This window comes from Mchenga conophoros, linkage group LG17 (assembly GCF_057382185.1).
Source record: "Mchenga conophoros isolate Kocher_MC1m ecotype Shallow Benthic linkage group LG17, M_conophoros_male_GT1.1, whole genome shotgun sequence".
NCBI classification, from domain to species: Eukaryota; Metazoa; Chordata; class Actinopteri; order Cichliformes; family Cichlidae; genus Mchenga; species Mchenga conophoros.
Window position 1 is genome coordinate 25007658 of NC_140542.1, and position 144179 is coordinate 25151836.

General features: G+C 40.7%; 2 protein-coding genes across 22 annotated transcripts in view; both read right to left on the reverse strand.

Moving 5' to 3' along the window:
* Nucleotides 1–2080: 2080 nt before the first annotated feature.
* pawr (PRKC, apoptosis, WT1, regulator) lies at nt 2081–72113 on the reverse strand. Of its 4 annotated transcripts, none has more exons than XM_085251308.1 (7): nt 71661–72113; nt 70724–71302; nt 24644–24769; nt 17902–17936; nt 13415–13541; nt 9071–9175; nt 2081–5526 (listed from the first exon to the last, which is right to left on the reverse strand). In XM_085251308.1, the coding sequence occupies exons 2-7, from the start codon at nt 71288–71290 to the stop codon at nt 5440–5442; spliced, it is 1047 nt and encodes a 348-aa protein (XP_085107434.1). In that variant the 5' UTR covers nt 71291–71302; nt 71661–72113; the 3' UTR covers nt 2081–5439. The 4 variants fall into 4 exon arrangements, with proteins under 4 accessions (XP_085107434.1, XP_085107431.1, XP_085107430.1 ...); XM_085251305.1 differs by having other exon boundaries at nt 70724–71425; nt 71661–72112; XM_085251304.1 differs by having other exon boundaries at nt 70724–71428; nt 71661–72112.
* A 13325-nt stretch (nt 72114–85438) lies between these two features.
* ppp1r12a (protein phosphatase 1, regulatory subunit 12A) overlaps nt 85439–144179 on the reverse strand; it is a 60618-nt gene continuing 1877 nt past the window's right edge. The window contains exons 2-28 of one of the 18 annotated variants that reach the window (XM_085251013.1): nt 118025–118155; nt 115235–115353; nt 109525–109684; nt 108785–108929; nt 108640–108714; nt 108405–108496; nt 107910–108067; nt 107628–107713; nt 106344–106451; nt 104971–105195; nt 104710–104801; nt 104332–104445; nt 103397–103549; nt 102502–102666; nt 101794–101928; nt 100103–100193; nt 98945–99124; nt 98656–98824; nt 97677–97798; nt 97466–97531; nt 95677–95693; nt 95473–95590; nt 93638–93742; nt 93507–93554; nt 92482–92532; nt 90982–91265; nt 85439–87445 (exon numbers count right to left, since the gene is read on the reverse strand). In XM_085251013.1, the coding sequence (XP_085107139.1) occupies nt 91128–91265; nt 92482–92532; nt 93507–93554; nt 93638–93742; nt 95473–95590; nt 95677–95693; nt 97466–97531; nt 97677–97798; nt 98656–98824; nt 98945–99124; nt 100103–100193; nt 101794–101928; nt 102502–102666; nt 103397–103549; nt 104332–104445; nt 104710–104801; nt 104971–105195; nt 106344–106451; nt 107628–107713; nt 107910–108067; nt 108405–108496; nt 108640–108714; nt 108785–108929; nt 109525–109684; nt 115235–115353; nt 118025–118155 (3063 nt within the window). In that variant the 3' untranslated portion in view covers nt 85439–87445; nt 90982–91127. Of the gene's footprint in view, nt 87446–90981; nt 91266–92481; nt 92533–93294; nt 93329–93506; nt 93555–93637; nt 93743–95472; nt 95591–95676; nt 95694–97465; nt 97532–97676; nt 97802–98655; nt 98825–98944; nt 99125–100102; nt 100194–101793; nt 101929–102501; nt 102667–103396; nt 103550–104331; nt 104446–104709; nt 104802–104970; nt 105196–106343; nt 106452–107597; nt 107717–107909; nt 108068–108404; nt 108497–108639; nt 108715–108784; nt 108930–109524; nt 109685–115234; nt 115354–118024; nt 118156–144179 lie in introns of those variants that run through there. The other 17 variants (XM_085251011.1, XM_085251012.1, XM_085251010.1 and 14 more) reach the window with 17 other exon arrangements.

A 144179-nucleotide genomic window follows, 5' to 3' on the forward strand; every position in this document is an offset into this window, starting at 1 on the left:
TTTAAAGCCGTACATACAATACAAGCACATGAACGTATGATTATTAACATGATACATGGAAAGTTGCATCTAAAGTTGTGAATCTAAAAACATACACAATTCAAGCCAGCTGTCATTTCAACAATGTGAATCAATGTGAATCATTGTCTTTTGGTTGATTAACCTGTAACTTATGTCAGTGCTACCATTCCAATGACCTGAAAATGACTTTATGCATCTTTAAAATAAAAGTGGTACCTTTTGTGGCTAGTGTTGCAGCAGATACATTTTGCTTAACAGTGTGAGTCATGCAGCATCTGACCAAATGGCAGTATATACTGCACTGGAATGAAGAACATGTTCCATTACCAATAGAGCTGGGGTTCCCATAGTTTCTATGACCATGGGTGGATTTAGAAAGCTGGCAATGGTCATTTCTGGACATTAGAGTCAAAACTGATAATGCGTTTCTCTATTTGAATGATATAAACTCTTTATATCTTCTTCATCTTTCCTTGTCATGCTTGTAGGTTGTATGAAATGCTACACCCTGGCCACAGAACAAGAACTTATGTGGAATCACATAAAGAAGTAGCGCAGGCCATCATACTTTTAAAAACTGCACCAACCAGAGGAGAAAACTGAGGGCTGAAACACTAACGCTATTCGTTTTGAGCATGGCTTCTATGTCAGAGAACGCCATGTTTAGCTAGCTTGATTGTTAGCTATGCGTTAGCAAGCTACTGTAGTGAGGTAAGGCATTTAAAACAATACAGCGTTGACATATAGCCAATATAAACACTATATTTTTTGGTGTCTGTTTTAGCTAACTTCCATATTCAAATATCAGTTATAGGCTAGACCATTTTTTTTAAATGGTGACCAAAAGTGCAGTAATAGCATCTTGCAGATGCTATACTAGCTCATGCATTATTGTCTGTATCCACTTTTGTTCTTAAAGACTCAGTTCAGCAGGTTGCAGAAGTGTACTACAGAGTTTTTGCTATGCTCAACTTATTCCCCGTGTTATAGAAAAGGAGACACCTGGATAGGATTCAATGCAATTAAAAAGCAGTGTTTCCCTTAAAATGTGCACTGTATTTTTTCAGTAGGCTGAAGTGAGCTGTTGCTCTAACATCACTGATTTTCTCATACCTCAGGCACTATTAAGTGATGAAGGCAAAAGCTGGAGCGCATTTTGATAAGTCTTTAAATGTTGTTTTGAATATACTGTTATTTACCTTCTTTAATACCAGGAAAGCAATATGGCCACAATTTAACACCTAGAGTTACCTGGTTACTACAGTAGGTTTGTATAATGGCAACATCCCAGGCATTTATTCATTTTTAGCCATTCTACAAGATAGCCACATTGCCTTTCTCCAAATGTTGCTGACGTAACAACATTTCCTTGCAAAACTCCAAAACAAAAAACAAGATCTATACAAAGACCTGCTGACAAGCCATTTCCCCCCCCCCCACAGTGTAATTTACTGAGTGACAATAAGACAGAAAGAATTCTGATGCTGTCTGAACTCTAGTGGAGGTCTGACAGTACTGCTGAGAGCAGACTAAAAGCTTATTGTGACAAACCAAAGGCAGTTATGAATTGTCTGTGCCCTCTGTGACTATTCCAAACGACAAACCCTAAAAGTTTCCATAAAAATGCTAATATGGATTATAAAGAGAGCCTCCAGTACTTTCCGTCAGCTGAAAGAGGCTATTATCTGGAAATTTAGTTGACATTAGTCCTAATATGGTTCCTGTATAGATTTTTTTCCCTCTTAAACTGTCAGTAGGTGAGGGAATTTCAACGGTAACAGCGTTTCAACAGTATAATAAGTTGTGTGTGGTTGATGGCGGTTTTCGTGTTCCAGCCACATCTAGGTTGATGATTGGCATGTTGAATCATCATCAGCCCTGTGTGTGTGTGTGTGTGTGTGTGTGTGTGTGTGTGTGTGTGTGTGTGTGTGTGTGTGTGTGTACTAAAAGCAGAGGAACTGAACTCCCCGCCACCGTCACATTGCATTACCGACTCAGTGGCACGGTATCATCACATCAAATTAGTCTTAATGAACACAAGCGAGTCGACTGAGGAGAGAGATAATCAAACTTTTATTAAATGACTTAATCTTCTGTACATGCATAATGCAGTGGAAAGAGAGATGGGTCTGTGGTGTCTGTCTACGTGGGGATGATCTTTACCCCAAAACATGTGAATGTATGTGGAAGCAGTGAGCCTAAAGATCATTTGCCACAGCGCATGAGATCACCGTGCACCTCCTCGCTGGGAGAGGAGCGGCTAAATAAAATAAGAAAGTAAAATTATGCTACCATCAAAGCCTGTTCCCTTGAGTAAACAAAAGAGATGCATTTCAAACAGTATGCTCCTTCAGTTCATTTGGTTATCATACAAAAAGAAAATGCACTATAACTCACTCCATGCATTCTAGAAGGCAGAAAAACAGAAGTAAAATATGGAGTTACTTCTGTGTTATTAAACAGCAGGTTTACAATAAAGAAACTGTAAATATTAGACCTAAAATAGTTTAGGTGCAAGTAAAATTTATCATTTAAAATATTATTCCAAATGTACTGTTTACAAAAGCAGAAGCTTTGCTTACCGTTGACCTGAATCTCACGGGTCTGAGCTACAAAGAAATATGCAAGACACTTTCAAAGTAAAAGTTGTGCCATCCATCCATCCATCCATTTTCATCCGCTTTGTCCGGGGCCGGGTCGCGGGGGCAGCAGCCTAAGCAAAGAGGCCCAGACCTCCCTCTCCCCAGCCACCTCCTCCAGCTTATCCGGGGGAATACCAAGGCGTTCCCAGGCCAGCCGAGAGATATAATCTCTCCAGCGTGTCCTGGGTCTGCCCCGGGGCCTCCTCCCGGTGGGACATACCTGGAACACCTCACCCAGGAGGCGCCCAGGGGGCATCCTTGTCAGATGCCCGAACCACCTCAGCTGGCTCCTTTCGATGTGGAGCAGCAGCTGCTCTACTCTGAGCCCCTCCCGGATGGCCGAACTTCTCACCCTATCTCTAAGGGAGAGGCCAGCCACCCTTCGGAGGAAGCTCATTTCTGCCGCTTGTATCCGCGATCTCGTTCTTTCGGTCACTACCCACAGCTCGTGGCCATAGGTGAGGGTAGGGACGTAGATCGACCGGTAAATTGAGAGCTTCGCTTTTACACTCAGCTCCCTCTTCACCACGACGGACCGGTGCAGCGTCCGCATTACTGCAGCTGCAGCCCCAATCCGTCTGTCGATCTCCGACAGTTGTGCCTTATTGCCGAAATCGACATGTTTCAAAAGGCTTAACTTTTATTCTAAGGCAAACGGTCTCCATTTCCAGTTTGTTTCACAACCGCTCTGCGAGTAGCTAGCAAATATTTGCAGATAACTCCTCTTCCAAGCAAACTACAGGGAACTACAGAATTCTGCTAGTGACCGAAGCAATTGCAAGGTTTTTTTTTTAGTGTAGCAACATAATTCCTTGTGACAAATTTCACAAGACCTAACAGGCAACCTCCCACAACCACTTGCCAACCAGTCAGGAAATACCAATTTTTCTCTAGTTACTAGCCGTTCATCGACTGGTCTCTAGGCCTGTGTGACTGGGGCCTAAATAATGCTGCCCTACTAAGTGGCAACCAAAATATATGAGAGCCTATTTTTTCCACATTTTATTAATGTACAGTGCCAGCCAATCGTTGCGTCTAAAAAGGTTACACACCCGGTCAGCATTCACATATAGCAGCAACCCTCTTCGTCTCTATGACAGGAAGTTGTGAAGAGTAAGGTGGAAAATAAGATCTCGATCTCACTGCATTAATCACGCAGTACTTGGACCTAGAAAATTAATGGTTTTACATCCACTCTATCAGATGAAAGTGACACATAGCCAGAACATTACATGGCTATATTCATTTAGACAGGTTTGTGGACTTTAAAGGAGAAACGATTGCTGGTGCTAGCTTTAGCCACACTCAGCTAACTGATCTAATATGTTGAAGTCAAGCCAGAAAGTGTTACATTTAGCACATTTTTAAAATATAGTCAGATTGCTGGAGAATATAAAGATTTTCAAATGCATCTTCAAATACTTTATTATTCTGATTTTTCCCCCCTCATATTTAAGTGACGAGTAAAATTAGATGCCGGGAACATCCCTGGTAAAGAGCACTGATACTCTGTTTTCCAAAAAATAGAAAATCAGTGAACATTTGTATCGTCTCAACTTCAGTACTTCAATCTTAGCATTCAATATCAATTGCTGCCAATTCATACAGCTCATTATAAAACAGCAGTCTACATGGAACAGGTCAGATGTAGCATCTTTGCTATGAAACTTTTGAATAAGCAAAACTTTTGAATTCATAAACAACTTTTAGATTTCCAAAAACGTTGGATTTACAAAGACGTTTTTCTTGCAAGAAAACATTTTGATCACAGTGTCTTCAGTTTTGCTCTCACAATTTTCAAAACTGCCAATTAATTCTGTTTAAACCGCATATTAAAGGCCCAGAACACTCAGTACTAAACATCTATTAAATATCACAAAGGCTGAACTTGTAAACAAGAGCAAAATATTTTTTAAGAAAATGAATCCACATATATGATAGACAAGGATTTTACCCAAAGACGTTTCATAAGTGTCAGCTATAATACTCAAGATGTCGACACTGAAATGAGTAAAGCATTTTATTGATATTATTTTTAAACTGATTGTTTAAATGGGATATATTCAAAATGCAAATTTTTTGCAGATTAGCACTTGTGGGATTAAGATGTACCAAAAAGTTATTGGAAGAAAGTAAATCTGGCACCAGTGTCCATTAATAAAGCACCAGGCTTTAACCATTAAAAAAAAAAAAAAAAAATCTCACATGCATTGCAAGGCACTATGCCCACTTTGGCTGCTGATACTGTAGCACTAATTATATTGGATTTGGTCCTAAACAGCAGCACTGCACTGGCTTCAGACACAATTCAAACATTGCAACAATGGAAATCTTTTTCAGTTTACCTGTGTGAGTATTGGGTGTAGTTTGTGGAGATGTTTGAAAAGACTTTGTGTGCGCTTGTTTTTGTAGCACATACATTCAATGTATTTTAGCATCTTTTTTTTTTTTAATGTCCTTATCAGAAATGAAAAAAAATTAACAATCTAAATGGCCTATATACAATACATTTACATATAATATGTATAGGATAACCGAAAATCCCCACCACTCAGTTCAGCTTTCACAACAATTGGAATAATCCTCCTCAGATAGGAGGGATGCATTTTAAGGCTGTGCGCCTCAGATGACAGCTGATTTACAGTCTCACTCTAACAGACAAAAGACACAGATTCAAACACATAAAAGGTGACCCTGCTGGACTTGACCCAGAGCAGGAGGCTGGTTTGGAGAGGGGAGACGACAGAGTTGCTGGGCTGTTGTGCCGGATCTGGTTCTACCTCGTCAGCTGGCCTACCACTTTCAGCAGAGTCTTGTTCTCTTGTTTGAGTTGCTCGTTCTCATCTTCGATGTCATCCAGGTCCTGTGAAAAGGGCACAACACACACATATCTCTCTGTTTAGTTCCATCAGGACCCATTTAACCACATAAATATTCAAGACCCTGCCTCTATACCGCTGAGAGGCCTGATCAGGTTGTGGAGTGTTCGTCTGAGAGTTAAAATGAGCATTGCTTGCTGCCAGGTCCCCCCCCCCCTCCCCTCCCCTTCCATTTGGGCTGCCTTGATAGCAACAAATTAGACATTAACAGCTTCAATTAGTTGCAAATGAGAGAAGCTCTAAGTTGCCACAGCGCTGTCTCATCAAAGTGACACTCCTCATTTTCGGTTTCTTCCATCACCGGCCATGATTGCATGACTGTTGGGAATGAGCTGAACAACACTTGGAGGGACTTAAAAAGTCAAATTAAGCAGGTCACAGGTTTACAACACAGCTTGCTGTCTCTGCGGCAAAAAAGGGACGTAAAGACTAACGTAAGGTGAGACACTAACAAGAGAGAGGTGGGGTTTGGTTCCCTTCTTTTGCACCAAGATGCAGATAACTTGATCTGCCGCTCACAAACGGGGTGGGAGGGGTGACTGTTGTTGTGAATTGGCGTCACATAGATACAGTTGATTTCAATTTTATTAGCAAATTTAAGACATTTGAAGACTTTAAAGACTCAAAAACATTATAGCTGTCACCTGTCTGTCAGATGCCTGTAACACATAGCTGCTTCCAGAGAAAAATCTTCAAAAGTTTAATGTAGACACTACAATCACCTAAAGAATCTAGTGCTGCATTAAGTAACAACTCTATACTGAGTAATAGTGATAAGCAAGTAAAAAGCTGTTTGCTAAGAATATTGTATCAACTTAGAAAAAGAAAAAAAGGACAATTATTGCAGATTTAACCTTTAGGAAATATAAAAGCTCTTTTGCTTTCTCATTAGATGAGCCCATCAGTATTTACTGTGTAAGCTTTCACCGAACACTCTGCAAGACTCTCTTTTCAAACCATATCAGTGGGGAGAAAGACGTCCAGCAGTTGAGCTTTATCTTTTCTTTCTCTCCCAAATAAACTTCTACAGTGACTGAGGGTTCAATTTTACTCTGCAGAGACGCCGACTGGATCAACTCTTATCTCCTGCTATAACATCAGGCCCTGCAGGAGCCTCTCTCAGGGACGTTTCTGATGGCTCGCTGCCTGCATTAACCATCCTTGGATAAATCACTTCTCTTATGGCCAACCTCTCCTATATGTGATGCTATCAGTATGATGCTTCCTGTATATTGTGCTCTTTTTGGGGTTTGCAGTGTGTTTGATAATGACAAAAGCATTTAGATAATAAGCAAGCAAGAAAAATGTACACCATTTTCCACCCACCAGACTCGTGATCCAGAAAACACAGTAAAAAGCTGCAAGTACAGAAGGTTTGGAGAGGTTTCACTACGGATATAAAGCCATCAGCCAACATGTTTCTCACCCTGCGTGCAGCATGAGGTGAAAGAAGGGGGAGAGAAAAAAAACAAAAAACACACTCCAACCCATCAAGCCAAATGTGAAAGCACACCTGACCCCTGCTATTGGGTTCACTTTAGTGTGAAATGATCAGACTGTTATAGTTATGAGATCTGTCAAAAGCTCTTCTCACGATAATTGCAGCAGCAGCACTTATTATCGCTCGTCTTGCCATTCTCATGTCTTAACTGATCTTCCTGAGGGAGAACTGTTTAGTTCCTTTTTTCAGTGAGAAATGGGTGTTTTTTGTCTTTGTAAACACTCAATATTATCACCTCATCTACAAATGTGTTTTAACCCGATTTGAATCTCCTCTTAATAACCGTTCAGCCTATATAAGAGTTCATATTTTATTGACTTTGATTATTTTTGCCATGAAGATTTTACCAAAAACAGCATGCATCTCTTCATTGTTATTTCGAAATGGGCCTTAGTTTATGAAGTTACAATGAAATTCTTTTAACTAAACCCATTCTCATTCATAGTCATTCAAATACTACCACTTTGTCAATGCTACTGGGATTTCTGATGTAACCATAATGCATCTTGGCAATGACACCATGACACACACATGTACGCTACAGCAATATTAGTCTCCGTAAGCAAATATTCTCACAAAACATAAGACCATTTCAGAGTTTGTTAACATGTGACATCAAAATGCTCCATGAAGGAAGACCAAGCTTCCAAATCTGAAAAGTTGGGAGTGAAAGTAGTAGTCATTATTATTTCTTCTGCTTTGCTCGTCACACAGTGTTGCAGCTAAAGAAGAGTGATTCCAGAGTGTACATTGGATATAGTAAGATCACCCACTGGGTCTTATTCTTATGAACTCTCAAAGTTAATAGACAGTCACTGCTATGCTGTTTATTTTTTAGAGCCAGATGTTACCTTAATGAGATGAGAAGCTGTGGATTGCCTAAGGTTACTAAAGTTAGTGAGCTTAGTTAGCAAGCTACCTTTGTAAACTGCCTAGATGCAAAACACAGACATACACCTACTAATAAGGTCAAAGTAAGAGTGAAATAAAATACTAGAAGTGTATTTGGAAAGATTGTTCCAAACAACTAAACAGCATGCCATAATATTAATTATATTATCAACCAATGGACTGTTATCCAAACATAATTAAGCCTTATACATTCCTGTGTGGTGTCTATGTAGTAGACTGGTTATCAAGCAACATGAAAAGCAACTCAATAATTAAGATAAATCTGTAATCAACAAAGTTAACCCAGAGGTGTAAGGTGAACTTCAATTTCATTTTTGAATGTGGAGCCCAACTGTGAAAGTCACTTTATAATAAATGGTTGCTGATTGTAATACCACAGTGATTGGCTGAAATTGGCTAGGTTGTAATTTACTGTTCATCTAGTTTGGCCCATGGCTGCATTTTACTGTTTTGATTTGACTGTTAAATGACACAGTAAAAAAAATCACTTTGGAAGTTTCAATTCAAAGGGGTTTGAACTGCAAAGGCCCAGTTCAGACTCGTTCTCCAGAAAGGTCCAAAAAAAACCCATGATGCAGATAAAGAGCGTGAACACAGCTGTTAAAAGTAATTTTCAGTGGACTTCATCATTTCTTTCTTTTTTGCTGTATTCAACAAAAACTACTTGCATAAACCGAATGAAAGAAGCCAAAGAGGACTGCTTATCCTTCACTGTTCATCCAAGACAACTCAAATTTAGGCTGACAAAAAAAACAGCTCAGTGGTGACACCATGATTGACGAATCAGTTACATATGAACCTACCTGCCACACGGAGCAACAAATTTTAATACTTTCAACTACTTGTGTTTCAGAGTGTTTAAATTGCAAATTACAGTAAGTTCCCCCCATTGTGTTTCAAGTTATATAAATTCAAAACTAAAAAAGTATGTTTATGTCCAGCTTCTGATAGACTGCAAGAATAATCAGTGTAGAAAAACACATAGCTATTACACGCAAGGCCAGTAAAATGCCAGATGATGATTACAGCCCCCACAAGACGCCCACGCATGCAAACACAAAGGAACACTCAAAATATCAGACATCAGAGCAGAAAATTATGTAGGCTGTGCTCACTTGGTTCAGCAAGTCGATTTCCTCCTTCAGCTTCCCAATGAGATCATCTTTGTCCTGGTAGGCTTTCAGCAACCTGGCGTTCTCCTGACGCTCTCTGGCCAGCTCCTGAAAATGCACACAGATTGCACACATAGCTACATGAAAGGCAAATATTTTCACAAAGAAACAGTGCGTGGAATCTGCATTAAGGTGTACCAGGAAATCTGCCCTGTAATTAGTTTAGCTACACAAGATTTGGAATTTCATACATTGAAACAGTTGCCCTGGAGCATTGCTGTCTGAAGGGGAAAACAAAATGAAGTTAATCAAGATAAATACAACCCGAATCCAGTAAATTGGGAAAGATTGCAATGATGCAAATCTCTAAACTCATATTTATTCACAGTAGAACATAGAAAACATATCAAGTGATTAAAAACGAGACATTTTAGTGTTTCCAGAAATATATTAGTTCATTTTGATGATGAAAATGATCTTTAAAAAAAAAAAAAAAAGTTAGGACAGGGGCAACAAAAGGCTGGAAAACTAAGGGTTGCTAAAATGAAACTGCTTTCTTTTGGTGCAGTGGGGACCTAGGTTCACTAACATAGGTTTTCATAGGTGATTCTGAGCCCATGCAGCGATTTTGCATGGCTATTTTTAAAGCAGCAGCACCTGCGGACTCACAGTTTATGGCCAATGCATACAGAGATTACTCTGGATTCTTAGACTCAGACTTTAATGATATTATGAAACTCTCTTAGCACCCTTTGCATGTTCTCCCTGCGCCTGGGTGAGTTCTCTCTGGGTATTCAAGCTTACCCTCACACTCCAAAGGTATACTTGTTAGGTTAATTAGTGATTCTAAATTGGGTGTCGGGAGCGAATGAGAGTACGAATGATTGTCTCTCTGTCAGCTCTGGCTACCAGCCAGATTGCACCATGCCTCTTGCCCTGTCATACAGCTTGGATCGGGCTCCAGCACACCTGCAATCCTGAACTGCACGGGCAAAGAATAAAACAGAGGGGTGGATTTTTTTTTAAAGTTGATGAACTATTTCATCAGAGCCACTCATAAAACTGAATTCCTTCCACTCATGAAAAACTCCCAGGGATGCTCCTTTTATACCTAATCACATTACTAATTAACTTTATTTGTTGCCAGATGTTGCACAACTCTCAGCTTTTTTTTTTCTCTCTTTTTTTTTTTAAATTGTATTTTTAAAATCAGTTTCTGAAAAACATGCGACTGCTTTTTATTTGGATCTTACAAAGGCAAAAGTGTAGAGTAAAAGTAAAAGTGAAGCAGCTACATTTACCAGTTATAAAAAAAGGAAACGAAACGAGCCTCTGCACTGGTCTACTGAAAGAGATTACTTTATTCAAACCATATTTTTACTAGCAGAAACATTTGGTATTAAAAAGGCGTCAAGAACAGTCAACTGCATTGACTTTTTGTAAGATGACATTTTTCCAATAATGTATGTAATTTTCTATTTCCCACTTCCACAGACTCTTCAAAAACCCACAATAATAAATCCATGCAGACTGTCAGTGAACAATGCATTAATAGTTTCTTTTATATAGTACTTTTGTGTTATTTTCAAATTGTACTTAAAAGCCAGTGTGTTCTTGTCCGCCTCCTCTAACAGCCACAGTGAAATAATGGATATTGTGCCTTCCTGAGAGAGACGATTGTATGCACATCATAAACCGAAAGTTAATGTGCACACATTTTCAAACTGCTGCTATTTTATCATGGAAATGAAGATTAAACCAGGACTTTGTAGTTTCACTTTCTGGCTCTTCCAGATAATCATGAAATTGCTTAAATAAAAAAAATGTATTATGCAGCTACAGTAGATGGCAATAGTCAAAGCTGGCATAATATGACTTTTAAAGCTACCATAGATAAGTGCAGCATTGTATCTCCTCTCAAAGACACCTGAACAAACATTTGTCTTATTTCTTTCATAAAATACAACAATACCAGCTGAAATTCCTTTTCTTTTATTCTGAATGTCTGTCATCTGACAATAACAGCGTTTGGGAATACTGTTCATTGTGCAAACATTAAAAAACCATAATGCACAAAATACACTGTGCCCCAGAACATTGTAAAGTATGGGTATCAAAAAAAAATCTGTAAATATGGGTTGAATATGGAATTTTCATTGTATTTTCACTTCCCCAGGATGTTTCTTGCTTGCTAATATTACATCTGCTCAAAGCATTATGGGGACCAAAAAGGATGATGTTGGTTCTGCTTTCTAAGTTGCTCATTTTTATGTAAGAATCATTCAGTGAATTATTTAAAGTGGACAATGTTTTTTCTATTTTCTAGGACAGCATATATAAATAATCCTAAAATGCTCTGAAAGACGTCAGTGAGATTGGTTGTCCTTAATCATCAAAGTTCTAACTTTTCTGTGAAAAGATATATACAGTCCATAGTGTGAGCTGACTGTGGGCTGTCCAGACTAAGCAGAGAGGGGCCGTAAAAGGAGGCCCTAGGCCCACTGTATATCAACACTCTAGGCTTTGGCTGCCCTAGTGGTGCCCCATCCAGGGCCCACATGTGCCCCATGGTACATTACTGCCACCAACTGGTAGGAAGCGTTGACCAGAATGTTCTTCAAAAATCAACAAAAACAAAACAAAAAAGAGCTACTTAGACCAAAAAGCTACCACAGCAGGTACACACACTAGTTGCCCAAAGAAAATTTTTATGGTGACCCCAAATGGGCCCCACATGGGTTTTCAGTGGGCTACCTACAGTGGGTACCCACACTGAGCCAAAAAGGCAAAATTGCTATGGGCTCCACAATAACAAGCCTAAATAGTGCCCGCATGGGATTTCTGTGAGTAAACCCACTGTGGAATGGTTCACTGAATACTCATTTTGGGCCCTAAAGGGCAAAACAGCTGTAGGCCCTTTGTGGGGTAAGTGTCTGCGTGCCCTGCCCCCACAGCCCCACAGTTCACCCGCAGCTACCCACTGAGAGCTTGAAGTCTCAGTGAAGTCTGAGATTTAGGTGCAGCTGTCTTATATGAGCAGACCTGCATCTGGAATGAAAAGTGAGATAAACAACAATGACAAAAATATGTGTGAAATATGATTTCTGGACATTTGACAAAACCACTTCATGCTGAAGTCACAGAAGGTATGACTTTTCATAAGGCCACCCAAGTGACATTTGATTCCAAGTTGAGTTTCTACAGTGGGAGCAGAGAGAGGCTGAGTGGCTGATGGGAGCTGTGCAGGAAGAAAAGACATATCTGTACTGAGAAAGGTCATCTATTCAACAACACTGAGGAGAATTTCTGTAAGTGCAGAGCCACAGTTTCCAGCCAGAAAATGTAGAACCTGGGCAGCTGCACAAAGGACTCAAAGTGGAATTTCATCTTAACAAAGTGCTACTGATAGAGGCTTTCAAGTTGGCCAAAAGATACAGCCTTGACTCACGGTTCACTGAGACGCTATAGAATTTTGATAGATGTCAATAACTGATATTACCTCAGCAATTTTAGATCTCCATGGTGTTCTGTGGGGATGAACGTAGTTTTAGTAACACCCAGAAAAGTCTAGAAGCTCAGCTTTACTCTCAATCGCTGATCTTTGATCTTTTCTTTTTTTTTTAAACAAACAATTACAAGTCCTGTTGTAATGCATCTAACCTGTGCATCAACTTTTGTGTTAGACCAATCAAGCTTTAAACAGCTGCATTTCCAAATATAATTCGGACATCGCACTTAGGCTTCCTGGCCTTGTGGCAGATATGCCATCTTCAGGCTTTGAAACTACTTGGCAACCATCTGGTAAAGCCCTAGCCATGTAAGCCTAAAGATTGGTCAATAACCACCTGGCAACCAACCATGACCACAAGCAAGTTTACTCCTCCCCCCCATCTACAATAAGAAGAAATAAATTGAAGGACTGAAAAAACTAACTAAAACTAATTTAAAAAAATGTTTTTTTAAATACTCAAGAATTAGATCAACTCTAGTAATCCACAGCAAAAAAAATCAGCAGATTGTCAGTAAATATTAAGCTCATTTGATAGGTAAGGACTGCCAAGAACAACAGGTGTTGACCTTATCACTGCAGGGAAGCTATAAAATCTGCCAACACATGTATTCTGACTCATCTGAATCAGAGCAGCCGCTTACATTTACTCACTTTTGTGTCTTTAAGAAATAAAAACATCTAAGTTTTAAAGCAAATGTTAACTTTTTTTTTTCTAAAGTCAACTCCAATAAATCAAGAAATGCAGCATTTAATTAAATGAGAATATTATTTGGGTTATGTTTATGTGGACGAGGTTCGACTAGTAATATGACTTGTTAAAAGGTCAGTCTATTTACCCTCTCCAGGTCTTCTATCCTTTTCTCCAGACTTCCAGGTGCTGAAGCTCCTCCATCTCGGCCGTGGCGGTTGTGTCGCTGTCGGCTGTTACCGCCGGTGTCCTCCTCCAACCCCATTTGTGGAAAGCTGTTAGTAACAAACACAATATTGCTGAGCCTGTAAGTTGAATGCATCGAAATATTTTATACTTCACATTATACATGGCCACACTTCAAAAGAAAAGGAAAGTTAGAAAAAGAGTACCATTTGTGCTTGATTTCTACTTTTCAAAGTGTCCAGTAGTGTATTCACACTGAGGCCGTTTGAAGGTATGAATCATACCCACATTGTAAAACTTCAATAGGGATGACACAGCCATCATCAAAAGAGCAGGTGGGGAATACCTTCTGCGTGTTTGCTCTTTCAATTAGGCGTGCACTATTAAAGCCCCTCTCCCTTTTTATTCCTTTAATGGAGAAGGCCATCAAGGATGTGCAACTTTGGTATAAAAAGGATTCTGATTAAGAAACAATTTATATATTACAACTTCAAATAGGCTCAGGCATGGCAGTGGCAAGTTGTGCGTCCCTGCTGTTAAGCTGGTGGGGGGGTGGGGGGTTGAAGTTTTGTATGCAGCTCAAACAGAACATTAAACTTATCTCGTTTTCATTTTTTCAGTGCTTAGAGACAGAGTCTGGGGCGGCTGGGAATAGAATATTCATGTGCAGTCAATTTCCTTACTGACCTTAATCCAATAATTATTGAAGTGGAAACTGGGAATGAAATGCTGGCTCTATACCTCATAACTACAACTACTCCCACTCCCCAGTAGCAAGAGACTATGACAGGTTTATATAATCTCCCTGGAAATAAAAAAAAACTTAGATTGTAGGATTCAGTGTGTTGTCTGAAGGGGCTGGTTGGCAGATTTCTACAGCTGAAACAGACAGGAAAGCTGCTGGCAAGACACAGGACCAATACCTCCTTTGTACCATCTGTACTCTTTAAGACCCGCCAGATATGAAGTCCGCATGATTAGACAACTTTAACAAGTACTTTTAACTCTGAAATCGTAGAAGCAGCAGTGGAAACTGAGTATAAACTGTTAAATTTGTTTATTTTTCTCCAGTGCTCAGTTTCATGGAATGCCAATATTTAAAAAAAAAAAAAAAAGTAATAGTAACCAGACAAGATCGGCTTTCTTGTTTTTGTTTTTCCTTTTGGCATGTTTAGTACATATCTGAAAGTAATAAGGCTGTAGTCTCAGCGCTCACTGGCTGGCAGGTCTAAAAACAGCAGTCTTGAGTTTTCTGCATAAGGATGTCCTCCCAACTTTTCCTACAATGTTCTTGTTTTTGAGTCTAAACATATCAGAATAATTCCACTATGTTTGGTCCAATTGTTTCATAGGTACCAGTGCATCCAACAACATGATATTGCTGGATGATATTGGGAGATTTCTCAGGATATGAGGCTTTTTAGCATTTTCTTTAAATAGTTCTTGTGCTGGGGCCGGGAGTTGATATAGTTCCATCTAAATGAAAAAAAATAAAAAGAGGGTGACACAACATCTGCTACAAGGGTAGCAGATGTTTCTGACTGCAAAGCCTTTCTTACAAGGGCAACTGCTGACCTGCCTCCATTGCTACCAGGCTGCATTTTGCAGACTGGTGTGAAGTGAAGTCCAGGGAGCAGTTGAACTGATTTCCTTGGGAGATCTCCAAAGTAGCCACGGTGTAAGCAAAAGAGATATGGACCAAATAAACCAAAGTCTACCCTACATAATCCTCTCCCAGTTCACAAAGAAGTCCTTGAGGGTTTTACTTCCTCTAGATAGATCAAAGATTATTTTGGCATGAACTGGAACTGAATAAAGGTACAACAAAAACAGGTCTCATGACATAAATGGCTTAAAATCCTGCTCATACATATAAATTCTTCTTTCCTCTATTGAAGCAGCAGTGCCATTTCTCATACACACGCACAGGCAGTATTTTTGTGTACCTTGACATTTACAGAACAAGCATCTTATTTTCCTTCATTCTCCCAGAGCCAACATTGCAGCGGCCAGCGCTTTTGATCAAGAGGAGTCCTTGAAATGCTCTTGCTGACGCTCGTCTGCAAGATAAAGGTGACTTCATTTGTCTCTCTCATTGTGGCTCTTCAAGGCAACTTTATCAGCGTGAGTGCACACGAGCACACAGGCGCGGATATTGTGCAATTCGTGCCTTTGCTATGATGTCCCGGAAAAAAGATCCACGAGAGTCACACACAATCATCGCAAATACACGGACTCCCCAAGATGCACAGTGGGTGTTGAATCCAAGCCTAAACATCCAAAGCCTCTTCACTAAATATCACACCGTGGCACTTTAGCACCCCACAGGCTGAGGTCTGGGGGAGTTAGAGAGAGAGGCTAAGCCAATCGCACATTCTTGTGAGCCTCAGCAGGTGGGAAGGAGAAAGCACAGACAAGAGCACCAATAACAGCAACAGTCACAGGTATAATAACATCTCCCCACAAACAAAAGTGTCAATGTGTGGAATGAGTCAAAACTTCACTGGAGGCAACAGCACACTGGATTCAGTCGTCTGTTTAATGCTCTCATTACTTTAAAGCAAGACAGTATAAAGCCAGCTTCCATGCAGAGCTGCTTTGAGCTGCTAGTTTACAGATGCAGTCACTCCTCAGTCATCTCAGTGGCTGCTGGGTTTACAGGCAGGCAGAGGCAGCTTGGTTGTGCTTTGGTTTCTAAATCTTCAATCTTTCAGGTCCCCTGCTTATGTAGTTTCATTCTTTTCCCCCCTTTGGAAAGACAGCACTTTAGACAGTGAAGATTTGTCACCACCAGAGTACTGCCCCTCATTCATAACACACAGCACCTGGAGCAGACCTGCCCTGCCAGACAGGATTTTTGTCAGTTTATGAAACACAAGTCAAAAGCATGGTCCCAACTGACCTGAATCATCGTCTTCTGTGGAGATTTTTCCACTGAAAACTCTTAGTGACTGATAGTGTTTTAGTTTTGCAACTCAAAAAAAGTTACTTAGTTTTTCTCTTTTATGCTTAAATGTAAACACATTTCCATTTTTCTTTTAGTTGCACCCAAATAAAATAAAACCCCTGGTGCATTCAGACTGCTCTGTGTTTCTCTCCGACTTCTCAGCAGGTGGGTGCATACCAGAGGGAGGCATTTGTGTCACTCCACAAGTTAATTTTAGCAAACACAGCCTTGACCTGGTGGCTGTTTCTCACATTATTTTCATAGATGTGTGTCAGCTGCAAAAGGGCTCTGATTCAAATTCGGAAGAAGCATCTGGAAGCTCCAAAAACACTGACGAGGAAAGATAATGCTAGTTTTTGGATTTTAGACAGTAAAAGGTAAAATCATTACATTTAAAATGTAGATGCATGGTAGGTTAGAATGCTCTGACGTGCATTTTTTGTTATATTGTTTATCTTAGTAGGCAAATTAATATGATAAATGAGATGCAGCTAATTGGATTGCAAATCAGATTTAAATTTAGTGTCATGTTACTATGAGTTTTTAAAAAGAAAAAACCAAATGGTCTGAGAGGGAAGTAAATCAGAGCGCCACATGTGTTTTTAAATTGTTCATTCAGCCATCTTGTGTTGCCCAGCCCACCTGGTGGGTTATCCGTAGCGGAACAGCTGAGTGTCCAAGTGAGGCTAACCCAGCTGATGAGAGCAGCAGCCATAATTACATGGCCAGATTGAATGTCAGCTGGTGAACCTGACTGTCAGGGTTGGCCACAACCGCTCACTTTAGTTGCAAATAATGAAAAATAAATGCATGGCGGACTCACGCTGAGGGACGTCAACTCTAAATGATACAATTTTCTGTGATGTACTTCATTATCATGGAAAATGAAGGGAAAATGCATCGTTTCAAGAGCCCCTCCCTTAAAAGAATACTAATTTTGATGACCTGTTTAGAAAGAACATCAAAAACCAGTAAGATGAATGAAAACTCAAAGTAGAGCTATTCCCAGGAGGTTTCAGTCCAAACTGAAACTGAAAGAGTTTTTTTAGGCTGTTTGAGAAGGAAAGGTTGAAAGCCATTTATCAAATGCCAAAGCAAACTTGACCAAACAGCACCTCTCATTTTAGAACCAAAACCTTTCAAAGCAAATCATTTACTCTGAGCACTCCCTGCCAGCCACAGCAGGGAAGTGATGGCCCGGACAAAGTGTCCAGGGTCCAGATGGTGTCCTGTCAACCAGAGTTCAAACGCATCATCTTTCTTGAACCATAATAGCAAGACAGTAGCAGCACTGAAGAGCAGGAAAAACAAACAAACAACAACAACAGTGACACATGAGGAAAAAGGCCCTCGGACTATTTCGGAGGAAATCTGCTCTCGTAATTAATTACTCAAACTGCTCTTTCTCATCCTGGCCTTTGGTGCTTCCCTTGACATATCACTAGTGATGTTATGGCAGATAAACTCCACTCTCAGTCGGGGTTAGAAAATATGAGCCTCACCTCTTGTAGCGGCCGCTTCCAGATCTTGGAGTCTCCTGAAACAAACAAACAAAGGAAAGATAAATGCTGCTAGTCCAAAAACTATAACTCAAGAGTTGCTTTAAGAAAAGAAGTTGACTTTTCTACAGTAATAATGATTTCAGAGAGAAACGGCAAGACATCTGGGTGATTTTGGTGTCATCATTATGCTTTGTTCATCTGCCTTTGGGTTGTATTGGTTCACCAAAAGAAAAAAAGGCATCTACAGGATGAGAGAAATTTATCAGGGGCGGCATTTATAGAAAGCCTTTAGGTTGTCTGTGAACCTTTGTGAATTGCAACTGCAGAGCTGATATATAGATAGGCTTTGTTGCATTTAATAGTTCAGGAGGAGCCCCATAGCCCCAAGAGGTGGAAGGCAATCTCATTTTTGGAACATGTAGTTGTATATTTATCTTATTGCTTCAATTATTGTGTGATCTAAAGGTTGTTTAGATCTTTGCAGCAGTGATGCTCCCCATAAAAAACGCTTTTGGTAAAGAAGCGATTCCCTGGAAAAAATGAAGTGTGTGTGAGATGAATACACATCTCCTCTTTCCTAAGGTCCTGTGCAGTGAAGGGTCCCGTATTTGATTGAGGAGCCTTGGCTTTGCTGCAATCTATCAGTCAGAGCTCGGCTTTTGTCTGACTCTCAGCATACAGCAGCCTCTGTGCCTCACTGACAAATCATCCATTACCTGTGGATGAAATCCCTCAACTTATCTCTTCCCTGGATCGATTTACAAAGATAGAAAAGAGTAAGAGGGCAAAATGTAGCAACAATCGCCTTTAACTAAATAAAAGCACATCTTAGCATGAGGCCTGGTTGAAGTGGCACCTGAAATTAAGTGCAAATTAAAATAGGAGGTTGTCTTTTTGTAGGATTGTGTGTAAGCCAACAGCAGCCACAGCTGCTCCTAAAAGGCCAAGTCTACAGTAGCTGTTTGATCTTCTTCCTTCTTCATTAATAGTTGACTCTAAGGCAGACAGATGCTATTCTACTGCTGTACCTTCTAACTATAATACACAAGCCTCAGAAAACAGTGTTATAGAAAGTTTAGTTTAACTTCATTTTTTATACTTCTGTTTGATCTGAATATGGTCAGAAGACAAATTATCCATCGCTGTTTATGGAGCTATAATCGCCATTATTCTTTACTTCAACTCTGGAAAAACCATTTATTTTTCTGTCAGCCAAGCACACACACACACACACACACACACACACACCTAAATGTAAATGTGAGTTTACACTCTGACTTCCAAACTCTAGATGTCCACAATTTGCAACCCTCCTAGAAACAGTTTGATGGTGTCCAACGAATGTTGATTTTAGTAAAGAACATTTGCTTTTCCATTTTCCTAGAAATTCAGCTCATCCGATCCGGCGATGCGGCACGAGTTTCATACATCAGGTCCGCTGGCGTACAAATAAACTCTACACTGTACCAGGGCACATCTGGGTTAGAGAAAAAGCGAGACCATGTGACATCACTTCTGCAGTTTGTTGAAGAGCAGCAAACACACAGGGTAATGCAGTCTCAGGTGTGGCTTTTCAAAACTCGATGCAGGTGACACCCTCTGTAACTTTGTAGTGATTAATGCAAAGCATGCCAAAGCGACACCTTATTGAATGGCCCGAGTAAAGAAAAAATAAAAGAAATTGTGGCAGCTGCCAATGGTATCGCTCAGACTCCTCAGACACACCTATGGCATCAGTTTCAAAATCCTACGTCACCTTGTTATCGCACTCACAAAACTTCAGGAAATGTGACCTCTGACCTCAAGGTTAAGGTCAGTGAGTCGAACTCGTCCAAATGTTTTTTAGTAGATACGTCTATGGTATCAATTTAAGGCTCCTACGTGGCCTCCTTCTCAAGCTATCCCATTCACAAGTTTAGGCGTGTACAAGAAGATGAACCCAGGAATGACGACACTTTTAGTGAGACCCTGCGAGCCTTATCAGTATGAATATGAGGTTTGAATTTCATTTTTTGCAGAGAGCTATAGGTTATAAATATATTAAACTGTTTTGCTTGTTGCTTTTTTTTTTTTTTTTTTTTTTAAATCATTTGCTCTTTTGTCAGAACCTTGCACTGCTTCGCGATCCTGCACCACAGTCTAAGTACTCCAGACAGCTTTAGTCAGTAACACAGAGGGAACAAGTTATTTATTTCTACCAATATTCTTCTTTATGCCTGCTATAGTAGAAAATAAATAAATATCTTCCGTCTTTTTGGTGGATGATCAACAAGTTTGGTAAACATATTCAATTTAAATGTCACCATTAATTATCTGCAAGAATATGAATATTTAATGAGTAATCACAGCAGTGCGGGAGATGATCAGATTAAAATAACAGTACATTACAATAACACGACTCCAGGACCTTTAATACTGTTGGTAAGTTTTACTCTGTGATGTTGGAATAAAGGGTTGCTTTTAAAATTAAACTTTAATCATGTATAGTATTTCTGCACTGATGCAGTATTTGTCTTTGACTTTACCGCAACCACACCGAGCATTGTGAACCACCTGCTTGGGATACGAGTCTGCAAGACAGTGTAAATGTACAACTACTTCACTGCGCACAACACAAGCCTGTGTAACTTTATAAGATAAGATAGAACTTTATTAATCCCTCGGGTGGGTTCCTCTGGGAAATTCGATATTTATTTAGAATGTTCAAGCACCAGCGTCAGCTCCTACAACCCACATCGCAACGCTTACCAAGAATACACCGAGACAAACATCTACAGTAGAAATGAGCATTTTATCACTAGAATCGAGCACTCTACTTATTTCTGTGCTTTTGTAACCTGCTCCTTCTCCACAACACTCAACACCAGTTGGAATTTGTGATGAAACGCATTCAAAAGTCTTGGTTTGGACATTTATGAGCTGCTGTGGTCACAGATTTATGTTTTGGCAGCTCATTAAATTCAAAAGAAAAAAGAAAAAAGAAAATGAGAACATTTCTCAAGGATCAGCATCTCTGCCCATGAAAAGCTGATCTCTGGCATTCCAGCCAGTCGCCAAACAGCGCAGGGCTCAGTCGGTTTCTCTGCACAAAGCTGATAAAAATCACAATTTTACTTGGGGCATTCAATAAATCTGACAGAGAGAGAGAGGGAGAGAGATGCTCAAATAAGATGCATGATTGGCATTTTAAGGGATCCTGAGTAAACAGCAGCAAGTACTCAATGTGTTGAGATATTTGCAGGTTCTGGCTGCAATTACAAGCTAACATTTTTTATCTTACCGCTCTATTGTTATACTCAAGCTGTTTTGCAGTCCTCTCACACATTTTATTAAGATGCTAACCACACCTGGCTGTCTGGGTCTTAGATGTCAAAATGCCAACCTGGAACATAAATTGAAGGCTGGAGATGAAAACAAGGCTAACCTATAAGCAGCGCTGTAAACAGTAGCAGAAAGTCATGTTAACCTCTTGTCCTCCCTTTCAGATTCCTAAAAGACCTTTTCTTACCCCATAAAGTGCCTGAATTAGAAGTTAAATTTAAGGATCTTTCAAATTTAACTCCCCCATAGTTGTTGCTGGGAGCTTGCCTGTCAGAGATAAGCACTGGTGGTTGGCCCATATAGCCATAATCTTGAACAAACAAAGGTGTGAATGTTATCAAATACTATTTTAGGCTCTACAGTGAATTGCACTTTGCTGCTAACACAGCTCCTGCTGGAAACGCCATGTGACGGGTTGTGAACACTTCCCTGCTGCTCAGACATGATGCTCTGCATCAGCACTGCTTCTTGGTGTTGAAAGGTGATAATGAAAAATGCAAATGTGGTCCTTAAAGAGTGCTGGATGGAGATTGCCGGGGATATGCTTTCTCCAGGTAAAAGAGAGAGAGAGAAAGTGAGAGAGAGCTGAACTTGTCTGCCGTGAACCTGGCTCCTTAATAAAAGCAGAGGATCCAGAGGAATGTTCCACGTGGTTCTGGGCTGCTAGATCACTAGAACAGGTTTCCTTGTAGGACCTGCATACCAGAGGGAGGTAAGCCCTGATAACAAGGAGCACTTGCCTGCACTGGGTCTCTCTGATTATCATACTTATCAGATACATGTGCAGGAGAAGAACCGTGTGGGTCTGAGCTCTAATGCACACACAGTGAACACATCTCAGACTAATTTAAATGCATCATGGGTCCCTTTTATAAACAGAGGCATTGCTGAATTTGAAACATCTGAGCATCTCGAGCAGCAAAGAAATACAGCTTGTTTTGGTTGGAAAATGCTCTGAGACCTGGGAAGGCAGTTAGCAGCAAAACAGCTCTGAACAGAAGGTGAACGGAGCTTCTTTTCAAAGCTTTTTGTCCACATATCTTGAAACAAGCTAAGAGGCCTGGCCTGATGTTGTATATCATCATGGAACTGACACAGAATTTGATCAATGGCGCCCAAGGGGAACGGCACTATTTTTTATTTTTTTTTTAAACATGCTCCATCTTTGCAGATGTCTAACTGAGAGCTCTGCTATAAATCTGCTGATCGAATTGTATCCCTCCTGTTGTTTTTCCTCCAAGTCTGACTTCTTCTGAACAAGCTGGCACCGGAGCCCCATGAGAATAGAAATATCAATTTTAGATGAGTGACAGTGAGACATCTAATGGTTAGTTCCTGCATAGCCACATCTGCTCTGAGTTAGAGCTAATACGGAGATGGTGAGATTAGATTCAGCCCATGCATGATCGGGCATATTCTGCTCCAAATTATAAACCGAGGGTCCTCCCCTCTACAAAACTGGATGCGTGGCAAAGAGCTGATTCTACTGAACTCCCTGCTGTTTGTTTACATGTAGAACACTTTATGTAAACAGTCGAATCCTTTTTATTATTTTTTTTTTATTGAGGCCACATCTCAGCAGGTGCTGTCACAATCTTCCTGTTAGTGTGGTTGTTTGTGTACATATTTCATGCACAAGCCTTTGCTTCGCGTAAATAGCCTCAGACAGTTCCAGCCCAAAACAAAATAAGCCTGCTGATGCATAACAGCCAATCCATCTGGAATGCGTCTCCTCGCTACATGCACACGAGCTGTCACACAGCGGCAGAGCCATTAGATATTCCTATTTATTTTTTATTTCGTTCAAAAGCCGATTATCATGTCAGTCAGATGATTTTCGTACAGGATGTCTGAGTCGTCGGTACACAGCTGGATGCTTTCATATCCTCTCTGCACTCGAGGTTATATTGAAAATCAATGCATGTCCATTAGAAGAGAGTTTGAAATTACATACACTGGAATATGAACTACTGTTCTGGTGAAAGACAGAAGTCAAATTACCAATGTGCCATTATTTATTAACGCTCTGTTTTTACTCGTTCATTTACATCCTCATTGTACAGAACACCTGCTGGACTCAGACAAAGACCAGACGGCCTCTGCAAGAGCTCACTTCTATTAAATAAACACAGATTCACTTGCCAAGATTAAAAGATTCAGTTTGTAGACATCAACAGTGTCAGGTTCACACTCTCAAGAACCAGACGCCTTCTACACAAACCAGATTCTGAAATTTGATGAATGTGGCCCTTCACTTTGTTGGCCCGAGCTCCACTGTGCTAACGCTAAGCGGTGGCGGGATGTGATGATCCTGTTGCGTTTCCACTCACGTTCAGGACAAAAGCTAATCATTATCAGTTATCTTTTATTTTTGTTTAGTCTATAAAATAGCGCTCTACAAGTATTCACAGGCCAAGATAAAGTCTATACACTGCTATTTTTTCCCTGGACACTCAAAGATATTTAATTTTGCGCAAATGGAAAAGTAAAAAGGTGCACGATTAGGAAGGATTCCAGCCATACTAACCAAAAATCTCACAGATTTAACTTGGCCATGTAAGTCATCCTCTTGGTCAGCGCTGTACCACTTCCTGGGTGGTACACTTTTAACCACTTGAAGTTCAGTGATGTGTGCTGGATCTGCTCCGGTGTTTCAATCCAATGCCTCTAACTTATTTCAGAGGAAAACAAACCGTCAGGGAGGCACAGCTACTGGGAAGAGCTAGTTTTAAGCAAAGACTGTGGTCTAAACTGTTTGTGCCAGTTCTTCCTTCCTCTAGTGTTGCAGGGTGTTAACAGCAGGACTGTGAGCTCTTCTGCTGAAAATTCATTGATTTTCTGGGAGGCCCAGTTCTCATTACAGTGCTCCCTGACCTGAAAGTCAGGCTGGTTTGACACAGAAGATGTTTGTCTCTCTAAAGTCCAAGTGCAACTGGTCTGAACAGGACTTCCAGAGAAAACAGCAGGAGCACAATAAAGAGGGGACTGATTTCCAAAAAAAAGAACTTTCTGATTACACCTTGCATCTCAAGTGTTTAAAAAAAAAAAAAAAGAAGAAAAAAGAAAAGAAAAAGAAAAAAAGAAGTTAATTAGACCACTAAAAAACCCAGACTTATGAGGAACTGTTGCACCAGCTGCTTTGTTTGTTACATTTTGCCTTTAACCTCTTTTTCCATTGATGATGAAACACCATGACACCTTTGTGTTTTGCAGCTTTTTTGCACAAACTAAGCATTCCCCGTGCCTCCCTGAGCTCTGAGTGTCTCCGTTTGGCCGCACTGATGTTACAATATGTAAGATACTCTGCTCAAAGACATAACAAGTGGAAAAAATGCTGGCTGTACTCTGTGGACATCCTGTGCTGAGGCGGATTTGCAAAATAAAAAAACAAAACTCCTTTTTATGTCATGTCACTTCTTACCAGTAAGTAGCCAGTGTCAGGGTCAGCTGTCATCGACTCATTCTGAAACGTGTTGGCCTGAACCAGCTCCTCCTCCTCCCTCCTGTCCTTCTCTCCGCCATCATCATCATCCAGCTCATCCAGGCTCTGTGATAAGGTGATGACAGATGAAATTAGGAAGTGAAGTGGACACAAACTATGTTTACATGCGCCATCTGTGTCAAGGTTGGTAAATTAAAGAAAACTTCATGCACACAGATCTAACATTGGTCCCATTTTACCAAATTTGCATCATATAAACAACTTCCTTGTTGGTTGCATAACCGTATATCGCACGAGGGTTGAGGAATGAGGAATCATTTGTGCATTTGTGTTTTCAACAGGCAGCTTGTCAGCAGCCAAACCTCTTCTCTAAGCCAAGGTATGTTTTTTTTTTTTTTTTTACTGTATACAGATGATAAATATATTGTTTTATCTAAGCATCTTAACAGTGAGAGACAAAAACAACAGCTTCAAGTGTTCACCACACTCTAAATATTCACCCAAGAGAGATGCATGTGAGAACAAATCTCCTATAAAGCCAAATCAGGCCTTAACTTGTCCAAAAACAAAATGCTGAGTGACACACCGCAGGACAGCCTCCTGATGTTGGCCTTGTCGACTCACATTATTTGCTGTGTGTCAGCAAATAAAATGGCATTTACAGGTTTACTTGTTTTTTCTGAAGCAAAATTGGGGACAAACATAAGCAGAGAGTCAATTATTGGTGTCAGCATCAACTGTTAGCCACAGGTGTAGGTATCAGACCAGAACTTCACAACTGGTGCATCCCTGGTGCATTCACTAGTAGCAGGTGGGCGTCTTTTGTCCTGCCTCTGCTTGTTGCACAACAGAAGCTCCCTCACATTAATCCAGTAGTTTGAAGTGAACCATTTCCAGCTGTGTGCAGCATGTGCAAACTGAAAAGTTCAGAAAATGACTGACCTAATTATCACAATAATGTCAAGAATTCCTCTGTGAAAAAGGCTTTGGGACAGATTCTGTCTGACTTTTTATTATTTTGTATAAAAATATGCTCAGCTTGTTACTTTTTATACAATCTGCTTCTATGAATTCTTTATTCTCATCTGAAACTTTGTTTACTCTTCAAGATAAGTGTACAATCAAACCAACCCCACCCTCCAGTGCTTAACGGGTTGCTAGAGTCAGTCCCCCAGACAAATCCAACAGTAACTTCCTCATTTTATTGCATTTGAGTGCACTGACAGATGCGTGGTGACAAGCAAGGTCATTCCCACAGTAACAGCAATATTGACCTCTGGCTCAACACAACCAGGGTCTCCTCTTAATCCTCTTCAGACATGGTCACATTCACTTCCAGGAATCCCCCAGGAGCTACAGCTCAAACACTACCCTAATGCCAGATGGACTCTAGTACGGCAACAGGAAAACAGTCTGCACTCGACCTTTCACCTCTTGAGGACAAGTCAGGGGGGATTTTTGACCACTGGAATGTCCCTTGAAAACACAATAAAAGACACAATATAAACATACGGAGTGCAAACATCCCTTTGACAGAGGCTAGCAGCTTTCATAATCAAAGCAGAGAGCTTTCGAATAGTCTCGGAAAACCAACTTTACTTCTGATAATCTTAATTTTTTATCTTAAAATATCTGCACAGCCCAAACTTCACACTGAGATGGAGTACGACAGAGTTACTGGGTTCATCTGTCAGGAGCGGCGGAGATGCATTGCACAAACACATCTCAACACTGACGGCCGGATCGTGACACGAGACAGAACGGGGGACAAACTCCCAGAGGGGACAATGCAAACCAGGCTTTCCTGTTTTACACCGCAGGGTGAACAAAAGATGGCTGCCCAGCAGACCCTTCATCGGTAAAAATAGCCTTACAAGGTTAAAGAGGAATGCAGTCATTTGCAAGGCTTTTCCTGCCAAACTGTTTATCAGTTGTCCTTGGGGGAAATGCCAGTTCCTTTTGAGTCTCACTCAGAGCTTAATGCTAGCACTCTCCTCCACCTCACCGGTGCTCTCATCATCTCCCACACAGACACCTATGGAGGTATCCCACGATGGGGCATAATTAGGAGATTAAGAGCAATGAAATATGGAAAATGCCATAAAACAGAGTTCTGTCTGTGTCAACGCAGAGTGGATTGCGCAATGACTAACCACTCTGCTATGCACAAACTTTCCTAAAATGTGGAGTTGGGAATCTCAAAGTTTGTTTTGGAAAGAGATGGAGCCCACTTTGCTCTCTAGTATTCCAAATTGCTGTGCTTCTTTTTATTTCAGCTAAAGGAAAAGGGTATCTGTGCGAGTCCATATAAGGGGTGTTTCTGCTCCTGACATCATCATAGTGTTTATTTTTCTGGCCAGTTTCTTACCTTGGGCCAGCTGGGCAAAGCACTGAAAGTGCTGAAGGATGAGCGTCCAGGGAATTGACTGAATGCCTTGAGCAATGTATTTGCATTTCAACATTACACATAATTTCTTCAGCCCAAATAGTGTCACAGAAGTAATGCAATGTTCTGTAGCACCACTGTAGGGGCCTCGAGAGTCCCCCTCTGAAATGCATCACTCTCCACAAGTTTGTACATACAAGGACACACTTATAGCAGCCACTGTTGGCCTATTCTTTGCATATTTTAAAAACACTTTATATTTCTCTGTATACAAATGATATAATCTGGCGTGCATTTACCATTTTGCAGACAATTTTGTGCACACTTCACTGAGGCTAAAGTTCATTTATAACATAATCTAAATAAGTTAAGAAATTAAGAAGTGAAGAGCAAAGACACGTGTCCTCCCCCAAACAGTTTTGGAGAGTCGAGTGAATGCTGCCCAGCTGGGACCGATTATCTGCGGGAGAAGCACTTTTTACACAATACTAAACCCTAATTAAGATTAATTAAAAATACACTGAATGTTCTAAGATCATTAAATGTTGAGCCAAAATTTAAATGTACCAAAAGTCAAGGCACATACAGTAAACAGAGGTATCAGTTTGTGTACTGATGATATTAAAAAGATCATTACAAACTTCAGTGTTAGAGGACATCTCTCCAGAATCCTCTCTGCTTCCTGTTTACAACAGGACCAAGTGTCAGGGCGTGTTTACTTAAGAAAAGCACATATCCTGCTCCGCTTCAGCCTCCAGGCCTCTGACCGTCACTCTCCACATGAAGAATAAAAGAAGCTACATCTGGAGCAGAGCTTCACGGTCTACTGGAATGTGTGTTGTGGTTGGAAAGTTTCTCCGCAGGGAGGAAAATGATCACTCATCTATTCTGAAACTCCATCTCTGGCAGCAACAATGCAAAGGCTACAGTCTTTGTCTGCAGAACAGCAGGCTGTGTGCTTTACTTCCCTGCTCTTTAGCTTTTAAATGTTGGTCAAAGGGATGCTGTGTGATGGGAGAGGTGATGGGTTCCCAAACTAAAGTGGCTACTTTCAAATCATCCACATGAAAGACAATAAAAAAAAAAAAAAAACATTTTAACTATAGTATGCTAAAGTCTATAATCATTATTATTATTATACACTGAATTTTCACATGCCAAATAGGGTGAACACATCATGATCTTGAGAGTAAGAGAGAGCTTAATCTAACAGAAGTAGCAGAAGCCTGCTTAATCTACTTAAGACATATTAAGATAAATGTCTTATTTTAAAATGCACAAAAAATAAAGCCTCAAACTGAGATCATTTTAGTTGGTTGAACACATGATTCAAGTTTCAAACCAAGTGTCCACAAAAAGCTGCTCAGCAACAGCTCAGCAGAGGTAGCTACAGCTGCAGTGACTTCCATGGCAAACAATCTGTACAAACTCACAATCTGTATTCAAGGGAGAAATGTGTACAGTGTGTCACTCGTCCCGTCTTCCTCCCCTTAGCCCCCCATGGCTGTTCTTCCCTGAGCCTGGTTCTGCTGGAGGTTTCATCCTGTTAAAAGGGAGTTCTCCCTTCCCACTGTCGCAAACTTCATAAAGGGGGTTGTTTGATTGTTGGGGGTTCTCTGTAGCATTGTAGGGTCTTTATTTTACAATAAAAAACACCTTGAGACAAAGATAACCCAAGAAAATTTAAAAAAAAAGCAGTTTTTAAATGATGATTTCATTGATTGAGGAAAAAAAGATAGATATGTGGATTAGTCAAATTCCTGACCTGAATCCAATTGAGATGCTGTGGCATGACCTTAAAAGGGTGGTTCATGCTCGAAAACCTTCCAATGTGGCTGAATTACAACAGGTCTACAAAGATGAGTGAACCACAATTTCTCCACAGTGCCGTAATGAGACTTTTTGCGAGTTATCACAAACACTTGATTGGAGTTGTTGCTGCTAAAAGGGTGGACCAACCAGTTATCAGGTTTGGGTTCCATCACTAGTCCACAAAGGGCAATATTGGTTTGGATTTTTTCCCCTTTAGTAATAAACACCTTCAATAAGAAACTTCACTTTGTGTTTTTACTTATCTTTGTCTAATATTTAAATTAGTTTGATCTGAAACAAACTGTTCATCCAGACGTAGCACAAAACGCTACGTCCGGATGAACAGAATCAACTTTTGGAGACTGCACCACAAAATGTCTGAGCTGCAGGAGGGCCTGGATAGGAGGGTCCCAGGATGACCCCTTTACACGTTTTGGCTTCACTGCATGTTCACCTTTTAACCGTTTTGTTTTGGCACGAGATAGCCTGTCCCTTTTACTTCCACTTTCTCATACTCTGTGCAGATCCAGTCTAAACATACATTCTGTCAAACTGCCAACAGCTCGACCACTTAGTCCTCAGATTTACCTCCAAACAAGCAAAGGGCAGCTCCAACAAAGGCACGCTCGTATACAGCAGACTTAATGACTTCTGTGTATTAATCACCTGCCACTCGCCACAGCACAGTGACTTCATTAAGATGATCTATTAGGGAAGAGGTAAACTGGCACACCGATGCCCACTGTCTTTTAATCAAGACTGCCAGTCAAGCTCAGGTAACGGGCACAGACAGGCACAGCACTGCGCTGCGCTCAGGTATGGCAGAGATCAAAGAGAGCACATCCGCCCCGGAGCTGCAGGCTGATTAATGTGACACCACCGACTTGCCAAGGTCGCCGTTAGGTGCGGCAGAGGTATGCCAACTCTGAGCAAGAGTGAGACATCATTTGACATCCCCCCCAAAATACGACTGGATCATCGCCAGGAAAAATATTACATTTAATTCTCCAAAGAAAATATTTTCTATTGCTGCCTGTGGCCTCCAACCAAAAAAATAATGTTTTCTTTAATCAGCTACTGGTATGTCTGAAAAAAGGCTGAGAAGTAGAAGACACTAGATAACCAATGTGGGGGTTTTAGTGTGAAAACAGGGTGAATGTGTGCGTCCAGAACTCAAGCAACTGAAGCTTGAATATGTCCAAGATCAAATGAATCATGATTTTGGTTTCTTAAGTATTTGCTGAGTTGTTATTAGGGTTATGATCTGATATCCTTTTCTTGTTTCTTACGTCTATTGTGTTTACTACTTTCTGCCCATACCAATTGTCTCACTCATGTCCAAGTAGCCAATCAGCTTCCAGTGTACCACCACAAGTGGCCAGATCACCTTTGCTCTTCCAGAATCTTACCTTTCCATCCATCGCCTATGTTCCTTGATTTTATTTTTTCCTTGTATTTTCTTGTGTATTAAGTCTTGTTTATTTTTCAGATTTTTGCTGCTCTCCTGGTTTCTTTTGGTGGATTGCATTTGGGTGCTCTGCTTCTGTGGTTTGTTATATTTCCACATGCCGACACATAACCAACATTTATACAGAGGAAAGGACATAAAAGGCACATAAAAGCACCACTTCTCAAAACACTAAAGCTGTATATTTTAAAAAAGGTCTACCACCACTTCATTTATGATTTATCACAGTTCACAAACCCAGTCCCGCTATATCTATCCTTTCCAAAATCAGATGCCTTTGCATTTGGTTCAAGTCTCAAAACTGTACAAGAGGGCCTTTTTTTAAAAGATAGGGTTGTTTAGGGACAGAGTCGAGTCAAACAGCGTACATGACTTTCCCAAGAATCAAAAGCTTTCATTGGCCTCAACGCCCCGGGCTGCTTTCTTTAAAACAGTTTGTTTATCGAGCAAAATCTTTCACTCTTCAGCTTTGAATTCTGAGTCTTGACCCTCATTTTCACTCCAAGTGAGAATATAATATTTTAATCAGCACTTCGCCAGACCTCAAAATGAGTTCCCTCTACACGGGGGGTTCTGGAGAGGAAGACGAAAGAAAGAGAGAGAAAAAATACTTTCTGCAAACAAACAGGGGCACGGCTGTTATTACTGAGAGAGAGAGAGAGAGCAGCATCAGCTTCCTCGGGATGCGTTAGCCTGGGATGAAGGCCTGAGGGCAGGCCAGTTGGGCTCAGCAGGTCTGGGCAAAGATCTCTGACAGTCTGCAAAAGCTTTAATACATGTGTGGGAAACAACTCTATTCATGCTTTTAAGTTTGCCAAACTTGTTGTTCTCCTGTCTATAACCTCCACAGTAGGTTGGAACAGAGCACCGACGTCGACCGGGCTTGTAAACAGACTGGCCGCGTGTCCGTTTTAAGTATGCGCTGGCAGGGTTGAGAGGATAGAGGAATATTTACAGTTTTGGGGAGGAGGGTCACTGTTTAAATGGCACGTTAAACTCCAACACCGCAGACCTCCACCAACAACCACATGGCCCCTGCTCAGCCCTCGGCTCAGTGATGTGGTACTCAGTGAGAAGTCTGAAACCAGAGACAACACGATTGCAGAGATGTCCGTGTCTCCATGCATGTGGTAGACATGCAGAGAGAAGCCACAAAGTCAAATTGGATACATTTGCATAAATATTTTAAATGTTAGTCCCAAAGAATTGTATTGCAGAGTCTGGTTCTAATTTTCATTAATCTTGAGCCCTGATATTATTATTGGCCCTAAAAATAGCATCAGTTAGACTAAAACCAGGTTTATTATGGGGAGTTAAAAGTTTTCATATATAGAGTTCACCTGTTCACATCAGTTCCCCAAAGGAATTGTATTTTTTTTCCATCCTTGGTGGGCAACACAAAACCATGGAACTGTACAACTGAGAGAACAAATAATTGGAGTTTATCAAACAGAAGACTACTGCTGTGCAACTGCTGTTACAGAGCGAGTTACAGTGGACCCCGCCGGACTAGACTGGACTGGAGGCACGTAAAAGAGTGTTAGACAATCTAATCATGTGCTCGGCCACTAACAGTAACAGCAGCCAAAGAGAGAACTGCTTTTACCAAAGTAAGCAATTACTGGTAATTTACAGCAAAATTAATGAGGAAGCAGTACAATTTTTTACTTCCCTAAAACCTCGCACTCTATTAAAAAAAGGAAAAAAGTGAAGCTAAATCCCATCATGACAATAAGTTTGCATCTGAATTTACAATTTTCTGTAGAATCTCTTGGAAAAAAAACAAAAAAAAAAAAAACAGATTCCTGGTCCAAATCTATTTGGATTCACATTTTTTCCTTAGTTATGTTCATGACTAGTCCACCAGACAATTAAACATTATCCCATTTGCTATTTGACACCCCAAAATACTAGCTTGTTACACTACTTATTACCATTTGAAACAATAGACAGCGCCAGTTAACTGCTGGTTCTAGGCTGTTACGTCAGCGCTGTAGCCCCGTCACGACAGCTGCACTAACAAGCTCAGTTCTGCAGTACTCTGGTGCACAAAGTAAAAGGTTTAAGGCTTTAAGGTTTATAATCACTCGGCTGGAACGATGTCTAACTGCTTTCTGATGGAAAAGAAGGCTGCTGGTGCTAACGCTGATCATTTCAGCCCCAGTCTGTAAAGTTGATATAGTGTGTGTGCATGTTACGCACAGTGCCACATGTTTTAGTAAGACATTTTTCCCCATTACATTACATAAGTAACAACCTATCGTAATGCACGATGCCTTCAAAGGCAGCTCTTCAACGTGGATTGAGAGAAGCACATGGGAGGTCAAGGGAAGACTACAGATAACTTGTTTTCCCCTGGTTTAAGTAGGCTTACTCGACTCTCACGCTGCATCTCTGACCCTCAGCTGACCATAAAATGTTTGCGACAGTAACCCCTCTGCATGCAAAACTCGGAAGGCTTTAACAGTAGCTGCACAGCAGATTAGCCGTATTTTATCAACATGAGCCTCCTCAGCTGAATATCAGTCCAGCTGACTCACTGCATCAATGAGAAAAACAGACGTGTTTCACCTGTCAAACTCTGGCACAAAACAGTTATTATCAATTCAGATCCAGCTGTGGGTGAGTTCTAAACTGCTCATTCTAAGCATGACATCAAGGTGAAATTAGGAGTTATATGAAGCAAGTGACATTCTGTGTCAATGGAATACAAATTGTATGACAGGCTGTGCAAAACTATTTGGTCTTGCTAATGGCTGACATTAACCAGTCTTGTCAAATGCCATGAAATTGTGTAATTACAGTTGTTCTTTGGATCCATTGATCCAAAGTTGAATTTTGTTTACATTTGATTAGATTTGCTCAATTAGAGAAAATTAAAAATTCTCACTCCTGTATCAATCATATTCTAAAGCACCTAATCCACTTCATGCGTCCATGCTACATGCATTTATTATTTTTGTTTGTTTTTATTATTATTCTGAAACCTAACCAATACCTGTTCTTTGTTTCTTCCCAGGCATAAACATTGTTATCTCAGGAAACTAGAGCGCAGACAGGCCCTCTGCCTCATTAACAACGCTGACCCGGATCAGAGGGAAGGAGATGCCTCTTAAAGTAAGAGCACCTTCAGCAAATCAGCTCTTTTGGTTTTCTCTAGTATCACACATATTGATGATCCACATCTCGGCTCAGAAGTCAACAGAGGTCGTTTAAAACATGCTATATATAAACTCTGCCCTCTTCTGCACATGATTGAGGTGGATGATCTGCTGTGGTGACCCCTAAAGGAAGGCGCTGAAAGAAGTGCACTTTTTGAGCTTTAATCAAGGTTACAGTCTTTCTGCTAGGTTAACTGCTCTGTGGGAGTGGATGGTGTACAGTGGAAACACCAACCCTGATGAAAAACCTGCAGCAGGCTGAATGCTATACTTTCCACAATCAAATACATGAGGGTCTATTCATTTAGTCAAAGGTGAACACACAAACATGCGGATGTCTGTGCATCTTCCAATACACTCGAACGCCCCACAGTTATGCACGTGGCCTTCAGGCAGACAGACTGTGCTTGAAAATGCTGATATGAAGGACAAACACTGCATGGTATCCAGACTATAATCAGAACCTCTGCTCAGGAGCCAGGTCAGCAGTATGTGTGTGTTCAACTGGTTCTCTTTGCAGTTATTTAGGCCAGCATATGCAGAGATTGTTGCCCCCTTTCCATCAATGTGGTGCCAATGACTAGTTACCCTAACTACACAAAGAACATCACAAAATTGCTAGGTCGAAGTCGGAACCGCAAAGATTTCACCAGTGACTAGAAGATGGAGCCCTCAGCTTTCATCCATCATGACTTTCTTCCACAATATTTCCCAAACATCTGCTATTAATGTTAAGTAATGATCAGTACTCAAACCTGATTAAATGTCAGCTGGTTTTCAAAAGCAGACCTTTCTCAGGACCAGCACCACATTAGAGGAAAAGTATAAAGACTGGATTCTCGCAGTACGCCAAAATAAAATAGCGGTACATAAATTAGGTATTCATCATTCATTTTCGCTGTGGTCTTCTTGAATAACGAGGCGGCTCTTTTCCATTCTTTGCAAATATCTCCACATTAAACATGCGTCATAGCAGGTCTCATATGTTAGCAAAATTGTGCTGACTTGCTCTGTAGTTTAGCCGTAAAGTGGTTTTTATTTCATCTAGTCACCGAAAGCTAAATCTTTAATTATGTAATCCATCACAGTGAACTTGTAGCCTACATTCACTTTGTCAGAGTAGGGACTTTTTAAAGTGATCTGCAGTTAAACTGCATTACCAAGCCGGCAAGAGAAAAATGAAAACACATAACGTAGTGTACTGAATGATGCAGCTCAAACAAATTTTAAGTGTCTCAAATGAATCTATCGTAGTGTACAGCAGTGATGCAACTGTCAAACTGGTCTTAAGAGCCAGTTCATCTAAAGCTTTAAGTCTACAATGTTTAATGAAATAAGCACTTTTATTTAGAACCCGCAGACTAACAAATACTCAGCCATCCTGACAAGCCCATACAGACACTCATCCTCCCAATACATGATTTTGAGTAATAACTGCTTTTCTTGAAGTGCAGTAAGATAGTTTAAACATCTGCATGTCCCAACCGCAGACTGAGATGCTTGTTACAAAAGCCAGATAGAGACGGCGGGGGCAGGCTGGTGGTGAGGGCTGCTACAGCGTTTATCCCAGCAGCCTCTCCTGAGTCCCGTTTCCCAGTAATGAATCCCGTTCCTGCAGGCCAGCAGTAATAATGGGGTACCTTCTGCTCGAAGTGCCGAAACAGCGGGGGGAAGTGATCCTGTGTTTTGTCTAACCCCTAATCTTGTTTTCGCCCCAGTGCTGGCATCCGTGGGCCTTCCTTCCTGTCCTGAATTTTTTTTTTTTTTTTTTTTTTGAAATTTCACAGCAAACTTGTACCAAGCTGAATCATGATAATTGTGTTCCAACACGTTCACCGTTTATAGTTGAGCAGAACCTCAGCGTTACCCTGTTGTTTTCCATCTTACGTCCCGTTGTCCAAATACAAGCGGGATCTGGAAAACCACACAAGCTGCTGAAAAACATACAAAGGAAGAAGAGAGGAGCCAGAGGACAAGAGAGCACTGAGACAGCATCAAACATCCTGCAGCTTTCTGATTGCGCAGTTAAGCCTTTTACCCAACAAACTGGATTTTGTTCTTCCACAGCCTGTGGATTTTTAGTTTCTCTTTAAATATTACAACAGAACAGGATAACGTGCTCACCAGAGGCTGCGACTTCTCTGGATTAGTTACAGCCGGGGCCTCTGTTGCATGCTGATTTTAAGGGGACCCATTACAGTGACTGCAAGCTCTATGCTTTTCTTCTTGGATCTAGTAGAGTAGCTTTGCATGATTGGCAGTTCAGCATTATCCTCATTTAGTTCATACTTGGTGATGGTGCAGACCCTCAGTTCATCCTGTGGACTCTTTACAATATAAATCACATTAAGTCTTCTGTTGTTTTGATTAGGAGCTGTATAAATAAAATCAAACTGAACTTTGCAAACAAAAGATTCTACCAGCAGGTGGGCGGGGCTTAGCCCACCTGCTAGCCCTCAGGCATTTCTTGCACATACACTAAGCTCATTATTTGATAGTATAAATAGAAAAAAAAATGTGCAAGAGTATATATGAAAGCATAAAAGTCCATTTTACCTCTTTTAAGAAATACGGAAAACACAGTTAGCTTTCCGTGGTGAGAATATACTGTGTATATGACATTCTGCCTGTGATATAGATAGATAGGAAGGATATCTTGTACAGAGCTAAGAGTTTACAGCCGCTTATCTTGTGGACATTATATCAGAAGACTACAATGTGACCCCCTGACCCCAAGCTGCAGTTGAAAGCCTCTTATTCTCCACCAACGTGCTCCGTGGAATGTCTGCTATCTCCTCACATGTACAGCATCTCTACTATTGCAGGTAACACAATGCCAAATGGTTTGCTTAACATCTGCTATCCCTGGCCATTCTGTTTTACCAATAAAGCCTCCCGAGTAGCTAGACATTGGTATGTTTTGCAACCTGCCGTAGATTGAGCTCATCCATTTGGCAGAAGATAAACAAGTGGCGCTTTCAGACAGAGCGGTTTTGTGTCAGCAGACCCTTCTCGTGATGGACTTCTCACAAAGAAAAGGGATGCACTGTGCCGGTGTGGAGCACTGACACTTGAAGAGCAGAAATCTGTCCTGCCTCTCTGTTCACAGGGTTTATGTAATGACCGAAGCAGTCAGAGAGCCAAGTGCCATTCAGTCCTTGCTGCCTTTCTGCTCGGCCATCGTGTTTCTTGGCCACCGCTACGGTGTTTTCTTGGCTCAGGGCTCAGGCTTATTCAGAGCTCTAACGACTCTGGGACTATCCAGGTTTCATAGACCTATCAAAAAGAACCACAGATATTCTGTGCAGGAGTTAAGCCAGATCCACTACATCCAGGAAGCTGCAGAAGTGCTAGCAGCAACTGAAGAGCATACAGCTTTCCACACACACACTGCCAGATTGATGACACTATAGCAGAAAGTCATTTTTCACAAGCATATATACAATACAGTCATTTTCAGAGTTCAACATTATAATAATAACAACTTCTAAGTCTATTTTATATGAGCCAAAAAAAGCTCTAATTATGCAGCGTGTTTCAGAAGGCTTAACAAGCAATTATATGTACAATTTCAAACGTTTGCCTTTGTTTTGAGACTCAAACAGATTTGTATAAAATGAATTTCCTTATTAACCACGTGACTCATCTTTACAAGCACAGCAAAACAAAATTAGAGTAATTCCACACGGCTAAATTTGGATTGCACTTTTGCACGTTAATGTCTTAACAGGGTAAAATTACAACAGGCTGAATAATTGCTTCCTGATTTTCTGTATTTGCATTCCAGAGTAAGGTGGTTTCATATCCTGCTGCAGACTACTGCAGTACACGTTCTTGTTTCTTTGGCTTGATTTCAAATTACTTTTCATTCAAATTTGGCATCTATTCTGATTTAATCCAATAATGAGAAAGGTGGGGATTGATCTAGCATAAACAGGGAGCAGGCTATACCTAAGATCACACTGAATTGCCATTACCCTAGCTTATCATAACAAATATGCTGAATGCATTTCCTAATCTTGTGGTTTCAACTTCAACAACAACAACAGAAAAGCATAGTATGTAGTCACCTGCTCTGGGCTAAACATGCATGCACAAATGAATTTTACTTTAGCTCTTCACAATCTTGTACACTTCTACCTCCAAGAAAACCAAGATGGTGACAGCATAATTGGTGAATTTGAGACTTCAAAAGCAAATGCCAACAACCATCTTTCATATACAGTCTTTAGTGTGCAAAGACTGCTCAAGTACTCTTACACAGAAAGTGTATCATGCAAACCAGTTTGACATGGATGTTTTAACTTCACAGCACAATGCTCATCTGCCCTGCTTTCTGCCGCCCTCTGTTTTTATTGAAACTTCAGAGAAACAAGTAAAAAGTCAGCGTGGGAACAATATTCAGGGAGAAGTACTGTAAGGTAGTAAATATATTTTGTGAAACTGTTCTTGCACAGTGCAGAAGACTGCACCTGAGATGGCCTGCGCTTGCCAAGTGATTATGAAGAGTAAGAGAAGAAGCAGCAAGTCAGATGAGCCCTCAGTTTGCTGAGTGTCTGCTGGGCAGCTGGAGAGCAGTAGCAGCCCGAGGGCACCTGATGGCAGTGCTTAACCATCCGGTTTCCCGACCGACACCTGAACAACACACCTGGCTATAGAAAGGTTTGTGGTTGTGTCACATCTCTGGGCAAACACAGCTGTTGCTGTCATGGAGTCACAGAGGCGAAAGACCAAAACACAGTCCTGAAAAAGTCTGGCGTAGCTGAACAGTCAGTAGGTGTGTGCAGGTGTTATTTTGCAAGCATTATGTTGAGCTAAATTTATCTCTGAGTATCTGGGTGAGTTCTGTTGCTTTCCCCCCAGTCTATTTTTGGTTTTGACGATTGGGAAATTAGAAAAAACAACCTCAGTAGACACTTTGTAGGTATTTCCTGGGTTTCTTGTGATAGAAAGCACCGAAACTAACTATTTATATGCACTTCTTCTCAAAAGAATGCACTAGAAGATCAGCTGAAAAGTACATTTGCTGCCACAATGTCTCTTGGCAGCGTCCATCTGCCCTAGAGTGCTGTTATCATGCAAAAACCAAACCCAAAATTATCCCCAAAGTAATCCAAAACTACATTTATTAGATTAAAAAGTAAGATTAGCACCGTCCATGCTCATTTCACTTTCAGATAAAGAGAAAATTTAAAATTCTTTAGTGAAAAAAAAGTTCATACTTGCGCCACAGGGAAATTCTTTCACTTACAAAACAAAGGAATAAATTAGCATTCAATCAAGCACCACACAAAAACTGTGGTCCCCCCCAAAAGATGCCAGAGAGGCTGGGGTATTTGCTTAGAGTCTTGATCTTGTCATTAGTGAAGAATGGTCTGGAAAGCAAAGATTTCCTCCTGAGAATGTCCGCTTTTTGGCATTTTAAAAGGTTTGGCTCGTCGAAGAGGAATTTCTGAGTCTAAATCACAGCCTAATTAAGGAGATAATGTCTCGTAGAAAAAAAAAATAACAAGTACCTCTGGCAACCAGCGCACCCTGCAGCTTCAGAGCAGGTCACAATTCAATTATTTTAGACAGAGCATCTTGCTGTCTCTTAAAAATCAAATTTAGCAGTGGGATTAGGCTGCTTTACAGAAAATAAATTGCCTTCTTTGTCTTGTTAGCTCCGGATCATTCTGCATTTTTCACCACGTCTGGCTGCTTTTCAAAATAAATAAATAAATAAATAAAAAGGCTCATATTTTTCTTCATGGAATCATTTTTGCTGAAACACCATCAGACTCACACAATATCTCACACTCACATGCACAGTAGTCTACACAAGGCTACCATCTGGTAAACAACCCTGGGACCCATTGTGAGGTCCCAGTGTACCATACAACTGTATCCATCTGTTTCAACTCATTTTGTTCCCCTCGTTTTGTTTGTTGTTATTAGAGCCCTTTATTGTGTTGGGAAATTATCACAAGACAAAATTTAAGCATTCACAGATATGGCATTTCTATGGATTATTGGCTGTGTGTGTAGCTATATCAATACCGAACGTAATTCCATCCATATTGAGCAATTTCACATTCTTCAATGTTTGTTGATGAAATGCAAAAGCACAGATGATTTACGCTGAATAGTTACAGTTTCCCAGATATACGGCTTACTTGGACAGGCAGGGGATCTTGTTATATTGATGCCTGCCAAAGTATATTTATGAAATGTACTTCCATTTTTCCATCCATATGATCCACAACATGACTAATTTAGTACTGAAAAATCCTAGCACTATTATTTTTAAAAGTTCAGCTCAGGCTCTGGGCCTTCCAGCTTTAAAATCTTGGACTGCATCAGTCCAAGATTCTGGATGTTCTTGCTCTGGAGGTCTACTGCAAGCTGAGGAGCCATGCTAAAAAGAACCAGAAGCAGGGGGAAAGCTGACACGGCTATGCAGAAGCTCGTTCAGGCTGTAGAGGCTTATGGGAACATCTTCACCAGCTATAGTCCAAGATGGAAGAATTGGGCCTGTCTACGTCATGAGAACCCTACATGTTGACAGACTGTATATACACTCAGACCATTTTTTTTTTAAAGTTTGCTAGTTTTACCTTCAGACTTGCCTTAAATCTTCACAGCACAGATTGAACAATGTGCTGAAATCATTCCTCAAAGATTTTAGTCCATATTGACACAAAGCATCACACAGCTGCTGCAAACTTCTCAGTTGCATGCTCCGGTTCCACCGCATGTCAAGGTGTTTGATTGAGATCTGGTGACTATGGAGGCCATTTATGTGAACTCATTGACACGTTCAAGAAACCAGTTTGAGAGGATTACTGCTTCGTGATGTTAGCCTGGTAGACTGTAACTTGATATTTTGTTATGACAACAGGTAGGCTAACATTAGAAATATCCTGTTTAGGTTCTAAAGTAGTGCAGAGCATTACTGGCCCTACCTTCAGGCTTCTGCTGCGTCATGTTTCATGTTTTTTGTCAGCTTTAGCTCATCACTAGAATGACACAGGTTGATTTGGGAGTGCAATAACCCCTCAAAACACATCAAATCTATAATAAATGGCAATGAAAAGGGTTCAGTGAAAGACTAATGAAGTGCCTGTTATTAATCGGTCTTCAGCTGTCATTCGTGACTCATTGCTTGCCAACCTCCGTGGTTGAATTCATGGGTGGAATTCACAAGTTACAGCCTATAGGAGCAGCTTTTCCCCCAACAAACAGCAAACGTAGTACCATCTACCTACCTACCGCGCAGCACAGCAGGACGGGGGCCTCTGGGACTCTGGTAGCTGTGATTGACATGGCTTAGGAAGAAAAACAATGAGTGGAACACAGAGAAAACACTTCTATTTAAAGCCTACATCTGCCAACCTGTTCTCCATGCAATACCATTCCCCATTTTCATTTCTATTCATGATGACTCCTGTTGAGAGATGGACCATTCCAGGTGAAAGAGATGGGAAGCTGGCTGGCGGATACACCAAAAAAATTATTTATAATCAAAATAAAAAGTGAGGCGATACCCTCAGAGTTCACATTCACAAACGGTGAAAATAATGGAGTGGCGAAATAAGAGGCTTTAGAGGGATGCGTCTGTCGGCATCAATGTTTAAAAAAAATGAACCAAGATGTCTTGTTGTGAGGCACGACAGGCAATGACGTCACTTCAGAAACAAACGCCTAAACCATTTGGTGCCATTTAAGATGAACGTGTGTTTTCTGTAGGCCTTTGTGCGTTTCTCTCCTCTCTTTGTAAACCAAGACAATTACAGGCTGTTAACAAAGATTTGACTAATTTACTCTGCTTGTAAAAGAGGTGTAAGCATGAGCTAGAGGCAGGTGACGTGTGACACGAGCCATTTGGGAATTTGGAAGAATAATGGGCTTAATTCAACAGATGTGCAACAATTAGATGAGATGTTGCTGATCTTTAAATAAAAACGTAAGCAAATGATGTACAGTACCGCTCCAACAAGACTAAGCTTTTCTAACAAGCTCCCATCAGTCTGACAACCATTATTTGACTATCACTGCGGTCAAGTAAACAACATAACTTCCCCACTACCCTCAACTGTACACACTTGCTTATATTACTTTAAATGCATGCATTATACAAATCTTTACTTTTGTTTCCTTTAACATGCGCTGTGTTACATTTCCGTATCAAATACCCTGTATTGCAACCACAGCGATACCATCTCTCAGTTTTATAGTCATTTTTAGACACATACTCATAAGGTCAAATTCTCATTACAAATGCCTTTAATACCTGAGACGCATCACTACCACATTTTGCTTGCAATACATCTCACTTCTGCTTTATTAAATCATTCAGATGCAGCTTTCTGGATACTTACTTCACTGCTATTTCCCTCATCACCTTTTTCATGTTTATGAGCTCTCATAAAAACTTTGTTACAGGCCCAGTTATGCTCCAACAGGGTAAGAAATCACATTTTGCATGTGTCTACCCCCCTTATCTGATAAAGACCCCCCCCCATGTCTAAGTGAAGCAGCTGAATAAACCGTGACAGTTCAATAACCAACACTAAGAGCAACAGGACTGTGACAGGATTCTGTCAGCTGGGAATAATTGTCTGGAGAGGAAAAGCTAAAATAAAGAAATAAGAGTTCAACAAAAAAAAAAAAAAGCAGAAGTTTAGTTTTTCAATATGAAAATTAAGCACCACAGTAGCAATGAGTGTGCTGCCCAATCCCAGACTTCACACTCGCAGACTTTATAGTTCTGTTCTGCTAAGACCACAGGGGCTTACGGCTGTCCCGCTGTCAAATCGTCAATCGCGCAAGGGCTCCTTCACAGACATTCTGAGCCCTTTCTGCCCACTCTCCGTAAGTCTGCATTTCTCCAGACTTTGCCCGAGGGAATTACCTTACATCGTGACGTTAAACACTCTTGCACTCAATCACTTGCAGGTGACGTCAGTTTAGTCTGTCAGGGTTTAGCGCTCAGGCCTGAGAGTCTCTCATTTTGAACCAAAGAGTAATCAGACTTAACAGTGAGCGGCGAGCTAGGTGTATCAGAGGAATTTCAATGAACTGCGAGTTGATCCCCAGAGCGACGGCAGTGGGACACTCATCGGGTTTCTGCGGGTTTGCTTTGGCAGGTTACACCACACTCTCTCCAGACTCGACTCTTCTCACCAGCAGAGAAGAGAAGCAGACACTTATAAAAAAGGGATTTCCCCCCCCCTTCTGCAGCTGCTGAACATGAAAATTACATCTGGCGGAATGAGTAAACCTGTGTGGTCAATGACCACTTCGGTCGAACCAGACCTGCCATCTCATTGCAGAGGTCCGTGTGAATGGAGAAAAAATAGAACAGTGATTCTTCCAGGCCGAAGCATAGATCCAAACTTTGGAGATATTGTTGACTCTCCACTGAGAAGAACGCACGGTGTGAGATTAATATGACAAGACAGGCTGCCTGAATAGAACCAGTGTTCAATAAGTGAGCAGATATTATCTGAGGCTAAACAATAAACAGACTGTCTCATTTCACTGGCAGGTACGGTCTTATCTGACTTCTACAGACACATATCAAAACACGAGACAACAAAGATACAGCAGAGAAGATGAAAGTGAGTTACTCAGCTTGTGCATCGGTGGGCTTCCTCTGCATGCTATACCCTCAGGCAGAGGACAAACAAAAGGATGTTTTTTGCAAAGATTGGCATTTAACCAACTTCAGATATAAGCACACAACAAAGATGCTACCTCCTCTTCTTCTCTTGTCTGCATGCTGTGTTTTGATGCTCTGTGGTAGGTGGTGCAGATGGGTTAAAAGGGTGTCTAAATTCCAAACTACACACTAAAAACTGACTTGTTTTTCAAGACTGGATTCCAGAAAGCTTTGGCTTCATATTTATTTATTTTTTGCATTAAGTTGATAACATCTCTCTTATCCTCTCTTAGCTGCTCTCATCTATTCTCTCTGTGGGCCTCTTGTGGATTTGTGTAGTCTGCCTTCTTTCCAGGCATCTGTGCTTTTGCAGTCCAGCTCATACCAGCGGTCTCTCTTCTTCAATATTTTTATTTTATTTAGCCAATAGCATTGCTGTGTAAATCCAAAAAAAAGTTAATTTCCTGCTGTTATTTATTTTAAATTTACTTAAAAGAAAAAACTTCATATGATTCATCACTATTTTCAGGGCAGATGTCAGCCTCCTGAGTGTTTCCTACTTTTAAAACAAAGGAGCGCACCACATTAAAGAAATTTCCAAGATTTCAATTTTGTTTGCACCGACACATCAGTTCTGTATTAAATTTAACACTAAAATAATGAAAAAAGTGATACATAAAAATATAAAAAGATCTCATCTTTTTATCTGGGCAAAAAAAGAATAAAGAAAAACTTTTTTTTTAAGTAAATGTAAGTAGGGCAAAAAAAAAAACAAGAAAAAAAAAAAAGATGGATGCAGACTCAAAGCCATATTTCACATGCATCTTCATAATGGCCACCAGGGGGAGTCTCTGTTGATCACAGACTGAAATCTGATTGCACAAACATCTGCAAGTAAAAGACCCTAAAGATTTTATTTACATCAGGAAGTGTTTTCCTGATGAGGTAATGATCTCGTTCATCGTTCATTTCCAAAACAAGGCTCAGTGTATGCATTCATCTTTTATGTACAGTCTATATTGAAGGTTCTGCAAACACAGTCACTAAAGGATTTTCAGTTTAATAATCAAAATGATGCAGGATAAATGCAGGATAGCCTGTTGTTTCAAGGCACGGCTTTTTGAATATAACTATAATTTTATTTTATTCTCCAAAAAAATAAACATTTAGTTACTTTAGTGGGCTTGCTTCTTCAAATTTACGTTTGTGGACCCAAACGGTGCCTAAATTTTGGTCTCCGGTCTGAAAATAGGGCACTGCAAAAGCTTTATACCCAAAATAAACACATGGCACAGAATTACTGGAAGCTCTTCCACAGAGAGTGGGGGGGGGGGGGTTTGATAAAGGCAGGAAAAGAAGAAGAATTATGCAGCAGACTGATTATTAGGTTACGTAGCTCACTGGAGGTTACAATTGCTTGCCTCTTACAGTTGTACACCAGCAGCCCTTTTCTTAGCGATTACATCCTTTCCACCACTAATGGGGTCGAGACGGGACCCTTATCTTTTTGGGGGCACGGCTCAGTTTTCTTCCAAGCAGGCCAACTTCACAGATGCCCTCCCTTCTCTAATCCTCAAGTGCCAAAACACACAGAGTAAACTATATACTGCCATCTGCTCTCCTCAACTCTCCGGAGCAATCAACGCTGCAATTTCCACCATAAAACAGTGGTTAAATGGATTTCCCTGTGGACAATCTGGAATTTGGACCGGCAAACTGAAACAAGCATTATAACTGACTACACCCACCTCTACTCTTGGTGCTAAAACAAGCAGCAAATTAATCTATAAACAGGGGGAAAAGTTGATTCAGCCGCACAAATTACAATGGTTTCAAAATAATTACTTACTAATGAGTACTTCCAACTAAACGGGTTACAAACAAAGTGCTCTGACGGGTGCTTACATGTAGCAAAGCATGTAATGAAAGCAAACAATCAGCACTTTCCCAGAATCATGCTGACGTCATCAAGTGCATATAGGCACTCATAAATAGGAAACTGGCCTTGACATTTATGAGCTTTTAGCAGCTAATACTCAGTCAATGCACGATTCTTACACGGTTTCACTCTCACAGATCTCCAACAGATCTGAGAGAGACTTTCAAGATAAATAAATACCTTAAACTCTGCTGCATTGTTCTCTGACCAGGTTTTTTGTGTTTCTGTGGGGCGTGTGCACATTCAGGAAATAAAAACATGTGGCACTGCAATAGCTAGGGCAAGTTTTGGTTAGGGCAGTGTATCCTGCTTTCATGTGTTTAATGCGGTTGTGTTTTGGATTACATAATGACATGCTGTGTTTAGCCACATGTATTTATAGAGGCTGTAAAAAAATAAATTAATTTGCCCTTGTAACAGGAGGCGATCGCGAGCTCCTCAGCAAAGCAGAAAGACAAACAATCGTACTGGCCTTCCTCGTCTCTGGGAGTGGAGCCTCCCCCCTATTCACAGTCTTTTCTTGTGTCTCTTCTGCCACTTCAACTCTTAAATACCAAAAGAAATTTTGGGCACTGTGTGAAAAAGAAGTCTGGTTTTGGTCATGAACTTGTGCTGCATTTATCTTCATTGCTCTTGCATATTTTGTGTTTTAAGGCTTATCTGAAAGCACTTTGTTTTGGAAAAGTTCCACATGAATAAATCTTTGTCATCAATGTGATACTGTGAGGAGAAAAAGTTGATTAACATGCTTTTCCAGGAACTACATTCCAGTTAATCAGATTGGCTCCATTCAAAAATTTCATACTCATGAATCTGTGCAGGCTGCATTAGCACCACTTGACCATTACCACAATTATTCTGGTCCATGCTGAGATCACAATACTTACAAAAGTTGCAGATTTTATGATCCGACTTCTACCTGTGCTCGATGGCGACTGAAAAGCCCTGTTCTGCTCACGTTATTTAGTTAAAGCTGCCATTCGATTACTCAACAGCATGATCCACCTGTCGATTCATCCACCAACATGCATACTGTGGTAAAAAGAAACCGGTTTCCTTTATCGTGAATCGGGTGGTCCAAAAGAGTGAGAATATTTCGACACACCTAGCAGATTTGTGAGCGAGGACCATCACTCTCACCCTTTTTACTCAAAGTTAAAAGAAGTGAAACTTGTTTGTGCCTCTGTACATGACACTGGTTGGTCATCAACCACTGCAAATGTTCGGAGGGAGATCTCTCTGAATTTGACACCATCATTATAGTCTTCCTGCATGTTGTGCTCCAGCAGCACAAACCAATTAACTCGCATTAACCCAAAATTAAGAGAAGTGCTTTGATTTGAAGCCTGAAACCAAGGTGCTGGTTAAAACCCTGCGATACGTAATTTGAAAGTGATAGCAAGCCGCAGCCAGTTTAAATGTTCTCTGAACTCTAAAACGACAAATAATTAAATTCATCTCTGGATAATCAGGAGTTATATGAGCCCGCCATTCAATTTAACTTGAGTGAATGGAGGCCTTTGTTTCAGACGCAGTTGTGGAGGTGGTGGTACAGACGTAATGGCAGTAGCACCATCATTAGGAGCATCGGCATACCGTAGGGAGGCATGTTTAGCTGCCCGTCTACCTGCCGAGAGGATGTGTTGCCAGATGGGGACAGTGACCAAATTATGTGGTACAACCGGTCTGTGGATGACTACTGCTCGTTTTGTTGTTGGTCAGCGAAAAAGAGAAAAGTTATATTGAAACAGTGTCCTTTTTTTTAGAAAATCAAACCTTTTGGTGCATTCGTTTTGCAGTTTCACTTCAGAAATGTATTTCTAAGAGCAGCAGAATTTTTAATCCCCTCAGCGTCTTCAATCTGGGTCCAGGCCGGAGTGAATTCTCAGTTACCCGACACTGTTCCAGCGGTAATCTAATACGTCTTGATAACAATCTGTTCAAAGGAGAAGAGTGAACTGGACCCGGTGCAGCATGTGACAGACGGAGCTTTGATCATCGTACGAGCAGCTCAGAGGCCGTCAGTTTGCTTTGACATTTAAAACAATCCCACAGCTTTTATGTTTTGACTGTTGGCACCGCCAACCTTGACATCTCCTTATCCATTTAACACACTGAGTGGTTTCAGAGGCAAGGGTTACTTTAGATACAAGCCATTAGAGCAGGGCGATATGGCCAAAAATATTTATCACGATATATATATTTGAAAATTTGCGATAACGATATAACCGACGATATAATTGATGCGAGACAAAATACAACTCCACAACATTACTAGCGCAAAAAGACAACCTTCCATTTATTTTCACTTAAACAAGAAGCTGGTTTTTATGTACATTAAAGCTTTATAAAAATGTAACAGTGCAAATGCAAATTCCTTGCTGAAAGTTTAACCAAAAGGCATTTCCAGTAGAAATGGGCTGACATATCCTGAGCATAACCATGTATAATATCCACTGAAGTTAAAAAGAGGTGCTTTGCAACATTAAACTGCAGTGTGCAGTATGTATTTTTCGGACCATAAGGTGCACGGGATTATAAGGCACATTAAGCGAAACAAAGCAGTCAGATAAATCAAACTTTATTAAACTCATTCTTCTTGCTTCCTCCACTTCTGTACCATTGATTCATTAATGTTGAATTCTCTGGCAGCTGCTCTATTCCCATGTTGTTGCAGTCTATTAATGACTAACCTCATATTGTGGATGGATTATCTCAGTTGTTCTCCTGACTGAAGTTTGGTCCGTTTACAGCATCCTGCCATGCGATTGCATTTGTCTCTAACCATGAAGAACCTTCACGTTAACTTTTATAAGTGGAAAAGTGTTAGTGTTCGTCCTCCAGCTTCACTGTTTATGTTATGCTAACATAGCTGTGTCGCTAGCGATCACGTAGCACATCATTATATACCAGCTAGCCCAACTTCAGTAACCCTACAAACGTCACTGCTGTTTAGTTTCCTGTCTTCATTTATGTTGGAAGTGATAGCAGAGCTGTACGTTTGATTTTTTTCAGAAATCTCTCAGTCAGAACATGCTATATCATGCTTAGGTAACTAGCGAAACTAGCGAGCTAACTTCCGCTAGCTTCCTGCTAACGTCTAACTCCGTTAAATGTAATAACTTTAGTTTTCATGGATGCCTGGAAGTTAAACTTCATAGTTACACCTGGTAAAGCAGCAATGCTGATCGTTTTATTAAAGATGAAAGAATTTAGACAGTTTTTAACTCTAAGTGATGCTGCAGTGTTGTTTGACCTGAAGATACGGAGTTTAGGACCCAGATTACTCCCAGATTTAAGAGCATCTTAGTCCGACAAATATGACAATAACAACGGCCGCTTGCATGTTCTGCAAAAAAAATGTGCTTTGTCGTGTATCTGACGGACAAACACCAAACCAGTTCCACATCACGGAAGTTGCACCATTTTTACAAACCAATTCTGGTTCATCTGTTTCACTCAACAATCGGCCATGTGCGTATGAAAACAAAGGCACTGCGCATGCGTGTTTTACTCCCATTCTATCGCGATATTTCATTTTCCTATCGTTGCCTAACATTATACCGGTATTACCGTGAACGGTATAATATGGCCCAGCCCTACAAGCCATGACAGGAGGAGGAGTTTATCAGGCTGTTTTTACACACTCACTGCAGCTCTGAACTTTCTTAGATATTCCCGATATCTGGGAACAAAAATGCTCCAGTGCTGTGGGATATTAATGGTCTCTAACCTGCCAGCTCCCTGATGTAAAGCATGTGTGATTTCAGATTGTACCAATGTGTGAAAAGTACCTGTAATAGTCGGACAATCTGCTCTCTCTATAGGCGGCTTGCTTCCCCTTGCACTACATGTGAGAAAAGCACAGCTTTTTTAAAATATTATCCTGAAATTGTCACAAGTTTTTGTGCAAAAACAGCACTGATTTTTAATGACAGCATCCACCCATCCTTATCCAATTCAGCCCCTTCAATGATTGGAGGGGTACAAGCATAACAGGTCACTAGTCTATTGCAGGGTTCACACAGGAAGACACAACCATGAAGTTCCTAGACATAACCATGGAGATGCAAGGACAACACGGATCTGACCCAAGGACTGAAAACCCAAGACGACTGTGTCACATACAAAATAAGCATTGATCCATTCGCTTCGGCTTATCCTTTTCAGGGTTGCGTGGGGGGCTATCCCAGTAGTCTTAGGGCGAGAGCCAGGGTACACCCTGGACAGGTCACCAGTCCAGGGTACACCCACAGATTTAAGAGGTTAACAGTTACCAACTCAAATATGGATTAGGGTTAATATTAAAGCATCGTGGAACTGAAATGGTGCAAAACATTTCAAGATCCTAATACAACAGCAGTAGGATTATATTTGTACTTCCTCACTTTTTCCCCCCTTTTGTGGAACTTTTTGCACAATAACAAAATTAGAAACAAGCAGCCGGATCAGCCATAATCAGGTGCTGATGAGTGAGAAAACCACTTGCCGTCTCTAAATGGGAAACAATGTCCAATTATATTCATGTGTTATCACACAATGTGGTGTCAACAATAATTTAAAGGCATGAAAAACAAAAAAAAAAAACTTGAATGTGAAATTTCGTTTTCCGCTCCGTGTTAGTCAGTATATCATCTGCAACTTCATTTTCAGCAGTCAGTCAAACTTTGAGTGACAGCGGGTTTCCAAATCTTAGCGAAGGCAGCACTTCGGATAGCAGATGGAGGACAAATTGCGCCTTTAATGTTTAATCATATTAAACTTTTCATGTGCTGCAAACTCGCAGGAAAATCAGAAGGGAAGGCAAATGCATATGCAATAATAATAATATTTCAACTGATAAGAATGAAGTAAAATCCATCAGCGGATGAGTCACTTTGTCAAGAAAAAATAAATATGCAAAACAAACCAAATATAATTAACTTAATACAAAAAAAGTAATAATTCGATTTGATGACAATGCCTTAAGCAAGAAATTCTGAAATTTCAGGTGCTTCAAACGCTCTGCCAATCATTCATTCCCAAAATAGAAAATAATCGGAAAAATTCACTGAAGGCAAATAAAGGTAAGCTTAATGAAAAATGCACTGGTGCTGGAGGCCAAACGTCAACGCGTGCGGAGCCTGACATTTATTTTTGTACAAATGTGATTGGTTACAACATTACATCACAAGACCAGAGCAGTGGTATAGTTTTACAACAGCGAAGTGGAGCACAACATGCTCCAGGAAACAATAAGTTTTATGCTTCAGCTCAGAATAAATCTTGCTATGCAAAGCATGCAGACAGTTTTTGGCTGCGCTTAGTTGGGACTTTGTCTCGTAAATAGTTTTTTTTTTTTTATGTAAACACCAAGGACTTACGAAACACACAGCTTCTGTGTACGTACTGCAAAAGGAAAGCCATACATCAAACCCGAGCCAAAATATTATGAAGAGTCTTGAAATCTGAAGACGTCTGTGACGTGTGAAGGCTGAGAGAAGACACTGAACACAGCTTATTGTTCTGTGTGGTACGATTCAACCCAGATTACCAATTGTGTCACCACATTCCCGTCATAGCAGGAATAAGAGAGAAGATTTAGGGGGGCTGAGCTTGTTCTGGAAGAACGAGACAAACACTTTCCACTATTTGAGATCTTTATGTCACAGCGTGCTGTTCAGAGAAAGACAAATAGCTGAAGCCTTTGTAGTTTTTGTTTCAGTTTCAAAGTGCAGACAAAAAGGCAGAGCAGGGCAGGGCAAGAGCATGATTACCACATTCCTCACTACTCCACCCCACCCGGTGCAATGCGATGGCACAGGCGCAGCACGCTGACGAGTTCTGGGCGACAGTAAAATTTCTCTTCTCCGTTCCCTGCTAGCTGTCTCTACAAGGCTGATTCAATGCGTCACTGCATCCCCATATTTACATACAAATAAGAGAGAGGATGTTGATAGTTATCGCTGCCCTCCTCTCCGTGTGCCTGCGTGTTTGTGGTTACTTGCCAGTTTTCTTTCCCCTTCTTTTCCTTAAAAACCTGCAGGGATGTCAGATTAGAAAAGCCACTCAATTCGCCGAGGGCTATTAGAGCTGTGGAACCTCCCTTAACCTGGATAAGGCAACACAAAGGGGGATATGAATAACAAACGTGACTGAAGACTGCAGATATCAGCTAGCAACAGTGCCTTAGAGAATACACAGGCGTGTATTGACAGAAGGGGGATAACAGTCTTTTAAATAACGGTTTGTGCATTCCACGCTGGCTTGTCAACTTCCTCTGCTGAGAAGCATTAATTAGGGCTCTATACTACACTGGCCCTCAGGCAACGAGACCTGATCTTGTGTCCTGTTCTTCCTCCACGGTAGCAGGTAGATTTACTACATTCTCACCCTGCTTCTTTTTCAGCTCAAGCCTTTGCCCGTGGAGAGGATCACCCAAGAAATTTGCAATAAAGTCTGCGGGGCTTTCAGCAGCAGCCTGGAGGTCTGAGTTGAGAAAGAGAGGGAGCGAGAGCCTGGTGTGAACTCACTCCCCTGAGCCGAGCCCTGTTTGTTATTCATGAGAATGCTGGCTCTGCTCGTGAGGCTCTGGGAAAATTATACTGTGTGCTCGGACAAATGAACTGGTCCTCTCCGGCGCATGACAGAAACGGGCGATGTCCGTCGGCAGTTCTTCCACGACCCTGCGCCCTGATGAGGCTTATCTTGTTCAGCAGAGTAAAGAGAAAAGAGGGCTGGATTTGGTGCGTGCACGAGGAGGAAGAGGACGAGAAGGGCGAAGGACAGCGAGCGGGTGAATTAGTTCAGTATTTTCAATAATAGATATCCTTGGAATAAACCCAACTGCTCATCGGTTTGGGGAGGGGGGAGCGGGGTAAGTGCATTCAGGCATGCCCTGAAGCCAAACCGAAGCTCAGAGAGGCTAAATGTAACTACACAAACAGATTTAAAATAATTATTTGTTTATCTGCATTTAATGTCAGCATGATTACATATTTTAACCCTGTCACACAAAACATTCATCCAAGTTTTTAAAAGGCGAATCCAGTACTTTATACAGCTTAGGTATTCAGTTTCAGCGCCTGCCACATAAAAACACAAGCACAGACAACTAATTGAAACCTCTTAATTTTTCAAGGCTAGAGCTCCTTATCTGCTCTTTGAAGTGTCACTTGAGGAGAGAAGGGCAGTTCTAATGCTTAAAGAGAATGAGAGTGGCAGGGCTTTGCATGCAAATGAAGAAAGCGGCTAGAAAACACAGCCAGATTAATGGAAAGCACGTCGGTCCAGACAGCACACGGCGAGTCCCGAACTAACTCTCGAGACTTGCCCATTAATGTCTGTGAGTCCTGCTGGAAGTTATAAATCAAACATAAAATTGGACAGCCAGAGCCTTGAAAATTAGCCTTTTCCACACATCCAAAATAGTCTTTCTGATCAAACACTGCCGGAGGTGTCACGATGGCTTCTGTGCAAGGTTGCATAACAGCACAAGCGATGTAATATTATGTAAGGGATCTCCAGAGGGACATCAATCACCATTATAAATCACTTTCCTCTGAAGGCGCTCAAGACTCACCAGGATTTTCATGGTAGGCGTTCAGAGACGGATACACAAGAAAGACACATGCAGCTGCATGACCACAGTTTAACCTCCTCCTTTCTGCACGCATGCACGCACATGGCAGACCCCTACTTAAACAGAGCGCCTCAAAGTGGACGGTTAACATCTCAACAGTGGAAGGAGAGCGAATGACCGATAAAGCTGGCTGGCAAAACGAGAGGCAAGTTTGTTACTTGTTGTGTAATTTGGATCTCAAGTCTCAGAAACAGCGGCAGTTCCAGTTACCCCCCCCTTTTCCCAGTGAGTAAAAAAAGGAAAGAAAGAAAAATAAAAAAAATTAAAAATTAAAATTAAAAAATAGTTTGGAACACACAAGCGTAAGCCTGACAGCCGGTATGTGAACGGCTGAAATGGTGAATTTCTCGAGGCTACGTCGCCACAATCATCACACTAATGTTCTTGGATTTGCCACAGGTCCCGGTGGAGCTCAACTTCCAAGCACTGACATCAGAAGCCATATTTTCTCGCGTCAAAACTTCCTGTTTAAAAGAACATTTCCTTCCTATTCAAAAGTAGTTTTAAGAAAGATTTTACTTTGTAGGAAAAATATAAATAAAAAAAAATAGAAAATTGTAGCCGATAACTGTGCACGCTAATCATCCTTTCTTTTACAGAGTCATACATTTCCAACACAGACAGACAGCATATACAGGGTTTTTCCCTTTGGATCACAAACAGCAGCAAAGTCATGATAATTAAGTGCATTTCTAGGCCGGGGGCATATTGTTGAGTGCACCTTGCTTGCTTGCCGGGTAACATAATCCTCAGATATACAGTATTGGAAACCGTTAAGGCATGTTTTGCATTCCAGCAGAAGCGAGGCAGGACCATTGTGTACAGGGGCCATTGTGTTTGTCTGCTGGCAGACACCACACCAGACCGTGAGTCATGCTAAGCAAAGTCTGAACTCCCCACCAGCAGCTAAAAGCGCAGGCTGGGAAAGGTTATGGCTCGTTCACCACACAGACTTTAAATCAGCTCAAAATTCAAGCTTGGTTCACCTTTACACCTGACTACCAAGACAGAAGAAGTACATGAGCCTGGAAATTAAAAACTGGCTGTTAGGACAATAGACTGCAGTTTGTTGAAAAGTGGTCCGCGATGAGATCATGCCACTGTGAAGAGGGAAAACAAAACAAAAAAACCTCTAAGACTAAAAAAGAAAAAAAGAAGAAAAAGAAATTCAATTTCACATGTCAAGCTAGCTACATCAGCTACATGAGATGGGTTCCCACTTCAAGCCCGCAGACATGATTGAATTTTAAGGTTAGGTGTTTTTTACATTAATATCACCTCCTGTTCTTTTGGAGCAGGGATGGGGAACAATTCTTCTCAGATTCTCAGAAACCTCACTTTAACTCTTTACCCCTTAAAGGCCCCCTAGTGGTAACCCTTGAAGCTCTTTTCTAAAAAGAGGGGCTTGTGTCATTTTTCGGACTTGCTCCCAGAACAAAATTACTGGGTTTGCACGAGAGGTTAGTGAGTGTGGTCTCTACTTATGCATCTACCCTTGGCAAAACAGCTAAATTTATTGAAATATAGTGAGGTGACAAAATTCATCATGATCGGTGGAGGGGAGGTCATCAAATGTAATCTTTATTGGGGGAACGTTAAAAGGGAGGACCAACACTGAGCTCACTCAATATAATTCAGTGCTGAACTAGAGAATTTGAACTCACTATATTACTGTAAATGTATGTTTCTTAGCTAGTGTTAAGCATACCTAACCTAAGACTTAAAAACAAAAAACAGGAAACACGTGTAGCAAGTTAAACAGGCTCAAGACTTGCGTCACTATGGGAATCACATGTGTCTGTGTCTTTTAATGCAAGAAATATAGATCTATTAAGTTTTGACGTCTTCACTTCTGCATTGTTAGAGGCACTTATGTTACATTTACAGCCTTTTGGATATATAACTATGCTCAACTTTGTAGCTAACAAAGCACCACCAAAAACACCTACACCTACCCAGTATTTTCTTTCCATTTTTTTGTTTGGTAAAAGCTGCTTTAATTCTGTTACTTTGAACCACAAAGGTCACTAAAATACTCCAGGATACCTTACAGCTCCAATCTGCATTCGCCTAAAAATGTGACGTTCCTGCCTACAGCTCAATTTTGTGATAAGGCAGGTGCACTTGGATGCAAACATCATGCCTATTGTGAGAATCATGAAGCTCCTACACAAAACGCTGAGTTTACATTCAGGAATTTCTCAAATAATTTCCAAGAGAACATGCCAGGCTCTCGCTCCCTCTCTCTCTGGATAATATTGAGGCAACTGTTTGCACTTGATTGGGTGACCTTTGAGGCTGACACGAGGAAGATAAATCCAGCCCTGTGGACAGAGAGCGCTGGTGACACAGACCCATTCATCGTGTCCCGGACAGCTCCACATTTAGCTACTGGACCAGCGGTAAAAAACGGGGAGGGAGAGCGAAAAAATAAAGATGAGGAGAAAGAGAGGGCACATGGGCCACACACACAGTTATACCTCATGTTTACTTATGAGCTTGAAGCCTGAAATCGTTAGACGCAAACAAATGGCGGTGCATCCATGCAGGCTCGAGGACTGATTTGCTAATGAGCTGTTTGAGGAGATAGCAGAGGACAGTGGGGTTTTTATTAGAACTGGAGAAGAAGCGAAAGCAAACAGAAATAGGAAAATAAACCTAAAGGGTACAGAGACCAAATACCAGAAGAAAAATGAAATGCAGAAAAGAAAAGGACCAGACAGAAAGCAAAACAAGGAGCTGCTGGTGGAAAAGCGGGATTGGCTGTAAAAAGCAAAAGCATACAATCATGGCTTGTGATGAAAATCCAATCTGTCACACTGATGAGAAGTTTCATTGGCTATGAATCTTTTAGGACTCCATCAGCGCCACAGGCAAAGGTTAATACCTAGAGAAGGAGAGAAGCCTCGAAGACACCTCGATGCTAAAATCTGCCACTCTGACAGGCTTCAACTAAAAGAACGACTGAAACGCGTCTGCAGCCGTCCATTCAACTTTCACTCAGAGGTGTTACGACCAGACGCCAACAAGTAGAAACCACCAAATAAAGCTACACTTTTTAAATCAATAAAGATAAATAAAGATATAGCTTTTAAAGAACAAACATAGCGGTCTCAATTATTCCACTGCTGGAATCGGCTTGGCTCATAGTTTACATCACCGAGCCTGGTGATGCAAAATTAAAGGGGTGAGCGCACAGACCCCTGAGGAAAATAACATGGAAGAAATTACATGGTCTGTCTGCACTTTACTGAGTGTCTCATAACAAGTGGTTGTCTTCTAGTGCATTGCAAATCATGTTTGCCAGCCGTCCTCAGTTACTGGGAATAGAGTGAAAAGCCCCGATTTGTTGATACTTTTTTGAAAGTATCACCTTAAAAAGGTTTTAAATTTTGTTTTCATATTTTTAAAATATTCACTTTATGCTTTAAAGCATCGTGACAACTCATCAGCCTGATTAGACGAGAAAAGAGAAAGATGATTGGTCCCGGTCTGTGAAGATCGGAGATCAGAGAACAAATCACGGCGTCTACATCCCACTCTGTGCCGTGACCTTCCTGTCCGATAATGACAGGCATCTTAAATGAATTTACCCGACATGCTTTATGTGTGAATTCAGAGAGTACGTTTGTATAACACAGACACAATTTAACAGTGGCAAACAGATGCTTCAGCTGCAATATGAAGCCTGTTTGTCATAGAAAGCGGGGAAACAGACAAACAGAAAAAATATTTATGATCAGTCTGACTTGAAAACAGGTTACAAAATCAACATCAAGGAGAATCTTGCCCAATAAGCACAGATGACGTAGTTATCGAGGCAGGGTTAAAAGCACCTCGGACAAAACAGCTTGAGCAACGTCAAAGAAAAACACAGCAAGGGTCGATATGAATCCGACATAGCTCTGATGATTCATGCTGACATTATGTTTAAAAGAGAGCAGAAAGGCCAAGAAGTGACGCAAATCTTTTTCCTCCTTTTTAAACAGTTGTTGAGCGCGTCTGACAACGTGTTGGTTCTACTAAAAAAAATAAAAAATTTAAAAAAAGAGCGAGTCTCATCCCAAGTCCAAAGTTCAAAACACAAGGAGAATGGATATGACAAAAATCTGTTTTTCCCACCAAATATTGCCAACGCCACAGAATCGGACCTCTGCACTCTACCAAGAAACCAAAGGTGACGAGGTCAGCACAGCCGTCTCACAGCAAGGAGATCCTGGGTTCAAATCATGCTGCATGGAGTCTCTATAGGTAATCCAGCTTCTTCCCACAGTCCAAAGACATGTATGTTAGGTTAACTGGCAGCTCTAAATTAGCTTTAGCATCAGTTTGACTGTTAGCCTGTCCATGGTGTAACTGTGAGTCTCTCTGCTGTGTGCTGCTGATAGTCCTCTGAGTTATTCTGCATGTCTCAGAGTGGACACTTGGGTTCTACATCTTGCTACATTACCGAAAGTACAGCACAAGTTTCCACCAAGCGTTTATCCACCTAAAACCAAAGACAGCTGAAAAAAGTCACACCGAAACAGCTGCTGAATCATTACTCATCTAGAAACAGTAGCAAGATGCTTCAACCTCTTCTGGTGATGGTGGGTGAGGCAGGCTGGGTCAGAACATTGGCAACAAAAGATGACACGTCGGCAGTAGGAAAATGTCATTAAGCCAATTATGGCTAAGTCATCTCATAAAACACATGAATCCTCTGCTTGTTGGTCAAACGACTTCACAATCAATTAAAGAGTGCTGTATGTAAACTGAAAAGGATCGAGAGGATTTCTCTCTTCTGTTAGGCAAAGACCGACCTCTGATCAGTCTTTCTTTTTGGTTAGTGGACCTGCATTCATGTCGGCCAGTCCAGATGCATTTGTCAAAGTATTGCTAAGAAGTCATGATGCTTTATTCCAGAAACTGTAGTTGAAAATGCAAATGTTTGTTTGCATGTCACTCCACTGTATGGAAGTTGATCAATATATAATTGGAATAGTCATAACCCCTTCTTTACTTTTACTACCTTTAAAACTAATGTATTTATTGCTCTAACAAAATATGCATTTTATAAATTGTGTGGCAGAGCGTTTCCTCCATCTGGAAACTCTCCAGTCTTCCTGATTATGCTTCTCATTTTATGATAATTTTGTTAACTGGATAAATGCCTATACTGCAGCTTAGGCTGTTAAATATGAGGCATTCTACTGTGTAAAAACAAATGCACAATAGTCCCCTTCAGTTCATAAAAGTTTATTAGTTTTTTACGATGGTAGCAGAACACTTTGGTGGCCGAGCTGTGCTCAAGTTCACTGTGGTGAAAATCTTGAAAATATTTGCTCATTACTCACTAAAGCAATGCATCCAGCTATTAACTGGCTGGTCTTACAAACTGCACCGCATACTTTAACTCTGAGGGCTCAAAATGAAGAAAAAGAATGCACACTCCACGTCTGCACTACACAACAGACCCTCAAATGTATATTTTCCAAGTCAACAAGAGGAGAGCCTTTTGTAAGTAGCATTGTGTCCCAAAGTGGCACACTGCCTTGGTAAACACAACTGTACACACACGTTCAAGAGGATGTTGACACACAAAGACACTCGAGCTTCAAGGCAGATGCATGAGAGCAGGTAAGGCCTTCTTTCAACTGAAGCCAGTTTCTGGCTTCTCTCTTGTGGAGGAAAGCTTAAAGATCAAGGCTTCATGCGTTTGGCAGTTTAGAGCCACATATTTGTTCAATTTCAAGGGTTCAACTGCGTGCATTCCTTGCCCCTTTCACTGAGCCATGTTTTCAATACTGTGTCCTTTTGAAGTGTGACTTTCTGTGGCCCGTGTGCATCTTTTCAAACAGCCATGTGTCGGGAGAATATCCTTCGCAGCTATCTGACTTTCAGTAGAAAGTTGAAAATTAATTCAATCCGTTGGTATTTCTACTGCAGCCAAAATTACCACATAAATCCTCACACAACTTGTTCTAATAAATATTATTTGTTTTCATTCAAGGGCAACCCATGTGCCAAGAGCACCACTGAAGTTTCATATTAAAATATGCATTTTTGCAGTTCTGTTTATGAAAATTAAGTTTGTCCTCTTTGCGGTGAGAAAAGACGAGAAAACCTGCCAAACAAAGCACTGGTAAGACTTGAAAACATCATCCTGTTCAGCAGCATTTCCCCGTCTAACTCCTCAACTTTCCCTCTTAAGCTCTGCAAACCGTAATCATGTTTGTCCATCATTTGTCGAGTGGAGGTTCGGCCACACGTGTTAAACCAGCTCCTCTGATAGCAGCGATGTTCACAGAGCAGTTTGAGTGAGTCCCGTGGTGACATAACCCAGAGGCAGTGCGTGAAACCTGTTAGACTGCAGACAAAAATCTGCCTGTTAGTGTGCATTCACTCATGCAAATATAACTGAGGCTTATTGTCCCCAATGCAATAAAACCACAGTGTGAGCAGAGCTATGGCTGTCTCTGGTCGAATCATGAATGAGGCTGGGCTCATTTCAGCCAAAGTGTACTTTGATATTTTAAATTTTAAATACTTTTGAGACTTAAGTGATGAGATGATAACAAAACCTGCTGAAAGGATACATTACTAGTTGAGTCTTTGGCATCTGAAAACTAACAGAGGTGCAACTTTACACTTGCAGTTAAATCTTTAACTTTGAGATCCACTGCTTCCTTACTTCCACATTCACAGCAAAGCTGCTAACAATCCTGGAAGTGCTTTTAACATCCAAGAACTGTTCTGTTCTGGGAAGTTTTGAAAACATGAACTTGATTGGACTTTTCTCAAACTATAAAAAACCGGAAAGTTTGTTGAAGATTGAGCTGAACTTTTAGAAACTATGTGCAGTATTTCCTCTCTGCTTTTATGTCGGAGTCTGTGCTGTTTAGGCATTTTCTGTAAATACCTAGCTACACTAATAAGTAGGGGTGCACAGATACTCGTATCGATATTGAACCGTTCGATACAGTGCTTTCGGTTCGGTACGCATATGTATCGAACAATACAAAATTTTTAATTTATTTTATCAACTTTCCTTCGGACGATGCTGTCTGTGTTGAGCGCTCAGTGGATCTGCGCTCGACAGTGCAGCCTAGGCGGAGTAGTCGAACGCAGATTCACTGAGCGCAGGGCAAGCTAGCCAGACAGAAGTTAAGCTCTCCTTGCAACATGGCAAATTGAACCTCCCCCACCCTCATTCAGATGTGGCGTTTGGAATTATTTTGGTTTTCATGTGACGTATGACCCTGAAGGTAAGCGCGTCATGGACTAAAGTAAAACTGTATGTTGGATGTGCCACGCAATGCTCAATTACATGGGTGGGAGCTAGTGTGTTAGCCGTCCAGCCCCACGCACGGGGCGATCGGCGGTAGCTCGTTAACGGAGATTTGCCGTGTTGTGGCGTTAACGTCATTTCAACGAGATTTACGCTGACAGCACTAGTGGGAACACAACAAATATGACTGCACATTTACACCGACATCATCCTAGTGCAAAGACAAGTGGAAGCAGACAAAAACAACAAGCAGGCATGCTACAAACTTTACCCGAGTCATTTAGACAGCCGTTAGCACATGATTCTCCTTATGGGGACCTGATATGTTTAATATGCTGCTGAGAATATAGCCCAGAAGAAGCGGATAGTATAGCTTTTATTTTGGAAAGAGCCATTTCTCTGTAATAAACTCTCTTTTCCAAAGATGCTGTACTGTGACTGAGCCTTTTCTGAATTCTCTAACGTACATAAGAAACAGCACAAATAATTATGCAATCAGTATTATAGCACATGCCTGTTTACATTTTTCCATTGCTACTTCAGTTGGAGCTTGCATCAGTTTGTATGGCGTGATTAAACATCATGCTAGCTACTTTAACCTAATATCAAAAAGACCAAACAACGCTGCACAACTGAACTGAGGAAATGTAAAATCTGTCCATTTAAAAAGAGACACTGCTTCTCTCCTAACTTTAAGGCAACATTAAACCGTGCAATACTCTTCACCCATGACTGTATTTCCTCCTGCGCGTCCAATCTCATTGTTAAGTTTGCAGATGACACTACAGTGCTCGGACTTATATCCAACAATGATGAGACAAACTATAGGACAGAGGTGCAACAACTCGAGTCATGGTGCCACGACAATAACTTGGTCTTAAACACCAAAAAGACCAAGGAGATCATTGTAGATTTCCGGAAGAGGGGTCATAACAACCATCTGCCTCTCTTCATTGGCAGTGAGGCGGTGGAGAGGGTGAGCAGTTTTAAATTCTTGGGGGTAACTGTGACCGAGGACCTGTCCTGGGGCAACCATATCACCTCAGTTGTACGGAAGGCCCAACAGCGCCTCTACTACCTGAGGAGACTGCGGAGCGCACACATTCCCAGATCTCTGATGTTGAACTTCTACAACTGTGCCATCAGCAGCGTTCTGACGTATGGATTTCTAGTGTGGTTCCCCAGCTGCACCAAGGCCGATCAGCAAGCACTCCAGCGGGTGGTGAAAGAAGCTGGCAGAATTATTGGAACAAGTCTGCCAGAGATCAGTAATATCTTCCCCACTCGCTGTCTGAGGAGGGTGCACAGTATCCTGCGGGACCAACATCACCCTGCGCGCCACCTTTTCCATCTGCTGCCCTCAGGGAGAAGGTACAGGTCTATACAGGCCAGAACATCCAGACTGGCCAACAGCCTGTATCCACAGGCTGTGAGGCTCCTGAACTCTCTGCCCCCCTCTCACGGACAATAACCATATCCAACTTCTCAATAGCAATGAACTGGTCTGCATTGGTGCATCATATCTTTATTCTCTTCCCCCTCCTGCCCCCCCCCCCCCTCTTTCTTAAATAGATAACTATCATATCTGATATCATATCTCACAGTACAATAATATTGAATGGGTTGCATTGTTGTATTTTGTCATGTTTCTCAGGTCTTTGTCTGAATTTCTACGAACATTATTGCTAAGGATTGTCTTATTGCATTGGAGTCACACTGGGTTAAATATGTACACTTGGGTTTTAAGGGGTATTTATTATTTTCTTCTTTTTTTTGGGTTGTATGGAAGCCCCAAACGCAATTTCATTGTTCTTGACAATGACAATAAATAAATAAATACCAAATACCAAATACCATACAGGAAAAAGGTAGTCTGAAATATCTTGTCAATGTAGAGCACAGACCAAAGGATTCAGAAGCTACAAAATGTGACCCAGACTCTAAAATAGAAGAGAGTGGGAAAGGGAGGCTGGGGTCTCCAAGTAATTCTACTTTAATGAATACAAACAGACGAGCTCCCAAATGCCTACACAGAGCGGCCTGATTAGGGCTGACTCACAAATTCCCCACAGTCGTCAGCAAACACACAGGAATGTCCGACAAGTAGGTTACACACTGCAGACGCACCAAGTCACAACATTCGCCTCCTCGTTTGGTCCCCAATTTTGTTTCTTAACACCCCCTGCTAGGTTAGCGCTGTATGTGTGTCCGCATGTGGTCAAACCAGCGAGATCCCCTGCAGCAAAGTACAGAGTGATCCCCAACAACTACACAACGGAGGGAGGCTTGTTTCTAAGAAGCGGAAGCATGAAACCGATTATCGTTTATCTGTGCGTGCCTCCACGCACACAAAAACAAAGTGCACTTTTATAAACTGCATGCCAGTTACTGTAACACACACCAGATCTTGTTTGTTTTCTCAGCTTAAATGCTGGTAATGAAGACAAAAATAAAGGAAATGAATTATGACATAGGCTCTGCAATACGCTGATATAAATGTCAAACAAAAAGGTGCAAAATTACTGAGTAAAGAGAGAGACGTGAACTTTAAAGCCAAAACAATGTCCTGAACCGAAGGTCAGATGAGGACAAGGCTATTCACTCTGACATCGTTTTGCGCCTGCAGAGAAAACAGTCAGGATGGATTCTGTTAAACACTTGCATGGCTTATGGATGGTGGGTACTCAGTTAAACGGCCTTTACCACATTTGACCAGTACAAACGCCACACCATTGATCATTTTCTGCTCTATTCAGCAGCTTGTTTTGAAATTCCAGGCTGACACGAATACAACAATACGTCAATTGATCGCAAACTTCTCCATCCTGGATATGCGCACACTCAAGAGTTAAAGATTAGCCAGAAAGATGGCAGAAGACTCTCAAGCAGAATCAACACGTTTCACTGTGTGTAAAAACAAATCTGCATCAATGGACATCAGTGCTCAGGCTGATTGTATCACCTACATCTGATCACATTTGTGAGAAAGTTCAGTGAGGTCTCGACTTATAGCCGAGCCAGCCTCCAGGCAAACATGCAGGGTGGCTTTCACCTCACAAGATTTAGACTGATTCTGCATGACCGTGCATTCCTGTGCACGCTGCGCAGGGGGTATGTTGTTCTTCAGTAATAATCTACAAAGTCCCTGAACCCACATAACTAAAGAGCAGTGACCTAGATAAAAGATAGTTTGAACTTTGTGTGCAGATTGCAGCAAAACTCCAAAAGTAAATGTCAAACTGAAAAGGCAAGTGATCTTTTAATGTCTGAAATGAACAGACTACTAACGGGATGGTCCAATTTTTAGTGACATCTTGCAGTTTTAAGTCAGTCACAATTCTTGTGTTTTGTCCCTCTCAAGCAGAGTGAAACTGTCATGTATGGTCATTTATGTAATTATATATGGCAGAATTTGCAGTCGTACAGTGCTTGATAATCCAATATGGCTCTCCTACCAGTAATGATAGATGGATGGTTTCATATAAGGTTGTAATTTTACTTGCTTTGTGACCTTTTTTCCCCTCAATTTGTTTGTTTTTGTTTTATTTGTTCTCACAACAAGTAATTCCGCCAAGAGAGTTTGAAGTTTTATCCCATTTTTGAAACCAAGCCCAAAGTCTCATAACAAATGTCCACAATGTACTCTCTGGTAAGAGTTTACATTCAGTTAACGGCTGAGCTGAACGTACCAAAATAACAGAGTTTACTTTTTGTTAATGATCTAATCAAGATAAAGCAATCAGACCTGTGGTAAACAAGAGTGTTACACCCTCCAAACCAGGGGCGCCAAACTCATTTTACATCGTTGGCCACATACAGCCCACTTTGATCCCAAGTGGGCTGGACCAGTGAAAATATCTCATGGAATCAATCTGAGATATTTTAATATATGTATATTAAAAGAAGTGCAATTTAAAACATCTCAGTTTTTCCACATGATAAAGAAATGCTGCTTTGGCCCTAAATTTTAAGACATATGTAAATTTACAGAATACTTCTGTTAGCTCATTGAGCTCACCGTTCTGAAATTAAAAATCTATAGTTTTTTTACTAATTGCAAAGACATTTTTAGCTCTGTTTTTTGTGAACCTGCTGTTAAAAATCAAACATTTCTATAGCAGACAGTGGGAAAACAGGAACCTTGTTATTTAATGGTTTATCCATTTTAAAAGTGTTTATCTTTATCAGTAGAAAAGGCTATAAAACTTAAGAAAATGCAGTTTAAAGTGTAAAATGAATGTCCTCTTTCACGTTTTTCAAATCCAGGTTGAGCCAGTGGGCCAGAATGGCCCTCAATTCTGGCCCCCGGGCCTTATGTTTGACACCGCCGCTCTAAGCAAACTAAGGCGGGGGGGGGGGGGGGGGGACAAAAACAAAAAATCTATTTGGAAGATTTGTTGATGGCCAGTTGTACGAGAAAGCACATGTGGTTTCTTTACACCCATCTCCTAAATGTAAGCAGATATGAATCAGTAGCAAAGTGTTACTGCCGTCTGTTTGAAAGTACACAAATTTATACACTCATTCTACTTTCAGGACTTTAAACATTCTGTTTAAAATCCTTTTGGTTTCTTTTAATGATTTATCAATGATTTTAACTGTACAAACAGTCATAAATTCTCTGACCAAAGACCAAGTTATAAATGTACACACACACACACACACACACACACAGTAACATTTCCATCTCACAGCCTGTTTAACACTGATCTGATGCCTTCTGACAGCATAATGGCTGCTCACCTGGTCAGAGGTCACTTTAATGGGAGCAAGCATTTATGTAACAGTCTTACAAACTGAGCTAACCCATGTGTCACAGCCCATTACAAGGGTGCTGTGTGCTTTATGTGGTGTTGATAGGTGCCTGGTGGGTTGGTAAAGACTTCATCGTGGAAGCAGATCAGCTCCTTCCTTCCTTTGCTGAGGCCACAGACAAGGGCTTTTGTAAACAATTCAAAATGCTCTCCTTGGAAACTGGTGCTTCTCGCTTGGAGGAACTTCACTTTTACGAACACGTGCTTTAATTAAACAGGTTAGCATTCCTGCTGTTCAACCAACAAATGAAAAGGAGGAAACAAAACACCCAGCCCAAATAGCCCAATGCTTACCTAAGCCTATGATAAAATCCCTGTGGTATTTACTGTGATGATGTGACCTTGTTTGGAGAAGGTTTTAAACACCAAGTGAAGCACACTCCACCCCATGCAAATTTACATTCTTGCATGCTTTTGTCCAGCTGTGAACTGAGAGCCTTTAATAAGCAAACTACTGCAGACTTTAATTTCTACTGTCAGTTTATTGCAGCTTTAAACTTTAGCCAACTTTTTTGTGCCTTGCATTTACTGAACTGCACATTTTAGGTCACTTCAACTATAACGAGCTTGAAGAGCCAAAAGTCAAAGATTCTTTTAAATTTAAAGTTTAAATTCTGTTTGTGGCAGTTTGCATTCATTTCCACAAAACAACCAAAACTTTAGTCAAAGAGAAATATCAGCAACTTTCCCAACTGTGACTCCATTTGTTATGCAGATGAAAGTTAACTCAACGGTCTTGGACTGCAGCCGGCAATGACCAGATAACTTGCATAGCAATTATAAACCTATTTTCTTAACCGTTTTTTAAAAACAGAACATGGACAAGAACATAGACCTGGAGTTTGCCCAACTCACTGGAGAGGCAGCTAAATAATACTTAAGACTGGCACATTAGTAAACTGCCCACCTTGTAAGGAAGGAAACATAAGGACCAAAGCTAGCCAAGTCACTTTAACTTTCAAAATAAGAGCAAGGAAATTGTCCGGCAGTGAAGCGTGCAGTGAAAAGTTTTATATGCATTGATTCTACAGAGGAAAGAAACTTTATAGATATTTTGTCACAATTCTCATCTTGATCCGTTAACTGATTTTTATGAAATTTTAAATCTGTTAAATGTCATTTTCTAGCATAAAAATTATGGCTTGATCACCATGGTGATGGTGATGATGGCGATGTTGTGCTGAGCAAAAACTGCCTATTTTCCTTGTAATGTTTTATAAGGTCACATGCTCTATTTTCAGTTTTTCCTCAAATATGTTAAAAGAAAAAAAAATCTGCTGATCTTCATCCATTCTGTGAAACCAATTTTAAACATTTTCTCTGCATCTGGATTTGGGTTGGAAGGAACCAAACGTCTGCCCTCAGCATGGCCCTTCTCCAAACTTTCATCCTTCAATGAACTTCACCAAAGAACAAAATGGAGCAGAAACTAATTTGGGAACAAACAAGGCAGGGGTGTTTGAATTTAAGGTATTTGCTGATTAATGTCAGTGCAGACTGTATCTGTGAGAGCAGATGAAAGAACCAATGCCAAAACTCAACTGTGCACGAGCCCAATTTGAGTTGCACCACACTGCACTTCATATACAGTTATATACACTTTATCCTGAAACAGTTTTATTGTGTATCCTGACACGCACATGGATTTTTGGTGAAATTTCCATGTGGAAGGAATTCAGATGAAGTGTTTGAATAGACTACAGCTCGCTCTCCGTGAACTCTGTGCAGCTCTGGATGCCTGTGACTGATGTGCTGATTAGCTCAGTTTGAGGTGTGTCCTTTTGTCTGCACCATTTTTAGTTCTCAGTAATGTGTCATGTGATGCAAACACAAAATATCTCTGTGTTTTTCCACATATTCACAACAGGTCTGTTGCTAAACCTGCATTTGCTGCAGGTGCCATTTCACAAGTTGCTCCTGACTGGTAGTGCAGGAAACCTAAGTACACCCTTACTGCTGCCATAGAAATCAAGATATTAAGTAGCAACCAGGTGCTACTAGTCAACTGTCCTGAATTAACCGATCACCTGGAAGCGTGAGCACCTCTATAAAAGCAAAAATTTTGGCAGTTTGTAGAGCTGGAACATTCAGGTGTGAATGAACATGATGTCACAACTTTCCCAGGAGTGGGCGTCCCCACAAATTCACACCTAGGTCACACCCAGACTGTGCAATACCTGGAGAAAATAATAATAATAATAATAATCATCATCATCGTCGCAGACTCTACGCGCCTCAGCATGTAAAACATTAATCTTCGTGACAGCCAAGAAAAAGACGGAACAAGTATGGCTTGTTTGGAAGAGTTGCTTTCTTTAGAAATCTTTAGTTTAGCATTTATTAGCTTCAGTGAAGGAAGAGTTAAGAAATCTCAATCTTAATAAGCAGATGCTTCCCTTATCATTTCATCATTGTTGCACAGGTGAATTTGGCCAAACTGACTAGGATTAAATCGAAAGACTAGTTGCAAGTGCATAATATCATTGTAATTGGTTCTTTTGAGCCATTTTCAGTTGAAAACACATTTTTCCTACAACCTAGTTTAGTTTAATTTTAATTAGTCATGTCTGGTTCATGTGTTAACAGGTTAACATGAGTTTGTACGAAGCCTAAAGTGTATTAACAACTCTGTGGTGTCACAAATAACTAAGTTAAACAGGGAGCCCTCTTGTCTCCTGTATCATCCCATCGCCAGAGTGTTAACTGCGTGAGCACTCGGTCCAGCATTGCACCTTAAACCTGTTGACCTCCTTTTCAATGACGCTGCAGACAAATAGCTGCGAGCGGCCGGATAGCTCCACGCTCCCCAGCAGTGTTTGTGGAGCAGACTCAGTCATGTACATGAAACACAAAGTTCACTGGCTGGAGCGGCAGACCACAACCTCATAACTCTCAGAGGTCATGCATTTTTTTTTAAAAAGCAACGGCACAATGAGCGACATGACTCATCACCACAAGACTGCAGGCAGCGTGACCTGATGGGAAACGTGCTTACATCACAACCCAAAACATTTTAAGATGAGAGAACTCACTGAATCTAAACTCTTGTTTTCGCATTCCTCAGACACATACAATGTGCTGTGCAGGTCAAAGGTCAGCATCGGCAACAATGCCCTCGGACCCGCAGGAGTGAGCAGGGTGAGAGAAAGGAGACACCGTCCCGGCTCGCTGGACGAGGTACTGACTGATGCAATGCAGAGCTGGGAGCTTTTATCGGGCCATTATGGCCTCAACAGGCAGAAGATTGGGTTCCCAGGATGCTATGAAATCCCGCTCAGCAGCTATTATGCTGCACAGAACGAGCGGGGAGATAATCCCAGGCATCTCTATTCACACCTGTCCACTAATATTCACATCACAAAGGCAGCTTGTGTGAGCAAGTCTTCGTTTGCATAGTTTGGTGTTTCCCCCCCCCCCAATCCAACAGGAGGAGAAAAGAGAAAACTTTTCACAAAAGGAGTCCATCTGCCGGGCAACCGGTTTCTGGATTTTTGTGTTTCCATCTGTGTGCAAAGCTCACAGGATCTCAAACCATGAGATAAAGCTTCCATAATTAAAGCTGGATTATAAAACTTACAGTTGGGTAAACATTACTTTTAAATGGTGACACAATGCCAAAAAACTTAGAATATTAAGAAGAATATTAAACTAAAACAACAAAAGCACTACTTTTTTTTTCAATACAGATAAAAAAGTAGGAGCTAGCGTCACTAATTCATCAATAAACAGAACAATACAACATCAAAAAACTTTAATTTTATATTTTTTGTAGAATCTGAGTGTTATATTTGAGTTAATGAGGTATACAGTAATTGAAAATCTTTACTTTTTCCTGAAGGGGTTACTGCACCAGAGGCAGTGCAGGAAATGACTTCAAACTGCAACTTTAGGAAGTCTGAAAATACTCAAGACAAATTTAAGATGCTGGAGGTTGATTATAGGAGTACACCCTTTAATGGTGAACTCAAACCAGGCAAGTGTGCTCAGCCCACTAAAACAGATGAGATTGGGAATGGTTCACTGAACTCAGGCGCGGTAATCATCTGGTTTGATTGCACTTCCTTAAGACGAGCTGCTCCGTGCAGTATGACTGAAATGTGATAAATACATGAAGGCAGATGAGAGCACTGTACCCAGAAATAAACAAAAAAGCCTCAAAGTACAAAGAATCATGGCGTCCTCTGATCTGTGCACGAGCGCTTTTCTTTAACTGCAACAAATGCATTTACATAACTGACATAGCTGCCAAACAGATACGATCGTCTAAGCTGGTAACCGTCTGACCCTGCTGACCTTCTGAATAACTGGCACGGGTTTGCGAAAGCATCAGACACGTGTCAAAATGTCCCCGGGGATGCTCCTTCAAAATCACCAGCATAACTATAACGCGAAACACGTGCATTAATCTCATGTTACGCAGGTTTCTGATTGCCCGACTTGAGGAAAAGTTTGGCTTCCCATTCAGGAAATCTGTCACATTATATTTACCAGCAGAGGTACTTCAGCAGCTGAAGACAAAAGTCAAAGATTGATCTTTGGCTGCCTGCAGTCACCTGGGCTTTAGGTCTCCATTTGATCACCGCTAACGGAAGATAAGCGGACCAGTTTAATCACTGTTATCCAACTCCAGGTGACGACGCTTGACAAAGTATGATGATCACAACCTACCAATCAGAGTTGTGGAGTCAGATGAATACAAATGCTTTCAGCAATGAACCTTTTTTTAAACCTGCATAGTATTTGTCATTTTATTTAACAAATGTAGTGATCTGCCTTCAGCTGTTCATAATTAACTTTTAAATAACAATTAAAAAAAACATTAACAGGAATTAGGTTATGTAAATAGTTTACAAGCACACTGGGCACAGTGTTGGACTGCAAGAACATCAGCATCACCATAGCACCCAAGTCTAGTGCACAGAAAACCTGCAGTTTCTTTCATTGGACACTTAAAGCTGAATTCAAAACCAGCAGGTACGTCCATCTTTTATACTCACTATACTTTTCGGGATAAGGACCTGCCTCAGGAAGTTCTACAAACTTTCTCAGACCACAGCACTTCCACTTCTTTCTCCCTCTTCCCCACTCACACAAATCAGCTCACCACCTCATCAGATCACCTCCTACCTCCCCCAATAATAGACGGTTCGCCCACTTTACTACATAATGAGCTGCCTATGGGCTCGATCTAGCATATCTGGCGCAGCCCAGAGTGCTGAAGCCCAGCATTACAGCCTGGCTTGTGACCAGTTTTCAAACGGCTTTGCTCGGCACTGCTGAGCACCTAATAACAGGATGCGAGGCTCCAACTGACAGGCTGGTCAAACTCCAAGTTGTGCTGCCCCAGGGGCATATTGTTCTGGGTGGCTATCAAATAGGAGAATGAAAGGTGGTCAGAATACCATCCCCTTACCAAAAAAGAAACCAACAAAAAACAAAAGGGTGGGCATCTATTCCGAGAATTTCTGTGTAATTTGAGTGTTTTTTCAGTGTTGGCCAAGCTTCATATCAGAGTTCCTGCATGTGTCTGAACCACAGGAAGCGGCCAGGAGTGCGAGATGATTTAAATCCAATAACAATGAATGTGCAGCACACATACTGTACACCTCCACCCTCTCCCACCATCTGAGAACTGCTTTCATTTCTCTCCAGCAGAGGCTCGATTAAACCAGACACATGTATGGGAGGAATTTGGAGTGTAGGAAGGCAAGTGGTGTTCAAGTGCAACACACAGAAGCCACTATTTCCTTACAAAAAATAAAAAATGCACAAGCATTAAGCATCCACCTATTTCCACATACAAGAGGCTAACTTTCACTAATACTTTTTTGGGAATACTTTTATTCCCAATAGAGAAAAAACATGACCAATCCCAAAATGGGCCTCCAAATTATACCCATTCTGATGCTAAGGTGAATCGCTGCCCTCTTTTCCCCCCGACTCACCTCATTGGATGGTATGTTCACGACACCTGTGGATCTCCTCTTTTCCCTTAACTTCCTCTTCTCGATCTGTCCTTTCCCCTTCCTGGCGCTGGGCCCGGTGCTCTTCTTCTCCTTGCCCTTGCTGCTGGGTGACGGGCTTTCCTTGTCACTGTCGTTGCAAGCCATGGGAGTAGAGTCCTGAGTCTTCTCCGGCTGAGGCAGGGCCTTCTTCAGGTTGCTTCCCGGCGTGGCTGAGGGTGTCACGGGGTGGTGCATTTCCTCCTCGGGCCTCTTTAGAGAAGTGCCAGAGGAGGACCGAGCAACCGCGTAGGAGGAGGGGTGGCAGTTCCCAGCGGAGGAGCTTCGGTCCGGGTTGCCGTTGTTGGTGAACTCGGTGGCCGAAGGAAGAGGAGGAGGAGATGGAGGAGGAACGGCGTTGCGGCTGCTGTTTGTATTACTGGCACCCAAGGGAGTACCAGTGGCTGCGGCAATGTCCCCCAGCATTTTGGCTCTCATTTTCTCCCGTTTTGCCTTCCACTCCTCCAAAAAGTCCGTCGCGGCGCTTGACTTGAATCCGCCTGTGGCCATGATCCCTTTTTTCTGATAAGTTCAAAGTCGAAGGGAGGAAAAAAAAAGTAACTTAAAAGTTGAAGTTGATATGAATTTTCAGCTCTCGGTCGCTGTCCTAATTGCACCACATTCCTCAAGTGATTAACTCGGGAGCTGCTGAAAGGTAGAATGAAAATAAAAAGTCAGGACAAGTAAACTTAGCTGTTCATTATGGAGGTGTTTTCACCTCCACCTCGCGATACTCAGCGTGCAGGACGGGTTTTGTTTAAAAAGAAAGTTTACAAAGTCCGTTTATCTCTAAGGTAACTTTCCGCCCGAAAGAAGAAAGTCAGAGTGTGGAGAAGTTGACGAGAGAACAACAAAGGTATAAATTCAGGTAGAAACCCACCTGAGTGGAGCTGTCTCGGTCGCTGAACTGCTCTTCACGGTCCAACCAGGTGTGCCCGAGCTGCTCTCACATGAACTGCTGTAGTCTGCGGAGCTGGGACCCGCGGCGCTCGCTCTGCCCCTCTGAAAACACCGGCTTGAATCCCGAAAGTGGGCGAACACTTCCGACTAAAGCCGAAGCAGAGGAGGGGCGCTGTGTAATAACTCTTTACTGTTCCCACAGGTGCTTTCGGGTTTAAGGTCATTTGTTAAAGCTTTTACAATACTTATCGGCGATATTTCCATAAAGATAAAGGTTAATATAGTTAATTATTTTTATCATAACATTTCTGTATTTTCATGCTTCCTTATATGTAAGTTGTGTAAAGTGTACAAAGTTTCAAGCAGCTCAGATTCTTTTATTCTGCTTGTATATATTTATATCTTTTTTCAGTTTTAATTATCATATTATTATTATTATTATTTTTTTTTTTTTTTACAATTGTTTCTGTTGTTTTTAAATCATTAGCTGGTTTATTTGTCTAATTTATCTAATTTTGTATGTGGATACATATATATTTTCTGTTTGCCATTTGTTGTCATTGCACAGGGGAACATATTTCTTCACTGTGAATATGACAATAATTTTCTATAATTTTGAAAAGTATTTATCTATCTATTTTACAAAAAACTAGCCAAGACCAGTAAAATGACTGCAAAGCCCTCCTTACCTTTCTTTAATAAGTGTAAAGAAAGGAAAGGATCGGTTCCATTGTCGAATAGAAATTTGATAAACATTTTCATTTGTATAAGATCTGCATTTATGCTCTTTAGATTAGCTTTGGGGCCTTTTTATTACCTTGCCGTAAGAAGAAAAAGTGTAAAGAAGAAGCATTTTCCCCTTTGATGAGCCACCCAGTTACAAAAGCATGATTAACTGCTTCGCAAGAATAAGGGCAAGGTCTGCTGTCATAACATGTGCATGCATATTTAACAGTGCAAAAGCAACAACTCTTCACATGTACAGTTTCTTTTGTAATAAACATTCGTATTTTACTTCTTTATGATCTGAACACTGTCTCTAGGTCTAGAATTCTGTTCACCCCTGTGTAGTTATGCTGGCTTTGCATCACCACTCAGCAATCAAAATTCACTTTTTACAATTTCATTGCTGTTTTCATACTTTTTTTAGCCATCAGTTGGTCAAATTGGACCCTCTGGTGGGTCCAGACCTGTCCTTGAAAATCCATCCACTCCTTGCTTTAAGAGCTTTCTGTAATTCACTGAAAACTTTGTATTTTGCTTTGAGAGTTGAGTGGAAGTTTGAGACTTTGAAAATGTGATTGTTAAAGTCCCTGTACACCTCTGCAGCTCTGACTTGTGTCAACAGCAACAGTGTCGCTGATTTCACGTCTTCAGTGGCCCTTTGATACAGTCACAGTCACAGTCACATTGATACAGTCACATTGATACAGTCATTGATACACATTGATACAGTCACAGTCACAGTGCAACACTTCGGCACAAGGGCATTTCTCAACAACTTCTCTCACGCAGGTCCCACAGAGTCCCTTAGGCACCCGATAACTCACCCAACCAGCTCTGATCAGAAGAAAAACCTGCTTTCAGGGAAACTTGATCCCTGGGTAGGGTGAGGGCAACTTTCGATGACTGAGCAGTTCATTTCATCTTATTTTTGTTATGACTTGACAGTTTACAAAAAATGTGCGCTACTCAAAGTTGAAACTTCGTTGACAGCGGGAAACTCCACTTTAAAAATCGACATGCAATTATATCTGTACTCAGTTGTTGCTCTGAAATATCCGAGTCCTCAAAGTACTGAATCATGCGTTCAACAGACAGAACACATGTTTGATAACAATAATAAACCTCCATTACATTAAAAAAGAGCAAAAAATTTCAATCTGAGATCTCAGAAAGAGCCTTTAAACAGGGATATCATCTCCTTTCTGTTTAGATTTGGTGAAAAGATGTTCTGTTTCATTTGACAGTGCCTTAAGGGGATTTGTCTTGGGAGAACAAGGCATAACGAAATGTTAGTGTGAACACTTTCAGTGTGTTTCTTAGACAGGAACAGTCCTTCTAGAAGGAATTCTTTCACCTCAGCATAGCGAAAAGCCTTCAGGCACTTACACGGCCACTTTGTTAGGTACAAACTGTTCAACTGCTTGCTAACAGAAATATCTACTCAGCCAATCACATAACTGCAGCTCTATGCATTTAGACCTGTACACATGGTCACGATGACATGCTGAAATTCAAACAGAGCATCAGAGTGGGGAAGAAAGATGATTTCGCTGACTTTGAATGCAGCACGTTGTTGTTGGTCTGAGTATTTCAGAAGCAGCTGTTTTCATAGGATTTTCCCATCAACAATCTCTGAGGAATGCTTCCTCAGTTTTGTTGAATCGATTCCATAACGAATTAAGGCAAAAAAAGAAAAGAAAAAAGGTAACGGCAACACGCACCTAATAAAGTGGCCAGTGAGTGTATTTAGGGAGTTGTTTTGATGCAGTGTCCAAATTAACTACACTTTTTATGATCATAAAAACTGCGTTGATGATTTCTGGGCCCAAATAAGTCTCAGGATTGTTTGCAATTTCTTAAACATCACAAACTAACTCAAGAAATTCAATTTCAGCTTAGTTTACAAAAAAAGAGAGCAAGATTTCAGTTACACACTGCATATGTGGCTTCAGCAGATTTTCATCTAAATACTAAAGTGAGTATGTCTCAGAGTCTCAAATTTTCTTCTGAACTTACATTCCAAGTGAGAGCAGCATCTTGTTTTCCCTTTTCTCCCGAGAACTGGGCTTGTGAGGTGACAGGTTTGTGATTATACACCCCTTAGAGGCAGGGTAAAATCAATAAGACAATATTCATCTTGTAGTTGCTCGACCAATAAAAAAATCCACAGTCACAGCATAAAAAAGTCCTGCGGATGATATTACTGACAGCTCGCTGGTTTTCCATTCCCTCTGATAATTTCCTGATACGTGGACAATATTTCTAAGATAGCAAAATGCAGATGTTTGTAACCTGAGAGAAAAGGTAAGCCACAAGCAATCTTCATTTGTGTTTGTCACTTTTTGTAAATGATGCGGATATTTTTATGCGATTACAGCCGTTTCAAACAAAAAACAAGATGAGTCCCAAAGAGTAAAGATTGGTTTCAGGTGAGTAAGCTGAACTGGGTCTGTATTGTAGAGTGGCTGTGGCTGTGGCTGTGGAGCAGGTTGCTTCCTAATCAGAAGGTCAGTGGTTTGATCCCCAGCTCCTCTGGTCTGCATGTTGTCCCAAATGCATTAGTGCGTGTATGAATGTTATAGTAGAAAAACAAACAAAACAACACAAATGGGTGAATAAGGCTTGCAGTAAGAAAGTGCTATGAGAGATCAAATAGAGTAGAAAGGCACTATATAAGCACCAGTCCATTATTCATTGGAAATAACATAATTACAGTTACTTAAATTGCCGCAATGAGCTGTGACACATCAGTCTGTGTTGCTATGATGACTTTATCTCTGTGTTTACGTGAAAAAGCAATTAAAATCCATCCATTCGCTTCCGCTTATCCTTTTCAGGGTCGTGGGGGGGCTAGAGCCTATCCCAGCTGTCTTAGGGTGAGAGGTGGGGTACTCCCTGGACAGGTTGCCAGTCTGTCGCAGGGCTAACACATAGACAAAGACAACCATTCACACTCACATTCACTCCCCCATTCACACCTATGGACAATCTAGTGTTTCCAATTAACCTATCCCCACAAACTGCAAGTCTTTGGACGGTGGGAGGAAGCCGGAGTAACCGGGGAGAACCCACGCAAACAAGGGGAGAACATGCAAACTCCACACAGAAAGACCCCGGCCTGATGTTGGAATTGAACTCAGGACCTTCTTGCTGTGAGGTAACATATTCACATATTGTTGGTGTTCACTGTCTTGCCCGATGACACTTTAGGACACATACTGAAGGAGCTGGGAATCAAAGCCACCGATCTTCCCATTAGTGGATGACCTACGCTGTCTCCTGAGCCACGGCTGCCTGACTTCACAGAAACAGGCCTTGGGACTTCTTTATGAAACATCCTGAGGTCTGATCATTGCTTTCAAGAAAGATGCTTCACAAATCCAGTTTACTTCTACTATTAGTGCACAAAGAAAATGCCAGAGAAGCTCTCTTCGAGGACAAGAAGCACAGTGACAGTTTTATGAGGGAGTCAGCAAATGACAAAACTGTTTTCAAGCTCAAGCACAAACTCAAAACAAGGAGTTAATATGATGGGAAGCCGCACAACAGCTACCAGCTCATTAAAATACAGCAGGTTTTGCAGCTTTCAGTCGAGTCTATGTATAACTTTGTTTCTAAAAACAAGTCCCAAAGACATTATCATTTCAAACCTGTTCTGGAGTTCTCCTGCATAATGAGCCGAAGTTAGAGGAAGTATAATTAATACAACATCATGCGAGTCCTTGCAGCAAACTGTTGACTGTTGCAAAGCTCCGTTTTCATTACCCTGCATTGCATTCCAGTGATATTCCAGCCACGTTCATGCCATTACCCAACTGTACAAGCACAGGTTTCTCTGCGTGCAGTGATTTAACGCTGCTATAGGTGCTTACTGTCAGGAACCTAATTTCATGCTATGTTAATAGCCCCATAACTCACCTGTGCTGAAGGATATGAGCCTATTGGTGTTTGATTTGTGTGCGGCCAGCTTGCTCACAAGGGTGCACTGACTTTAAGGGAAGTTTACCATGGATACTCAAATGTACATATCTGAAATAGATTGGCTTACATGTTATTAGTTTGGTGTTTTTCTGCCATAAAGAGCAAAAAATGTGACCTATCCACGTGTCTCAGGAGTGAGTGGGAGGCCAGGCATTCAGCCATTATCTCTGCATGTGCTAACCCTGGTACAGATAATGAGAAAACCTGGGTGGAGCATGGGAGTGAGGTGCCTCTCCTAAAAATAAACCTTGATCTATGGACTCGGGTCACTCTGCTGCATATTTAGCATATTTCTGTCTGCTTTTGAGGAGGGGGAGAAAAAAAAGAATGAGGAACGGGGGTGCTTAAAGGCTGCTGCTAAGTGTTTCCTTTCATGCCAACACAAACGCTGCTGTGCAACTTAAATGCCCAATAGCATTCCAGTAATGCATTACTGAAATAGCCAAGCTCAGGCTCTGTATATAATGAACACTAAATTTGTATTCAAAGTACCCAAGAAGACTCTGAGAGCTTTAATAAGTGGCCCTATCATGCATTTGTAACCCATAACACATTTATGGTAAAGAGGAATAAAATGCAGCGCTCGCTAGGCTGTAAAATGAGCAGTGCACGTAAAAATATATTATACATAACAGTGTGTAATAGCCACTCTTGCATTCACACATTTTCATTTATTTGACAGTAATGCTGCAGTCAGGAGCTATTAGGTGGGTAATTCTGTAGCGAGCAGACTCAAGCCGAGCTCGCTCCCCCATGAAATTGTTTGTCCAATCTAAGGAAGTATTCAAGAAGTGTTTCTCCCAAGCCTACCAGATGTTTGCACACAGATGTCGAGTGGGCCAGGAGTCCACAGAACAGGGGATTTTCACAAGAGAAAGCCTTGGAAATATTTTTTTGATTTTTAAATGAGAATCTGGTGATTGTGATGTGTTGTTGTTTCATAGAAGAAAAGAGTCACAAATCAGGTGTTCCTGTGATGAATCCACTTCCTTATTTGGCACACCTGTTCATCAGATCATGACATGGTATAAAGACGCAGTCAAAAAGATCTGGTGAAGTTCAAACTGAGCATCAGAATGGGGACGAAAGGTAATTTTAGGGGCTTTGAATGCAGGTTGATGGTACCAGCCAGGCTGGAGTATTTCAGAAACTGCTGATCTACTGGGATTTTCCCCACACAGCCAACTCTAAGTTTTACAGAGAATGGTCTGACAGAAAAATCAACTGAGCAGCTCTGGGTAAAAATACTTTGTTGATGTCAAGGGTTAGAGGAGAATGGCAAGATTGCTACAAGATTATAGGAAGGCAGCAATAACTCAAATAACTGCTTGTTACAACCTGAAGAGGACAACACATTGAAGCAGACAGCAGCTAAAGACCACACCAGGTGTGGTCACCTGTCAGCTAAGAACAGGATTACGAGGCTACAAATTACACGGGCTCACCTAAATTGGACAATAGAAGATTGAAAAAACGCTGTCTGGTCTCGTGAGTCTCGATTTCTACTATGTCATTTGGATCGAAGGGTCAGAATTTGGAATAAATAACATGAAAGCATGCCCGGTATTAGCGGTTTGGGCTGGCGGTGTTGTTGTAATGGCGTGAGGGATTTTCTTGACACACTTTTGGGCCCCTCAGTACCAACTGAAACACTACAGCCTACATGACCATGTCCATTCCTTTATGCCCACAGTGTACTCATCTTCTCATGGCTGCTCCCAACAAACTAACAGAAGAATTAAAGCATGTATGAAGGCAAAAAAGTGTAGCATTAATACATAAATTAATACTGTTTGTGTGTTTAAGTTGAGTATTGCCATATTTGAATAGTAGGCTAGCGCTCTGGAGTTGTAAGTTCATGCTAGCACTGGCGAGCACACTTGATTAGCGAGGCTCATCTGTGACTCGTTATTAATAGAGATGCTAACAGGGCTAACATTGAGTATCTTTTAGGACAAACAATTGTTAAATCAGACTAAAGAGCACCCACCAATCACTCAGCACAGAATGTATGTTTTTAAAAATAGGGGGGAAATTAGCTAGAGAAGCCAGACTGTAAACACACTCTTCAACTCTGTCAAGTTGGGTATTTTAATATGGGCATCAGCTCATTCTGTAGCTTCAAGAGTTCAAGAAGAGCTTGTTTCATGATCAGTCACTTGCTGTCATATAGCTTGAAATATGCTGTATTGGTGTCTATTTGCACAAAGCTCTTTGGCTGCCCAGGGAAAGGGATGTTTGAGGTCAACCTATGCAGAAGCAACAGCGTCATTTTATGTAGACATAAAGGGTGCGCCAATCTTATCATGATCAAACATTAGGAAGTGTTATTCAGAAACTGACACTGCTTTCTCTAGAAATGTATTTAAAAAGACAATTGATGGAATTCTTATCAAACTGGATATATCTCATTTTTGTTTGCTGAAAGGTTTTTCAAGATAAATTATTTTAAAATGTTAACGCTGTTCTCAAAGGTCAGCGCTGCATTACCTCACAATGATGATAATAGAGGCTTGGCTAATCTAAGAGTCTGAAGCTTGATTATTGCAAAGTCTCAAAAGCTAAACCAAACTTCAATATCACATAAATGAATACAGGAGGGCATATATTAATAAAACTACTGAATCACTGAATATAAAATACAGGCTATGTGAGCCTGGTAAATGAGGCCAAGAATGTGAGGACGTATAGATTCAAGTTTCTTGGTGGAGAGCTTTTTGTAAAACCCGGAAAGAATACTTCTTTTTTCTTTTTCCTCAAAGTTGATCCTGGATTTATGCTGCTGAGCTTCCTGTTACAGTCCTGTTGTAGTTTAATCCTCCATCATGTCCAGGACTGTGAGTCAGCAGAGCTCAGCACTGAGCTACAACAGCAGGAAGGAAGTTAACCGGACGGAAAGCAGATGGTAGTAGGTGACACACTTCCTATAAGATACCGAAGAAATGCAGCAGTGATCCATTTGCTGATCCATTCATTTTGGCCCTCTAATGAAACGGTTTGAATGCAAGGCACAAATTATAGCAAGTAGGAAGTTTAAAACAAGAAACAGCAGGTTATTCAAGACCAAATGATAAGTCCCTCTTTTAAGAGTATTAATTTTTTCCACCCATTGTATTTGTGATATCATTCTTTTGGTCACTACCCAGAGCTCGTGGCCACAGGTGAGGGTAGGAATGTAGATCAACCGGTAAATCGACCGCTTTGTTTTCACTCTCTCTTCACCACAACAGACCAGATAGAGGTGCATCTGACAAATCTACAGCAACTCCAGAATTTCTGGGGAATGTCTCCAGCGCCTTGTTAAATCTATAACTCAAAAAATTAAGGAGGTAATAGAGATAAATGGTGGTTCAACCCAGTAATAGTAAGATATTCTAATAAACCTGCAGCTTCTGGAATGGCCACTCGATGATGCTAATCATCGCCATGAAAATAACAGATTTACAGCCTGGTATGGAAAAAATATTTGGAGTATATTTTACAATAACTGTATAGGTTGATGATATATAACAAATAAGCTTGTTATTAGGTAATGCTAACAGCTTGCTAACCAAATAAGCTGATTATTAGCTAATGCTACCAGCTTGCTAACCAAGCTTGCTAGCTTTAGCTAATAATTTAGCAATCCACTCTCTAGTTTAATATTTTTCCTTAACATTTCCACTGACTAAACTAGACAATTGTTTAGTCTGTGTGAAAATGAACCCATGCTGATATCCTCAAACTGTAACAAAAGTGTAATGAAGCTAGAATCAGTCTCAGCTTCATCTGTGACTTACCAAAGCCAATTTTTTCTTGATTAATCTAGTCAAAACTACACTCATCTATAGGTTCTTCAGTGTTCCCTTGACAGAGCAGGATGTTTAGTTTCCTGTAAATCCAGCCGACATCTTTTTCTCCTCTTTTCGAGATTCACCCATCGCAATCCAACCCGCCTTGAATCCAATTTTTCTTAACTGATCGTGTTCATCTTTGTTTGTGTGGCAGACTTGAGCTGTCACGTCACCCGTGCACCTCGATTAGTCATCGTTTGTCATCTAGCAAAACCCTGCTGTTTGTCCACAGAGTGAGCCGAGGGTTTTGCTCATCTCTCAGAACCTAAGATTATGCTTGGGAGTTTAAAATTAAAACTGGGAGGAGGTTTGTTTGAGGCACTGTAACGATGGAGTTGGGAAAATACAGGGAGATTAGACCATCATAGTAACAAAAATGAGTGAGAGCATCTCACTTAACCATCGTTGTGGATGGTTCCTAACCTTGAAAAGCAGAGCAAGTCACGTCATGGTGGAGATGACATGACGTGACCATTTAGGTCTGCTGAGATTTCTTGCGCTTTATGGAGTTTTAACATTAGTCACCAACACAAACACAATTGAGAAGTCCAGTTCAGTTCAGTGACTTGAAAAAGCATCTTTTTCAGAAACATACATTTTTGACTTTAAGTCTTAATAAAATATAAAACAGTTGAGTTACATAGGCATTTACTCCTACATGGTTATCATAAAGAGGAAAATTAAAAACAACATAACAACATAATTTGTAGCAGTTACAGCTTGTAGTTACCGCAGCAATTTCCTAATGTTGTAAACCCGCTCAACATTTGGCAATAAAACCCTTTCTGATTCTGAAAATCTCACCACTAGATGTCAGTAGCTGAAAACGGAATTCTGTTTTCTTATAATTCTAGATACAGTAGCCACTGTATGACAAACAACAGTACCTGGCGTTCATATGTAATAAGTCACTCCGCTCTCTGATACGGGTTGATGAGTCAGTGTTTGTTTCTGTCCAATAGAAAACAAGTGGTTGAGAATATCCTGAACTAGCTAGCAGCTAAATATTAGCTGCTGCTAGCCTAAGCTCTTTAAACTTTTTTTAAAGAGAATAAAACGATAGTATGATGAATTTTAAAAAGTACTTTTATACACGTTTTCATAGCTCAGAACCCTGACTTCAGTTCAGACTTGAGGTGAATAGGAAGACGATGACGTTTTATCCAGATGTTTGTTGTTTCTTTCTGTCTTTCTTCTGTCACATTTTTGCTTACTTGGTAGAGGGGACCTTTTTTAGATGATAGATCAGCGGTCCCCAAACTTTTTTGCGTCACGGACCGGTTTATGCCCGAAAATATTTTCACGGACCGGCCTTTAAGGTGTCACGGATAAATACAACAAAATAAAACTAGTACCGGTACCGAAAAAAAGAAGATTTATTCATAACTCACGTGAAAAGACCCAGGAAAACAGAGTTAACGATAAAAACGATAACAAAATAACGCTGAAAACCGATAAGAACCCTGAAAACCATACATTTCACACCTGAGCCTCAACTCTCGCGGCCCGGTACCAAACGACTCACGGACTGGTACCGGTCCGAGGCCCGGGGATTGGGGACCGCTGTGATAGATGATAGCAGAATTCATCAAGCTGTTGAAAGATGTAAGTAGACACTAATCGGTGGGTTTTTCTATTAAATAACCTTAAAAACTTACTGACTCAACCTTGAGTCAATTAGTGATGGGTCGGTCGCGAACGAAATGGCTCTTAGAGCCAGCTCCTTATCGCGAGCAGTGTTTTTTTTTCCTTTTCTTTCTCTCAACCTCTCTCTCGCACTTTTTTCCCGCTTCACTCCGCATGCGAGCCTTGTGCTTTACGCTGGGAAGAGGGGGGAGGGGCGGTAGTTACACTCAGTAGCACAGGAACAGAGCAGGAGGGAGAGAGAGAGAAAGAGCCAGGGACAACAACGTCACATTAGAAAGGTATAGTAATCATCCACAACTATTTTCAGTTGCAGATGATAAAGGATTCAGAAAGTTTATTCATGCAGGCCCATATGACAGAGAATATCTCAACTCTGCATATTTTTATATATTTTATTTTATTGTTTACTCTATTTAATTTGTAAAATATGTGTATACACACACACACACACACAGAAAAATATTTAGTATACACATCCAGAAATGCATATACTATTGTATATTGTACATATATTAGTTTCAGATGTAGCCATTCTTGTATTCTGCTTGTTTACGTTATTGTATTTTGCACAACTCTGTTGCTTGTGAAGCTCGCACACAAGAATTTCACTCATATGTACTGTACCAATGTACCTGCACATGTGATGTGACAATAAAAGTGATTTGATTTGATATGCATGTTCTTTTTGTTTTCATATTATAATTTATATTTAATTGTGTTGTGGTTTGTAGTGTTTTGTGTTGTTTCACTTTAAATTTGTAAAAGGAAAAAGCTGAAAATTTAAATAGTTAAAAGTTGAAATGTGAATAGTTATTTTGTATTATATGATTTATTTATTACATTTTATGTGGAGTAAATAAAAGTATATTTACGGTGGCCCCTACAGACAAAGCACATACAAACTTCAAAATACGTACGAACTCTGAAGCACGTACAAACTCCAAAACACGTAAAAACTCAAAACACGTACAAAAGACAACAGAAGTGCTCCAGGATGCTAGGCGCAGTGTTGAGCTTTTGTTACCTAGTGGCTACACAAGCCAGCAAGTACCAACGACTGGATTTGGTATGTGGTAATAACAGGTAAATGAACTTTTTTTTAAAAAATTATTTGACTACATTTTAATGCTTGTGTATAAATACACAAACAATACACATATGCTTTCATGCTTTCAATTGTGTAATTTAGGTGATCTAGGTAGCTCTGTTTTGGAAGTTCAGTTCATGCTAGAAATGTGTTTTGGAGTTTGTACGTGTCTTGTCTCTAGGGGCCACCGCATATATTTATGTATAAACATTTATAAATAAAACCACTTTTTTTACATTAGTAATTCCTTTTGTGCATAATTTTATATTATTGTTAATAATAAATTAATTAAAGCAACAAAACAACCTGAAGAGTCGGTTCAGAGCTGAAAGAGCGCTTTTTAGTGAGCCGAACCGAAAGAGCCGGTTCTCTAAAAAGAGCCGGAAATCCCATCACTAGAGTCAATGACTTTTGGGGGAGCGCGCCCCAAGTGGCCAGTGGGGGAACTGCAAGTTGTGGTACTCCAGCCTGGAAGATTGCCACTTTGCATGGTCCCATTATTGACCCTGATGATTGGCCCAAAACATCTCAGTAATTATTGGACAGATTATCATTTAATTTTCTACATTTAGTCACCAGATGATGAACTCTAATTAGGCTAAAAATCTGAAGTACATTGGTTAAAGTATTTTTGAATTCAATTAAACCATCTTACAAATTACCCAGTTTTAGTGATGATAATCATGGTTCCTAAAGCATCCCACCAACACACACGAAGTCTAAAATTTCCTATAACTCCAGGTTAAACTCTTGCCTGTATACACTGAGTCCTGGTGTTTTCTTCCAGTTTGAAACAAACATCAAAGACAGGGAGCATTAATTCAAACCATTTTTTCCCTATAACTACATGGAGTCACACTCAAGGCCAGGAATCTTCTTTTCCAATCATCTGTCAAAATCCTCATGAAGACATTTTGCTCGAGACGCTCGAGGAAGCATGTCCATATCACAGTCAAGATGCAGACCACACTTCTTAACCACATGCTGAGGCAATGGAAAATAGAACAGCAAGACACTTTTGCATGACTTTAGGCAATTACAACATATACCACAGCTTAATCGCAAAGCTTTATCTAAGGATTGGAAATCATCACAGACGCAGACAGCTACTGACGAAACAGGGAAAAGGCTTGCTGCAAAGGTGTTTCCTCACATGGTCTTTACAAAAAATGTCAGTGGTATGTAGTGGAAGGTCAGTTACTTAATGTGCATGCGTGTTTTCTGATTCTTCACTTTATTCAGAACCCAGTATCATCCTCTGGGTTTCCATTAAAAGCAGCGAAGCAGTGTAGGCTGAGGAGTGTGAATACTACTGCAGGGATTTTAAGCTCAGGAAGGAAACTGAGCACAACACGAGCTACATGTCACGAGTGTGTGAGCTGTGTACGTTTACATCTTTGAAGCAAAATATAAAGAAAGACTGATCAGAACTGGAACTGAGTGGCTCAGACTGCCTTGGAATAATTAAATGGTACATAGTTCACATGATAGTCTGCAAACATGAGCACCATCTACTGGTAGTAACAGAACCTCAAGAGGTTCAATCTAGCCTGGAAAGGCAGGAGGAATAAGGGGTATATAAAAAAATAAGCTATTAAATAATGTATGCATACTAAATGGCAGGATTTAAAGACTGCAATGATTTTGCCTCAGATTAAAGAATGAACGCATGAATCAAATTCAATGTTCTTTTTTTTTTTTTACTTTAAATAAACCATGAGTTTTGTAGATAAAGATGTGTCCTGCCACACAAACATCAGCAAATAACATGGACAATTTCTGTCTTGGGCAAATTTTGTTTACATTAGTAAAATTAGTATTTTTTCTTTTGTGCTAAAACTGGCCTGCAAAAGGGTTCGATCTGGTTTACTGCATGGTGCTGCGAAGTATAGAAACTGCAAAAAGGGGTATAATTTTTGGAACATGCTATAATGGAAACCTATCAAGACTAAATGCTGGCTAAGGAAGTATTTGTACAGACTCCTGGTCCAGAAAGGCCTGCAGTACTCAGGCAGTGCATGAACAGCTACTGTCCTGGAGATCGGAGCAGTTCATCTTGGTACCCCTGTCCAGTCAGATTTCCACCAGGAACAATCGGATCAAGCATGCCAATAGCCTGGCCTCAGCAGACTTCTGACGACAATGTTTTGTATGCACTTTTGCATATCTGTATTCTGAGACCACTGGCTTAAGAATGCAGTAAATTGAACCAAATATGAGGCGTACATTTCAATTCGGCACACAGTTTACCAGTCCCACCGTTGGCTAAAAACCAGGCAATTGAAACCATAAAGTACTCATTTTGTTAAGAGTGACAAAAACAGACAATTACAAATGAGCAAATTTATAAGCTACAACCTCTGTAGCTTATGAACAGAAACACTGTAAATAAAAGGGTGTCCCATCTGCTGAAACACCTTTAAAATGAAGAAGAGAGAGAGAGAGAAAAAAAAAAAACACCACGGGAAAATAAAGAGACGTGGGAACTTTACAATGTACAAGTTTATTTTTAATGAACTCTTCAGTGGTTGGTAGTCACAGCACAACTTGCATGTATTAAGCCACACACCTATTTTACAAGATGATGGGAGAAAAAAAAAAAGAAAAAAATCAAAAAACAAAAAACCCCAAAACAAAACAAACAAAAAAAAAAAGTTGATGGTCAGTCCATCTGCAGTGACTTTGTCTTAAATTCTTTGACTAAAATATCCTTAAAAGGCCACTGAAATGCATAAAATGTTCTCAGATGAATGGAATATTTGATGGTGGCAATTTTGCTTCAACCTGACATCAAGACTCCTCACATGGCATTGACAGTGCATGTAGACATTGTAGAAAGGACTGGGTTAGCAATACCTAAGATACTTTTTTTTCCTTTTTTAAGTGACAACACCTTGGCTATAATACTAGAGCTTAAAAAAAAAAAAAATGGAAACAAAATTAACAGCACTCTTCCAAGAAACTGAATACAAAGAAAGTGAAATGTAGTGAAGCGATTATTTCTCTTTTTTTTTTCTTTTTTTTCAACTTTTACAATTGTGCGAACACTTATTTTAAAACCGGAAAACAAAAGCACTGAACACTGCCAGCCGTCCCGTGAACAAGAGAGGCTCTACTGTATTGTATCCAATGTCTTTAGTCTATAAAGGAAAAAAAATAATTATAATAATAATAATAATAATTAAAACACACCTGTTTGTCCTCTGGAATTTTTAATAGTAACAGACGGGAACCATAAATGCATGCCATGTGCTGGTCTCAAACAAATACATACAGGTATATACAGCATCACTCAGTACCTGCTAAAACAAAGTGAGAAATACAGAGTATAAACTGACTACACTACAAACCTAAATAAAAAAAAAAAAATAAAAATAAAAAAAAAAAGGAGGGGAGGGGAGGGGAGGGGGAGAAGGTGAGCGATGGGAGTGGTGGAAGAGTGAAAAATCCTACTTGTGATGGACTCGTCATCATTAAAGCATTTAAAAAAAGAAAATGAAAAAAAATGCATATTGCACATACAGTGAAAGCTTAAATTCCACCAGGTCCGCCTCATGTCGCTAAAGCGAGAATCCAAAATTTCCCTCTTGGAGGAAGACACGCAGAGGTACAAAAAAAGAAAAAAAAAAAAATTTTGGAGGGGGTGGGAGAACTGTGTGTGCATTAGTGATCTGTGGGTGGAAAGGGGAGAAGGGGGGTGGTAAATAAAGAAAAAAAAAAATGATGGGGCCACAAGGAGCTGATATTAGGCAGAAGTGGCACTTTGAGGGTTTCGAGGGGAAGTGGAGGGACTGCACAGCACACAACACGTACACGGGAAGAAATGTTACATCAAATAAGAGATTGTGGCACAAATAAAATCAGGTGGTGGATAATATCTGTTCTTCAGAGATAGCCCGGAGTGGGCGGAGGAGCGAGACAGAAGAGACCGATGCAAGTGTGTTTCTTTTTCTCTTTATGTACAACTAAGGCTTACTGGTTAAATAGTTTTCAGGCTTCCCCGCCCACAATGCTTTTACATGCTGATCTCACACACACACGCACACACACACACACACACACACACACACACACACACCTTCCTTTTGCTCTGTAAACTCAGTGGTTCTATCAGGACAGCAGCCACACAATCTAGTGGGTTCAATTCGAGGAGGTGCATGGGGAGGGGAGGGATGGATGAACATGATGGGTGGATGCTGCAGTGGTGAAGGAGCAAAAGGGCGATTAAGAGTCGGGAGAAAAACAATGGGAGAGGGGAAAAAAAACCCAAAAAAAAAAAAAAAAAAAAAAAAAGGGAGTCTTGCCTCCGATGTCTGTTGCAATTAATATCTAAATGTGCAATTCCATTAGTCACTGCCATGGGGGACTAGGGGGGTGCAGAAGATGGGGCGGGTGGGGTCTGTTCTACTTGGAAAGCTTGCTAATGACTCGAATGAGCGCTCCGTTCTCGTCCTTTAGTCTCTGGTTGTCTGCTTTCAAGTCTGGGAGCATCTGAAAGGTGATAAAGGGAAACAGGAGCGAGAGAGTGAGAGAGAGAGCGAGAGAGAGCGAGAGAGAGAGAGAGAGAGACAAGGCTTAGACAAGTCTCGCCACGTAAACAGGTTAAAAACCAGCCACGGCGCTTTTTTTTTTTTTTTTAAACAAACTGTTAACTGCAGACTGTGTAAAGCAATCTCAGGAGTCACACACAGCATCTAACTTTTGGCTGTCCGACTTTGATTAAAGAGGTAAAAACAAAACCCAACATCTTTGTTCCAAGTCAAAAGTAAAAGCGGGCACACAACAGGCCAAAGATTCTGGGAAAGCCATGCAGAATCTAAGTGGCTGCTGCAGGCAGCCTCAAAAATACACACAGCAGAGGGGAAAAAAGTCACATCTGATCAAGTGCAAATCTGTTAAAATGTTTAACGTTAATGTTCCTGACTTAAGGCCATTATACACATGCTCATCGTCTGCAGAAAATTATTCCCTAGCTCAGAATCATGCAGACTTGTTGCCAAATGCAGTGATCTGATTGGTCAGATCTGTTTAAAAATTGCAGTCTGTGTGAACGGCTGCATTAAGAACACGCGAGTCGAAAAACACTCTTTAAACGCACAGATTCCAGCTGATCTCGCCTTCAAAGCTGTCTACTTGTGCACCTCTGCCTCATCTCCAGCACGGCAGCCAGTTTAAGACCGCTTCATGAAGATCCTGTTCTGACAACGTACACCTCAGATTTTATTGAGATTTTTACCCCAAAGTTGTGCAGACAGAAAACACTGATTTCTGTCTCAAACTTTCACAGAGAGGATCATCACTGGCAGTTAAAGCTGCTGGGGCTTCTTGCATCGACTGAAGATGCTACTTCTTTGTGACACTGTCTAACTTTTAATATGGGTTCTTACTGTAGCATAGAGCTGGGCGATAGAACGATAACGATATGTATCGCGATATAACTTTTACTCGATAGAGAAATTAAGCTATCGCGATAGACTTCGCCGCTCTTGTCCTCAAAAAAAAAAAAAAAAAAAAAAAAGGTCAGCCAATCCAAATTAAGTAGCGCAGAGCCGAACCAATCACAGCCGCAGCGTCACGTCGCGTGACTTGTTACGTACAGCACAAGTGCGTAATGGAGGAAATGAGTGTGCCGACTAGAAAAATCAACCGAGCGTGACCGAAGAGAAAACAGATGATGGTTCCAATGCCGGAGAGATTGTCGAACGGAAGAGCCATAGAAGTTCCGTAGTTTGAAGGTATTTCGGCTATTTCAAGTCTGACAAAAAACAGAGTAGCGTGCACTGTAAATTGTGCCGAAAGCAAGTCTGGAAATACAATAAACTGGTGCATGCGTCACACTGTGCGCCACGTTATTGTTTCGGTGAAATGAATTTCTACAATACTGTTACTGTTAATTCTACTCTCTGCAGTGTTTAAATGCTTACATATACACACAGTTACTGTCCCTCCACACATACGACTCAGTTCTGCTTCTATGCCCCAGCTTTGTTTACTTTTTCCCACCGAGGCTTCTAGACTTCTGATTGGCCAACATTTCTGCACGGTTAGGAATCTAGCGCCACCTGCTGCTTTGGCATGTTCATAGCAGCGTTTTCCTTCATTTCTGCCTTTATGTGTGGACGGGATTATTTTTAAAACGAAAACGGAAAATCTCCGTTTTCAAAAATACCCGTGTACGTGTGGACGTAGCCTCAGTCTCTGACTGGAAGCGCTAATTCGTCATTCGGCTTTTGTCAGACTAAAGTAACTGTTAAAAGTGTTTGAAAAGCTAAGCTATACAACAAGGAGAGATTGAGAATTTCCTTTTAGTTCTCAGTTTATTTGATATTGACAAAAGTTAGTCAGTTTTGTCTGTTCTTCTGTAAAACAAACTAAGATTTATTTTTAGAATTAATATTTTGTTTCTAAGTGGAATTGACAATTTAGTCTGTTTCGTTTGTTCTATTTTGAAACTTAAACGCTTTAGCGGCTGCCTTTTGTGTAGTTTGCAATATTTGCCTTTATCTATCTGAAAAAGTCTCATGTTCCTTAAGTACATCTACCCTGTTGAACTTATTATGGGAAATAAATATTTAAATAAAAACAAGCTGCTGATTATTTCACATTTTACTTGTGAGCAACGGCACATTTAAATCTTACAAATATAGTTATTTGGCTTATATCGTGATAGATATCGTTATCGCCTGAAATGAAAAAAACATATCGTGATATGAAAAAATCTCATATCGCCCAGCTCTACTGTAGCATGCTGGCAAACAGCCTGAACTGTGGAACGTGTCATCGCGTGCTAATCTTCCAACACCGCTCACTCAGCTTGGTGGCCTGGCTCTTTTTTTTTTTAACTCTTCTTCAAAATGCAATGCAACTTCCACATTGCCACGAACACACACACGCAAGTGGTCAGAATGAGATTTTTGGAGAGCGATCTAAAAAGCAGCTGCTCCACAAGCGGTGCAGGGCTGCACAACGAGATGACCCTGAAGAGGAGGATGTGCCAAATTTAAATCAGGTAAAGTTTTAAATTTGCAACAGGCAGAGATGCAAAACTTTGTGATCACAACTCAAATTTGAGAGTTTAACTTAACTAAAGCCAGATTATGCATCAGTTTCCTCTTCTTTATGACATCTACTGAACTTCAGAACACATTTTAAACATGTGCATATTAATGCATTACAGGCAGCAACACAGAGCTGAATGAGCTGTAGTAAGTAAGCCAGACTTTCTCTTGCCCCATAATTGATAAAATCCTGGAACTGGCTGTCAGATGTAAAGTTTAAATATCTCCCATAAAAGCACAATAAAGACTTGAAAAGTTCCTATTTGGACAGCAGCATGCTTTCAATATGATTAGCTTATTAAATAAATGACTTAAAAATATTCGTACAAGGGCGTAAGACATGTTCTACAGTGTTTAGAGGAGACTGCCCCAGAGACCTGCTTGATTTCATATAAGGACTGACTGCTTGTTTAACTCATGACACTGAACACACTATATTGTGTACAAGTCCAAGGTAAAACCATACGTGTATGCATTAATCTTAAATATTTGTTGATGTCATTTGGTAAACTCAACAGAAAAGGAGGGGAGGATAAGGTGGGTTTGGTCTCTGAAGGTTTGGGTCCAAAGAGTTGATGCCATAGGAAGCCACTTCATGCAAAGAAGCCAAAACAAGCCAAACAGAACTACTGAGCTCCCCCTGAAGTAATTACCACAAGAAGAAACTTCAAAGAGGACACTTTCCTTCACAGTACAGTCAGACCTGTCAACCCGCAAACACTTACCTGAGCTTTGCTTTATTCCGTTATCATTCAGATGTTATTTGAAATATTTAGGATAATGTTTTAATGCGTTTTAGAGGTGTGGAAACCACCTGACAGGCGTGTACTGCAAAAGGATAGTGTCCTGCTGTGAAAACCAAAGAAAGACACCCTCCCCACTCTGAAAACAAAAAGCTCTGGGGAGGCAGAGGGGGGCAGAAAGGGTTGTTTTTCAAAACCAGTGATTGCTGGACGGCTGGACACCTGCCTGTCTATGGGTGCGGGGCAGAGCACGAATGGAGCATGAGAAGAATGGGGTTGCAAGGGGGGAGGGGACAAGGAGGAGAAGAAGAAGCAGAAGAGGAAAAAGAGAGAAGAAGAAGCAGGAGATGGTGGTGGACAGACGGACGTGGCTTAGAGGTCGACGGTGGGCAGCTGGCTGCAGGCCGACTGCGAGAGCTTTGCCACCACACGGGCCAGGGCCCGGTTCTCAGCCTGCAGCCGCTCCTTAACCTGGCGTAGGGCCTGAACCTGCTTTACCTGGGGGAGGTTCTGCAGGAGGGAAAAAAGAAAAGAAAAAACCAAACACAACACAGAAAGAACAAAGAAAGAGGAGGAGGGACGGGGCGAGAGTGGCAGGAGAGGAAACATGTTTGAGGAGACAGAAATCAAGAGAGAAAGGATTAATGAAAGACAGGACAATATAAATTAATAGAGAAGAGGGGCCGAGAGAAGGACAAAGGGGGAAAACAGAAAAGGAAGACTGTTAGAAAATGGGGACAGATTTTGGAAATTGAAGGAATGATTAAGAGGTTCAGCTTGATGCTTGTCGACAGAATGGAAAAGTGACACTGATAAGATCGGCCAGCTGGCTAAGCCCTAAAAATAAACACTTTGTTATCACAGTGATGGAGAACACATGCTTGCTACGGTTTAATAGATTTCCTCTTTTCTTAGCTAAAAAACATTTTCCCAAAAAGAAATACTTAGTTAATCATCCTTAAATGTTAACAGTGGACAAATATTACAGCAGCTGACCTCAGATGTGCCCTGAAGAGCAGAAGGTGAGATTAGCAGGTGTACAAATGGAGACAGAGGTGGTTAACTGTGCCGGTCCAAATATAAAAACCTAAACACAACTGTGCCTAAGATTAATATATATTTTTAATTATTCATTTAATATGCCAAGAGTGAGGTGTTTTAGTATGAGCGAGACTAAGAAGCTACACAAAGAGGGATGCACTGCGACTAATGTTTAAAGTAACAGCTAACAGTCTAGTTTGACTTTGATATTTTCCCTGTTTTATTTCCAGGGATACAAAAAAAAAAAAATCTTGTGCAAAAATAAAAAATAGAAATAAAAAATAAGTATCCTATTTCAAAGTCTGTCATCATTTATCATATGATAAACAAAGCTGGTGACTCCAAGTTACTCTTTTTTTTTTTTTTTTTTTTTTTTTTAAATTACCTGCCATATATTCAAGAAAGAATTGTCAATTTCGATTCATGACTTCTATTAGCTTACAGTGGTTCTCAAAGGCTTCACCAAAGAGTCCTCTGACACATTTGGTAATGTTTAGCTACTTGTCAAGTGATGCTAAGTCTAAACTAGTTAAAAGAGTAAGATTACCTCCCCTGTGTGAGGGGTACCTGGACCCAAATACTCTGAGCGGCAAGTGTAGCAGTGTTACTGTCTGTCAAAATTATCTGATTAGGTATATAATATGCCATTTACAATTTTTTAATTCAGTATGTGTGTGCTGGGTACCTTAAGTTCCTCCTCCATCTCAGAAATCTTCCTTTCTAGAGCTCTTCTTTCCTGTTGGGTGGAGGAAAGCAGATTAAATCTGAACCACGACACAAAATAAACACTCCAGTGCAGGCATGGAAGGAGAGGTGTAGGAGATGGTCGGGATGTAGTGGTGACAGGGCACGCTTGAACACAAGCTTATCTAGTGAGGCATCTGCAAGCGGCAGCCAGTTCAAACTTATACATTCAATTCATTTAAAGCCGTCTAAAGACTGGAATGAGTCGAGAAACAGGGATGAAGATGTTTAGAGGTTGTGTTTGATGGTTATAGCTAATGAAATGATTCATGGGCAAGGATGTCAAATGTCTTTAAACCCAAAAGACAATCCTATAATGTAAAAGGCGACAAGGAAAGAATGACTTGTATGATGACAAAATGTTGCTTAGATTAAAGCATGGGCTTAAAAATAATGGATGATGTGGCTACAGGAGCTGCAGCTGAAGATGCCAAAGCCATTACAGAAAGGGTGAAAACACACATGCACACGTTTTTATATAACAGCAATTTAACAGCCTGCAATTATTCAACTTTCTACAGAAACTGAGGTAATTTCACACATTTTCACACACTGGAAAAACAAAAATAAGCAGTCTTGAGAAGTGGTGACCACACGCTGCCTCTGAGGTTCAATAAACAGGTGAATAAAGAAGGTTGCAGTGTTCTGGGTGGCGTGGAAGGAGGGCGGGCTTCCCTTTGACCCTCAGCTACGTGAGAGACGACAGCCAGCAGCAAAGAGGAGACTAACACAAAAACTCAGGGTAAGATCATACCACCACCCAGATGATATTGGGGCCTGCTTGTTACCTTCAGACATAAACCCATTGGGGCAGTGTTACTGGGATGTTTAATCAAAGTAACTGAAATAAACTATATTTAGTCTGAGACACACAAGTTATACATGTTTTTAGTAAATGTGTTAATTTAAAATAAAATAAAAAAGGGACATTTGCAACAGAAGTGGGTTATTACACTAGCTCATTACCCTTTTCTCCATCTCAAGCTGTGATCGGTCAGCGTAGCGTTCCTGCCTCTGCAATGGGAAACAAAACTGTGTCAGAAACCTTTACAATCCCATCAGGATGTTTAGCCATCCCATGAAGTGCTTCTCTATACCTGTGTGGCCTTCTCTAGTTGTAACTTCAAGTCTGCCAGCTCCAGGTCTGTGTCACGTAACTGAGCCTTCAACTTCTCGTTGTCAGCTAATGTTTGCTCGTAGAGCTGAAGAGAGGACCAATCAGATCCAACAGTCAGAAAGTGCAGCAGTCAAACTATTTATAATCAAAGATTTGTTGAGACTGGCCTACCCACTGAGAAATGGGGCACATACATAAGCTTTGGTTTGCATTTTTAGCTTGTTTTTCTGTTTAGTTTTAAGCTTTTAAAAAAAGTTTTTGTTTACAAAACCAAACCTCAGAGACGCGCAGACATCCCAGACTCAAATATGCACAAAGACCCTGCTAAAGCTCACTGTGTTAAAAATATTCCTTTGTGTTTCCAAAGCAAAAACCTGTGTTACATTTATTTTTATTCTTGTTTAGTCAGTTAACTAAAATGCATTTTTACATAATTCATTTTACTTTTAATTAGAATAAATTTGGGCTTGAGGCAAGGTTTTATTACTCTACCATCTGCCGGTTTAGGCAATTACAAATTTTTGACACTGTTGACCACCACATCCTCCTTGAAAGGCTTAAACACTGGGTTGGTGTATCTGGAACTGCCTTAGAGTGATTCTCCTCATATCTACATCACCGATATTTTTCTGTGGTGGTCTCCGATTTTAGGTCATCCTCAACCTCCCTCACTTGTGGTGTCCCTCAGGGTTCGGTTTTGGGGCCTTTATTGTTCTTAATACATCTTCTTCCCAGCATATAATGGGCTCTTTTGAGGACATTCCTTATCACCGTTATGCTGATGATATTCCGTTGTACATCTCTTTTAAACCCCAGGATTTATCTAAGCTTTAGCTTCTGAATGACTGCTTAGATTCCATCAAATGTTGGAACATTGGTAAAACTGAAGTCCGCATATGCACTCCGGACATATTTTTATCCCAGATAGTGAAAGCCTTGGTCCTCTCTCAGTGTATCTTAAATCCTCTATCGGGAATTTAGGTATCACTTTTGACTCAAGTCTTACATTGGATGGGCATGTGAAATCTCTGGTTCTGTCTTGTTTTTATAATTTAAGAAATGTGGCTAAGTTAAGCCCCATTTTATCTCGCTGTGAACTGGAGATTGCTATACATGCATTTATTTCCTCATGTTTGGACTATTGTAACTCGTTGTTTATGTGTCTAAGCAAAGGTTCTCTGGATCGTCTGCAGGTTGTGCAAAATGCTGCAGCTAGGCTGTTGACAAAATGCGCCAAGTATTCAGTACACTGGCTTCCTGTTGAATTTAGAGTACATTTTAAGATCCTGGTCTTGACATCCAAAGCCTTGCATAGACCGGCACCATCCTACATCTCTGATCTACTACAGCCCTATGCCCCTAGCAGGTCCCTGAGGTTATCTGATCAGGGCTTACTTGCTATAAAACAGACTGAGAACTAAGGGTGAAAGAGCTTTTGCCACGGTGGCCCCGAGACTCTGGAACGCTCTCCCTCATAAATTAAGAACCCTGGACTCTGTAGTTGTTTTTAAAAAAAACAACTCAAAACTCACCTTTTTAAAACTGTTTTTGGTTAATTTTTTGCCTGTTTTATATTGTCCGTTTTACTTTTTTTAGTATTTGTCATCTTATGTGCAGCACTTTGTGATTCTGTCTAGAAAGGTGCTATAGATATTTTTTATTATTTATTTAACAGTACTGTGCTAAAGTCTTAAGATTATTATTATTACTATTAGGCCTCACTCCTTGGAAGCAAAATGTAAAGAAATGAAGGATGTCTCAAGACTTTTGTACAATACTTTGTTTACGAGTTTGAGTTCTTTTGAAAATAAATACCTTCTTGTAGTCAGTGGCGTCATCTTTATCCAGTCGGCTAGAATACGGCCTTCGACTTTCACCGTAGCTACGGGTAAAAAGAGTGTCATTACGCTCTAAGGATGAAGTGCTCTCATTCCTGCAACAGTAATGACAGGCATTTGTTTAAAACACAAACACACAAACACAAAAAAGGAACATAACATGTTGGAGGGGAAAACCTACCTGAACAATCGGTCACTCTGTAAGAAAGAAAAACAAAACAAAAAGTTAGAAAGCAGTTTATTCTGCCATATGATGTTTTCAGTCGCTACACTTGGAAAAAATGCTAAAATACTAGAAGATTCAACTCTGATAGAGGGTTTCAAAAGAAAAGAAGAAAAAGAAAAACGAAAACACTAAACAGTAGGATGGAACCAGTTATTTAGACTACAGCACCCGACTTTCACTCCCAGCTGCTCTGCATGCACATGCAGACACAGTAACAACTAACAGCTGACAGGCCAGCTACAGCCTTGAGGTGCCTGCACTGTGCCTCTAGGTCTGCTGTGCTTGTGTAGTGCCACAGCCATGAGAATGGAGCCAGACATCAGATGGGAAGGTCAGGTTGAGGGGTTGGTCTTCCAGCTATTTTAAAAATTGCAGTCTCCTTCTGGAGGCAGAGAGAGTGTGGTGACACAACAATGCTACACTCTGGGTTTTCCTGAGAGTGCTTCTGGTGGTGGTGGTGGTGGTGTGAGATAAAAGCTGTAGAGCTAGCTCAACATTATTCAAGGAGCAACTGGAGAAAGACTTTGCAGCTAGCTCAGCTAGCTCTGGCCTTTCTGTTGAGAAGGCATCCTGCTATTTTGGGGAAAAGCTTGGTCACAAGTCTGTCACAGTTTCCTTCAGCTGCTTTCAATTTTCCAAGGACACTTCATGCATTGGTTTGTTTAATTGAAGAGGTACTTAACTTTGAAGACAGACTGTGGAATCAAATTGGCTGTTTTTTGTTTTTAAATGATGTCTTTAGCGTCTTATCTACTGATTAGGAATCAACCAAGCATTTTGTTTCAGTACCAACATTTATCAGGATGACCTTAGATGAGCTTAAACTTAAAAAATATTTGCAAACTCAGCTCAAAAATACATTTTTATGCCTGTAATCAAGAGAGACGAGCTGGAATGAAAGAGTTTTTCCTGTACATTTCTGGATAAGGGCTCCTTTCCGATTTGGTCCACCCTGTTTACTGTCCTAAAGGAAGTGATGGTAAATAGCTGTTGTCTCTCTCTCTCTCATCCCCAGGATCTCTGTACTCAAAGGAAAACTGTGTGTTCTCCATTATGCTTCAAAAGACACTCCCATCCAAACAGGAAGTGCACCCAGCCAACAATATTTTCACAAAGCTGCCCTCTCTGTGGCTTCTAAAGACAGTATGAATGCACTGGATTCCACTGCTTTTTTTATGTTTATGTCACCAGAAGCCTTTAGGAAAATTCTTACATGTTATTTCTTGTTCGTTTTAAGCTGAAATTCTGACTTCATTTGTGGAGGGGGGGGGGAAGGGCTCAAATTTAAACTTGGGAAACCTCAGCATGTCATTTAAGTGTGTGTTCTGCCTATAAAAGACCTGCATTTCCTTCCTTTTGTGCTTCTACATGTTTTAAAAGCCCACTGATCTGTTGCCGAGTGAGCCTTTGGTTTGCAAGGTCACCCTCATACACCAGACAATCACCGGAAGGTGGAAAGGGGGAGGACAATAAGAAATTCAAAGGCAGGAGTCCAAAAAAAGAAAAAGAAAAGATAAGCGGTAGGAGAGGAAATCATAGCTGTACAGCACAGAGTAATGAATATCAAAGACTAGTCCACTTCCTTGGCCTTAACTACATGAGATGAGGCGAGGAAGGACCAGAATAGTAAATAAATGCAAAAGATGAAATAGACGTCACGGGATACAAGGAGAAGAGGGATGGAGGCTGGAGGGCTTCTCCTTTAGTCAGTTTAATCTACTTTCTCTCCTATGACCCGAGTTACCTGTGGCTCTCCCTTGGCGTTGCCCTCCTCCGAGTCCGACTGTTGATCGGGGTCATTTTCATCACCCTGGAATTTAAAAAGATATGAAGGTTAGGTGCTGCTTTGGGCCATCCAAATGATCAAAGAAACGTGCACTTCACAAAGAGTGCGATGACCACTTCAAAAACTGAGCTCTAAAGAGAAAGCTTTGCACAGTGTGCAAATCTCTTACATCCTGACTCCAGAAGGACACCCCAGTGGAACGTCTCTTTTCGCGGGGCCGCCTGCGATCCCGTATGGAGCGGGGCTGAGACTTGTCCTCTCCCTCCTTTTCCTCCTCCTTCTTGTCTGCTTCTGCTTTCATTGAGAAGAAAGTCAACAATTATCGGACAGATGATGATTGTGTCACATAAAGAAAACTAGAGAATTACATCCATGGAGGATTTCATCTCTTCTCTTGCAAACATATTAAAAAAAATAAATAAATAAATAAATAACCGGATGCATGTTTTTGAACTGTGTGCATCTGTGTGAGAAAACATGCCCTAGCTTGCATACAAAACAAGGACTTTAATGCTGTGAGGTGAAACTGTTACCCTGCCACCCTGCAAGTTTGCAGTCTTCTCTTATTTTGAAAGCTCAGTCCTTAATCAGCTAGCTCTGGCCTTTCTGTTGAGAAGGCATCCTGCTATTTTGGGGAAAAGCTTGGTCACAAGTCTGTCACAGTTTCCTTCAGCTGCTTTCAATTTTCCAAGGACACTTCATGCATTGGTTTGTTTAATTGAAGAGGTACTTAATTTAAAAGACAACCCAAACCCCTCCTGTGTCAATGGTCTAAATCAACATTTGGCATATGGCCCATGTGAAAACAGTGGAGACAGTTACAGCGGCAGGCACGTACGGGCTGTGCCTATATGGCTTTATGTGAGAGCACACCTCACCAAAGATGGCACAGTTTTAAACAGGAGGGATTAGCAATCCCCTTGAGGCAACATTAATAAACATCCATTTGCCCAGTTTACTACAGAGCAATTCAAATCTGACAGAGTGCAATGACTGTTTAAGATCTGAAGACATGTGTAGTGCTGCCACACACATACAGCCATGCTTTTATGTGCATTCAGTTTAAATTTGAAGACTTTTCCTCATCAAACACAACCACAACTTAAAAAAACTTCTCAATACCTGTATCGGGTATGAAAAACACTCACCCTTTTCTGTATCTCTGGAGGAACGGCTATAGGAGGAGGTTATCCCCGTCAGACTGTTAGGCCTGTTGAGGGAGCTAGAACTGGAGGAAGTGGTGCTAGAGTAGGAAGGGGTGGAGGCAGTGCTGACTGAGGAAATGGTGGAGGTGGAAGAAGATGAAGGCCTTGACCGCTGGGAGAGAGGAGGGTAAGATGAAGAGGTCAGGCTAGCTATAATATTTAAATTATTATTATAAAATATTGTGTCGTTTCAGTAATACATTATAACAATATAAACATTTAAAATATGTACCTCATCGTAGGTGCGGTACTTGTATCGGTAATCATCGTCCTTCGTCTCAGTCTCCTTCTTCTCCTCTTGCTTTTCCTTGTCCTGCTTCTCTTTCTCCTCCTTCTCCTCCTCCCGAGTCTTTGTGGTACGACTCCTGCCGATTGTTTTCTCAGCCTCTTGTAAATCAGTCAGAGTCACACCCTGAAAGAAGGAAAGTCTTTTTTAAATTTCTTTCTTGGATGATTTTTAAAAATTAAGTCTTATATTTGCAGATTCTATACATGCTGCAAAATTGGTAATTAATTAGTTCAAAAAAACAAAAAACTGGTCGACTGATCCAAGCAAAGTTTTCTTTTTAAAACAGGGACAAAGCTCACATTCTGTAAAATGAGCTCTTGGTACAAGAGCTGCCCTGTGTACACAAACAAAAAATAAAAGTCTGGGCTGTCTCAACAAGAATAACAAGTCTTATTTGAACAGTCTGTGGCCATAGAAATACAATACAAACCAGGAACATGCAGAGGTCATCATTTGTTAACAGTTTGTTTTGATGTGGGAATCCACCTTTATTTGGCTTATTAGCCGTTTGAGCAGTAGTGACTATTCTGATCATGTTAAAGCAGGTTTCCTACAACTGAAGACTCAGACCAACATTTAAGAACAAAAACTGATGGGGATTTAAATAAAAAAAAAAAAAGGTCAGATTAGAGATATAAGTTATGTTTTTGTGGTTTGGTTGAGGCTCTAGTTGTAGGTTAAATTAAACATGTTCCTATGAATACCAAATTCCCATTTTATTTACCCTTCCTACAGATAACATTATAAAAGAATGGTTTAAAGGCAGCATGTTATACTCATTTACTGGGTCTTAGTGCAGTTATATCACTGCATTTTTGCTCCCTTCCCCCTGCTGGTAAACCAACTTTCTTCTGGTTGGCTAGCCCTTGTAAGCACAAGGCTAGAACAGCAGGTGGGTTGAGTTCACAAACAGAGCTTTTTGAGATGGCCATATTAGGATATCTGCTCTTACTGACATCATACAGAGCCAAGGAGCAGTAAAAACACAGTTGAGCCTGACATTTTGGCTCACAGGGTTAAGGGTCATTAAAAGGAACATACACCTTTGCAAACATAAGAGATGAGGACTCAGCATATTTAAGGTGATGTGGTTTAACTAACCTGGGTGGACCTCCTTGACTGTCGAGCCTGTCTGGAGCGAGCTTTCCTCTGAGACTCCGACTCCTCATCTCGTTTTGGAGTCAAGTATGACCTGAAAGAGACACAAGCAAAATACACAAACACAGACACACAGAGGTTAAATATTTAGAGGAAGTAAAAAATAAAAAAAAAGAAAAAGAAAAAAAGAAGAAAAAAACCCCCCACCTGAATGGGGAAGTTAATCTACTTAAATATGCTTCGTACTTGCCCTCATGATATTGAGCTTTACCATTCATTAAAGAAACAGGGGTTACTAAATAGGCTCTCTAATCAGCAGAAATTGCATCCAAATGTACAGATTTGCTGACAAAGTATTAACACACCTGCTCACACAAATACATGGGGCATTTACAGGTGTAAACAAGACTTTAGCAGTGTTTTATTTCCACCTTAAAACAAGCTTGCAATGGAAATGCGGTTAAACTACATGTAAAGAGCCAGGCGTTGCTTTCATCTGACGTGTTTTCAGCTCTTATTTAGACTACACTGGACTAAATCATCATGCATGTGACACAGGTCAACCTGTTAATGTGATCCTGCTAACCTTCAAAGATGCAGTCACATCACAAAATCTAAATATAAAGATGGAGGTAAGACTGTCACTGTGCGCTGGGAAGTCCTAGAGTGAAGTGTTAAAGACAATTTAATACTTTGTATCAACTTAAAGTAGCAGGTTCTCTTTTTACTATGGGCTTGTTCAGTGTCAAGACTGGAACCCATTAATCCTCCTTACACATCCGTTTACCTCCACAATATTGCTGTGCTTGTGTTTTTACCTAATGGTACATTTCTTTTCTCTGGTAGTTTATTAAAAATGTTAATATTAACTGAGGAAGCAGTCAGCTGCAGTGTAGCTTGGCTGGAGTAAAGGACATCCATGCTTCACTTTCACAGGGGAAATTAAAAACAGCTATTGTAAAAATCACTGCTGTCTGCTAGATATATATTTGTAATATAGCAACAAAGAACAGATATGAGAAAGAGAGGGAAAAAAAAAATCTTGGTCATTTTCCCTCTAAGCCAGGATTTTTAAAATAATGTCCTCCTCGTGTGTTATATTTGTAAAATGAGATAAACCTTTAGGTTTAAACGTTCCGGTACGCGAGCTTCATGCCCAAAAGGCAACACAATTTGGGAAATAAAACAGTAATCGCTCATCTCAGGCTGAAACACGCTTCTATTGGCCACACAAAAGTATGAACTCATTCAGCCCAGAATGGGGTCTTGGCCTTGAGGAAAATGTGCTTCTTCTGCCCACGTTCCTTATAAGGAGAAGTCGCTGGAGCAGTTCAGGCTCTGAAGCAGCCCGGCCCCACTCCCACCGTGACAGGTGGCTTATTTCAGCGTTGCTACAGGAGGACATGCACTGGACCCCCACTCAAACATACACATGCAAGCACAAGCTCTCCGCTTTCTCACTCCCTCCCCCGAATGTCTGCACAGAGTCTAAGAGTGAACACAAACCTACAGAAATGGAAATGATGGTAGCTTTTCTTCATGAAATAAGTCTATGGAAATGCTGAAAGTCTCCTTACATTTAAACAGCACCATAAATTTGGTGGACAGATGTGATTGCGATAAAAAAAATTCACAAAGTTTAAAGAGCTAATAAAAACTAATGAAATCGATGTTTGAGTAGGTGTTTGGTTTACCTGCGTCTTTCGGTGCCAGTGCCAGTGGTAGTGGTGGTAGACGTGGTGGTCGTAGTAGAGCCAGTGTTTATAGTGGGGACGACAGCAGCCGACTCCTTCTCCTTCTCCCTCTCTGCACTCTCCTCTGACCAGTACCTGTTTATACACACATTTTAAACAGATTCCCTTTCAGCTGCTGTAATACAAATGCAACAATCCTAAGCCTGTATATACAATTCAGGGCCAATTACTATACATTTTCTTGCCTGCCAGATGATCGTGTCAGACCGTTTGTTATAAAACCACTTCGAGAGTTAGCTCACCATCTTTTTTTTAAGCACTACTCTCTGGCTTTTGGTATCCACCACTTATGCTGCTGAATTTTAACAAAATAAACAAAACCTAGTAACATGATAAAGTGTTTAAATTTCCACTACAGTAATAATACAGAAAATAAAGAGAATAAAGGCAAACTGTTCAAACTTTGAGGAACTTCTGGAAATTGGTAAATTTATCATCATGGACATGGCTATCAACTAAATTAGAAGACAAACTATTATACAAATATAATACATGAATATGTGGTGAAACTGACCAGTATTACCGCTGCCTTCTAGCTTGTTTAAAGAAAGAGTGCATGACCTCAAATGATAACTGTATAGATTCATTCATTCATTCATTCATTCAGCTGCAGCTGAATTTCTCAACCTGAAAAGAAATAAATTGTACCTGCTGGTGAGACTGGTGGAGCCAGTGCGAGTGGAGGAGGAGCCCAGGCTTGAGTACAGGCCACGATGGCCCGTGGGCGAGGTAACAGATGAGGAGGTGGAGGTGGTCGTGGCGGAGGAAGTGGTCGAGGAGCCCAAGTCCTCGTGTCGTCTGCCGAATGAGCCGCTGTGGAATAAAGAATCATCGGCAAGATGGAATGAGATGCAAGTAGAGCTGTTTGATTGTGGCCAATCGTGGTTTCCACTTTTACTTTAATAATTAGGATGGAAGACATGAGTTTATCAATTTTGGTTTTTTTCCTTTTTCATTGCACTGTATAACAACTAGTGTCCAACTAGTTTACTACACTGCATTGATGGTGAAGGCACATTAGGTGGGAGCAGTGATTGTTGTTAAGAAGGGACAGATGATGTCTCACCATGGCATTTTTAGTTGCAGTGATGGCGCTACATCCAAACAAATTTTTGTTTTATATGACTTCTATGTTTCTATTTAATTAAATAAATAAAATCCCCTCTTACACGAGTGTTTTTAAACAGTTCCTGGGACATTCACACTTCATATGAATGTCTGGAGAAACTTCAGTGACCATTTACATACACGCGGGATGCCACTGATCCCAACAACAAACAGTTACTCACTTGAAGATGCTAACACGTTCTTCTCCTTGTACTGGAGTAATGCACAACTATAGGGTGGTAAATGTAGTCGATTACCATTAATCATGTTTTAAACCACAATTCTAACTGTACTGAAAGTTGTAACCAGCAGATAAATAAAAAGCCTTCCAACATTTAATATAACAGGGAACCCAAAACACAAGGTGGTCACTCCAGCCGAGCAGAGATGCAGAAAGTGAGAGAGGACAGGTGGTGCCTCGGTGAGGCTGGTGTACCTGCGGTAAATGCTGTAAGACGGGTAGTGGGAGGTGGGTGGCTGCCAAGGTTTAGTATTACAGGTGTTAGGGTCCAAGTTGGAGGTTGACGAAGACTTGGCTGGCACGTCCCGCGTGCTGCCGCTCCGCCCTAGCGCTAGCGTATGGGAAGTGCTAGCGTGTTGGCAGGCAAGTGGGCGAGAGAGGCATGTTAGCGGTGAAGGCGCACACATACAGACATATATACGCAGAGAACAAAGAAACATACATATTTAAGACTCTAAAGCTTTGACACACTGTTTGTGCATTCATCTCATTTGGGAGAAGGATGATACTTTGCTGTATTTAAAGAGTTAAAGAAGGATGAGATACATCTAAAATCATCCAATTGTTGGGAGATCTTCACCATTTCCCCCCTTTTCAGAATTAGATTTGAGGATGTCTTGGTTGGAAACATCGAAACTCAGAAACGCAAGAAACAACAAGTTCCAAAGCAGCTTTTACAACTTGAAACTTGAGTTCATTAGTGGCTCACAGCCAGCATTTCTCCCATACGATATAAATGCAGCACAAGTCCATGTCCAAGTTCTGTGCCACAAACAACCCTGAGAATTTCTTATTTAATTGATTAGATTGTTTGAGGCTTGTAAAATATCTCAGTGGCACAGCAACCTGACAGGACAAGTAGAGTCATGCAAAAGACTCTTTGGCGGTGACAGAGAGGCGCTGGGCTCATTTGCATGGCTTTCAGAGCAGCTGCTGCAAATGCAAGCATGTACATACACATCTCTGATGACATCACTAAAAGCAAATTTCCCTTCAGGTGACTGAAATTCACTATTGATGATCTACACGGTTAATTTGGTTTCAAAGCTATGAAAGGCACCCGTATGATGGACACGACGAGATTGGGGTGGAAAGTTGTGGCAGAGGTTTGTACTACAGCCGAGGCTAACCTGCGCTGGTAGCTGGGGGTTCGGATGGTGGAGGCACTTCCTTCACTGTTCTTCAGGTCGTCATCCCAGCGTCGCCGGGTGTAGGAGCCGCTACGTATCAGAGCAGTGGAGTCCCTGGGAAACCACAAGCTAGAATCGTACCCCACGTTTCCACAGTAACATGTATACTAAAGGAATAGGTCTCCCATTTTTTAAAATCGTCCTTAATGTGTTTCTTGATTACTAAATCTATCACTGTACATTAAAAAAAAAAAAAAAAAAAAAAAGCAGCTGCTTAAGGCCACACCATGCACAGCATTGGGGCACCCAGCAGTTAGCAACAGGAGCCACACAATCCAATGCATGTTTGCACAGGGCCACGCGTCTCCAGGGATTCACCTGTTTTCCTTCTCGTCAATGTCCGAAGTACTGGCCAGTCTCCTGGGAATGGTTGGAGCCACATAGGCAAGCCGGGTTCCTTTATCCTTTTCCTGCAGGCAGCACAACAAGCAGGACATAGCTGTAAAGGAGCTGTGTAGTATTGCTACAAGAAAGCTCTGTTACCACAATAAAAAACACAAAACCTTTTAATTAAGAATCATCTACGCAACCCCGCCTACTAAAAAAAACCAAACCAAAACTGCTTCAATCCCTTCTGACCTTCTCCTTGTCTTTGTTGTCCAGAGATGTGGAAAGGCGAGGGCTCGAGGCCGAACGCATAACACCAGTGGTATCCTTCTCCCTCTGTGCCTCCTTGGTGGCAGTGATCTCGGCCAGCGCTCCATAGCTGCCCGTCTTCCTCAAACCCAAACGCCAGGACGCTGGAGACTCATCCTTCCTCTCCTCCTCCACTTTAGTTGAGACCTTTCCAGCAGGCTGAGTGACCTGAGTGAGGAAAGGACAGCAGTCTAATTAAGACCTCGTTGACCATTTAGAAGGACAAAGATGTTTAGAGGTTTTTAGTTATCGTGGTAAGTAACGCAAAAGTCAAACAGGTTAAAAACAAGTCGGATTAATCCATAAGGGCTGCAAATTTTAGATTTTTTTTATTTCAGGTGGAAACTTTATTATTTTTAAAAACATGTCAGATGTGACACATGACCAGAATGCCTCTTCCTGACTTCAATACTCTGTAAAATACACTCCTGGTTATATGCCATTTTCAAAATATGATGACTTCAATAACTCTTACAGCCTGTGGAGGTTTTGTCTGAAAACAAAGTTTACAAGCAGCAGAAGTTACACAGACGTGAAATGAAAGCATGATCAAGACAGTGCATTTGGTGATTACAAGTGGAAACACCATGCTAGGGGGATAGGTGAAAAGCAGCTATTGGCAGCAATCAATCGCGATTTTGGTTTTTCCACTGCGCGTGGTTTGTCATGCCATGAACGTCCACGGTTAGGTAACTGTTTTCCCCCCATTGCACCACAGAGGAGGGGACAGGTACCAAAACTATTCCTGTTTGTTATTGCTGCACATTTTATCAGCCTGTGTATGAGGGGCAGAGGCTCATACGCTGCAGCACTGTCACCTGTGTAGCTTACTGCACGGACGAGCCCTACTCGATCTTCAGCTGATAATATAACGATGTTTGGAAACTAAACCACAGCTGTTATTTCACCACATTATGTCGGCAACTTTGTTAATTTTGGAAAATTTTAAACAACTTCTTAACAAGAAATCACAATAACTGCCTCTTTGTACTTATTGTGATACTAATTATGTAATCAAAATATGAGGATGAATCCTTAGTGCAGGTAAATTGCTAATTTGCTAGTTAACCTATGTTTGTTCTGTGGTTTAAATGCATTTCCTACATTTTATTTCTTCACAATAAAAGCATCCTGTTCAATCACCAGTGGAAATTTTTTAATGTGAAGAATGAAATGTTCAGTTTATGCCGTTAAACTAGTGGAAAAACCCTATATCGCCTGGATCAGGTCAGAATGGTTAGGGGTGTTTAGTGCTTTATCAGTGCACAGGTGCATGTAGGATTACAGAACAACTCTGGTGCACACCAAGGCCTCACCATAAGTTTTTTGGGCACTAGAGAAATGCCAGTTTTGCGCAAACCTTGACGCCACAATGCAGGACAGCCTGGCTCCGCCACAGGCATGAGGGGAGTAATACATTCAAACTAAAGCCAACCAAGACAAGAGCCCAGGGTGAGAATGATGCAGAGAGAATGACAGAGGGAGGGAGGGCATGGAGGAACAGAGAGGTTGAGACAGAATAAGAGAAGCAGCAGCAAAAGAAACACACTTTATGAGCAAAGACAGGCATTTTAAAGCCTAGTCACACCACACAATGCTCACTGACATTAATGTTCTCAAAATAAGTGACAGATGCAAACACTGGAATTTGGACTTTGCTAACTTATTAGACAGAGGACATTGTGGTTTGAGTGAGAATCAGGCTTCAAATAAGGACAGGAACAAGAAGTTTATCTCAAGAGAAGAAGCAGAAAAAAGAAACCAAAAAGGCTCTAGATGGGTGTCTGGTGGTGAGACAACCTCCCTTTTTTTCAGGTTCATTCAAGGGCTAAAGTCAGGTTTGGAGGTGGCATCACATATCACAGACTTTGGTGCCTCAAATTTAAATTTTAAGAACGTCCCCTACATGTGCAACATGTTTGTTTCACACTTCGATCTTGCTTCCTTATCGTTTGCTTGCTTGTGTTTTTACAACTTTTGCTTTTCTGTTCTAATTTTTTTAACCTAGAACAAAGAACATGAAGCACTAATGACAAAAAAACAAAAAACAAACAAACAAAGTTTATGATTACATTACATATTTTTGTAAACACCAAATATTATATTTCACAATATTTTAAATGCGTTCAATTAAATCAAAGAGGAAAACCTGCCCTTGGGGAAACTCAGAGGGTTCACTTTAGAAAAAATGCTTGGCATTATTCTGCCAGCAGAGGGCAGCAGTTTCAAAAGTGGAACATGACTGTAATTCAAGGCCTAGTTTTACTTTTACCACCCAAATGCATTTGTCTGTACACTTTGCTCCAACCTTTAGAACAACCTACAACTATACTGCAGAATTTTCCAACCGTCCCTATCCTGTTGCCATGTTTGTTAAAAGCTACTTACATTTATGTTCTCATTCAAGCCAGACAGAGTTATTAATTTATATTACTCATTAATTTAAACTATAGAACTGTATATGCAAACACCTGACTGCAAAATCAGGTTTTTGTTGCAAAGGGAGAATAAGTAATCCCCATCCCCTTTCTCCAGACAGGGCAGGACGGCAAAGAGTTCCCCGGTCGTACCTTTTTAACTGGTGAAGTGGGGGTCGTCACCTGGTTAGTTGGGCTAGTTGGAGAGGACACCGTGACGCTGGTTGGTGTTGTGCTGTTGCTCACTGCTGCTGAGGGCTTGCTCTTTTCTGCTGAGGTTCCCAAAAAAAAAAAAAAAAAGCAGACGAGAATAGTCACAATATGGTTTCTTGACATATTCTTGACATGCAGAATAAGTATAAAAGGCCCAGAAATTACAGAATAAAATTGGTACTTCATAATTAAAGTTTTGTCTCAAGACTTGAGCCAAAACACCACAAGTCTAACATAAAAATCATACAGTACCTGCTTCAGTCTCTGATTCTGAATCTTCTTCCTCCTCTTCTTCACTAGAGCAGCTTGATTCATCCTTCTTACCCTCCTCTTCTTCGTCCACTTTCTCTGGCTCTAAGGTCTCGATGCGAGGAGCGCTCTTCTCGGGCTCCAGAAGCAGCGTTTCTTTGCTAAAAAACACAAATGTAACACTGTTAGTATAGTACTGCAGCATCAGTAGAGAGTAGGGCTCACAGATAAGCAACGTGAACTAGATTTTTAGAGTTTTGAGTTTGGTAAACTGAAGACATTTTCCTTCACCCCTTGGCTTTAGACAGTTTGACTTTCTGGCCAATTGCAGGAAGAATAAGACGCTACTCTCATACATGAAAGCAAGAAAGAAAAAGAAAAAAAACTTTAGAGAGAACACTTGACAAAGTGAGATTGTTCTCCTAAAGATATCGTCATACCTTAGCTTTTTTGATTCAGTTAACCATTTCCATTCATTACTTCTCATTAGAAAGTTACCTCTTGATTGGCTTCAGTGATTGATTGTTGTCCCCAGTGGTGGTTGTTTCAATCAGAGGAGATTTCTTAACATCTTTCTTCTCACTTCTCAGCTGGAATTAAGATGATAACAAGACACTCATGAGTCCAGCACAGGAAATGAAATTATACTATAAAAATTAAGACATGTTTTCCCATCATGAGAAGGTTTCTTGGAATCTTTCAAGAATTTTGTTCAGATGCCAAAGTGACTCACCAGATTTTGTTTCTTCTGTAGTTCTTCTAAGTATCCCAGAACATCTTCATCTGCTACATCAAAAGCAGTCTGACCCTGAAGGGAAACACGTAAGAGTTAAAGACTGCACTTAACCTAATGACTGCTTCTAGTTCTAGTTCCTCACCATTTTATTTATGATGTCCATGTCACATAGATTCTCAACCAGTATCCTACAGGCCTCCTCTTTGCCCCAGTGTGCTGCTGCATGTAGAGGAGTCCAGCCATCATAGTCCTTAATATTTACATCATACCCTGCTTGGATTAAAAGCCTACAAGGAAGACACAGGGAGGGTGAATGTGTGGAGTGAATGACTGATTTCATTCTGTAAACTGATTTTTCAAAGTGTTGCTAGGCTTCGAGCTCTGTTGTGCGTCAGTATTGTAACCCCAGGTCACTTTTATGAGATACAGATTCCCCGAAAAAACAGAGACGTAATCTGAAAATCTTAGTCATCCCTTAGCAAAGCTCGGTGAGGCTAGCAAATATTTCAGCCAATAAATCTGCCACGACGGGGGAAACATTTGGATCTCTGTCCCGTGTACGGTAGTTGTGCTAAATATCAGAGATCTTAGAGCTATCTATGGCAGCAGAGTGTGCTGGCTGGCTTCCCAGACCAGATGGACAGGCCGTTGCGGTTTCTATCCTTGAGCAGTGCAACTGTATTAACAACCCACAGTGACAATGTCAGAACGAGGCAAGATGACAAGATGCAGAGACCGAGATATGTCTTGTATTACCGATGAGGCTAGGCATCACCACCGTCTTTACTATAAATAGTGTTCAAATAAAGTAACATACAGGAGACACTTTATGTACCAAAGTGTGCTCCAACTGTTTTACCGTCTCTGAGGGCTACTGCTTACTTTAAAACCTCGACGTATCCCTTCGCGGCGGCTACATGGAGCGCCGTTCCTCCAGATTTCGTATGCCGCACGTCTTGGATCTGGCCGCTGTTGAGCCACTGCCGGGCATCCCTCAGCATGATGCGCTCCTCCTCTTTCCGGGCTGCCTCGATATCAACCCCTGGAGAAATGGAGAAGCATGATAGTGTACAGACAGACACCCAGGGATTACCTGCTACTTAGGAACAAGCTGCCCGCTGCAGCAATGAACCTAGAGAGAGAACAAGACCCAATTAGATCAAGATATTTATGACTTCTACTTGTTTACATCCAGAGTAAGGTATGCAAATGTTTGGAACAGGTTGCATTAGTGACCTATTCATATTCTGTTGGAGGGGACGGGACCATTAGTAATAGCAGCTGTCTCTCTCGCAAGCTGCGCAGAATGCAAATGTTGAATATTTGTTCAATTCCGCGCCCCTTAATAGGGATAATGTAGCCAGTGTAATTCACAATAGCAAATACTGTGCGTCAAAGGGACCACAGCTGTGTAGCAAAGGTGCAGCTTTCACATTTCTCAGATTAGCCTACTCTAACTGATGAACATAAGCGACAAATATCAGCTGAAAAAGTTAAGGTATGAAGTCCGCCTGGTTGCTTTTATATTGAAAACATTTTAGAACAATATAGAAACAAATGTACCTATGCAGACACTTAAATCTCTTGTATTGGTTTGTCCTTTTGAGGACCTAATGTAATATCTGAATGGCTTGGCCTGAATGAACTTTTCACCAAGTTTGCCAGCACTGCTCTAGATTACAGCCAAGACAAAACAAAATATTTCAGCTCTGATGAATGAGATGAATTTTTAGGTATTTTCAAACTGCACTTTTATCAAGCCAGGCACTGTTGCATTTCATTGTTAGAAACTTTCTATGGAGGGAACTAGACACAACATGGTTCTGCCATGCTCTGGTGTCAGCCATTTCATCTGCTCTAGGGAACAGCTTTGTGCCAATAATCTGTCAATGTAACAATACAACGGCGGCTGCGAACACTCCAGCCGGTAAGTGGCTCAATATGTTGAAGCTATATGCTGCATGCAGAGCAGCCTGTATTGACACGCCTGTACTGTCTTGATGACACCTGGTTGGAGTGCAAGACTGTCTGAAATGCTCTGCTGCACGATCTGAGAGAGATAAGTACAATGAACTGTATAAACAATGATCCAAAAAAGGGTCTGGGGCAGAAGCCAAAACTTCAGCTGGTCTTCTAGGATTTTGTTCTGCACTCAGGGAAACATCACCACTCATTTCCTGACAGCGTAGAATGATTTAAGACCTCAAGCTTTTTAAAGCAATGAAAGGACATCTGTGTCTGCAAATCTGCCATGAGGAAAGGGCAGTCAGAGGAAAAGTCTACGTTTACCCAGAGGTTTAGCTTCAGCTAGCTGGAGAGGAGCATGAGAAGGACATTTGTTTCCTAAACAAAGTTCGCCAGACACAGACACAGTGAATTGGTTTCCACTCTTTCAGGTTTCTGATAATGGGTCAATGAGTATTAAATATCATAGAAAAAAAAAAAAAGAAAGAAAGAAAAGAAATTAACCCACACTCAACACAAGCTGAAACAAGAGCGGTCCAAGACTGCGTGTTTCCAAGCCTAAGGCTGAATATTTACTTCACACAATACTGGACATGTGAATCTCCGAAATATTTAAAGCTCATTGTTAGTGGTTTAATGTCGTTTCCCTGAGTACAACTGCTCGTTTCACGCTAATAAAAATGAAACTTAAACAGGAACATTGAGAACAATAAAAACTATTTTTAGTATAAATTTCATATTTTCCATAATTACAACATATGGGGTCTTTGGATTATAATATTTGTTGCAAACACACACTTTGGAAAGGCAACTGACTCATTTATGTCGACATCAGAGGCTCAGACTACATATATGCACAAACATCTCCTCGTGCCAAATGTGTTGACAAATTTTACCATACTGACAAAGACTTAATGTAAATCACATTCTGCAGAAGTTCTAACAACCCTCCCACATCTGGATTATTAAGAGCAACATTTTTTTGCATTTTAATTTCCTAAGATTTTGTAAAGGTATGAGACAAAATGCCCAATAAATCTTGCACCTGGGAAAGAATTATTCCAAAAATCCAAGTGGTTAATGACACATTGAGCAAGTTGCTCATCCTGCATCGCTTTGAAAACGATGGCTGGTCGCTGGTGGACATTTAAGGCCCCGGTTGTCTAGGTTACACTCTAATGTGTTTTCTAATCTGTGATGTGTCAATCACCAGTATCGTGCACTCTCATTGATAGTCCCTTCAATCTCTCACCGCAAAGTTTATCACGGGATCTGCTCACTCTACATTGTCAGTGCTTTTCTTTCTGGCCTAACTTCATGTCAGTAACTTTCTATGATCTTTGGCCACAAAGTCATTGTGGATTGCTTACCTTGTAGACGCAGCTAAAATGTGCATGCAAATCTGTCCGTATCTTTTTCAGTAATCTTAAATGTACCACAGAAAACCACCATGGCACAGATAATTATGTTGCACATTGAGAGGATTAGTAAGCTAAATTCTAAGAAAGTGAAACTAAACAGGAAGAAAGTGGATTTCAAAGTTTTATGTCAAAGAGAGCAGCTTTGGGACAAAGACTGGGCCTGTTGACTCACTGTCGTTGTGTCCTTCTCTGACCTGACAGTTCTAATAAAATGCTGTCACGGTTTTTACTCTTTAAATAAATATCAGCCCTTTAACATTGATTGTCAAAAGAAAAACGCACTACAACAGTGCATAACTTTCCAGGCAATTTTATGAGTGCGTTTAATATCTACCTGGAAGTGTCCTGAACCAAGAAGGTAACATTAATCAGACTTTGCTTTTTCCAGTGTTTGGAACAAATCTAAACCTCAGTAGGTTGGTTTGGTCAATGAAGAGGTGAACCAACTGAGGCTTGGGAACTGATGGTGGTCCTATGGCCTACCAGGGAAGTTCAATCAAGTTGATTAAGTATGACTTATTTATGGAAAACAAAGAAAACAGGAGTTATTAATTAGTGATTGAAAAAAAAAAAATTATTCCTTCTGAAAAGAAAAAAAGGTCCAAAAACCACTGTGTTAATCTTGGGAATTGGGACAGGTCAGGCGAAGCAACCACCCATAATCTCCAGGGAAGGAGCCGGCACTGTGTCTATAAAAAGCAGGGAGTAAAATGGCCAAGTAGGACTACAGAACAAGAGGCGAGTGGAAGAGTTGGCAGCAGTTCAACTTTGAGTTTTTACAAGGGAACAGCACATCTTCTACCTGAGCAAAAAGAAGATAAAGAGAAAGTCCACCACACCAAAAAAGGCATCGTGTCCCACTTTGCCCCGTTACCACTTGACCAAGAGTTTGTGTGGTGAACCCAAAAAGAAAAACTTTACAGAAGCCCACACCGAAGCAACCAAAAACCCAACAAGTAAACAAGTAAAGACAAGTCAAAAGAAATCAGGCTACATTTTCATCTGAAGAAAAGCTGCTGCCAGCTAAATCCACATTCCTCCCTTCTTATGCTAACAGGACCTTCAATCAATTGTGAGGCTGTCCACTTTCAGTCCATTACAAGGACAGGCAGCAGCTTGCTTGCTGTGGCTGATGGAGAACACAAGGAAGATGGCAGCGCACGTAAATCATTGGCCCAATCAGGGTCAAGGAGAGCATGGAAGGGTTGTCCCTGTAAAGGCGAAACTACGGTCAATCGCTAACAAGTTTAACCTCATGACTGGCATCTCTTTGCGAGGAGAAAAATCACATTACAAACATACAGAAGCGTTACACAACAGCTGGTTGCATAATGCTGCCCGCCCTACCTCTAGCATAAAGGGCTGAGCTGTGGATTGTCTGCAGCTGCCTTCAGCTTTGCAAATTCACTTTGCAGCTGAGTTTTAATCTTGCAAGCACTTTATGCAAGACAGTGTTTATAATTAAATTCATAATATCCACATACTGAAAATGTATTCAGTAATCTGGTTTAAAAAAAAAAAAAAAAAAAAGGAAGAAAAAAAAAGACTGAAATGTGCAATGATTGTGGGGGAAGCAGTGTGAGGATGAACCAGGCAATGCATCCATCATCCATCGGGCAAATCAAAACTGACAGCAGCCACTGGCCAAGACACCTGAGGACTGTGTGGGCGCAAACTCCCCTGACATTACATAATATGGCGCAAACAGTGCTCTAGGTTCAATTATCACTGGATGCAACAAGCTCTCAAATATTTGAATCCTGAATTAAAGAGAACAGAGATTGACAGCTCAGAAAGCCTTTTATCAACAGACTGTTATAGGGGCAACTTAACACCTGAAATTTGTGCAATTCTATGCACTTGCAGAATCTGACTACCTGTGTAAGGTTTCAACTTTGAACCTCAGTGCAAACTATTAACTAAAGTGGTCCAAGACTACATACGTCCTCCAAGACTAAAAATTTACTCCACAGCATGCATGAGTTCAGTCCCTGGATCAAGAAGGGTGTATATAGGCAGATTTATTTTAGACATTTTCTTGAGAATACGCCCACCAGTATTATTAACATGTATGCTAAACCTTCCTTTAATAACTTTAAAGGTTAGTCCTTTCTAAGTTGGATCAAGCACCACCTTTAGTAAAATATAAAAATACATAATATTCATGCACCTTAACCACAATGTGTACCTAAGAGAACAGCAAGCTAGCCAGGCTTTATTAGTGAAGCCGAGGAGCACCCCCCTCTGGCTTCAGGCCAGTTAGCACGTCTGTGCATGGCCCCTCACCACAGGGAAGGGCCTTTCATCAAGAGCGCCCCGACCAAAAATAGTAACACCTGACGTTTTGCTTATGAATCATCACGAGTGCTCATAACACAAGTGGATCACAATTCTATATTATGTAAGTTTTTCAGTCAAACAGGCAAGTGGAAAACAGCGGGCGACTGACACCCAGTGAGAATTCAGATCCTATTTGAAAACATACTCATACATGCATGAATACAAATGGGGCCCCTGGCTGCTATGTTACCTTCAGCATGTCACATGATTAAGTTGGAACAAACAACAGTGCTCAAATATGAGGCACTTACAGTGTGCAGACACTAAACTACAGCAACCAAAAGCTCAACACCCATCTGTCTCCATTTCTTTCTTTCTTTCACATTTGGGTCCTGCGCTGCACCATCAATCACTACAATCACGGAAACACTACAAACTGTTGGCTGATTTATTTGTCATGGCTGGAGACTGGAAGTGCAGGTATTCTGGTGGAGTTTTTACCTGGAGACAAAACTCATCTGTGTAAAGTCTGCCACAAATTTTGATGGACATTATTATTAACAAACCATATGTTGACTTTGCTTAAAAACAGTGGTGAAAGGAGGTGCAAAGCCTTGTCCTCTAACCCAAAAGATTGACTACAGAGTTGTTCAGGCCTTATCAAGTGGCCTGCTAAGGGCTAAATTAATCTCTATAGCTCTGTGCCAGATAATTAATATTTGCCAAGAGACACTAAAAGCAGATTATCCAGTTTTGGTTGTTTGCTTTTGTTTTATTTACGTGGGGTGTGGGATAGTAAGATTAGAGCTACTGTAGACCGAAAACAAAAGGACTTATTGTAAACCTATATAAAAGGGTTCACTTCTGCATAAATAATATTACTACAAACTAGGAGAGCAAAGTTCAACATTACTGTAATACTGTACCTTGCCGGTTGATCTCATTCTGCAGGAGCTCCTCCATTGCCTCCTCTTCGGCAATGTCCAGAGGCGTCTCACCCTCACTGTTTACAACTCCTACACTGGCACCCTGGCTGATGAGATACCTACAAAACAAAACATCACAAAAACAAACAAAAAAACACCACAAAAAGAGTTAAACTAGTGGCAACAGAATATTTTTCAGAGCAATCTTTAAACTGCAAGTATCAGCTGTATTAAAGGTTGCGGTCAACTTTAGCTCTCAAGGGTTTGAAAATAGGCTAAAGGCAAAAGTGCCCTCCTTGAACAAATGAGTAAACTGTTCAAAATGAGACGTGCAATGTTTTTCTTGGTTCTGTGCCAACATTAGCCAATAGCTACACCACAACCTGTGTCTCCAGTTTAGACAGTCATGACCTTCACATCATGGTGTGTTTAAACTGTATTGGGTCCTCTTCCGGCTATGTAAACACTGAACATACCACACCTAAGAAGCTAAGAAAGTAGTGATGGCGAGGAGTGGCAAAACCCCAGTCCATGTGTAGTAACAATTAAATCTGCAAAATAACTGGTCAATGATGACGAAGCATTTCCATTCTGAGAAGGCAGTTCTTCACCAGGAGCAACGGATCTGCTGGAAGACACCTCGACAAGATTCCCAGTTGGAGATGCACTGAAGCATCCCCACAGTATAATACTGCCACCATCATTTTTCACTGATGGGACTGTGTTCTTTGGGCCGTACGCCTCCCTCTTCTTTCTCCCAACATAAGCAGCATCTCTGAGCTCTAGTATCATCTCAAAGGACACGCTTCAAGCAGATGTTTCTCCAGGAAGATCAAGGTTTGGGCCATGAAACCTTCTATAAAGAACACAATTTAACACTGCATTCATGTCTACTTTGTTACATTTTAAATACTACTCTCAATAGTCACTCAAAATATGTTAACCAACCTACATCTTGAGTTCAGCTGCCTCAAATTAAAACTGCGGCACAATTCAAGGCCTTCTCATTAGACTTTAAACACGCACAATCCAATTCCCACCCCCCTGAAATAGCAACTACTGACTTACTACACAATTACATTTCAAGGTTTTTATCTCTTTTTGATTGCACTTTCTATTCTGCCTATTTTAGCTTGGCTTTACTAGTTTTCCTGGCTTTGCGGTCTGGAGCTTTTGAACCAAGCCTACAATTAGAAGGCTGTGATCACTTCTAGGGACAGATCCAGCCCTGCTTTGCAGTTCCCGCTGTTGTCAATGAAGATCCTGGGATTAAAATGGGTCTACTGAGAGCTCACCGCCCACATCAGGTTGTCGAGTTTCTCTCCGTGACATGATGTCTCCATTAGTCACCAGTATGAGGATCGGCACTTGACCTTTTGCTTCAAAATGCGACAACAGAAAGCTTCTTGTTTTCTGTGCTGATGTCAAGTTCAGGCCAGCTGAATGCAGATTTTGCTGCTCTGAGAAGACCATTTGGGCAGTTCAGTTAAATGGCTAATGTAAGATGTTTTTCCTCTGATGGCTGTTTGTAAACTTTGGGAAAACACCAGCAGTGAGGAATACATTCTTAGCCAGGTTCCTGTAATGCAACACAAATAAAGCAGGTCATAGCACTCTCTCAATAAGCTGAACAATGAGCACGACTGAGCTCCATCAGCCCCCTTTAGCTAGTTTAAATATCCTATGATAACATCTCTGCCCTATGAGCAGTCTTCTCAGTTGAAAAAAAAAACACTATGAGCAAGAAAATGCTTGAGTGAAACTTCAGAGCTTGATTCCAGATACAACAGGTGACCCTGATCTCTCCATATTTGATTACATCACAGATGTACACTCATAACAATGTGCAAGTTATCAGATGGGCTGCCGCTGCTGTCCAAATGTGATGAGAATTGTTGTACAGGCTATGATTGGTTCTTGGCATTTTGATTCTGGCACACCTTATGAAATGGCATCATGGGTCAACAACCCCCCAAGGAGATTTTAACCAGAGCCAATAATAATAATAATAATAATAATAATAATAATAATAATAATAATAATAATAATAATAATAATAAAAATATAAATAAATGACAATCATTGTAATAAAGATGATTTTATTTTTGGTTCACTTTAGAGGTTTCAGTCAAACAACTGACATGCAATGTGCTTATGGGTGTATTCAACCCCTGAGTGAGGAAAACCCCTGAATCTGTACAGCAAATGATACCCTTTGTCTGCAGGTGCAGCTCAGATAAAGAAAACTCTCCATCAGCTTAAAGGACTGCCAAATATTAGTCAACACAGTGTCAGATATAACAACAGAAAGGCACACATGCAATGTTAAGTGAACCCATTTTGAGTTTCCTTAACGTCTGTCACATATACACTCTGGGACAATATTTGATGCTCATATTAAACCTTGTCACAGTTTCCAGTAACGAGATGAGGATGTGCACAAGTATATCATGCAAACTAAAAGCTCTGGTTTCAGACTGCTCTAAACACTGTCAGGGAATTTTTTTGCTCTTGGTGTTAACGTAATCAGATATCACTTAGATTATCTCATGCTGTATCCAGCTGTACAGAGACGATGCATGATAAGAAAACTGCTAGGCCAGCCCTAAAGTCACTTTGTGCCTCACAGTCCAGAAATGTTAACGAAAACTTTGCACAAAAGGTTCAGGGAGGAGTTTAGCAGTTACAAAATATCTGCAGCACAAAACAAAACAGGAAGTGAGGATGAGTCGGCAGAAATCAAACCTGATGAAATAGATACTAGCGCCAAAAGGGCCTCTTGATACTCACTCTGCTATGTCTAGGTATCCACAGGAAGCTGCAGCGTGGAGTGGGATCCAGCCCTCGTTATCAGGCTGGTTGATGCAGGCTCCATGTTCCACCAGGAAAGTCACCATGTCGACATTGTCATCTATGCATGCCTGAGACAGGGGAGAAAACGAGTAAGGCCACAACTTCTTGACTGTGTTGAACTAAGTGCACTTGGGTACATGCACACATGCTTGAGTGCTTATGTCAGTGGGGTGGCCTGTGCTCTAGTTGCATCTCTCATGGAAAGGGCATTACACCCCCGATTGGTTGCCATGTGCATTGCTGGGAGATTTTGGCAGCTGAAGCATTCTCAAAACATTCGCACATAGCAGGGGTGCTAGAAATACCACATAGCATAGTACTGCTGACAGAGGCACTGGGGTGCTGTGCATACATTTGCTGCTACTTTATCCTGAGAGTTATATAGTGTAGAAACGCAAAACCTGAAAAAAAGGTTAGCTGTGCTATACATCTTCAAGTACAGAGCTGTCAAAAAATAAATAAATAAAAAAAAAAAAAATTGGATTTTGAATGCATAAACTATTTAATTATCATTATTTGCAGTAATAATACAGAGACACCAGCTGTGCTTTGTTGCTCTAAACCTCAACTTGACAAACTGCAGTGCCCACATATTCCCACCTCCTCCCACTTACAGTGCTATCACCACCTTCATGTCAGTCTTGTTTTTATGACAAATAAACAGGGCCTTGAGAAAAAAAATAAAAAGGCATTCATTTAATTTTTTGAAAGCCCTGTTTTTGCAGCGTCTAAAGTTAGAAAGTTTAGTATTGTGACAAATCAGTAAGTCTCAGTAATTGAAACCACAAAAACTACACATGCACAAACACAAAGTACATTCTCTTCATACTCAAATTCAAATTTTATTTGTCTCACACACACACACACACACACACACACACACACACACACACACACGGGGGTGAAATGCTTGTAGCTGTACAATGCCCGACCATTAAATGACAGAAGAAAAGTTTTACAATATTTACAATTTACTACAAAAATTTACAAATTAACTTAGGAATTTACAGTAAAGAATGTGCAAATAGCAGAAGAGATTATAAAGATAAGGATTATAAATTATAGGAATTATAGGATTATAGGAAATGTGTGGTGGTGCGTGTGGTGACGTGTGTGAGAGTCCAGTCTTATAGTGACGTGTTTGGGAGAGTCCAGTCCTACACCTGGTTCAGGGCCCGAATAGCCTGGGGGAAGAAGCTCCTCCTCATTCTCTCTGTTTTGGCCTTAAGGGAGCGGAAGCGCTTCCCAAACCTCAACAGTGAGAAGAGTCCATTGTTGGGATGGGAGAGGTCCATCATAATCTTCCTAGCTTTGGACTTGCACCGCTTGGTGTAGATGGACAGCAGGTCAGGGAGCTCTGATTGAATGATGCGTTCTGCCGAGCGCACCACCCTTTGCAGATCTCGTCTGTCCTGCTTGGTGCTGTTCCCAAACCAGGTGCAGATGTTTGACGTCAGGACGCTCTCGATGGTGCAGGAGTAGAAGTTCTTGAGCACCTTCAGTGGCAGATGGAAGTCTCTAAGTCTTCTGAGGAAGAAGAGACGCTGACGGGCTTTCTTAACCAGGGTGTTGATGTGACAGGACCATGACAGGTCCTGAGTGATGTGGACACCCAGGTATCGGAAACTGTCCACTCTCTCCACTGGCATGCCACTGATGATGAGGGGTTTGTAATACTAAGAAGATGAAGAATTCTTCAAATCAACATCTGTGTGGAAAGAAAATTTAATGCCTCTAATTGCCAGCACTCAATCCAATCATTAGGGTTTTGCCATTCTTTAGTGCTGATGACAGACAGGATGCCTGTTTCTTGTTTACAGACAGGAGGGAGGATGTCCTTAACAGGTATGCAAGTTGGGGTGAGGGGAAATTGGAGAACCCAACAAGTAAAACCAGAAGGATTTCACATTAAAAGAACTCTGTTCCGCTCAGAGGCCGAGCTTAGAACAGACTTTCTAGGCTGGGTGAAGATACCAGAGGGAGACTGTGCACAAACCCATCCTAAATATAGTTTGACTCTGAACATCAAAAGACCACAAACACTCCAAATGAAGCATATTACTGTGCAGCACACAAGGAGACCACCCACTAAAATAGGAGGACAAAGAACATATTACAGAGTGTCCCTAAACAAGATCAGGAGCACAAAGACTGCTTTAGAATTTATATGAGCGGCTTTGCAGTTAGTGTTCATCATAGACCAGTATGATGCTTCTACAGCAGTGATAATATTGAACCTCTCTCTGGAAGGCCCCACCAAACTAAACTACCCAAATGACACAATTAAAATGAAAGTAACACAGAGGAGATTAATTTAAGATCCTCTGACTCATGAAGTGGGAGGTGTAGTGACTTTGCTTAGATTATGAAGGCAAACTTGCACCATGATAGGAACAAATTTGCATTTTCTATTTGTTAGTCAAGTACTCATTTTATGTAGAAAAGGAAATTTACATTTCTGAAAGCCGAATTTCCTTTTCATTAGAAGGGAAACTACTGTTTAAGGCCTGCCAATTTTATTCTGCATCCATGATAGCTTTCACGAGTTTTCTAAGCAGTAAAATACTGCTCATTTTGTTTGTTTTCTTGTGAATTTCAGAACTCGCATTTGTTCACTGCCCTTCCAGGGGTGCATGCTAGAAGCATGAGTGTTTAAATCCACAACCACATGTAATTTTCATTATGCTAATGCATCTTCCTTGCTTCCTTCATTTTGCATCTCTTCCTTACATCTGAGATCCTTAAGAGCTGGAACTGAAAATTTCAAACTATTGCCTCCTTATTGCCCATTTACAGTAACATCAGTTACACACACATATTAACTGAATTATTACTGTCGCTGTGTATATTCATTCAAGTTTCCCCCTTTTCAAACTCATTTAAGTATGGTCCAAGCTCTACAAGGAGTTGTTTTGCTTTTTTTGCTCTCTCGGCATGTTTAAGTACCAAAATAATAGATTTTTTAGGCCATAACCTAAATATTATAAATTGTGTACAATTCATTTATCAAAAGGCTGAGAGAGGAAAAAGAAGCTGTCGAAATCCAAATCAGGAAGTTAATAAAAGCAGAAGAAAAGAGTATAAAGTGCACTTTTCATTCAGTGCACACAAAGGGCCTGAGGTTAAATAATGTCTCACATCAAACATGAGGTGACATGTAAAGCAGGGGTCATAAATAAAGTCATGAAGTTGGAGTGCAAAAAAGTAAAAATAAAAAATGTAGCTGTAGATTTCCTAACAAAATGCTCAACTGTTAAATGATTGTAGTAAATACTTGAGATAAACACTTGAAATCCACAATTACCACTTGCGCAATATATTAAAGAAATTTATATATTAAAAAAAAAAAACAAAAAACAAACAAACCTCAAACTCATATTTGAACACAGCCAGGCCATCTCCTGTAGTTGCTATGGCAACAAATGTGTGGACAGGGGAAACAGACACATGAACACACGGCGTCCTCACGTTCAGGGCAAACTGCTATCTGGCTGGAATCCTTGTCCAAATTTGGGCCGTTTACAGCACCAGAGCTACAGAGTGCCTGCAGAGGCCTCCCTGAGCTTACTGACCGTGTGAATGAGCGTTTGTGTATGATGATGTCGTAGGGTTTAATGCCCCACCGAGTCCCTGAAGCTGCAAATGGACTTTGATTTAAAGAGATCAACAACAACCAAGGCTGTAACTCCCATCATTAGTACAACAGGTTTATTAGTTTGATGCCATCATCATGGGAGAATTATGTGCCCCTCTGTGTCAACACAAAGCACTGTGTGGTCCCTACGCAGGAGCTGCACTGGCAAAACTGATCAAAAAACATAAACATAAAAAAATAATTAAAAAAAATCAAAACCACATATACCATATCCTGTTCATTTCAACGACATACTGCTTGTATAGGTAAATACATCTCAACATAAATATCCTTCATTTAGTTTAGGTTATACAGAATGGGTAATACCACAAATTGTTTTGTTATTCCAGGAAACAATTTACTCCCTAATAGACCAAAGCATGTGCAGTTTTTCTTTATTTTTAACGAACTAAGCTATAATCAATAAGGTAGCTAATGCATGCATTAAGGCTGATATGAAACAAGGTGTCCACTACACATACTGAGGCAAATGGTAAATGGATAGGTACACTTGATCCACTGATTGAACCACTGACTTCCTTTGCCATAGCCACCACTAAAAAAGGACTCAAAGAATTCACATCAGTAGTGCAACATCTATAATAAAAATTGTACAAATAATGCTACCAGTCAAAATTAACTTAACCGTAACAATTCCTTATTAAGGTAAACATTAAATAGACCATTTTCCTTAACTAGACTGAATGATGTCTGATATAAAGCATTGATGACACATGCTTTTACACAGCTACAGAGCCTCAAACTGGAGAAACACTGTCGAGTCATGACCCAAGGCACAAAAGCACACACAGGAGCTAGTGTTGACATTTAGAAAACAGACCAGTGGGGGAGGAGAGAAGACAATTAGGAATTAATTCCTCAACAAGCTTTACTCGAAGTAACAACATCTTAGCTGCACCTCTGTAAGTGACTCAGTCTTAACTTTTGTTTGGGTTTGTTCTCTCCCGAGAGAAGTAGCTGCAGCACCCAAAAAGTGAATACCTTTAACAGCAGTCAGCCCTTCTTTACTCATCCATAAAACGTGAGCTAAGCTAACCTCTGGCTGCGCAAACTACTTCACTATCAAAAAATGTTTAAAAAAACCACAAAACACAAAACAAAAAAAACAACTGCTCGCAACTACTGATTGGTCTGTATTACCTAAAGTTATTGAAATTTACGCATTTTACTGTTTTATTGACCCGATTAAAAGATATTAAGTAAAAGTAAATTAAACCCTGCTTTAAAAAAATGAAAAGAAAAATAAGATTAGAAAAAGAAAAAGGATAAGCATTTCTATCAAAATCTTGTGATCTTACTTTTGGGGAAGGCAGAAAACCTCAGTGTCACAGTTTTGTATATGCACGCAATAATACTAATCAGCACAGACAGAAAGCAAATAGACACTGCTCCCATATTTTTCCCCTATAAGGAGGACCAGCTGTAATTTGTCACTTCCAATCACCGTCCTTGCTGTGGCCATTTTGCTCTGCGTATCCTCCAGAGATTCATAAAGGAGTCTATTGCTTTGCAGGATTGGAAATAAAGATAAGTGGTCCTTACAGACAGCTGACTGAGTGTTCCTGCATTCCTCAACTAGAGGAAGCCAGGAAGTAAAGTCAGCTGTCCAATAGACTGTACTTCAAATTGAAGTAGCCAATCAAGTTTTCCTTCCACATGCAAAACACCACGAGTGATAACAGACATGTAAAGCACAGACAACTGCTAGTCTCCTTTTATTAATCTGACATTTTAATCTGTATTGCAAAAATAAACCACCCAATATAGATTAGTGCTTTTCATTTCCTCGCTCACAGCTGCAAAATGTGCACGTACTTGGCGGCCATCTTTACAGCTTTCTGCTGCTCATCTGAAAACTGTCCCCCATACTTTCATCTAAATCCTCTCCCCTCAGTCATCCCCCACACTTATTATCTCTTCAAAGTCTTTGTCCAAGAATGGAAACAAGCCCCTTAAGGTGAATGCACTGGTGGCTGCGACCTCCCTCTTCAGTGCGTCACCAGCCTTCCTTCACAGGCTCCCACCAGGAGCCCAACAAAGGTAATCCCTTAATAGCTGTAATTTTCTGTGGTTGACAGGTGCCATACTAACAGCCTGAATCAAAAGTATGCTAGAATAGGAGCCCCAAGAATGGGCTTAAATTAGTGGATATAAGAGTTTAATAAACTCGTAAGTCATTTTTTAAATTTTCTATTTGTAAGAAAATAGGATGTTGCACCAGTGCTAGGCTCATCTTTTACCCAGGCCTATTAAATTATACTAGATAATGCTGCTATGCATGTACTACCAAAGTGCAGCCACTTTGCATTTTAGTTGTCTGCATTGTCTGGCATCAAAACTGAAAATGAACTCATGCTGGACTTAAGAGCTGATAAAGCTCAACTAACAGTTACCGTCATTGAATCACAGGAAATAGGGTAGAGATATCAGCCATGTGCCAATCAACAGACCATTTACACTGTATAGTAGTACCGCAGAGACCATCACAATTGAACTGTAGTTACATTCGCGGTCCATGGCAAGGTATAGTGAGGGGTATAGCACTATTCTAGAGTTGGTTTATAGTGCATTAAATCTACAACAAAGTGCAAAGTACAAGTTGCACTGTTCTATATACAGTATATAGTACATGAACCTTAAGTTAGTCTTCAAATGGATTTAGAGTAATTATAGCCAAGTATAATGAATAATTGCTGGTTATTTCTTAACAGGCTTACAGTTAAGTTCAGGTATGTTCTGTTATTTTTTTTAAAATTATTAGTTGGAAGTACACATTCCCAAAGTTGGTAATCTAAAACTGGACATTTTCATATGAAAGGCCTCAGATTTATTACAGCATATTCAAATAAGAAGGTACCCATGTGCTCTCTCATTTTAATCTACGTCACCATTCAGGAACTATGCAAAGAGGAAAGCAATGGTACCATTTCCCCTTTGATCCGACAGCTCTGTTCTGCTTTACGACAGTCATTCAGATATACAAAGTGGAACAGGTTAAATTCATTGGTTTCTGTTTTGCATCATGCAGAAATGCAGGGCTACAGAGTGCAATTTCAAACAAACTTAATTACTGAAATCATTTTATCATCTCCAATCTTAATGACGCTAAAAGAACCCACACCCAAGGGAAAGAAAAGGAGGAATGAGACAAGTACCATGACATCCTTGTCTAGCACATCATAGAATCTAAAGGCCTATTCATGCACCTTTGGTTATAATGCTGATGTAAGGGAGATGGCATACTCCGGCTGAGCTTAATCCTGTTTATACAATTCAATCAGCCCCCGAGCAACATATAGGTGCTGTAGTGTGCTTTCAGACATGGAGTGACTCACTCTGAAGCAGACACGTAGCCAATTAAACCTGTTTGGCCAGTGTGAGGAGAGGAGAAAAGAAGGCCTTGTGAAGTCTGAAGTTATTGGATAGGCAGGTAAAATAAAGGTGTGCTGAAGCATAAAAATAAAGGTGGTAAAAAACCAATAACATTTTAGCTAAAACAATGTGAATTATGTTCTCCAATTAATCCTTGAAGTAAATGAAATCCTAGATTGACCTTTGAGACAAAGTCATAACTCACTGAAGGCTGAGCTGCCATACGTCATTAAACATATGATTCATCCCGTCAGGGCTGAGTTCTTTCTTCTCTTTAAGACTAAAAAGGTTCTCCGTAAGAGAACATGACACTTCTGGGAAGGAAAAACAAATATATGTACACACATACACATACATCAAGAACTAATCAATGGATGCAGGATGCTCCATTTGACTGGTCGTTAATGTACATTATGTGGCTAGCTTCTGAAAACAGCTCTGTTAATCCATTAGGTTTTGTGGGATGTGGCTCAGCAAGAACTCTCAGTGAAATGTCGAAGAGAGTGCAGTTCTCCAAGAAAACCCTGCTGCAATTTTAAAATAATCAGAAACAACGAACGAGTTTGACAATCATCTATGCTCCTTTCATATTTCTGTGGTGGTGACCAGGGGTTTTTCCTGGCTGAGAATAGACCTGCCTTTGCAGTATGCATCTTTTCCACATACTGCAAAGGCAAAGAGTGTGCTATACAATTTTTTTTTTAAAAACCCTATCAATTTTTCTGTGATTTCTCACCATTTGACAGAAACATTCCAATTATACTACAGTAAATAAAGCTATTCATAGTAATTTATACACCGGCACATGTACATATTGTTGAAATGCACAGTGCTATAATGGTTTTTAAGGCCAGTGCAAACCTATTTTAACCCATCAGTCATAACAGACGGCTTGACATCTAATTTGCTCTAAATCACAAGATGCCTGTGTTATATGCCTGCATTTGCCACTTCAAGTGGCAGTTTGTGCAACAGCAAAATTAAACCCATCTCCTTACTCAACCACAGTAAGATATTGATACAGCTCATGAACATGTCATCAGGTTTTATCATCTTAAACAGAGTCATCAAAAATGCTCAATACAAGCATTGCTTTCATTGTTGACTTGCTTTTTTTAAGACAAACTTTCAAAAAAAAGAGTAGCTGCCAATGTGCATGTCTCTCCTTTCCATATTTATAAATTACCACACCATGGAGGGCTTTTTAAAAGTACAGTTGTGAGATTAAATTACCAAACCATTCCGAGCCAGCAGAGATAAATATGGAGCAGATCAGGACAGAGACAACAATACTGCGTGTGTCAGCCTAATCCTGAGATAATATGGAGGAATCAAACCATACTCTGTACAAGTGCTGCATACAAGATGGGAAAAGCCAAAAATGCACCCATGACGTGTATTGAAGAAAGGAGGCCGGTGTGTTGCCATGACAAAAAAGCCAAAGAGAGAACGTGGGTTCAGGCCTTGCCGGGCTTTTGTAAGAAACATAAATAAATAGAGAAAAGACTTCATTTTAAAGCACGCGGGGGTTAGTTGGATAACCCTTCAAGGCAGCACTTGCAGCAAACCGCTGAGAGAGACCTCAAAAAACTAACGCTGAAAGGAGCATCTGTGGTGCCATCCTTCTTTTTTAACCTCTTGCAGGCAGGACTTAACTGTTATTGAAGCAACTCTCAGGACCTTTTATGGTCAAGAAAAGCTTGTTGTGCAATTATGCCTTTGTTTTTACGACATTTAGTACTTCTTTTAACACGTTCAAATTTGTTGTATATTACAACAATTTATATTTTTACTTATAGTTATTTTAATTTATTAATTTTTTTTTTTTTTTTTTTACCTCAACTATTTAAAGACATACTGTATTCAATTTTGAGATACATGTTCTTGCTTAAGCTATTCATTACGCATTTGTTGTGCTTAACTTGATTTTTAACTATGTAACAAAGGACTCCCAACACTCTGGGATGAACAACGCATGTGCAGGTCCTACTGCCAATAATCGTGCTCGAAAGACTTGGTGTGGTGATATGAAGTCATTCACCCAGAACCCTATTGTGTTGTGCATGGATATTAAAGTTGGTCCTTGGTTTCTCTTTTTCAGGAGTTTCTGTGAAACTGACTAGTTTTCACTATAAGCGTTGTTAGACCTGGCTTGGCAGGAGTACTTCAGTACAATCTGATGTTCTGCTGTAACGCTAATTGCTAACAATACAGTGACTCAGACAGAAATGCAGGGCTATGCACATCTGCGCACAGGAAAAGCAAGAAAGCGGCAGGACTTAATTTCTTATTATCAGCATGAAGAGAAAGGCTACTAAGATTTATTTAAAAAAAGAAAAGAAAAAAGAAAAACACACACAACTTGGTTTTTGTTGTGTAAGTATCTAAATTACAATTCCTGGCCAACGTGGAGTCAGAGGTCCTCTGGCCTGCCTGCTTTGCAATACAGTGGAGGAACCTGTGCAGATTAAACCTTTTGTACTCTTATGGTTTATTTCAAATGTGTCCACTGTCATTTTTTATTAATTGCAAACCTAAACTCATTTCCTTTCATAGATCACACATTTACATTTTTAATTAAACTCACCATCTGACAAGTGTCATAGTGACACTTTATAAGGAACAGTATACGGCCTGATACAGTGAAAGGGTACAGGGTATAGCCACTGCTCGTCTATAAAAAGGGTAGGTCCATTATCCAGTGGGACATCTTACAGAGAGCTCCAAGCTCAATTTAGCAGCACTCCACATCAAGGGGACACTTCAAGACCCCTCCCCTTCTTGACTTCCTTTAGTAGCACCCTCAGATGAGCGACTCGAGCACCCTGCAGAAAGCTGCTGTTGTGCCTTCTGCACAATTTACTGCTTGGAGTGCCAGGGAAGTCACTGGCACAGACTACCAGGCTATTATGTTGGCAGTTATTCTATACTGAATGACAGTGTCAATGGTGCACACCCACGGTAGGACCTCTGACTGACAGTGATGTGTCTGTGTGTTAAGAAAAGCCATCAAGTGGTAAGACAGATGACGTCTACAACAGGAGAACTTGAAGAATTCAAATAACCATAATACCTATAGAGTATCATTTCAACTTGAGCAAACTGGCATATATACTTACAAACAAACAAACACCCCACTGTACATTTTTAAATCATAAGTTATAAATGGTTAGGAAACATTTTTATCAATTTCTCCTTTAACTTTTGATAGTTTTTCACAGAAAGTGGTCTATTAGTGCGGCAAGTGCAATGAATAATGTGACATAAACACATATGCTTCAACATTACATGCTTTGATTTTATTGTAATTGTCCACTTCCACACTAACAGACCTCAAAGACTTAGAGATATCTGGAAATACACGGGTTTTCAAATGTGAACAACCACTTACCCAAATACTCTCTCCCAGGTACTGATTTGTGTGTTCAGTTGGTAGCTTTTAAAGGCAGGTTAAAAAAAAAAAAAAAACAACACCCCACACACAACCCCACAGCCAAGTACAGCATAAATATCTGGTGGAACAGATACCAAAATTCCTTTTTGCAAACAAATGATTGAAAATCATAGTTAAACACTTTTTGAATATCTGTCATGCTTAAAATAACAACACAGTATGACAAATACAAAATTAACCCATTAAAAGAAAAGCATCCCTGTATAAAACACTAAAACTGCTCCACAGTTGATGCAACATTAGCCAGCATTTGAAATGTGTAGAAGTAATACAAAAATGTCATCAGCCATTTAACATATGTTGGTATCACCTAATCTCACAGTGCTTATGGACTGCTGCATGCAATGCACAGAATGCAAGTCCCAAATACTGCAAGTTTTCTTGCAGCACATCTGATTCACTTGTACTACTGACTATATAGTCCTGCCACATCTTTATAGATGAGTTACAGGGTGATAATTAAACACATTGGCAGTAGATGTTAATATGCATATAAGGGAGAACTATTCCTTTATTTGCCGATGGCATTGTGTTTCACAACGCAACAGTGGCATATCTGTTTAGGAACAATGTCCAGATTGCTCAGGATAAGTCACACACCTTGCAGCCAGTTTTCATAGGGACTTTTCCCTATTTGCTTTTTCCCTGTTAATAAGAACTGCAACAGCAGTAAAACAGAAGATTATTACGCTGATGGTTGGGTAACTGTGTAAAAGCTTTAGTCCACAAAAGGCTTCAGTCACTCACTACACGCTTTAAAAAACAAAAATACAAAATAAAATGAATCAGGTGAGAAAGAGCCCTGATAGCTTTCAAAAATTTGTGTTAGTCATGGAAAAAATAAAAGCTTAATAATATATAATTCCTTTCTTGATTAGGGAAAGATCAGCTTTCTCCTATATAAAGCAACACTATGTACAGTAAAGTGGCTTCAGCTGGAGCTCAAAGCTGGCCTTCCTTCCTTTACTCGTCTCCCTCCCCCTTGAACAGCACAACTTCTCTCTGCTACCACCTAGCCAGTACGCAGCAAGGCCCTGGACTAACATACCAGTGGAGAAATTCCCAGATAAGTAATACTCCTAGCCTTGAGGGTTCAGGCATCAGCACTCTGGCCACTCCTCATGGGCTACGTCACCGGCTCAGAGGCACACATCCACTTCCACAAAAGGAATTCCTTCTTACCGCCTGCATGTAAGTATGAGAGCCCCATGTGTCTGCATTTGCATGTGTGAGAGAAAGAGAGAGTGAGAGAGTAACATGCATCAACCCAGACAAAGAGTTGGGATGAATATTAAAAATTAAATACACCGGAGAGCAAAGAAAGATTATATGCATTTTTAGGGAAAATTGGAGTAGGACATTTTATTTAATACAGCGGTATACATGTGAAAGTGTGTGTTTATGTCAGTGTGTATTTACGTCTGAGACAAAGAGCTTTCAGCTCCTGTGCTATTGGCAGGGTTCAGGAGGCCAGAGAGTTCAAAGGGGAGGGATGAAGCACCGCAGGGCGACCAGCTGGGTCCCTACACTACATGAGCTCTGTCGGGAGCTGTAACTACACATGCGCACACACACACACACACACACACACACACACACACACACACACACACACACACAGAGAACTGAAGGCGTGTGTGTGTAACTGCTGCTGCTACTGAGGACAACCATATATGGCCCCAGGATTCCCATGGAAAGAGACCAGGATTGTGGAAGAGGGGGAAAAATGCCTGCAAGATTCTAACTGTATGCATCGCCTGGGCTTTTGCTCAGAAGCTTCAACAATAGCCTCACTTGAGAGCCAAGTTTGTTTCCATGTCAGGGGTCTAAAGGCGAGAGCGGGCAACGGGAGAGGAGAGGTAGAGGTCAGATAGCCATGGAGAGATGCGACCTCTGTTGATATTTCCATATAATAGAGCCTTTATGTAGATGCTTCTCTACAGACTGCTCAGTTGACTGAAGAGGCACTGAACCACATTACCATCCTTCCATGTAACAGTCCTTTGTCATCCTTCACACCACCAAGCTCCAAACCTAAGAGGTTAAATGGATCACCAGAGTAGCAATAAAAAGAAAATAGCTACTACACAATCCCACATAGCAAGGCTAAATTTATAGTGGAGTGGCTCAAAATGAGCTAAATATTATGTGGGTAGTTTCATTTTTGATTATTGAAGATACAAAAAAGGTGAACTGAGGTACACAAGAAAAATTTCATAACTCGCATAATAAGTACACGTATAGTCTCTCCAATGAAATCTGATTTAAAAACTGCTTGAAAGGTTTTGGCAAGCACCCTTACAAAAAAGGTCTTACAGGGATCACAAACAGCATTTCTGCTTGTCCCACAGGAGCACTGAGCAAAAGTCATGCTAGTCACATTATGGATACAAGCCAGGAAATAAAATTTAAAAAAAAATCCAAATATCTTTTTATGACAATGAATAGAGAGAAACATCCACCACTGCAAAGCTGAAACTCCAGGAAACCTCTACTATGCACTAGAGCTGGGCGATAGAACGATAACGATATGTATCGCGATATAACTTTTACTCGATAGAGAAATTAAGCTATCGCGATAGACTTCGCCGCTCTTTTTTTTTTTTTTTTTTTTTTTTGAGGACAAAAGGTCAGCCAATCCAAATTAAGTAGCGCAGAGCCGAACCAATCACAGCCGCAGCGTCACGTCGCGTGACTTGTTACGTACAGCACAAGTGCCAAGCCGTGTGTTTGTTTGGGAAGCAGCCAGCGGGTAATGGAGCCAGCGGGTAATGGAGGAAATGAGTGTGCCGACTAGAAAAATCAACCGAGCGTGACCGAAGAGAAAACAGATGATGGTTGCAATGCCGGAGAGATTGTCGAACGGAAGAGCCATAGAAGTTCCGTAGTGTGAAGGTATTTCGGCTATTTCAAGTCTGACAAAAAACAGAGTAGCATGCACTGTAAATTGTGCCGAAAGCAAGTCTGGAAATACAATAAACTGGTGCATGCGTCACACTGTGCGCCACGTTATTGTTTCGGTGAAATGAATTTCTACAATACTGTTACTGTTAATTCTACTCTCTGCAGTGTTTAAATGCTTACATATACACACAGTTACTGTCCGTCCACACATACGACTCGGTTCTGCTTCTGTGCCCCAGCTTTGTTTACTTTTTCCCACCGAGGCTTCTAGACTTCTGATTGGCCAACATTTCTGCACGGTTAGGAATCTAGCTCCACCTGCTGCTTTGGCATGTTCATAGCAGCGTTTTCCTTCATTTCTGCCTTTATGTGTGGACGGGATTATTTTTTAAAACGAAAACGGAAAATCTCCGTTTTCAAAAATACCCGTGTACCCGTGGATGTAGCCTCAGTCTCTGACTGGAAGCACTAATTCGTCATTCGGCTTTTGTCAGACTAAAGTAACTGTTAAAAGTGTTTGAAAAGCTAAGCTATACAACAAGGAGAGATTGAGAATTTCCTTTTAGTTCTCAGTTTATTTGATATTGACAAAAGTTAGTCAGTTTTGTCTGTTCTTCTGTAAAACAAACTAAGATTTATTTTTAGAATTAATATTTTGTTTCTAAGTGGAATTGACAATTTAGTCTGTTTTGTTTGTTCTATTTTGAAACTTAAACGCTTTAGCGGCTGCCTTTTGTGTAGTTTGCAATATTTGCCTTTATTTATCTGAAAAAGTCTCATGTTCCTTAAGTACATCTACCCTGTTGAACTTATTATGGGAAATAAATATTTAAATAAAAACAAGCTGCTGATTATTTCACATTTTACTTGTGAGCAACGGCACATTTAAATCTTACAAACATAGTTATTTGGCTTATATCGTGATAGATATCGTTATCGCCTGAAATGAAAAAAACATATCGTGATATGAAAAAATCTCATATCGCCCAGCTCTACTATGCACATGCACAGTGCAACAGGGGCTAATGTGTTTCCCTGTTGGCTCTACTAAGACATTGATTTCTACTGAAGATTCTTTCAGTGCATTCTCCTTATATAATCTCTGCTCAAGTGAGTCCCAAATTACAAACTGATACACAGATCCAACAAAGCCCTCAGTCATCTAGGAAACCATTTGAGAACCTGTTGTAAGGTAAATTGTGAACCACGATGGTGCATGTAGCAGTGTACATGTTCGCACATATGTCTGTTATGGGCTGGTGTCAGTGATAAAAGCACAGGGAGTGGAAGGAGCAAGCTCACTAGCGGAGCCTCAAAGAGGAAATGAGAAAAATAAACAGCCACTTCCTGTTCCTCTCTGGCCTGAAATCTCCAAGACCCAGATCCCTCTGACCATCACCACCTCTAAGAGAACGGATGCATCCATTTTTACTCTCTTTCAAACACAAAAAGATCAACAGGACAGGAATGCTAATTTTAATTTAAATGTCGCCATATTAATGATTAATAGTTAGTGAGAAGTTTTCTTAAAAACATGCATCCCATGCAGCTGATAAACATGTGACAACACTACACACGTTCACTAAAAACAGAAAACATTCATCACGCAACATGTGAGCATTTAAAATAACTGCTTAGGTCTTTACCATCAAAATAAAAGGCAATACATTTTTTCAAATGAATATGATCTCTTAAAAAGACCCAGGATCTTTATACAGAGGATCATGAAATTATTGGCTCGTAGTGCCAAAATGTAATAAATTGTTGGTTCCCTATACAGCAGCTTGAGTGGTTTTGGGTCATTAATTATTAATTTTACAGTCTATTAACATCGCAGCTTGATTGGACTTAGTGACCTCACATTTATGCTCCATAAAACAAGGAAATAAAATTGAGTTCGAAGGCACTAATTAAGTTTTACCTAATCTTATTTTATAATCAGGCTTTTTGTTAAGCTAGCATGACTTTTGTGACTTCAACGTATCACCCTCACTTGCATCACCATCAACTGAAATTGATTTTAAACAAATACTTTAATAAAAGGAGTTTAAAACAAAAGGGAGAGATTACATTTCATCCTGCTACACGTTTACCAACATTTAGTATTTTGCATCAGTAAAAGTCAATTCATTTTTCTTTACCAGGCACACTATTAATTCTTGTTTTCAGGGGGACAAAACAAGAACACGAAAGAAATATGCCAAAACAAAGCATGAGCTCTGAGCATACACAGGGGCTATACTCGTATCTTGAATCACTTAAATTACTAGCCAAAGCACTTAGACTCTCAAGGTCCAGGCCCATTTACTGTCACTGACATTTAGCTGCAGGGAAAAATATGGCCTGCATGGGCTGATTCACAAGAACACAGCAAACAGCAGGTTCAGTCAATCTCATGGCCACATGGATCAGCATTAACAAGAAAAATCAATGCCACCCAAGTATAAAGGAGTACAGTTACACTTAATCGATATATTCTCCAAGTTTAATTTCTGATAACCTATTTCTAAGGTCCAGTGAGTTCCAGAGTTTAAGATGAGTGAAAACGCAAAAGAGAAAAAAAAAAAGTTTTGTGATCAGTGTTATGATTAAAGGAGCTCTTGAGCCCGTCCGCAGATTCTTAAGTTTGAGAATAGCCGTCTTATTAAAAAGCATCCAAAATTTAGCCCAATGGAGTTGGAGTCTTAATGGAGTTACATTTAAGACTGTCAGTTCAACTTTGTGTGTGTTGTCAATTTTTGAATCCATTAAAACACATTCAGCAATAATCATATTGTATATTTAATGCAGGTGAACTAACGCACATATAGCACTGAAGTTACATGATGAGCGTGGGTTAATGTCCACACACACCTGTGCAGGATGTAGTCATTTCTCCAATGGAGTGGTTATATGCCAGCTGACACAGCAGACACGCAACTCTTTACAACTAAGGCAAAAGCACGCCTATTAGTTCGACTATAACCTGTCTTACTTCCCAACATGTTTGTTTACACCTTCCAATCAGAAAACAGGGAGGTTGCTGCTTTCTCGATGCTAAACAGCTGCTGTCATACATCAATAAAATATGAATCAATTACAACTAGTAGCATTTCTGGTGCAGACAAGTGAAGGCAGCAACTTTGACTATTTAGTGGGCATGAAATAGGTTTTTATGTAATACCTGAAAACAACAATGAGTAATAATTGTGCCAAATAAAAGAACAAGGGTGACATGTCAAAGTCAGGTGATGTCTAATGGGCCAATGGCCGCTTTCCCTTTGTTAGCTGAAGATGCAGCCATTTTGAGACTAAATGGAAAGAATGTAACCTCACCCTTACAGACAACAAATGGACATGCAGCCTCTGCCTTAATTGTACTCGCTGTTCTGTAAGACAATGAGGAATTCATAGTGTCTGAGTCCAGGTGTTTTCACTTCAACAACAGCTCATAAAAAACACTCAGCATGAGACGTGTGCCTGCCGCCAAGCAAACAACAGCGGGATCACTCCAAGACCACCTGGCTTAAGTAGAAAACGAGCACTATATGCCACAGGGTGGGAACAAAAAAAAAAAAAAAAACAAAACAAAACACCACAAGCTGAAGTCATCTCAAAAACATTTCACAGCAGCTAAATACTATACACAGTTTGAAAAAGTGGGGGCAGACAGAAAAGCAAGTGGCGGTCATTAATCTGTTAAAGCACCTGACGAAATCCTTTACCAGTTCTGCAGTCGAGCTTGCATTTTATTTATCATCAACCTCTCAAATGTTTTCATGATACAGTGAAGGAGATGTGGTCTAATTTTAAGGGTGCTAAATAACCATCAAAGAAAGTGCAACACTGACCTCATCAAAACACTTAGAAAAAGCAAATGGGTAAAAATAGCAGCCTCTGGTTTGAGATCAGTGTCTCATTTTCCTACATTGTTATAAAGCAGTGCTGCCAGCTTTCAGCAATGCAATAATTACAACTGGCTAAAAACTTATGTGTGACATAAGACATTTTGTTTGACACGAAATGCACTTTTGGGCAAGGTCGAAGCAGCAATCCTCAAACATGGCAGCAGGTTTACTCTGCTGAGGAATTCGATCCAGCTGAGTTACGACCCCAGGTGAACCAGTTGCAACCTGCAGCGATGCTCAACGAAACTACTTCAGCAAAGTCTCTCTGTTTCAGGTCCTATGGCGGGGAGGTCTCTGGCATCTCATCCCAGCAGTGTCAGAGCCGCACACGCATACAAATAAATAAATAAATAAATCATCTGCCCTACAGTTCTTATAAAGGGCAAACAGTTTCATGCAAACTCAGTGAGGTAATGCCTTATTAGATTTTCATTTAGGTTACAATGTTGGTCTTTAACGATCATGAAAACAAGATAACCAGGATAAAACTTACTTTTTAGCCTTCATTTTTGCTACAAAGCTCTCATTTTGTCTTGTGTTTTAAAGAAAGCACACCTCTTCTCTTTACAACGAGATGCTTCGCCACTGTACTGAAAGTCCAAATGGAAAGATCGTCAAGAAGATCAATCCATCCGTGGTCAAGAAAATCCATGTGGAAATAAAAGTCATAAAAGCTTTCCATACATGAACCTGTGGAAGGATCATTAACAGTTGCTGGCAGCTGCTTTTCATCTCCTAGAGTCGCCGGTTGTCTTTGCAAGTGAGCTTTATGGTAAAAAGCACCAGCTAGTCTAGGCCCAACTCCCTACTTGACAACCCCCCTGCCTCTCTCCATTACCCCCTTATTTATCCCCTGCAAAAAGACAAGTCAAGTTTAACAAATGTATAAAGATTGACAAAAGTTTTTGCCATACTCGAGCAACCCTACATGACCAATTACAATTAAACATATACACTGACCTGATATATTTACTAACTACAAATGCTTTTCATGTCAATTCATGGCATTTAGTTTTAAGCCAGACATGTTATCTCAATACAGTGTACATGAAAGTATCATAGACATGTCACAATCAGCAGATGACCTGGCGTGTTGCAAAGTGTTGGCGCGCAAACACCACAGGGACTTCCTGCTGATGATTATGGGGTTGGTAAAAAAGCTGAATGAAACAGCAAGGAGGGCCAGCTTGACAAGGAGAGACCTGCCAATTATACGCAAGTAAAATATGTTGCGGGACTCCAATATACACTCAGTAATCAAGTAGGCTCTCGTTACAATGGTGCTGCAGTGATTCATTCCAGACTGGAATTCAGCTTTATACTTGCAGTTCTATGTCAAAGGTTAAATTTAGATTTATCTCACGCGCGAACATACAGTGTTATGAAGCGCTGGTTCCTGCTGTGTCAAGTTCAACACCTTTCATTGTAGTCAGGCACCACACTAATTCTTGTCAGCTCTTTGACTCAAAGGGTGGCTACAGTTTACTCTCACGGTCCCCGTTTTGCTTCACGTAGTTAATAACTTCATGAGGAAATTATATTTCGTCGGCTTTCTAAGACTGCAATGCTGTCAGAGAAGACAATCATTTATCAAATTTACGAAAAATGGCAATCAGAGGCTAAATAAGAATATACAGTCTTTCATGTGGTCTGTACAGTTTCCTTGTTTGATTTTAGACCATGTTCTGAAATATTAAACAGCGATGTATAATTAGAAATTATACACAAATATAACTCTTATAGTGAGCAGCAATTAGGAATGAAGATTAGGAACAACAAGACACAGTCAAACATTCAAAAACGACAGTCTGAAGACTGTTTGGGCTGAACAAAGAACAATAAAAAAAAAAAAAAAAAAAAAAAACTAGACTGTCTACATTCATGTCCATGAATTATTAAATTAATGTATTCAGCATTATGTTAGAAATGCATGAGTGATTATGCAGCTCCTGTAAGTCTGCCCTGAAACCATAACAAAGAATGTCAAAGCCCTGTGCAACCTTTTACAAGAAAAGTGACCTGAAAGCAGACTTGTAAAATGGGCTGCAACTGCTGGGTAGGAAGAACCTGTTTCAGCCTAAATACTGTGGCGTGCGCACACACACACACACACACACGTTTAAATTAAGCTAACATTCTAGAATGGGGTTTATTTATGATATTCTCATTCCCCCAGTAACTCTTTAGCTAGAACTAGTTTTGTGAATGAGTTTAAGCAAACAAGCATCCCCTATACACATCAAAGTCCCTTTGTGCCATGTATTGTTACGTGTTACACGCAAAGTTTGCACTCACAAGATCCTGCTTCCTGTATATCCCAAGGCCATCTGTCGTACACAACAAATTAATGAATTAAATATCAAACAGTTGGACTTTAAAGTAATTTTGATTGTTGTCTTTAATATTCAAATCACACTGAAGGCTAAGTTTTTAACCAGTCAAGAAATAATAATAATAATAATAATAATAATAATAATAATAATAATAATACACTAAAGCTACCTAACAGCAAATGATATCCCTAGCACTCAAAGGGACCCCAATTGTGTTGCTTTTGATGGTCAGGTATATGTCAATGCATTTAAAATCGCTTCACATACTGTACCAAATCTTAACACACTTCTACTTAAAATTACATGCAAAGGTTTTGCTTTGTCATCTGTGCTTATTTTTCTAACGCTTTTAGACAACATGCTATAAAGCCCCTCCAAAACCTCACAATATGTTGAAGTACTCACAGCACTGTGCATTCCAGCTTATCACCAAAATATGTAATCCTAGATAGTCTTTATCTAACAGCCATCAGATCTAGAGGTTATTATGCAGGCAGATCATCTAGCTGGGCGTATTTGAGGATTAGGAGCCTCTTAGTAAGTCTCTAGCCTGGACCTTTATCGTGTGGACTACCAGAAAAGGGAAGATCTTTAATGCAGAAATCGACATTTAAGGTTTCTACAGGCCTGATACACAATCGGGAATTAAGTAGACTAATAATCAATATAGATTTCACTTTAAAAAGTGCATTATTTGGGCATTTTTGTGTAACAGGTAAACTATGCATGCTTGTCAGAAATGAAGCTACTGTCTTAGATATGGAAGTTCAACAAGAGATGATGTTTATTGCACCTTTATCAATAGCAGCATAGCTCCACTAGCTCACGATAGGTGCTTGAGACTGAATGTGTTGCTCTGTGCTTGATGCAGATAAGCTTTCAGTTGTGATGTGCAAAGTTATGCAGGTAGGACATGAGACCACAGAATGGGGACGGCATCAGAGCCAAATCAGCACATTTTAAAATAAATTTGAATCGAAAACAGTCTACAGAAAAACAAGTCAAATGTGGGACCAGATACAGTGGGGCAAAAAAGTATTTAGTCAGCCACCGATTGTGCAAGTTCCCCCACCTAAAATGATGACAGAGGTCAGTAATTTGCACCAGAGGTACACTTCAACTGTGAGAGACAGAATGTGAAAAAAAAAAAAAATCCATGAATTCACATGGTAGGATTTGTAAAGAATTTATTCGTAAATCAGGGTGGAAAATAAGTATTTGGTCACCTCAAACAAGGAAAATCTCTGGCTCTCACAGACCTGTAACGTCTTCTGTAAGAAGCTTTTCTGTCCCCCACTCGTTACCTGTATGAATGGCACCTGTTTGAACTCATCATCCGTATAAAAGACACCTGTCCACAGCCTCAAACAGTCAGACTCCAAACTCCGCCATGGCCAAGACCAAAGAGCTTTCGAAGGACACCAGGAAAAGTATTGTAGACCTGCACCAGACTGGGAAGAGTGAATCTACAATAGGCAAGCAGCTTGGTGTGAAAAAAATCAACTGTGGGAGCAATCATCAGAAAATGGAAGACATACAAGACCACTGATAATCTCCCTCGATCTGGGGCTCCACGCAAGATCTCATCCCGTGGGGTCAAAATGATCATGAGAACGGTGAGCAAAGATCCCAGAACCACACGGGGGGACCTGGTGAATGACCTGCAGAGAGCTGGGACCAAAGTAACAAAGGTCACCATCAGTAACACACTACAACGGCAGGGAATCAAATCCCGCAGTGCCAGACGTGTTCCGCTGCTGAAGCCAGTGCATGTCCAGGCCCGTCTGAAGTTTGCCAGAGAGCACATGGATGATACAGCAGAGGATTGGGAGAATGTCATGTGGTCAGATGAAACCAAAGTAGAACTTTTTGGTATAAACTCAACTCGTCGTGTTTGGAGGAAGAAGAATACTGAGTTGCATCCCAAGAACACCAAACCTACTGTGAAGCATGGGGGTGGAAACATCATGCTATGGGGCTGTTTTTCTGCCAAGGGGACAGGACGACTGATCCGTGTTAAGGACAGAATGAATGGGGCCATGTATCGTGAGATTTTGAGCCAAAACCTCCTTCCATCAGTGAGAACTTTGAAGATGAAACGAGGCTGGGTCTTCCAACATGACAATGATCCAAAACACACCGCCCGGGCAACAAAGGAGTGGCTCCGTAAGAAGCATTTGAAAGTCCTGGAGTGGCCTAGCCAGTCTCCAGACCTCAACCCCATAGAAAATCTGTGGCGGGAGTTGAAAGTCCGTGTTGCTCGGCGACAGCCCCAAAACATCACTGCTCTCGAGAAGATCTGCATGGAGGAATGGGCCAAAATACCAGCTACTGTGTGTGCAATCCTGGTAGAGACCTATAGTAAACGTTTGACCTCTGTTATTGCCAACAAAGGTTATGTTACAAAGTATTGAGTTGTATTTTTATTATTGACCAAATACTTATTTTCCACCCTGATTTACGAATAAATTCTTTACAAATCCTACCATGTGGATTCATGGATTTTTTTTTCACATTCTGTCTCTCACAGTTGAAGTGTACCTCTGGTGCAAATTACTGACCTCTGTCATCATTTTAGGTGGGGGAACTTGCACAATCGGTGGCTGACTAAATACTTTTTTGCCCCACTGTATTTAGATTGCAGCCATCCTAGACCTCTCCAAATGAGATGACGGGGTGTCCCTTCTTCTTCCAAAAAGACAGAAGGCCTAGGTTCTATAGCAGAATAACATGCTGTGCTTATCAGGAGGACAGCAATGTGTCAAAGGCATTTTTGCCCTCCTCTCAGTGGCCAACTGCAAGCATCAGGCACAGCTGAGAATCTCATGTTTGGGACTGCAGTGAGATCCACAGCAATTATGTAATGTGTTAAAATGACTGATGCTGCTCTGGATGAAAAGAAACGCAGCCACCTCACATTATCATCATCTTCCACTACATAGTCTGAAACTGTTCCATTACAGATCCATGAGCCTGAGTATTTCAAATTGCTAAGCACCGCCAGAGAGTCTCTCTCTGTTCAGTCTGTTATGCAACTCCCACTCTGTTCATGCAAATCCACCAACACAAGTGACTAGCAACCCTCGAGTCGTCATGGAGACGAGGCAAGATAATGTTCATAGACTTTAGGGCAATAATGAGGGTGTGTAATGTCAACAGAGCATGGGCATTGTAATGTCCAGCTCTGACATGTTAAGCTAAGCTGAATCCTGTCACCTTGGTCTGGGGGGGGGGGGGGGGGGGGGGGGGGGGGGGTGTCAGAGATCCTGAGCGCTAAAGAAAAAGTTCAGGTGTAGGTCAGCGGGTAGATTTTGTTGTGTGAAGCAACAAGCCCCTCCACTCTAATTGCTTCAGTGGAGCTCAGTGAGCACCAGTCAGCTGGGCTTTGGCATTGTATAGGGAAAGTCAAGCCAGAGAGGGAATGACTGAAGGGGAGGGGTTTAGGTGACAGCTGAGGAATGTCTTCTCTGCTCCCTCTTTGCTATGGTTTCCAGCGGCCGTCATGTGAGGAATGCACGGGCTAGAACGACAGGACTTGGAATGCGACAGCTCTGGGACGAATTTAGCCAATGTGATCTGGAATCTCAGCTTGTCTAAGGGATTCCTAGTTCACTGGAACATCCCCTCTCTACCCTCAACCTGCATCCGTGCAGTCTGTGTTTTGGGTGAACCAATCTGTCTCAGTAAATCACGTTACAAATTCAAATCAGCTATCGAAACACTAATGTTTCTCTAATAGACTAGAGGAGTGCCAAATATCAGTACCCACCAAGGTCCTTGAGGTGAAACAGGACAAAAATATTGACAATGTGATAAATTGAAGAACCAGTCTTAAATCTCTGGAATGGCTCAAAGACTCAGAAGATTTACCCAAATAATATCAAACATGTCTGATATTTACATTTACAATTGTGTCTTCAGGAAGAGTGAATGAATGAATGAACCTCAAATGAAGTTAATGCCTATACACTTCAAGTCCCACAGCAAGTATCACTGACACTCTAGCCCTTAAGGCTAATATTATCTAGAACACTAGTAGTTAGAAATACTACCGAGTTCTCACTGAAGAACAACAACCCATGCTGCTCTTGTCTCACCAACCATTTTCTCAGATTCAGTCAAGCTTCTTATTTTTGTTTTGTTTTGCAGTGCAAAGCATTGCCAACACCCCAGCAAGCTGTTGCAACAAAGTCTCCATTTGTTTACATCTGCATGAGGTGGTATATTGCTTTGTCCGGCATGGTAATCGCAATAAGAGTTGCGTAAATATTTTTAAATCTTGCAAAATGTGCATATTTGAGGTTTGTGAGAAGAAAATATGTGACGTTGGTCCTTATGTTTGTGTTGCAACTGAACTTCAAAGTCCTTTGGACTGAGCCTGGCAACAGTGTGACTTTTCACCTTGATGCTCTTGCTTGTACACAGTCATAGTGAGATCATTGATCATCATCATCACTGCTCAAGCATCACCTTAAGAAGTCTGCAAAAAGACATTGACGTGTTTACAGGTTCATCAGCAACAGGTCATTTTTAAAGAAACACAAGGTTCATGACTCACAGAGACAACCTCTTGCCTAAATGTGAGATTATACTAGAGCTGAACTACAAAGCAAAGCTACAGACTGAGTCATACCCAAACTTAGTATCATCTACTGAAACCCAGTTAGGAGAACTTGTGTTGGCTGTGGTGGTATTTATAAACCTGCACCGGTCACCAGTGATCAAGTCCTCATGCAGCAACATGGCACATTTCATAACAAAGAGAGAGGTCACTCATTCACGAGGATAGCTATTATCTGGAGGGATTTTTTTCTTTTGGTCCATCTAAAATGTAACAAGAAAAGCCACACAAAGACATTAAGACAAAAGAGGCGACTGACTGTTCAGCTCATCTTTAAGAAACTTAACAGCAGTTTAACCTTCCATCACCCCTCCTCAGCTCCTTGGTAAAACACCAAACCTAGAGATCACATGGCCTTTAACACACACACACACACACACACACACACACACACACACACGTCTCCAGAGATGGTTATGTCCGGAGAGCCGCACTTCAAATTCTTTCCTCACTCAAGTTCATCTCTGGACATCAGCCCAAAAAAAGGCAACATTTCCACCCAATGAGTTTGTATTGAGGGGTTCATGCTAATTCCAGATTTCATTAAAGCAGACTACGATCTTGAAGAAAGGTCAATTTACCAGCAGGATTAATTAATGTAAAACAAAAAACAACAACAACAAAAAAACAAAAACCCAAAAACGTGCATGAATCACATACAGATAAAGCTGATGACCCATGCCTTAAAACCTGCTTTTAAAACTTTTAATCTGTGCAGTGGCCTAAGTCTTGGAGAACAAACACACCATGGGAGCAAGGTGGTGCATAAAGCAGTGCTCATAATTACTAAGACGAGACATGTGGACATGAGTAATGAAGTGACATCACAGGAGATCTATGCAAGTATAAAACATTTAATGTGAATATTTTTGTAAATCCTTACATCATGTAAACACTATCCATGCTAGTGCAAACAAGATAAACAAATGCTCGTTTCCACTAGCATTATCCTTTATTTCTTCAAATTAAAATACTCCAGGATGCAATACGTAGGGAGAGAAAAATAAAAAAATAATAAAAAATATAGAGGGGCAACCACAGTTTCCCTCTTCAGAGGATGTTAGCTTCAATGTTTAATATGAAATAACCCGAAATGTAAACAGCACAAAATGCTGTCAATTAAAAAAAATAAATTGGATAAATAAAAACTCCACTATGGTACATTACAAATCAAAGAGAAATGGTCTGCTTTGATGACAGTTTTTCTGCTTCCCTGTGGCTCATCATGTAAAACACATCACCCTCTTTTACCTGAATCTATAAAGTCTCTGTAAAGGGAAGAAGGAGACTTCATTTTCTGAGATCAGCAGCAGACTTTCCAGTTTGAGTGTTAATAAACATGTGGAAATTATCTGACTCTGTAATATGTTCGACAGCATGTTCTAACTTGTGAACGAAGGTCAGGTTAAGGTTGATCTTTTTAAACCAAATACTTCTGCCCCTCTCCATCAGCCTATCACAGCAGTTGCGCCATCACGCAAAAGGCGACAAACGACTGCAGGATGTTGCAGAGAACAGTCCTGGTGCAGAGCCGCAACTCAACAAGAAGAAAGAAGAAGCTGCACAAATCACCTTTGGAGAGAACTCTGATGTCAACACAGAGCCAACTGGTTGGCACACAATATTTCTGATGTTTTCTGCAACTCTCTGGATCCAGATATCCAGCGTTACAGTTTGGCTTAATGAAAAGCTGGAATGGAACAGATCCTGATCATCTCACCCCAGCAGCCTCACAAGCACTGAAAGTGAGATCAGTTTCTGATTGGACTGATGTTTGCACTGTTGACTGTTTCAAGACACTGCAAAAATCCTGGAAGGGGGGGATAAAAGTTTATTTTCCAGTGGGAATGAAAAATTATTTATCAG

Bases quoted from the DNA above. Each gene is read 5' to 3' on its own strand.
- pawr (XM_085251308.1), bottom strand. From the start codon at position 71,290: ATGGCCACAGGCGGATTCAAGTCAAGCGCCGCGACGGACTTTTTGGAG. The intron at 24,770-70,723 runs GTGAGTCGGGGG...ACCTTATCACAG, and splicing joins TGAACATACCATCCAATGAG to AGCCTGGATGAGCTGGATGA. The intron at 9,176-13,414 runs GTAAATAGACTG...GTGCATTTTCAG, and splicing joins GGATAGAAGACCTGGAGAGG to GAGCTGGCCAGAGAGCGTCA.